This window comes from Pezoporus wallicus, unplaced genomic scaffold (genome assembly GCF_028554395.1).
Source record: "Pezoporus wallicus isolate ANWC-B61680 ecotype Strahan unplaced genomic scaffold, APGP_CSIRO_Pwel_v1 contig_13766, whole genome shotgun sequence".
Classification (NCBI taxonomy): domain Eukaryota; kingdom Metazoa; phylum Chordata; class Aves; order Psittaciformes; family Psittacidae; genus Pezoporus; species Pezoporus wallicus.
Genome location: NW_026635291.1, coordinates 603,837 through 748,015, shown reverse-complemented (window position 1 = coordinate 748,015; position 144,179 = coordinate 603,837). Strand labels below are relative to the sequence as shown.

The 144,179-nt window shown below is 44.1% G+C and overlaps 3 protein-coding genes and 2 long non-coding RNA genes across 9 annotated transcripts; 2 read left to right on the top strand and 3 right to left on the bottom strand.

Annotated features, from left to right (window-relative positions):
• Positions 1-30,267: 30,267 nt before the first annotated feature.
• On the bottom strand, positions 30,268-32,415 carry LOC130603591 (uncharacterized). The gene is made up of 2 exons (XR_008973222.1): positions 31,337-32,415; positions 30,268-30,355 (listed from the first exon to the last, which is right to left on the bottom strand). It is a non-coding gene; the product is annotated as an uncharacterized LOC130603591 (long non-coding RNA).
• A 178-nt stretch (positions 32,416-32,593) lies between these two features.
• Positions 32,594-46,547, bottom strand: LOC130603869 (uncharacterized). 2 transcript variants are annotated; one of them, XR_008973310.1, is made up of 4 exons: positions 46,467-46,547; positions 45,212-45,400; positions 33,720-33,971; positions 32,594-32,796 (listed from the first exon to the last, which is right to left on the bottom strand). It is a non-coding gene; the product is annotated as an uncharacterized LOC130603869 (long non-coding RNA). The 2 variants fall into 2 exon arrangements; XR_008973306.1 differs by having other exon boundaries at positions 32,656-32,796; positions 33,749-33,971.
• Positions 46,548-93,935: 47,388 nt separating this feature from the next.
• TTC34 (tetratricopeptide repeat domain 34) lies at positions 93,936-107,751 on the top strand. The gene is made up of 7 exons (XM_057417950.1): positions 93,936-95,561; positions 96,214-96,439; positions 98,364-98,556; positions 100,321-100,487; positions 101,343-101,610; positions 101,847-102,061; positions 106,349-107,751. The coding sequence occupies exons 1-7, from the start codon at positions 94,030-94,032 to the stop codon at positions 106,865-106,867; spliced, it is 3,120 nt and encodes a 1,039-aa protein (XP_057273933.1). The 5' UTR covers positions 93,936-94,029; the 3' UTR covers positions 106,868-107,751.
• Positions 107,752-113,966: 6,215 nt separating this feature from the next.
• MMEL1 (membrane metalloendopeptidase like 1) lies at positions 113,967-140,286 on the top strand. Of its 4 annotated transcripts, none has more exons than XM_057417927.1 (23): positions 113,967-114,116; positions 119,382-119,545; positions 124,385-124,444; positions 124,873-125,034; positions 125,445-125,525; positions 126,008-126,103; positions 126,363-126,481; positions 127,141-127,206; positions 129,034-129,168; positions 129,346-129,435; positions 129,700-129,836; positions 130,295-130,388; positions 130,618-130,746; positions 131,029-131,127; positions 131,449-131,532; positions 131,809-131,912; positions 133,859-133,917; positions 135,908-136,027; positions 136,158-136,291; positions 136,744-136,809; positions 138,196-138,291; positions 138,800-138,876; positions 139,258-140,286. In XM_057417927.1, exons 2-23 carry the CDS (start codon positions 119,392-119,394, stop codon positions 139,355-139,357), a joined length of 2,262 nt encoding a protein of 753 aa, XP_057273910.1. In that variant the 5' UTR covers positions 113,967-114,116; positions 119,382-119,391; the 3' UTR covers positions 139,358-140,286. The 4 variants fall into 4 exon arrangements, with proteins under 4 accessions (XP_057273910.1, XP_057273919.1, XP_057273901.1 ...); XM_057417918.1 differs by lacking the exon at positions 113,967-114,116 and adding an exon at positions 118,952-119,208; XM_057417912.1 differs by lacking the exon at positions 113,967-114,116 and adding an exon at positions 118,953-119,246.
• Positions 140,287-141,536: 1,250 nt separating this feature from the next.
• On the bottom strand, positions 141,537-143,692 carry LOC130603584 (transcription factor HES-5-like). Its single transcript, XM_057417418.1, has 3 exons — positions 143,106-143,692; positions 142,756-142,936; positions 141,537-142,629 (listed from the first exon to the last, which is right to left on the bottom strand). The coding sequence occupies exons 1-3, from the start codon at positions 143,349-143,351 to the stop codon at positions 142,388-142,390; spliced, it is 669 nt and encodes a 222-aa protein (XP_057273401.1). The 5' UTR covers positions 143,352-143,692; the 3' UTR covers positions 141,537-142,387.
• Positions 143,693-144,179: the final 487 nt, after the last annotated feature.

Genomic DNA, 144,179 nt, shown 5'->3' with positions numbered 1-144,179 from the left:
GACCTTTAATCAACAGTATTTTGGTAAGTCTCTAAGAGGACTGATTGTGCCATTCATATACTTAAAGGATAATCTGCCTTGCAGAGCAGTACAGAAGGCAATAAACAGCTTTTACAAGAGATTAAGCACCCAAGCACAGCAAAAACATTTAGATAACTGCAAAAGCCACTTACTGACACTGCTCTGATGCCAACAAACACCCATCTTCTACAGTTCTACTCACAAAAAAGCAGCAAAACCCCCTCACAGCCATTGCTTTTCTTCCTCCCTAAGAGTTCTTTGTGCTTTTCTGTCCCAGAGATATTTCTTCAGAAAGTCTATGTAACTTTTGGGTGGTTTGCTTAAGAAAACAGAAGAAAAGCTCTAAAGACGCTGAGATGTGTTATTTTCAGACAGAGGATTCAATTTCCATAACAGGGGAAATCTTGGACTGACTTGACTTGAATCAAGCCTGGATTAGTGCTTTTCTCAGGAGCAGCACTGAAACATCAATCACAACAGACCTGGAATGCACATACCAAGTGAAAGCAGTACTTGGGGTGCTTGGGGAACCAATGAACCAAACTGCAACGGAGTTCTTTGGAGAGATGTACTGTTATAGAAATAGTTGGCAAAATAAGAAGACAAGCTGCTGTAGGAAGAAATGAAAGACTAAAAACTTGCAAGTCTAACTAGAATTCTGTGTTTCATCATGCTTGACTCAGCAGTGATGGCAATTAAAACGTGATGGGCAAATGCAGCTCACTGCATCAAAGAGCACAGGGGGGACAAGTAACAGCCTAAACATTGTAAGCAGCAGTTTCAGTTGTGAATCCCTCAAACTCTGTGCTTCCCCAGCCACCACTTAACACTGCTCAGGGCACAGAGAAGGTCAGTGAAATCATTCAAACAGCTGGAACATCCGTAGCATCACAGCAGCATGGAGGTGGGTACCTCACTAGAACCTACCTCTTTCAGGGTGTCATGAACTAAGTGTAAAACAGATGGAGAAACTGAACTTCCTCCCTCCTCCAAGAGCTCAGAGCAAAAGCTTCACTGCTTTCTGGTTTTATTGTATTTATGCTTCGGAGTTTCCAGCCACCAGACTTTAGAAGTGACAGTCTTTGGACAGCCACAAGAGCTCAGTATAGAATGTGACCAGTGTCACCAATTCGGGAGTTATTTTCTAAATCAAAGGGAACCTTCCCCAGCTGGAAGCAGGAAAGGATGTTTGAAGTTAAGAGTAGAGAAAGAAAAAGAAACCATTTGTGCCAGTGTCTTATTGTCCCTGTCTCATGACAGATAATTCCCAGTAAACAGTGAGTCCAAACCAAGCACTACTTCTATGTAGGTTCAGCACTGACATAATTGCCAGAGATGCCCAAAGGAGACTGTTTTGAGAAGCCTGAGGAAAGTCAGGTTTAACCCCTTAGTTCAGGCACATCACTGTGGCCTCCACTCCTACACATGGCAGAGGAAATACCTGAAAGATGCTCAAAAGTAAAAGGATTTCTTGAGTTTTCTTCCACAGAACAACCACATTCACCTTTCAGAGCACGGAGAAATCTTTGTTTCTGTAACAGCTTCCTGCCACATCCAGGAGAAGAGAATTAATGCATCTCCTGCCCAAGTTAAGTACATAAAGTGTCACAAAATACTAATGCAGATATGAAGCTATTAGAATAAACCCCACTCCATAAACAGACTTTAAACATGGGTAACCAAGACAGCAGGGAAATAAAAGGACACATTAAAGTTATATCCCTTTAACAAAATTAAACAAATCAGTTTTATAGCAAGAGGCACTTCAGAAAGCTGATGTTTGGAAGTCTAAGGCCAGTCAATAAGGCATAGCTAATTGGAGAGCAAATTGACATTCATAAGCTCACATTTAACACCAGCATGGTAAACAAGGTAATAGACAGTTAATGCAGTGGACAAGGGTGGTGAACAGAAGCAATCCAGGGTGAATAAATGGAAAAGGACCAATTGAGCAAATTCAAAGTGCAAACACTGTGATTTCAGCCTGCTTAGCAGATCACTGACAGGCTCACAGCTCCAATAGGCTTAGTGGGGGTGGTGTCTTTGAAGAATGAGTGTATAAACCAAAAACAAAGGAAAGAAATCTACATAATAGCAAATGAATCTGGGTTACTAAGTGCACGGAGTGATAAGGTTCAGGTGGGTAAATACTAAGGGCTGCTTAGCACCGATAGATGTCTGAAATAACAGCAAGCAATCAGCATGAAACTGGCCAGTGCATTACCTAATGGGGCATTATATTAATATAAAAATCACAAGGAAATTAAAAGCCAAAGGAGTCACTGGAGTTAAGCTCTTCCTTGCACAGAGGCCCCTCCTCCCTTAAAGGTGTGCTGCTTTCTATGGTATGGAGACAAAGTAACTCTGGGAGGGTTTGAGACCCTTTCTCACCCATTAGGAACACCAGAAGTCTCATTAGGGTTTCCAGATGCACACCCTGAACTCTCTCCATGCTTCCTGCACACACTATTCCTTCCGGGTGAAGTAATGCATACATCTCAGCATCACATCCACACCAATGAAAAGGTTTTTCATAGACCATGCACTCACCACAGGCCTCATCCTATTGCAGCACTGCTATTGCAGAGGCTAAAACTGCGTAACCTGATCATTACAAGGTTTTTAGGGCTTTTTCTTTAAAACTGGTGGGAGGATTTGAGAACCTTGACTGGAAGAAGCAAAGAAGTGATATTTTCTTGCCTTTTACCTGACCAATGGCACAGCTGTAGGTCTAAGAGAGGAGAAGCAAGGACAGGAGATAAAGATAGAGAGCCAAGGCTGGAGCTACAGAGGTGAGTTGAATACTCTCACTCCAGGCCTTCAAATACAGAAAGCATGTTCCTGTGAGTAAAACAACTTTTGGTAACCTGATTTCTCAGCAGGAACCATCTCCACCACATCCACCAGAACCTGCTCAGAAAGCCAGGGACTGAGTTCAGAAGCAGAAGTGATTTCTTTTGCCTAAAATGCCACTCAAGTTTGACATTCAAGAATGCCTGACCAGCTTTTAGAGTTTGTGCTTTCTTTCAAAGGGCTCTTTACCTACTTACGTATAGCCGATGTGCACCTCCCATTGTGACTGCATCCCATTAACATCTTATTTCCAGGGTTATTCAGGTAATAGGCAGGACTTCCTCCCCTCCACCCGCAGAGGTGCTAGGATGCATCCAAGGCCTTTGCCCAGCCCAGCCCCAGCGGAAGAACCAAGACCAGACCCGCACCCCACGCAGGATGTGCATGATTTTTATCGTCTAGCATCTACTATCAGGTTACGCCTTCGCCAGACTTCCTTACCCTATGCCCTTAAGTTAAGCAACCACCACTGCAACAGTTAATACTAACAATTTACATGGCGTCTCAGGCATTTTGTCTAAATTAATGAAGTCCAGCCATTACCAATTAACATCAGGCTCTTTCCTCCACTCCTCTGAAATCGATTAGTGTTACCACAGCGCTCAAAGGCTTCCATTTGCCTGTGAACAAGTCCCTTTGCCATCCTATAGTTCGGATCAAAAAGACACCTAATGCTCGCTGTACAACTTCAAACTTCTTTTTCCGGGTTTCCTGTGTGCTTGAAGAGAGAAGACCACTTTACAGAGGGTTGGTAATGATCCCCGTATGCCACCTGACAAGGCCATGATCTCTGCTTCAATTCCTTTCGATCTATCTGCTCCTCTCAACGCCTTTGGCCAAGAGCCTCTTGGAGCACTCAAGGAGTGATTTCTTTTGTGGCAGTCCCTGGCTTTGTTTCCTTCACTGATTGATCTGGAGCTGCCAATTTAGGGCTGCCCCTGACTTCCCGCAGACAGTTATCTGCTGTTACCTTGTCCCACAGAGACATCTTTTGGAGCTTTTCCTGATTAACACATTTCCTCTCAACTCTGAATTCCAGACCTAGAATTCAGGGCAACTGTAGCACAGAAGACAAGCAACCCTGCTGCTAAACGTGATCCAGTTTTAGTATCTATGTTTCAGATGTTAAGTCTAGTTTTGAATCCCAGTACCCTGATCTCAGTTACTTTACTGTCTTCAGTAGAGCTTTCCCTGTTTTCGCCAGAATTGGGGCTTTTGTTTGGTTTATTTGGGTTTTTTTAATCTGATAAATTTCCTTGTCCCCCTCCCTGCTCCAGGCTGTATAAAACTGCCTTCCCCAATGCCTTTGCTCTTCAGAAACTTGGATCCCATCCAATCCCAATTTAGCCCTTGAAGACTCTTAAATATACCAACAAGACACTTTCTGTCATCAAGAACATTTTTGTGTTCAGACAGTCCTCAAAATAGACCTGGGAAGCTTTTCAGCTACGTCTATATTAGGGGGTGACTAAACCAGAATGGATATAATAAGCAGAAGTTTTTTGTGACTGAATAAGGCAGCTTTTTTTTGTCCAAGCAATCTATAGCTGGACCTGGGACGTGATGAGCAGCGTGGAAGCTGCATCACTAACAGAAAGAAAGGCTTTTGCAATACTGGAGACTGTGAGCTGCATCTCCTCTGTGTGTGGACGCAGAGGAGAAAAGCACACGTGTGAGGAAGGATCTCCAGTATTTTGTGCTTCCTAATAGACTCCACCATATATTAACGATAACCTCATTTATTTTAGCTTGTATACAATGTGCTTGTAAGGCTAATATTGATAGTTGTCTGAGTCTCTTAATGCCTGCAAATTAACTGACTACACACACCTAAATCATGGAAGCACAGTCGTGGAGGATGATTTCTCTAACGCATTGACTCATATAATTGATGACAACAGCTTCCTTTTTAACTGGTTACTGCTACGTAGAGTGGAGGCAGCATGAATTGCATATCCTCTATTGCTAAGTGACAGCTAAGATTAAGCAGATGCTCACTAGGGTATTATCCCTTGTGCAAACAAAAGGATAATTTCCTTCATAAGCAATTTGACCCATAAGAAATTGTGTGGGCTGTGCCATCATTCTAAATTTCTTCCCCACCAGACAGGACACACAGGGACTCTCATTTACCTCTCTACTACTCACAAAGGACTTTGCTGAAGTTAAGGAGATCATACCTGGCTAGAGGAGGCAAGGTGAACACATAACGTGGGAAAAGCTGAAGACCTGCATCTGGAAGGTGACAATCTTGTGAAAGGATGGTAGTGAAAACATGGGTTACTGAACACTGAACATGCAGTTCTTTGCCTACTAAGAGGAAACAAACTGGCCTAGAATAAGGACATAAAGGACTTGGCAGGAAGTCATGGCAAACCTCTGATGGTCACAGTCCTACTGACCCCACAGCACTGCCTTCTGGAGCATCACTTTGCAAGCTCCTCAGCCTGAGTCTGTCACACTCTCCCAGTGAACCCCAGCCCGGGGGTGCTGTCCTGCACCTACCTTCACTGTGCAGTATTTCACTATGAATTCCAGCCTTGGCTTGCCTGATCATCTGCCTGCCCTGTGCCAATAGAGAGGACACCCCCAACAGCACCAACTGGGATAAAAGGCCTTTTCTCCCAATAATTCCCAATTTAGAAAGCCTCCAGCCAGGCTTCTGTCCCATGCAGACATGCTAGCCCTGCTTTAGCGGCTTTAACAAGTTTATAAAGACAGTTGCAGTACAACAGACATCACACTTAATGAGAAACTGCTCGCTCAGGGGGCAAGAAGCAGAAAGGCAACTAAAGAAGTGAACTGGGATATAAAAGATCTTGAAGTTTATTTTACCCAGAGTTAAAGTAAGGACTGCATAGGGGCAGTTCATTGTTCTGTTTTCATAAAGTCATTTAAGTAGCAAATGGCCCCTGAAACTGATACTATGATTTGAGTCATGTTGGAAGACATATTGAATTAATGATGCAGGTGTGGGTTGTTGTTCCAAAAAACTTTTTTATAGCAACAGTGGGAGAGGAGAAGGGGAGGGGGGGAGTTAAATGAAAAGATTTGGTCTACGTTATGTTTTTCTAATATTTGAATTTTAGCTAAGATTACTCTTTCTCCTCTCTTTAGTATATTGTTTTAAATAAAAAATGCTAATAAATCTTGAGAGAAATATGTCATAGTGGAGTTTAAAAACTGTAGTGCAATATATAACAGTTCATAAAATATTCGATTCAAATAGCCAAAATTGTAGTGCATTTGGACCAGAAGTAGTTAACTGCAGGAACAGCATTTTATTAGCTACTAAAATTAAGAAAGAGCACTGCTGTTTCACAGCCAGATAATTAAGTACCGTTTTCTCTTTTTTAATACTATAAAATTAAACTTCCTGTTTAAATGGCCTGGTGGGGACTGTAGGCAAAGGGTCGTCTGATGAGCCCTGCGGGCAAATCCAGAAACACAACATAGCACTTATTCACACAAGACTTTAACAGGGTGGAAAACACTGATTGAGGGGAAAAAAATGCTGCAGTAAGCAAAAAATTGCAGGTAATAAATCAGAGATCCATTTTTTCACATCATTTTGGCTAATCCATTAAAGCTCGGTGCAAAGGAATCTATCAGAAACAGAAGCCACTGCCTTCACTCCTCCATCTCCACGTTATTAAACGTGTATAAGCAGTGAAAGAACTCAGTTAAACCCAGTGCACTGATGAGATGTCCCAGTCACGCCTGGCCCACCAGCTTCTCCTGGCTCCTGTTTGGTCACTCAAGGTGCTCTTTAGAGGGGATTACACTAGTGCTTCATTAGGCTGAAAGCGTTCTTCATGTTGTTTTACAATGCGGTTTTTCCACTCTCTCAGTGTCTACCCAAAATTACTTGTTAGGAGCAGTGAGGGGTACGTTAACAGTCTCTAGTAGGTGCACTTCTGTCACCCATCAGTTGTACCCTGCTAGGAATCCGTATGCTGTGAAGGGAGGTTATTCCTGGTTTAACTGCAAAGCCAGAGAATGACCCCCAGCTTCACAAAGATGAATTCTGACAGTCTGTAACTAAACAGCAAATTTACACTATGCTGCATGCTACTAAATGAAAGATTTCCATACAAAGCAGGCAAGAGTCTCACCATGACCTACCCAGCCTCTGATTCTGTATATTATAAGGTTGTTGCAGATGCAGCATATTGGTGCACCACCAGGCAGCATCTCCTAGGGAACAGAGCCCTTCAGTACCCAGAGGACCAGGTCTCAGCAAGGATGCTGCACACCTGTGCTCACACACAACATAAAAGACAAGCTACTGTCCAATTCACTGTTCAAGTTGCAGTTTACTTTCTACTAAAACCTGGAGAAGTTAAAATTCCCTAAGAAGGCTTCTAAAATACCGTCTTCAGCCTTACCCAACAAGTGCAACTGCTGTTGGGCTGCTCAAATACTTTATGTTTTGCCCAAACCCACACACTAATAAAATGCTTCCACATACCACAATTACCAAAAGAAATAATAACATTATAGTTAAGGCACTTTATTAGGATTTGGGAGATCCAAGACCATTCCTTCCTTTGCAGATGATGTCCTTTGGACCCTGTGCAAGCCACTTAGTGGGAATTCATTCCCACCACATCCAGCTAACCAGGCTCCTCATCTAAACTACTCACCAAACTGCTTAAATCACTCCCCAGCCCATGGGATTACAAATGGAACAATTCACTTCATCTTAAAAACATATTCAAGATGAGGGGTTGATGGCTCCTCAGTATGTGTCTACTTACATGTGTAATAATGCTATTCCTGCTACTCCCTTTGCTCCAGGGCACAGAGATCCTTGAAGCCATGATCCCATGCACAGATTGTACTGCTGGCTAGAAGGAGCCTACAAGTATGAGTTTATGGTTGTTCTGTATGAACCACACACTCTTCCTAGTAGGATTTGTGCACCAACTTGTAGGAGTGGTAAATCAGAAGGAGACCACATTCATAAAGAATTCTGTGATTTTAAAATTCCTGGGTTTTTAGCTGATAGCAGAACTCCAAAATACCCAAAATCAATGAAGTAATTTATGCCTGAATTGACTGAAATATTTTATTACATCAAAACATTCCTGCAGCTTTGAGTTTCTAACAGAACATGTTCATTCTGCAGCAAAATTTGAGAAGAAATCACTGAAAATCCATAGTGACACTTGATAACAGCATGAACATGTTCTGCTTTCTTCTGCCATTGTTTTTGCTTCACATATTTCTTCTGAAACAAAAAAAAAAAAAAATCAGGAAAATCTGACTTAGCTTTCTGAAGCATTCTGATGTAATGTGGGTTTGGCAACAACTCTGTCTAGCAGCAGAGCATCACATTTTGTTTGCAAAAAAGTCTCGGAAGAATGTGGGATTTGCTTTGCTCAGCTTTCCTCATTGATTGGAAGTTACTACTGGTCCCCTGGAAGTTCAACACTGCAGAAATCTTGAGAGCCTGAAGGAGGGGGTTGGCTGGGGTTTTTTGCCTCCCAAGAATACAGGGAGAAAAGAACAGGGGATAGATCATGTCAATCTCTTTTGTCAGGTTTCCTCATCAGTTACTGTGATCTGGGTAAAATGCACCTGGTGAAGCAACACTGAATTCCCTGATGAGATCCAACAGATGACTTTTAGGTCACCTCACTTGGAAGGGAAATGAAAAGAGCCACCCAGCATCCTGTCAATTCTGCCACACACACAACTGCCCACCCAGCAAAACAAGGACACTCCAAACACACTGGATCTGTCCCATGGCAAACAGCAGTTCCTACTGGAAGGAATCAATTTGCAGGTTCACAAACAAAGACAAACCAGTCATTCTTCCAGACACTGCAAACGGTTACCCCAATGGTGAGGGCCTCTCTCCTGCCCAGCCCGGAGAGCTGGCTAGCTCCGCCAAGTGCCATTAGCAGGGAATCTCTGCACTATCCAAACTTATTCTCCTGGTTTAACTTCCCCATGTGTGTTTTTGGCTGTTCTCAAGCATCCTGCTTTGCCAGCTCCAACTGTCCACATAGGATACAGTAGCTGTGAAACTTTATGGACGGCTTTGCTTGCAAAATCCTTTTGTGCATTACGGTAACGTAACACCGCATTTTCATAGTGAAATACATTTCAAACCTTAAAAGAGAAAATAAAGGCTTTTATGTTGCTATTAAGTTTGAGTAAAGCCTGGTTATCAGATTTCATCCCTCTGTTCTTCTGGGGCCATTGCATCAGATTGCTGGCCAGATAAGCCACTGAAACTGCAGGATCTCCTTCATGCATCCCGTGCACGGCACCCAGGGAGCTCTCCGGGAGAGACTAAACACTCCAACCACGCTGCAGCAAAGAAGTGCTTTGCATTATAGCAATAATAAACTCCTTCTAGAAGTAAAATCACACTATGTAATGTTTAGTCTCATTTAATCTAATATTGGTCACTAATGGGCTCTGATCTTGCTTGTATATGTAAGGAATTCATTGCAATTGGTCAAGTGTTGGGATTAGCTTTTGTGTTTCATCTGGAGCCCTCAACACTCGATACCTCGGTAGGTCAGGACAAGCTACTTGTAAAATCAAATATCAAGAGCTGAAAAACAAGAGGTATAAACTAATACTCTAAGGGTTTTTTTCCCAGTTTATTTCCTATTAACTTTAAAAACGACAGCAAACAAAAGGACGAGCAAGGACACTCATCACGGGGTACAGGTTTGGGAAAGGCATATTTAAGTTCGTTCTGGCATACTTATTTTTAGGAAGTGTCAGAACACAGCGTAAGCATTAACCCTGTGTTAAGGTCTGTGAGAGAAAGTAAGCAGCAGAATAACGTTCAGATTTTGATTAGCTGGATTGCAGAGGCAAGCTCAAACCCCACTGCTTGAAGGCAAAATAAACTCTTGGTTTCTTGCTTGGGCAAAAGCGGATTCAATTGCTTTTATCCAAAGGAGCATCCTACCATTACAGTAGGATATATATGATACCAATGAACAAGACCATCACAGATTTTACTCTCCCACAATTTTTTCATACATTCATCTCACTCCACACTCAGGTATTTCTTTCCTCAATTTGATTCACACGGTTCTCAGCTGTATTGAACTTTATCAAAGTGCTATTGCAATGCTACACACCACACTGGAAATACAAGTTGCCCGTATTCACCAGTCACAACAGCTTTTGATACAATAGGCCATGTGGCAATATATAGCACCGGAAATGCAGTATTGTTGAAATACAATAGGCCAAAAATTTAACAGAAGTAGAATAAAGGGATTAAAAGGGATCATGTTTTGTATCAGGCTGATTTTGAATTAGATGCTCTAGAACTGTTTAAGCAATGGATTAACATCAGAAGCAGGTATCTATATTAAGACTGGTATACTTCAAACATTAAGTGCCGTGTCTCTTCCTCTTCCCCACTTTTCCTTCATTGTAAGTAATGCTATTTTCACAACATCCCCAGAAACCAGTGCTCCCTACAGCAGGTACACAGCACCACGGCTTTAGAACTAAACCCTGCAGCTCTCGGGGCTGCCTCCCCACACAGACAGGTTGGGCTGAGGGCTGGTGAGCTGCTGAAAGCTCCAGCCAGCTTTACTGAAAGTTTCTTTTAAGCAGAGGAACAACTCAGACAGACTGTCAGTGAACCTCAAATACATTTCAAGCCCCCAAACCACACAGGCACGCATGGGCTGGGCGAGTTTCAGGGTGGAATTTTAAGGTTCATTAGCACAGTGAAAGGCCTAAGAAATGGCAACTTATGAAGTCCCTGAAATCCATCCCAAGCTCCCCCTACACCAAACGCTGTTCCAGGCACTACCTGCCTAGGTGAAACCTATTCCTCTCTTTAAAATTCACTTTTATTGTGCAGACCCACTCCCTTCAGCATGTTCTTTTTTGAATGCCAGGCAAACAGAGCAGTAATCTCTGCATGAGACTCCCTAATTGGCAGCAGAGCATTGGCCCAGCCAACATCTGCAGCTGGTTTCAGTGATAATAAATCAGGGGTGGGGGGTTTCAGCATGGCAAGCTGCCAAGGAGCTTTCCTTTCCCCATTTAGCCAAGAAATGGGAAGACAACAGGGAGGACTGGGGCAGCTCCGGTGTGCAGAGGGAGGAAAACAATCGGATCTATCTACAGACAGGCATCAGTCTGCACTTAGACTTGCAGCTTTGCAAGAAACAAGCTGGACCACGTCACGCAACCCAGACAGCACATCCCTGCCTTCCACGCTGAGCACCGATTATGCAGGAAGCCTCAGGAATATCAAACATTAAACCAAGGGCACAAATGCAGGAGAAATTGCTTCCCAGAAATGAAGGGTTCCTACCACAGTCCTAAGAGGATTTCTGAGCTGCCAGAGTTCATGGTTGTTCTGTGATCACCTAACACTCACTGAAAACACTCCTGCAGACACATTTACAATCATCAGATCGGATGCTCAGCCCCAAATGCTGGGTTTCTCCAGATGCCTGTAGCACTGACAGCTCAATGCACTCATCTGCTCTAAATCCAGGTGGAACAGAAGCCATGGATGGGAGCTGATCCTAATTCTGAGCAGGGAAATTCAGACTAGGAAAAAAATAATCAAAGGCTGAAAGAGTTGTCTGAAACAACTAAGAAACAAATTTGTGGCCAACAGAATAGAGCTGTTAACTTAAACCCTGCAGCACAGGTTTCTACTGAGTTTTGGAGCAAATTACTTTAAATCAGGTTGCTCAGGCACTGAGCAATAGAAATGATTCTGGCTGCAAAGGCCTGGGCACAGAGCTCTGCTTACTGCACATTCATACCCACACCCCAGCCATGTTCTAGCATGGATTAATAAAACACTTAAGAGAACACATTCTTAATTAAAACAGTTTGGGCTCAGAGATGTGAATTACAGGCTACAACTTCCATTCATTACAAGTGTAAGTAACCAGGCTGGTACTCATTTTCTTTTTGCAGCAAAAAGCCCTTAAGCAAGAGAACTTCCCTCTCCCAAAGCCCCCCAAAACCAAAGAGAAACTGGAAAAGAAGCTCCAAGTGATTTGAGCCTTCCCCAGGAGTGGGTTAAGCTGGAGGTATGCATCTGCAGTTGGGTAAAACCAGCTGAACTCAGCTTTCTGCATCCCCATGAGTAGTAGTTTGTATTGCACTAGAGAAGACAGAAGGGTTTGAGGTGTAAGCGGAGGACCTCACTTCACAGCAGAATGAAAACCACTTTCCCATGTTGGAAACCCTCTCCTTTCAAAGAGCATGAATTGTAGTCTCTACCTTTTGAGGTGGCTGGTGTTGAATCAATTCATTTTGACAAATTATTTCCACTGACAGTCTTCATAGTAATATTTCCATCCTCACAGCAAGCCAAACCCCTGGCTCTCCAGGCTGCCCTTGCACCAGCCCTGTATTTGCACTAGGATGCCTTCTGCAGCCTCAGGTATTTCAGGTACTTTGCAATCTTCATTCACAGCTCCACCCACCACATCTGGTCTGGTCTCAGCCCCTCCCTTCAACCTCAGCACCTTGCCACCTCATCCTGGGGTCTCCTGCTGCTGAAGGTTCCCCTACCAGTGTATTGTACAACCATTGTAAGAGCTGTCTTCCATAGTAAACATTCACCTCATTTACAAGGTCACAGTTATTGTTAGTCTGAGTAGTTAATGCAAGCAACAAACCACACTGCTGCAGTGCAAAACCACTAAATGCTGACGAGCGGTTCAGCCATGGGAGAGTTCAGGCCTTCCAAAACAGCAATAGTAATTAGCACAATTAAGAATGCATCTGCCACTTAGGGCAGTGCCACCTTTGCTAGCTGTAAGCAGTCAGGTATCACACTGCTGGGGAGCAGCAATTCACATTTGCAAAAATAATGTCTGGCAGGAAGTATTGCTTGGGCTTACTTAAGCTCTAAAACCTGTGGAAGGAGCTGTGCACGATATCCTGTTTGAAGGCATTTCTAATTTAAATTAATGACCTGAAGGATAACTCAAGGCAATAACGATCTTATTGTACTAAATCCTGCAATAGCTGAAGTGAATTATAAATTCCTCTAACTGATTTAGTGGTTAACATTCTGAATTGTAGCTAACCAATGCAATGCTTGCTGAGTTCCAGCATCAGATTAGATGAAACTATATAGGCTGTCCTCAACCTCCCTGGCTGGTTTGGAACAGGCAGTGGAAAGCACAGCAGCCCTGGAGGTGATAAGCCTGGACTGCTGGGAAGGCAACCACAATTCATCTGGGCACCTTCTTTCCAACACTTACCTACAGGGATGCTGGAACATCCTGGAGAAGACGAACTGACTTAGGGACACCAAGTGAGCTGACCAACAGGATGAGCCCTGCTCCCCCCAAAGACAACTGGAGACTGACTTCATAAAAAGCATGATTTGCCTTGAAAATTCACCCTGCCTGCACCATTTCCTACTGGTGGGGACCATTCTTGCTCTGGTGATGATTTGCGCATTTGTAAGTCCATACATCACATGTGTACAGAACACAGTAAAAAATAAGATGGATAAAATTTCCCTTTGAAAATGCACAGAACCAAACTGCCCTGAAAAAAAGTGCTTTCAGCAGCTGAGAAAAGCAGTCTGGTATTCTACTTGCAGGCCAACCTGCACATGAAGCAATTGGGTAGGACCTGCACTTCGTACCTGTTTTGTAGACGTTACGGGTACACAGGACTTCCTCACTGTATAATCCAAGGGATTTATGAACAGCTGGAACAGCCCATTTTATACATCATCTGCATTTTGCCAAGTTTAGCTATTTCTTACTCTGTTCAGGATGCCATAAACAAAGCATTTACTCCAAACACAGCTCTATTTTAAGCTCTAAAGATTATTATAAGTATTAGGTTGTGGGCTCTGTTCCGAACTTAAACAACTACCAAGCTGTAAAATGTGGCTTAGTAGAAGTATTAGCAAATCCACAATCCATTTCGAAATGAAATCTCAACAGGTTTATTGTTGTGATACCTGACTGGGAGGAAGTCAGCGTTTTCAACTCCTTTTCCTTTTGAGCTGAGCAGATTTGTTTGAACCCCTAATTCAAAACACAGCTTTAACTTTCCCAGCCCACATGGCAAAACCCCCCCGATGTAAGTAAATCACCAGTACTTAATAGTTAGTTATTAACAAGAACCTTGGAGAAGTGAACTACTGAGGGGCTTCTATCTCTGGCTACAGTCATCCTTAGAAGACATTCCAGGAGTGAGTAACCACCTCTGCCCACCCCTCCACATCCCAACGCCAGCCCCAAGCATGGAACACCATTGTTACAACTGCCATAATTCTGTACACTATTTTCTCTACTTGTGCCTAACAGCTCACTTCTACCTGGAACCAAGTCACTGCTGAGAGACACCAGGATGCCACGTAGCAGCCACACAACATAAAAATCTTCCTGTCGTGTAAATAGCTAATTTATTTCCCTTGTTCCTCTCCTTCCCAGTGTATACTTTGTTATTTTAAGGCTCTTTTCTCAAGGACAAACTTTGCCTCCCATTATTTCTAGCTTGTACCCAGTGTTGAAAGCCTGAAAAAAAATGATAAATTAAATGAGAAGGAAATGTTTAAGGGTTCCTATTCATAACAAAAATACTTAAGGCAGCTTGGGCCATGAATCTTCCACCAGCCAGTTGAGATACACATAAAGAACCTGATTCAGAAAAGAGCGTGGAGGACTTTCATGGATGCCTGCTGTTCAACAGATTTATGGGGGGTAGAGGCTGGTATGTGGGTAGAGTCCAGGCAAGTAATTAGTTCCTTGCAGAACTGCAATATGGAGTTAGCTTTTCCCAATTGTTCAAAGGCTTTTTACCCAAACAGTGGGTCAGCAATAAGCAGGTCTGCTTTCACACTGCCCAGTGCCTGCTCGCTCTGTGCTGAACGCTGCACTCAACTACTTGCCTCTTGTGTGTGAAGATTAATGAATGATCAAGTCCTGTTTTTTTGTCAGCAGAGACATGTGCATCTCGTTACAGGATTCAGGAATCTGGCAGCAAAGTCCCATGGTGTTTTCCAAAGCCACCCAAAGGTTTTGTTTGGTTTAATTTTCCAGTTAATAGGGATTAACTTAAAAACCTCATTTACCTTTTTCTATATTATGTCAGCTCTTGAGCTCACATAGTGGGGAAACTGCTAGATCCAAAAATCCCACGGATTTAAATCATGTGTATTTAAATCATGTGTTTACTCACAGAACAGGAACAGGCCTGGGCTATGGCAGAGAGCTGTGCCATCGTCATGGCTCCTTCTGACACAGAGGGCCACCTTTTGGGTTCGGTGCCCGTCATCTGTCTTTCCGATGATCTTCAACAAATGTCAGCTCCTGCCAACAAACCAAAGTTCTGGGTTAGGGTTTTTTTAGCCCTGGAACCCACAGATTAAACCAGCACCACCCATGTTGCCTGAGGGAATCAGACATTGTGGATGGCTCACTTCGAACTCCTCAAAACATGGCTAAGAAGCCATGCTGCTCTTCAGGAGACAGCAGAGTCTGAGAGCTTGTGGATGACAGCCTGGATAACCAGACCTGGAAATAAACTAAGTACACGTTAATCAGCCTGTGTCTGCATGGGAGGGGAATAAAACAATCTTTAAGCCTGCATAAAATGGTGAAACATATTCACCCTTAATTTGAACCACCTCAACGTTCAGCTGTGCTGAGCACCAAGACCTTCATGTGCAGTATCTCCTAACATCCGAATTTGCCTGGACTTTCAATTATCCAGACAATAATGAAAACATGTTGGTGAGGCGAGCGTCGGGTTACAATCACGGATTCCTGCTTCAATAACAGCCATAAAACAGAGACCTAAAGCATGTTTTTTGCTTTTTTTCCAAACATTAGCAACTCATCTGATACTTAGGCCAAGGATCCAGTTTCCTGCAAGCTGATGACATGTGAGACCACAACCCTGAGGCTGATATTAAATTATACATATATACATATATAAATATACAGAAAGAAAACCTGTGAAATTACAGACACAGATGTGTTATTGGTGTCATAATTTTTTTCCATTAAACACCGTATTAGGCTTATCCCCTTTCTATACTTGAAAATCTTTACATATAAAAGATGAATAGCAACTTCTCAAGGGGATCCTTGTGGTTTAACCTTGTTACAGGAGGTCAAATGCAACATACAAACTATATTGGTACAAAGATGACTGTAAAATGGAATTAGCCTTTTGCTCTCTGTTCAAATGGAAAGGAGGAAAATGTGCACATTTCTGAACCACTCCTGCTTCAGAACCCCAAATGGGACTTGTGCACAATGGTCCTGGTGAAACTTGAAGAGTGTGTTTTCTTGAGGAAGAACTAACGCAGTGACACCCAGATCCTGACTGGCACAATATTACACTTTGGAAACGCTGAACCATAATAAGTTAGGATTTAAGGAGACCAGATTCCCACATCTTCTCACTGCTAACCCCAACTTTAATCACTCTCTTCTCCAGTACACACACAACTAACCTGCTCAGCTAACATGGGCACAAGTGTCTCTGAGAGCAGCCCGGTCTCCTGTGCAGCAGGGAAGATGAGATTCCTTCAAACTGAAATAAAAAATGAGGGAAAGAACTAGCACATTAAACAGAGGAGGTAGGAAGGAGTACTGGAAAGAGCACTCAAACTACTGTCCCTTTTTTGGCCACTCTACCAGCCCTGTGCTCTCCCCACACACAGCCCATGAAGGTGAATCTTTACTTGTGCCCATCCTGTTCTCTAAGCCAGGCTCATATTCTGAACCAGCTCTCACACATCTATGTTGATCCCATGATTTCAGAAATGCCTATTTTCCAGCATGAAAACTGCCTCATTTTCAAGCTCTCTTCTTGAAGATGCTCTTGCGGTGAACAACAACAGCTGTGCTACTGAAATAAGGGTGAGACATGGTGCCGGCATCAGTTTGTGATAGTCAAGCAGTGTACTAATGCCTGACAGCCCTCTCACCTTCCTATGGACCACCTGCAGCAGTCAGAGGCAAGAAAGCTCTTTGAGTTCCTGGAGGAAAGGACCAACCATACCAGCAAAAGCCGCAGGAGCACAGAGTATCCACAGCAAGAGGAGCATCAGCAGCAGGGAGAAGGCAGAGGCAGCACCTTCACAGGTTTATGAGAGGTTCCTCGCCCAGCACTCATCCCACAGCTGCCTTCCCCAGGCTGTCACAGCCAGTGACCAACCTGCAGCACCTGGGACTCCCCTTAGCTGATTACCAGAGAAAGTTAATTCTTCATTGCTGGGTAAGTCCCAGTGTAGAGTGCAGAACAATCAGGCCCATGCAGAATCCACAGATTTCTTTCTCAGCTCTATTAAAACATCACTGCTAACACCATAACAAGGAAGGCAGCACCGGTAGGGAATCTGGGATATTACTGATACTCTAAAAACCTGGGATCTGTTACCTAAGCCCACTGCAGGGATACAGTGCAATTAGGGCTGAGAGCCTGTGCCCCAGGTTTTGATCAGGAGCTCCTGTAGCTCATTGGCTGCTGTGAGATACTGTGGATAAGGAACATTCCCTATAGCAGGAACATCTCACAGGTAGCTGAGCACAGAAAATAATTCCCACCACAATAATTAATACCTCTGGATAATCACGATAGAGACCCTATCAAGTGGCATCAAAGAGAAATGTCAAATCATTATATTCTCCTAATGCCCTCAGTAGCGTATCCATTGGGATTTCATAAGGAAAAACTTCCTTCTCCAGATGCTCAGCAGGCAGGACATCTGCAGGCCTTATGAATTTTACAGTCAGATGAACAGAATCACAGAGCATAAGAGCTTCCAAAGGAAGACACCAGCAGCAACACCACAGTAAAGATCTTCATTACTTTTCCTTGACATTTTCATGACAGAATTCATGTAGAACATAAAACAAGCATAGGGCATGTTTACTGGATGTTTTATTGTTCAATAAAACATAAATAAACAGCTTTTTAGATCAAAGCTACATCAATAAGGAAGCACTGTGGCTTCTGAGACCAAACTAATATATCACATAATCTGGAGTTGAAGGAAGTACTCCTGGCACTTCAGCTTTACTCAGAGGAATCCACCTTAAAGGCATAGTGCCTGTCTGCCATCTGAAGTCTTATTGTTCAAGCAGTTTAACAAACAAGTACAATTGAGGTATCTGAGGTTTCAGAGTCCCACCACGCATCCTGTGAAGCCTTCTGTGACGAGACTTTTAGGGTCTATAAATAAACTTATCACAGAAGAGCAAACAGGAGTGTTTCCAGGAGAGCTTAGGGTTGATTTTCTGTGTGTACATCACTGCCTGAGCACCAAGCTCATCACAAGCAGTCAGTACTAGCCGAAAAGATGCAGCTTCCCTGAAAGTCAGTGGAAAGGCATCAGTATCAGCTCTGGATCAAGTCCTGGCCCTTCTGAGCAGCATGAGCCGCTCTAAATACCATATGTAAAGAAAAGAAGAGTTCTCTCTAAACTTTCACTCTCCTCATGGATATATACCTTCCTTCTCACCCTTTTCCTTCAGCTGGATACAAACCTGAACCTACAAACCAAAGAATGATGATTTACAATGATGACTCACTGGTTCTACTCACACTGGCCTTCTTACATACATATGAGTATTTGTAAGGCTGTGATTGCATGGGATGCCACCAACCACTGACAATACATACATACAGGCCAATGTCTGGCTTATTCATCCACAAATCCAAAACCCAATGTAGTTTGGTCACCATCCCGATAATCCTTTTCTCTGTCAGTTCAAAAGAACTGCACACAATGTCAGACGTGGACATTTTATTAGGGCCATACTTTGGGTTGTGCCAGAATAAACTCAGTGCATACCTGCACATGTATTCCAGGATCTTGTGTGGTTTGCTTTTCCAGTCTTGCCAGAAACTGTGTGGATTATGACTTTTAGGCATTACTGACGATCATGCCTCAGTCTGTTTCCTGGTATGCATTTCATATTGTGCTCTTTGCATGGCTATAGGCTTTTGCAGTTATTTTGGTCCCATGTCTCCTAATATGGGTAGTGGGAACTGAAAATGCCACACAGAGCTCATCCTGGTATGCATTTATTAATGTGATACCAGGGTAATGCTGGCCACTCCTAAAATAGCCATACATCCATCAAGACTAAGGCACCCTTTAAACAGAACAAACCTGATGTGTCCCTCCTGAGCACCCTGGCGCTGTGGGTGCAAGGGAGAGCACAGCAGAGGCTTGGGGCATCTGCCTCCTCCATTAGAGAAGGGGACAAAGGGGTTTGCTGCAAGAAATCTGTCCGGCAGCAGCAGGTTCCAGGGTGCTCAACAAGGAAGCCCCACTGCTGGCCATAGTGATTTAGGGAGGTGACCCTCAGTAGCTAGGTGAAGCTGCTGGCAGGCATCCATGAGTTTACCAGGCTCAAAAAGGTCTCTCTTTGCTAAGGATCCTCACCTGGGCTAGCAGTGCTGTCCTGGTGTTAGTACAGCCCACAGTGACACAAAACCTGCTCCTAGGGCAGCTCCTCAGTAATTCAGATACATCTGTGGCCGAGCAGTAAACCTCACTGAGGTCCAGGATCTGTTCCAGCCTCAAGGATTCCCAGGTCATGCTTGCTCAAGTGCAGGAATGGAAACAGCACTTTCCTGACTGCCTTTGTGGTGACTGTGCCCAGCACCTGAAGGCCAGGCTGTGCTTTTTCTGCCTCACACATCATCACCCTCCGCCTGAATTAACTGGCAAGACTGGTGATGATGCGTGAGGCCAAACAGAATCCAGCCTGAGCTGCCAGGGATGCCTTGGCTCTGCAGTGCTGACAGGGCTGGAAAAAAACTACAACTTGGATCCTGAATCATTCAAAGGAGCCTGCGCTGCAGGGCTGGGCCCCAGGGATGCACAGGGGTTGTTGGCTAGGATGCACAGAGGGATGGATGGTGACTGAACCCTAAAAGTGGGTGAGAGCTGTCCTATGCCTGCAGCTCTCCTTGGTGTGAGGGGACAGAAGGGTTCCTCACCTGCCTGGCAGCAGCGTTTCTCATCCCTTTCACTGTCATAGTTACAGCAGAGAGCAGGAAACATGGATGGAGTGATCCTGCTTTGTGCAGGCACTTGTTTGTTCCCAGTTCTGCTTTTCCACCGGTGTTGAGGTGGGCAGCAAATCCCTACAGAGAAAACACAGGAGCTCAGGAAATGCAGAAGAGTTCCCCCCTCACTCCCTGTCTTCCCAAGCAGGAGCACTGTGCTGCAGCAGAACCAGTGTCCAGTCCCACGCATGGAGAAGGGACACCCTCCTGCACCCACCTTGCTGTGGACAGACCAGGTTGTCCCTGCACACGCTGGAGCCGGTAATTTTATCCTAAATGTGCTTGTCTAAAAATACCTCACTTGTGTGTTTTTTGACCATATGCCCAGGATCATGAAAATTTTTCCGTAGGAAAAAAAGCTGAAAAAAAAACCCTTTAAACCCATAACATCTTGGAATGATTTGACCACTTTCTTCTTAGGACATTCTCTCCTTTTTATAACATGATGGGGTTTCTCCTGAATTTAAAACATCAATTTGGCCTAACAGGAGGAGAGTGTTCACTCTTCCAAACCATAAAGATCAGAGACTATAAACTGTTGTTTCTTAAACGTTTCATGGCAAAAGGCATTCAAAGCATAACATTAACACAAAGTTTTTCTGTAAAACAATCTGGGAAGTGTAATCTCTGTAAGGGTTTTTTAATGCACCATGGCTAATTGTTCCTGACAGTATGATTTTACATCAGGCATTTTCTGTAAATTCAACACCATTCAAACTTTATGGCAGGTAATATTCCTTACAACTGCTCAAGTCCTGACCATGTCTAAATTACTGTTGCAGAATGATGTTTTTTGGGTTGGGGTTTTTTTAAACTACAAAACATTGGGAGCAAGAGTCATGCAATACAACAGGCTCATGGTCCCCTTTGCAGCCAAAGGGATGGAGAAGGGGGAGAAGTTTCTAGCCATCAAAGCTGAACATAGGACTCCTTAGAATTCAAATCCTAAACCAGTTTTATATGGCTTTGGTATGTCACGATATGATGGAGCCTGACTGAGGATTACTTCATGCTTGCATTCACTGAGGGTATCAATGTGAATCTGATGGTGGGTTTTCCAAGCAGTTCCCCAAAGGCGTTTGTCCTACAAGCAAAATTTGTGTTTCATAAGAGAACCTGAAACATGGAAAGCTGAGAACCTGTGCACAGACTGATGAGTTTCTGCATAGCACCGTGTGGTTCAGTCTCTGTCCCAGACAGAACTTCTAACTGCACAAGCTGATGTTCCCTGGAGGAATTCCACCCCCTGACCACAGAGGAGGATTCACCATGACCAGCCTCGCACCCTCAGCCTTACCCTCTGGATTTCCTGAGCTGTGCCCCCATGGCTGTGTTTAGCAGCTGAACATACAGGCCATTCAGAGTCCAAAACAGAACATGAGAAAAAACAGGTTCCCTTGGTTAGAAATCCCTGCCGTGCTTTACACCAGTGCCACAGCTACCAGGCTGCTCTGAGCAGTAAAGCCAAGGTTTGTTTCTCTACTGACAGTCTGCAGACATTTCTAATCTGAATCTCTGATGGAAAAAAATGCCAAACAGAAGTTAACTTATTATGGAGCCCATGAGATCAAGAAGATGTGTTTCATACAAGGACCTCAGCATTCAAAGATGCACCAAGTTACCAAAGCTCTTGGGTTTGCTGGGGTGAATGTCCATTTTGGAAAGAAAAGAGAAGCAATTCAGTGTTGTTTTCTCTTTTATGCCCCCACAGCAGGAGTGCCTTGATGGACCTACGCCATCTTTCATAATTAGAGTAAGGCTTAAACACCTGATACTTAGAGAACTGTCTGTTTGTTTCTCACAAGAAATTCTTCAAACTCACCAAATGGTCTGGAGAAGGCTGGTCCTTCACTGGTGAAATCCTCATACATCACTCAAGGACATGGTTGGCCACTACAAGGAGAGTTCTTGCTCCTGCTGTGAAAATGACAGGGGTTTATGACATCTTTCTGACCACTGCTGTACTATTCCCCACAGACTTTACTCTCATCCACATCCTGGGGCCAACTTACACAGAGACTGGGACTGTGGTCCAGCCTCCTTTGCCAGGCTGAATTACCTGTGTATTAGGTCTCATTCATATGCATACACATACACATGAGAAAACCTCCTTTCACCCAACTCACTATACCTTATAAAATATGGGTTATAAAAACTTTATGGAGCCTGTTCCTCGGAGGGGCTCATTCCAAAGTGCAGTACGCAAAACCCAGCTCTTTTATGGCATAGCAGAGAAAGGGCTCGCTCTATGCCGAGCTCCTCGTATGAATCAGAAACAGGACTGGGCTTCCAACTGGACCACACAGCCTTGACCGGGTTGCTTCAAGGGCAGCAAATGAATTTGTGTCTGAAGTAAACCGTCAAGTGAGAAAACACTGTTCCTCTCTCCTATGAATTCCTCCTCACCCCACCGATGCACAGCTCTACCATGAAGGTCAAAGAGAAGGTGACTGCTGAAGTGCAGGCCTTCCAGGATAAGCACCACAGAGGCATGTCCTTTCCAGAAAACAATGGGCGACCTTAAGCAGCCTTTGCTAGAGGCAAAGGTCTTCACCCAAAGTGACTTCACTCGCATCTGATTCACTCACAGCCGGGAAGGAAGCTCCAGAGCATTGTTAGGAGTAAATGGACAGATCCCATCCTTGAAGGGAGAATTAGGCTCCTGGCAATTCACATACCTGAGCATAGAAAGTGCGATAATAAATGCCCAGAGTGTGATATTCATGAAAACTGGAGAGTAAATCAGGCTCAATGCTGTGAACATATAAAACATTTTATATGGAGGCTCAGACCAAATCCAAACAGCTTCCACTTTTTCTCTCCATCCATCCTCTAAACACTTCATCTCCGGTTTCATCTTCTGCTCTATTCCATCTCTACCTTCTCCTTGTCCTATTCTTTTTCTGTTCTTTTTTGAAGATAGCACAAACAGGACAGAGCATTTCTAAAGAGAACAAATTTGGATCCTAATCTACAGGCAAATCAGGTCTAAGTAGCAAAGCTCTCCTAGCACAGGACTGAATCTCACCACTTTTCATGGGACTGTAGCTTATTGGCTTTACTGAGGCTCTCATGCTGTATCTACCTTCACTCTTACCATTTCTGAGCTAGATTCTCAATTTAGGTGATCTGAACTAGCTCAACCTCAGATTTATTTTACACTTGTTCAGCAAATCGGTTTCCTTGGTGCAGGGTTGAATTATTCATTACTGTTTTTCCTAGGACGCAGAAGTTCCTAAAAGGTTTCTTTCTTGTATAAAGCATTTTCATGTTTGAGTATTAATTTTTAAAACCTCCTCTAAATCCACAGTACTTTACAGTTGTTTGCCTGAACCTCTGCAAATATATCACTAAAGCTTGTGAGTCCCTGCACGCACACACATATGAACTTACACAAATAGGTGCTCACATATTTAGTCCTTATCTTCCTATTCAGATACACACTCCCCAGGCCGAGTGCAACAACCTGCCAACATATATTTACATACGTCCTTGATGCGAAACACAACTCAAAGTCTGTGAAGCTGAAGGTGGACAAGAAGTCTGCAGCTTAAGCAGTGGACTCGTATTCAGAAGAAGTCCTTCACAGGGTCCATCCTCTAGCATTGCCAGATGCCACTAGGTAAGCTCCTGGCTGAAAATGGTTCTTTAGAGTTAGAGGAGCACATCTTATCCCACATGCAGGAAGCTGGCATCCCCCCTGTGTGCAGTATAAAGGCAACACTGGCTTCTTGACCAGGGCTCAGCCGAGCTGTATGGCTGCACGCAGATGTCCTTTTTCTTCTATCTGCTCATTCTGCTTTGTATGCCCTCCTCTGCTGGGAAATGGAGTCTCTTAAAAGTTTCAGCAGCTCCATGAGGTCACTCCAGCTACAGAAAGCTGCAAAAACTGCCTGGGTTGATGGTTCAAGCAGCCACAGGTCTTTTTCATTACAGAACAGATATAACCCTATGAAATTATTATAATAATAACATCATTTATTTCAACAGGACTGAAGCAAAAAAGCTTTATGATGGTGTTTTATATGCAACATGTGCACTATAAATATTTCCATAAAAACATGCATTAAAATATAAAGTTGGCAAAAAGAAATCAAAAGTCAGGAGGAAAAAAAAAAAGTCCAGTTAAACAAGCATTAAACCATAAGCCATGGAATAGTGAATAATGAGCCCTTGCCAGTCGTGGCAACAGGCCTCTTCTTCTCTGGTTTCAGCTGCTTCCAAAGACAAAGGTAGGAGCCAAGCTAGCCATGGAGAAAGTCCCTGAAAAACTCCTAGGCCACACTTCCCTAGTCTGTCACCTTCCTTACTACTGAGAAAATACCCTGCCCTTTCCATGTCAGTACCAGCATTCCTCCTCTGCCTGCAGGGAAGACCCAGTCAACATTGGTGCTCCACTGCAGTCAGTGCTGCCAACACCAACAGTGAGAATCAGGTCTTCATGAAATGCTAAGTCCTGAAACCAGGACATCCTCCCACTCCTGGGAGTGGGGACAGGACACAAAGGAAGTGTCTAAGCCTAAGGTCTTGTGGCTGAAACAGAAGCTGAACCCAGACCTCCTGAGATCCATCACAGAGCCAAGACAAGCCCATGTAGGGCTGCCCTTGGCGTTCACTTGATAAAGGAGCCTAGAGCTGTGATCAGGTTTCTGACACCTGCAGAGTGTGCTTTGCAATTGCACTTCACACACGAGCTGTCACGATGCTGAAGGAACTACTGTGCCTTTAAGGTCTGCAGCAGGCAGAGAGCTGCACCCACAGCTCTCCTGTGCTCGCTCTCCCCCTCTTACAAAACAGTGTAAGGGGTCACAGTTATCAATCCTCTCCAGCTTCAATGATAATCACAGAACCCCAGCCTGGTTTGGGTTGAAGGGACCTTAAAGCTCCTCCAGCTCCAACCCCTGCCACGGGCAGGGACCCCTTCCACTGGAGCAGCTTGCTCCAAGCCCCTGTGTCCAACCTGGCCTTGAGCACTGCCAGGGATGGGGCAGCCACAGCTTCTCTGGGCACCCTGTGCCAGCGCCTCAGCACCCTCACAGGGAAGAGCTTCTGCCTAAGAGCTCATCTCAGTCTCCCCTCTGGCAGGGTAAAGCCATTCCCTTGGCCTGTCCCTGCAGGCCCTTTTCCAGATTTCCTGTAGCCCCTTTAGGCGCTGGAGCTGCTCTAAGGTCTCTCTGGAGCCTTCTCAAGAAAATAAGCCGTCTGTCTTTTGCTGGCTGCACATGACCAGGACCTCCTGGGTACCAAAGCCCAGGCCTGAGCAGCCCCACGGTAGCTGGGAGCACTGACAGCGTGGCTGCCAAACCCCAGCAGGCATTGCTGACACCAGCCAACACCCTCACAACAAAATTCTGCTTCCCAGGCCAATTCTGCTGTAATACATCATCCCCAAGCGAACTTGTCAGATTGGTTTGTCTACAAATATGTTCACACTTGGAAATCTCTCCCTTCTGTGAACAGCAATCCATTAAACATGCATCTCTCTGTTTTCCCCATCTCGCTCTCTGTACAGAAAACCAGTTCTCTCCTTTTGTCCTCAGTAAATGCCTATTCCATGTTTTTGCATGTTTTAAATATTCACGCATACGAAAGAAGCTGTAAAAACATTGCAGGGCTTATTTATTATTTAGTGTACACACTTCTCCCTGCAGCACACCAAAATAAAAAACATTTTAGTCCTTTTTTTTTTTCATTTCCATTGTATTTGATTTCCATTACTCTGCTCGTTAAAGTTTAAAAACTGCTTTGTTTCCTGACAGTTGGGATTTATGTGTCTTGTCAGGCAATACAAGTGTACCTGTGGACATGATGGCAGAGGTGAGGGCGAGATGCTGTGGCACCTTCTGGCTTGTCATCTAAGGGTCCTGTGTGCAACACAAAGCTGGAGCCACACTGGCATGCAAAAGGTGCTCTGAGCCTTCAGGTAAGAGTACTGACCCCAGAGTTTAAAAGAGCCCTGAGTTCAGATACGAAGCCTACAGCTATTAAAAGATAAACAGAAGGACACTTTATTGCCAACAATAAAATGTCTGGAGTAAATATTGCCACACGTCAATCTTTCCACCAGTCACCAGATTCCCTGGTTTTAAGGCCAGCTCACAAGCTCACAAAGATGACTCAGGATAACTCTTAAACAATGCAAACCAAAGAACGTCACAGAGTCATTTCCCCATCAAATCCTAACAACTGTCTGGGCTCTGGCATCTCTTCTGGAATGAGACATCCAAAGGCTGCAAGAGATGGAGAGTTCACCATGTGCCTCTAGGGGATTCCAATGTCGAATTACCTTACAATTCCAGACTGGTTTGGGTTGGAAGGGACCATCTAACCTAAATCTCCCCTGTTTAAGTTTGAACTATTATCCCTTGCCCTATCGCCCTAATGAAGAGTCCCTCTCCACAATCCTTGTAGGCCCCCTTCAGACACTGGAAGGCTGCTTTATCCTCAGATGAGTGCCCTCTACTTTCTGTTATTCTCCCAGTGCTATAACACTCCACAAATCTCTCATTCACTCCAGGAATTACAGACAAGCCCTGTATGCTGGAGCTGAAGCTGAGGTAAGATAGTGGGCTTAACTTTTGAGTGCTCACCCCCTAGCAGCAACCTGATAACCCACCAGTGCTCTAAGGCAAGTTGGGATGGTGCCACCACAACGCCGCCAGAGAGAGATGTTCTCTGCACACACATACAGCAGACACAGTAATGCAGGTGACCTTGTGTCACCACCACCAGGGTGTTTCAATGCTGACCCAAGACCACCAGTGGGAGCACGCTGTGGGCTCCTGCTCTAACACTGCTAATGGTGCTGCCAGCAGGTACAGTCCTTCCAGCAGCTTGGGCATCCTTCCATCAGGATCTGGACTGCAACCAGAAACTCTGTTCACATAGGTCACTCAACAGACCTCACTACCAACCTGGGCTGGATTCAGATGACTGCCCCAGTGTGAAAAGAGCTGGATCTTGTAACTGGTGCCATAAAACAGTGACTAGCTTTTAAAAAAGAAGTTCACTGCTTCTGGAATCAGGTGGTTTTGTGCTTGCTCCATGTGACAGGCACCAGTGATACATGGTGAAAGGCATTTCAGAAAGAGGCAGGCAATACAGCTAGGTTTTAGCATATTTATATGCTACTTTATAACATCGAAGCTAAAGAGCACATTGTAAAGCACCTTATAAGTGCTATGCAAACACTACTTTATTATGTATTGTAGAATATCATCTTGTCTTGCCAGGGAGCTGACTGGGTAACTTAAAATACACTTTATGCTGCTTTATTGTGTTTCCTCCCCAAAGAAGTGCATATCCTTTCTAAGCCTGACTTGGAGGTGTGCACACACAACACACAGCTTTAAATACTAAATCCTTGCCCCCACTCCCAGAAAGAAGCAAATTATTTCTCCTCCCCTTCCTGATCTAAAGGAATACTATCATGTCAGGCAACTCAGCTGAACCAACATGAAACTGATCTGAGAGAATTAACCCGAGTTCCCTCACCTCACCGTGGGCTCAATCAGGACTTCACTGACCTGAGGAATGCCATTATTAAATGCTTTTAGCTGAGCCTGAAATGAAGGAGAAATTTCTTTACGGCTGCCTCCTGTGTTCAAAGAACAACAGGCATTTTCTGGGAGATACTCCTCATTTTCTACTTCTAATTTACCTTGAGCTATTGACTAGAGACATGTTGAGGAGTCTTCACACTAACGCTGTTCCCAAAGCACGGCAGAACATGCTACGCTGTTAAATGCTGATGGCAACCACAGCAGTGACTGCCTTGGGATAGGATAATTAGAAACTTCAGCAATGCAGAGGCTTATTCAGAAGGTGGGATGGCAGGAACTCTGGGCACTGCTGCTGCCAGTGGCCTCTGGTGCGTGCCAGAGAGCCAGACACCCTCCGTGCTCCTCCATGCTCCCAAAGATGACTCCTCTCTCAACAACCTTGTAACTGAAGTACTGCACTGAAGCTACATAAATCAAAGCACGTAAGTGACTGTGGCCCAGATCTAGAAGCTCCCTCTGCTCTGAGGTTTATTAGCTAAGAAGCACAGATGTAAGCCTGCTATTCCATTGCGAACTCAGGACTGGGAGGCAGAGTTGTTTGTAGTTCTGTGTTTGTCGTGGTCAGGTCAGTAAATGCAATAATAACAAAGTGCTTCCTCATTCTCCATGCAAAGCATGCTAAAATGCTGCTCTGTTTGTACACGAGTGTGTGTCTCTGAGTGTGATTTGAGCACTAAATGCTATATAGGCAAAGAAGCCTAAGAGTAATACTGCAAGACAGAAAGAGAAGAAAAACACAAAGAACAGGATTCTGGAACATTTCAGTATCCTGTTGACTCATGAGATTGAAGCAGACAGGTACAGCCCAAAGACAGCATGATCTAAATGTGGGCCAAGCTCTAACACACAGCAGGAATGTCTAATTTTAGTCTGTCCAGTTTTGGCAATGTCACCTTTAATTGCATGGCTCGTTTGAATTGTAAAACACCTTTAAAAGCTAACTAGTAAAAGGAAATAGGCCATATTTTCTAGACTAACAGTCATATTCAATTTTAACTGCAACAAAATTGGTTTTAAACAGTTAATGCACATTAGGACTTGAGTTACCAGAGAGAAAACATGGCCTGCAACCATACATGCAGATGTTTCAGCCATTTAATTGAGGCTGCATTCACATCATTTCATGGCAGTGCTGCTGCAAACTGTTTTGTGGGACCCAGGATTTACTGGTCTGGGTTCTTACCAGCTAACAAGCTGCAGACTTTGACACTGTGTGGGTTGGAGTGACCTGCATCTGAGAGTTTCACACACAGGACTCCACGATGCTCTGGTCAATGTGAGAAGCAAAAGTGCCAGGACAAGGGCACGGACCCCTGTGAGTGAGGCTGGGTGTCCATGGCACAGGGGATAGGAAATGGCCACGTTGTAGTGAGTAGTGTCATTTACAAGTCTGATTGTCCAAAGAGTTTAGACTCCAAGTAGAATCTATTTAAGAAGTAGACTGTTGTGCCAGCGTAGGGTTTGAGAATAACCCAAAACCCTTCTAGCAGAAGAGAAGATTTTCTCAAAGCCTGGCCTGAAGCCAACAAGGTGTTTTTCATCAGCTCCAGTGAGGCAGGATTTTATTGCACACTGAGCACATGGAGCAATGATCAAAATTGGGGATTTTGTGAATGAAGCCCAAGTAAGCAGTTGGTGGAATCACTGAATACGCATGAGAAGACACTCGTAGCAAAGTGCTCACCGTCGGCAGAGGAAGAAACATATTGGGAAGTGCATTTAAATAATCCTCACACTGGTGAAATAATTAGCCACCATCCTGGAAGCACAGGCATGAGGACTGGGCTACTTTGTTAGGAGTTCTAGTCTTGATTAGCCAGAGCCCAATTCAGAGCCAGTTTCCTCAAGCACCCCCTGGTTCTGCACTAGAAGGGCTACAATCGGAGAGCTGCAATTGCAGGGAAAGTGCTGTACGGCTTTTGCAAGAGCAAAATCCTGCTGAGCCAGTGATGGAGGTGAATATTTAAGGACTTTGCCACTAGCATAACCTGCACTGCCACCTGAAACACACTTGACAAAGAGCGCTTTTTTGTTGCTGCTGATTGTGCGGCACACATAAACTAGGGAATCTTCCTGGAGAAATGGCTCTCTGCCTCCCTCTAGAGAGATCTATGGGGTAGGCACAAGGGTCAAACTCCTTTTCCTGCTTTTGTTAGCATGAAGTTAACAGCTTTTAACTTGCTCTTTAGCTCTTCAGAAAACATTTCTGAACAACACACACCACCAGGGCTGATAACCTCTCAGCTGAGCCCCTCCATCGAGGAGCCCACATGCAGCAGAAGAAGGGCCCTTGCCATGACCCGATAGACAGACTTTGTGCCTGCAGAACGCCCAGCACAGCCAAATCACAGAACCATAGCAAATCACAGAATCCCAAACTGGTTTGGGTTGGAAGGGACCTTAAAGCTCACCCAGTCCCAACCCCTGCCATGGGCAGGGACACCTTCCACTAGAGCAGCTTGCTCCAAGCCCCTGTGTCCCAGCTGGTCTTGAGTGCTGCCAGGGACGGGGTAATCTTGCTGGGGTATCTGAAAAGGCACTTTTATGGGCCCATTTTCTTACACAGGTACCCTCGTAGGTACCCCAGAGCCCCCTTCTGATAGCAAGTAGCAGCGCTGGAGTGGGCCATGGGTTCTAGCACACTCAAAATGGCTAGTTTGCTTTTACTGCAGAGCAGGGGCCCAGCAGAAGCCCTGTACATGTGGCTGCCTGTCTGCCCCCATGCCCACTCACTCACACCACACTCTCAGGCACCAGGCAGCAATGCAAGCGGCTCACAGAAGAAACTTGTAACCAAAACCATCACCTCTTATTCTCTTCAGTCCTGATGTCACAAGGTTTCTAAGGACACGTCTAAATTCAACCTCCAGAACTCTGACACGATCCCAGGAGACCTATTTACACAGAGAAAGATTATTCAGATATCTGTATCTTACAAAAATCACATACATATTGAAAGTGTTTCTTATTGGAAGTAATTGCTCAAACCACTTTAGTAAACACCACCTCATCTGGGGCTTTCTGAAGAATCTGTATTTTCTTTTGAGTACCCTTAATACCTGAAATCTGAAGTCTTCTCTCAAGACACAAGTCACATTTTTCCTCCCCCTAATGCATCACTTCAGTTGAGAGGTGTCCAAAACATGATGCAAGATCTTAGGTGGACTAAATTCTGTTCTTTTCCCTTAAGCCTAACGAGTCATTAAGAAAGGCAAGTGGGAAATAGCCTGGCAATTAAAAACAGAATATAGAGGAAAAAATTAAAGTAATGCATCCTTGGACTGTAATTTAGAGAATTTATTGGTCATAAAACCTTGATGAGTTATTCTTATGACAAAACCTGTAATAAGAAGGAAAAAAATGATAAAAATAATGAACGCATTTGTATGACAGCAGCTGTAACAAGTACAGGGAATGACAGAACCCTCCTTTGGAAGGATTTAGCTTCATAATTACAATCATATGGATATCTTAATGCCATTGTTTTGGTAACAGATTGTCAGTTTTGCCTTGGAAACCTTTCCACTGAAACTACTTGCATCTTATCCTGAAAAAATAAACACCTCTCTTGTCTCATGTGAAGCAAAATGCTGGGAGCTGTGCAAAAGATTTCCATAGGAAAACCAGAGAGTGATGCCATGAGTCTGTGGATGGGGTATGGGGAGGTCTGCAAGTGTGATCTATTTGGGTGGGACTGCAGAATGAAGCAGTCTCCTGTATGTGCAAAGGGCCTGGTAAGTAAGGGTGTCTCACAACAAAAGCAGGCAGATGAAAATAAACCAGTGGGGTTCATCCACCTAATGAAAATTCTCCTGTTCAGTTACAGGAGCAGCAAGGGCTGCAGCATCAGACCTCTAAGTGCTGAGGGTACCCACCTTAGGTGTTCTGTTCCAAGCCTGCACAGAATGGAGTCTAGCTGAGCCTGGGGAGGAGCAGAGGCTGCCCTTTGGAAGGACTTGCCATCCCTTTGTACAGTATCTGGAGTTACTTCATTTGAAGTACCGCAGGAAGCAGGAAAAGAGAGATTTGAATTAGACCCTGCAGATTGAATTTCAGAATTAGAAACTAGATCCTCCTGAAATCCCACCTGCAAACAAGCTCAAAGCACAGCCAGTTCTGGGACTGAGATTTAACCTATCATTTCTACCCAAACCACCACCCCTCCTGCACTTCCTCCCCATTTCATTTCTTTATGTATCTCCCCAGGAGACAGACTCAGCCTCTGATCCATGTTTCAGCGCCAAGCAGTCCACAAGCACACAAAACCCAAGCAGCAATAAGGAGAGGGACCTGCAGCAGCGTGTAGTCAATAATACATGCTGCCACCTCACCCAGCTCAGTGAGAGTGTTTCTCCATTGCATGTGTCAAGGCTCATTTCATTTCCCAAGCAGCTAGTGTCCTGACAGGCGGGTGAGTAACACCTTCGTGGTACTTGATGTATTTAATGGGTGCCTATGAGCTGGTGGGAAGCTGAGGTCCTCCCAGACCCGTATGATCTCTTCCAGAAATAAACATCAGTTGGAATGGAAGGGCTCTGATAGGCACAATCTGTTAGCAGCAAATTGAACTGTCACCCTTGTATGTCATGTTCATTTGGCTGATTAAGGAGATATTAATCTACTGTCATTGTTACAGTATCTGTCATCCCGGGGAGAAAAAAAAACAAGGATATGCAGGCAGCTTTTCTGGAGATATATATACACACAGCGAGGGAAGGAAGAGGTGTGCAGAATACAAATGAAACTCTAATCCGCTACAAGTATTGAACCAACTACAACTGATTACAGAGGCACACACAGAGCAAGCCATGGGTCCTGCTTCAGGTGATGCCGAACCTGGGTTTTGGCTGGTTTTGACTACAAAAATTCTGCAAATTCTGAGCAGTCAGGCTTTGCCTCCTCAGAGTGCAAACAGCTTTAGCATCTGTACAATGGGTACGATAAGCTGTAATGGTAAGGAGTTTCTGACCACATTTTGTTATTTCAGGAGGCAACATCAAATCCCTTCATTGCTATCTTTGGTAAAGGAGTGTGGGGACGTTCATTATTTTTGCTTGAAATGGTGAACGAGCCTTGCATTAAAGCCTTTTTTGTTCCTCAGATACCAAGACCTCTTTCCGAAATACATGGCATGGAATATGTGGCAGGTAACACATACCCAGAGCGAACCTGCTACTCATTCAGCAGCACTGCGAAACCCAATCTCAGTTCATCTGCCAGCCCACCTCTTCCTTTCTTCTCCCTCTTTGTGCCTTCTTTGCCTGTTTTGCTGAATTTCCCCCCCCCAAAGCAACTCCTACATCCTGTTCTCAACACATCTTTTCCACCATTTTACCTGAAAAGAGATCAAGAGAGCTTGGTAATGATTTTGAAAGCAAAGGTTAGGCTGTACAAAACTTGAAGATGCCACATCTGCTACGGAATAACATTGCACTGAATGTGGTCTGAGGATTAACATAAAATGCCTCCAATTTAGGAGAATTAAGAGGAGTGTTGACTTACAGCAGCACATAGTTAATGAGGGAACACTGACTGCAGATCACCTCGGAGGAAATGATAAAGGAACAAATTCATTTCTAGCGTATACAGAAACAACTCCCACTGCCATTCACTTGCAAACCCTGGTAAATAAATCTAAACTTCTGGGCTGCTTCACATGGAGATAGCTCAGGATATCAATGTCAGTGCTGGTTAGCAGAACCCTTTAATGAGAGGCAGGCTGCCACAGCCTTTATTTAAGAGCACAGCTGCCATTAAAGCAGGATTTTAATGAATATGCATACACAAAACCTTGTCTGCATAGCGGCTTACTCATTTTTGTAGTGGGAACATTAATACAACCTGAAAAGCTCAAGAATACATCATTAAACATAAGCTGCTAGTTCCACATTTTCTCAGATGAGAATGCATGCATGCTAAAGCCCTGCACCCCCCTCACTTTTGCAACAGTCCTCATAGTTTATGTTTGAATCAATAACTATTTTAATATGGGGAGTTTAGAAAAGTTTGATTCAAATTCCTTTGACACAGTTCCATCAACATCCAGTTATAGAGCCATTCTGCATATGACTCATTAAATATTTAAAAGATTCCTATTATTGAATTAACTATTTATTGATTTATAATTTAAAAGATTTATGCTTGGCCATTAAAAAAATTCCAAGCTGACTTTCCCTTAAAGAGATGTCAGGTGCCATTTGCTGCTAGTGAATGTCTAATGTACCCTTTTCACCCCTGGAGTGAAGAAAGGACAATTACTCAAAGGACCTCTGGTTCAATATTCATACTGTTTAGATGCTGAGGTCTGTGGTTGCTTTTTTCCTCCTGCGGCATTAGGTCATGCTCAGCAGCGTCTATCCATCCATCCCACAAAACCTCAGCCTCCATGGAAATGCACAGCTTGTAGTTTCTCTCCTGTTACATTTATTGATTTGCATCCCAGATGAATTTTGCAAGCCATATGAGACTTCCTGGTTATATTCTTGCAGCAGTGATGCTCTTGTTGAAATCCTAAATGCAAAAGGATAAACACACATGGATACAGACACCCACAGTGGATCCTTCTATCACCGCTCTCACAGGGCCCAAATCAAAAAGCTTTTCAGACTGGGAGCCTTACCTGTGGAAAATAATGGGTCTTTCCAATATTAAGAATGGATTTAAGAGCTCTGCTGAATTGGGACCACGGAAATGAAAATACAAGTTGAGCACTGCAACATCAACTCCCAGCTTCAAATCCAACACTTCCCAGGCTCTGGCTTTGCTCTTTCTGTAAGGAGGTGGAGGAAGAAATATTAATATATTGCCTTTATTTAGCACCTTTAATGTGAGGCTCACCCTCTGCTTTACCAACATCAATTACTGAAATCTGGACAAGCTCCCAAGGGCTGTCTATTATTATAAAACTCCCTTTACAAATGAGTAAACTGATGCACAGGAAGGTTAAGTCACTTGCTGAAGGCCACACAAACAGTCCACACCAGAGCCAGCTACAGCCTTCCAAAGAAGAAAAGGAGGATAGAGCAGAATAAATGCACTGTCTGCCCTCTCTGGGCAAACTCATGGGATTCCCAAATACAGACAGAAATACTCCTTGGATCTAATGGAAAAAGGAACACAAAACATGGGAATGACTTTTTTTCTGTACACAGCAAGTAAGGGTCTGCTTCAGATAATGATCTCTCACTGTTTATTTTACTTTTGACTTTGGGGACCTAAGTTTTAGTGATATACATTTTTCTACAAGCCATTCTTGGCTCTCTATCAAAACCACACAGAGTAATTAGCACAGGTCTGTCAGACAGAACTAGAGCAGGGTAATGTATTATACTGGAGAAATTGTTGCTCCAGTTTCCCCAATCTGTGAATTACAAATAAAGATCTCTATGACTTGAAAAGACTGCTTGCTCTAAGTAGTAACTATTTCAAGTCTGCCACACAGCTTTCCCAGTGGTATTGCTGGGGGTTAGGGATTAACCCTAGAACAAATAATTTTTGGCACATCAGACACACACCTGTAATAAATCCAGTTAAAACTGAAATAAGTTAAAAAGAAGGTATTGTGGAGACAGAGAAAAGGAAGCTCACTCCAGTGTGATACAGGAGAACACATAAACAAATATATATATATACACACATATGTGTATATATATATATATGTATGTATGTTCATCTTGTCATTAGTCCTCATAAATGGACACTGGAAAGTAACACTGGGACTCTGGCAAAAGTACAGAAGGTCACCTCAAATTAGAAAGGAAAAGGTGAGGCTCAGACCAGTGAACAGCATATTTCTCCATCAGCAATGAAATCTAGATCTGCTATTGCAGTTATAGCTGTTCAGATCAAGGCCTCCATGTTCTGCAGGATCCCTGCTGGCCACAGACAAGGAACAGACTTTGCCACTCACATCCCCTTGGAAGAGCCTGCAAGGTACTCACTGAATGCAGACAAATTCAGATCTACCCTTTCCCTTCTCTGCTGCAAAATGGGAATAGCGGTTCCCACTGAGAGGGTGGTTTATGGGTATGCATTTTCTGGAAGTGGAAGGAGCTCTATATGCCCAGGATGTGACTGCAGACGATAGTGCACAACTGGCCACAGCTGTCAAGACTTTTGCCTCCTAAGTTTTCTCTCCATGGATGATGGATCCAGAGCAATGCTCTCTGCTGTGGCATTTCTTTCCCAAGCAGTGGGTTCCAGCTGTTCACAGGCTTACACGTCCTCTTCTGACCCACTCAGGGAATGATAGGCAGTGATTTATTTTAAGCACTGACATCCCCACTTGGGAAGAAGTTTGCTCTACAGCTGCCATTCCCTGTGAAGTGCCAGGAGGGGTGTGTGGGACAAGGACTGGCAGGGCTGGGAAGCTGCGATCCAGCTCCCAGTGGAGTTCCTCCTCACCTGGTGCTCAGCAGGATATGAAAAAGCATGAGCAGACAGTTCTGGTATGAGTAAGGAAGAGAAGAAGATTCGCCCCTCCAGGGACAATGCTGACAGACAGGCTCTGTATCAGCTCTGTCACTTGTAATGGACTGGAAACTGAAACGGAGTCAAATCAAGTGTCTGTGCTCTCTGCAGAGCAGGAACTCCCCAGCAGTCTAAGATAACCCATCTGCCCTGCCAGCCCTGATGGAGCTGCATGATCACAACTTGTTGGCTGTGCAAGGCAGAAGAACTCACAGTGAACAGATTCCCAGGGGATTTTCCATTAAACCCTTGGCCATTCAGTCAGTTCCTCTGGCTGTCACACAGCGCCTTGGCCTCCACAGCATATATATCAAGCACCAACACTTAGCAGAAGTTTTTAAATGTGAATGACACACATTTCAGAGCCAGACCAGAGCTACCCGGATGCAAACCTGGATGTTTTAATCTGGATACCTCCAGTCCAAGGGACTGTACTCCCTTCTTCTGCTTTGGACACTCTTCAGTCTGCACCAATGCCATCGGCTACGATATCAGATACCCATGCAAATTTCAGGTGCTCCTCAGAACTTCTCTGACAAACCTGATCCCATCAGGAAACACTCTTTCCCTCTGCTTTTCAGATGAACCTGTTGCAAATGTTCTCGACCTGCAGGCACGTTATCAATGATGCTCAGGCAATTCCAGTGCTGTCAATACCCCTCAGGGCTCACAATCCCAAAGGCAAGTGCTTCCCGCTGTTCATAGGCTTTGCTTGACCCAGGATCCAGAAGTCACTGCCAAGGTAAAGGTAAAGCTGTGAGTATATAATTTAATCTTTGGCAATATATATCACTTCAGAAAACTTGGATCTGAACACTGAACAGGCCAAAATACTTGTTCTGTTATTTATAGCCATAAATTGCCCTCATTTACAAGTTTTTTAATATTAATCCTCGGTAGCCATTACAGCAGCAAATACGTGTCATGCTTCATCTTCAAATCAAATCAAATGTTATGGTACACTATACGATGCTTACTTATATACATGCAGTCACACAGACTAGTCAGGAACGTACGCAGGAGTAGTAACTATATTGCTTTGATATCTAAGTACCTGTGAATTACAACACTGCTATGTAAATATATGCATACATAGAGACTGGCAGACTGGAAAGGATACATACATGAATAGGCTAATTCAAAATGAGTGGAGGCAAAATGAATTATTCACTGAAGGGTTTTTATCTGCATTATTCACAGAATGCATTGGAACACAATTACCCACTTGGTCAGTAGACCTCTGCCCAAAGTTTACTGTCTTGGACTTGCTGAAGAAACAAAAAAGGTTATTCCACAAATCAAGGTTCAATCCAGCTCTGCATTTAACAGTAATCACTGCCCACCAAGACGAACAGAACATCATTCAGTGACTGAGAAAGCAAGTCATGATGAAGAAGCTGTTGGAACAGGAAGCAGTTGATTTCCCAGGAGCCCCATAAATCCACCTCTGATGTCCTTTCAAATTCTCTGTTATTGCCACAAAAATTGCAAACTCCAGTTAAGAGGTGAAGCAGCTGACACACTCCTTTACCAGGGAAGAACTGTGACCTGGGTCTGCCTGTGCAAACTCGTTCAATGCGCTTAGCAGATACAGCAAAAGAGAGAGACCTCCTCCTCAGGGCTTTGGATGTGTGATGCACCCCGGGATCAGCCTAAGTTCAGCATCTCCCTGCCTTTGTTTTGTCTCCTTGTTAACACTTAGCACCCGTGTGCTCTCCCACAGCATCCTTCCTCTTCTGCATCTTACTCTGGAGACTCCAAACTTTCACATGCCTGTAACACTGAGAGCCAGGAGCGTCGTGGTGAAGGCTCGCGTGGTCCTTCTGTGCAGTACACTGCTCCTAAGGTCCTAGCGACAGCACGCATGGGTCAATGGGAGCAGGCAGCCATCCAGCCAAGAGAGCTCTCATACCACAGCATTTATTTCGTTTTATTCTGTTTATTTTAAGCTGACTAATTTATACTAAATTAGGGCTGACGCTGTTCTGGATATTCTGCCAAGTTTTAAATGGAGCCACCCAAGCAGAGGAGGCCAGGTACCATCTCAGAGCAAGGTGCCAGCTTCTGTGAGCTGCAAAGCAGGTAGAGGCATATCCACACACAGGACATAAGAGCAGGGAGTTAGTTACTTGTTTAAACATCTCCTGATTCTCCACACCTGTCGTGACCCACAACTGGAGCCACTGCAGCTGTCAGCAGCACAGTAGCCCATCAAAACACTCCAGAAAATATGATTTTCACAATTCAGATCCATATTCCCCAAGTGTAGGGAATCTGGGATCAATTTTCAGCTCGGTTACAGACGCAGCACCTTTCTGCAGAGGAGTTGCTCTCCCTGTGACAGTTGAGCACTCACTGACGATGTGTGCACAGCTTGCTTTGTTGGCCACATAACCTATTTAGGCTGCAAGGTAACACCACGGCAACTATTTTCCACAGTAAGGATCTCTTGACATAAATGCCTCACCATGAGATTAAAAATGACAGTGTTGAGAAACTGATAACCAGCATGTGATTCTTGAAGAGTCTCAGAGAGTGGAGGTTACAGTGTCCACACATGGACTTTGTTTGATATCGTGCTGAGACACTAATTTTTCAGTATAAAAATCTGCCTTTTCTTCATGTGTGTTGAAGCATTATTAATTTTTGACTGCACTCTATTTTTTCACTATAGAAGAATGAAAAATAGGTTTAAACCCACAGTTGTCTCAAGATTTTTGTTTCCATGCTTCCCTCCCTGTGTGTCACTTCTGTATGAAATATTTCTGTGTGTGCAAAAGTGCACTGTGCTGCTTTCCGTAACAGCACCAGCAAGTCAAAGGCACTGCTCATCCTGGAATACACTCCTAACATCAGACTAAGATTCTTCCTGAGAGGATGACAAGCACCTACTGTACTTCTGTGCTGGGGAAAGAGACACTTTCAAACCCAGCTTGCAGAGCCAATGCTTTAGCTTGAGTAAATCCAGGCAAACAAGGAAAATGCTTTTTGCCCTTTGCATGTTCCTGCTGGTTGATGGAGATGCCATCAGTTCTCCGTGTTCAGTGGTCCTGGAGCAGCTGCTTCTGCCATCAGGCACGGCCAGTCTCCATCGGCGATGCTGGAGTTGAGGAACACAAAACACATTTCAAGCAAGAGGTCACATTTACCAAATCCTAGCCATGCATGACTTGACTATGTGAACAGCCATTCTTATGTTTCTTCATCAAGGAGTTTTTCTTCCTGCTTTCTCAGCTGTACAGTGTCTCTGCCTTTTTTTTTTGGCTTGAGGTCTCTGCCTAATTATCTGTAACCTTCTGTTCGAAGATCGCTGTCCTGCCCTGATAAAAACCAGTAACTTTGAAAACAAACTGGGTCTTAATTTTCCTTGACAGCCCTTCTTTAAACATGTGGGCAAAGCCCTGGCTTAATTAAATGCACATTCGTATTCCAAACAAATTAAGTACAATTAAGGACCCTGAGTTATGGGTATCTATCACTCGGCGATGTTTTTGTAAAAATTACCACATTTAGATCAAACACAGAGGACCCTTTGCTTAATTGCTTCATTAGGGCCCGATGCAATAGGCTTCATAAATACAGGGTCTGATGTCTCTTTGGGAATTGCCCAAAAGACGGCTCTTAAAGTAATTGCTTCCACATTTCTCCCCGTGCAATGTTCATGTGCTCACTGATGGAAATGGGATGGCTCTCAGACATGTAAGGGAATGTGGGTCCTGTCGTGTCTTCCAGCATCAGGACTGCTGCCCAGCTCTTGGGGGCGGGTGGGTTTGGGCCCCTGGTTATTACCTGTGCAGTCTCTGTGAGGAGTTTGACAATCCCAACCGGATGAGGCTGTCTGCAGTGTGCTGGTAGCACAGTGCTTTTCTCATATATCACCTATAGATCCCACAGACTGAGGTAAACAGGATGCTTTGGGATTTATTTTTCCAGAAGTTGCTTTGAAGCAGTAATGAACTGGCAGAAAACACTCGATGGATACGGCTTCAGGTCTCCGACCAGTTTTATCCCTTTAGTTCTTACAAATGCAGTTATTATGGCCCTTTAAAAAGAAAGTCTATTTACAGTGATTGCTTTGGCTGAACACAACCTACTCTTGATGAAATTAAGCCTTCCTTCAAACACACCTAGAGTGAGGAGTCCAGTTAGATGGAGGCCAGGTTTAACCCTTGCTTCGATGGATGCCATTCGGTGCAGATGGATAATGTGGATGCAGAAAGGGACCAGGGCACAGGTTTTTTTCTGTGAGATCTATGAAGAGCAGCAAAAGAAGATGTGACATTCCTCCCCTTTTTGCATTTGTTTTCTGCCTTACTTGACAGGCTCAGGAGTTCTGCATTTTCACTGCGGAAGCCAAAATAAGCAGTGTGCACCCAGAAGCAACAATAATGACTGCAGCAGAGCTGAGGGAGTGGGAGCTACCTTGACAGAACAATGAGGAATGGCTTGTCATTCTTGAATGAAATGTTTGCAGCATTTTTGTACTTTTGTTCAAATATTCCTTTTCTTTAGCAGAAAAAAAGTGGGAAGCTTTTCCTTGCAAATACTTTCTTTTCCAGCTCACTCTGTATCTATCCTCTTTTTTGTTTTACTTTTTCATTTGCTCTTGAAAAAAGACAGGAAACAGAAGAATGGGAAGATGTGAAAGGGAAAAGGAAATCCATCTTCCCTAAACAAAATGCTGTCCTGCTGCTGCGGCGATGGGAGCTCTCTCAACATCAGGATAAGGTCCATCTCCTGTACTGCCCTTCTGAAAGCAGTTTTCAAATCACACAGACCAGTGTTCCATGGCCCATTCTCTCCAGCTGTCTCAACCAGCTGAAGAACTTCTGGGCTGGAGATACCCATACCCCACAAACAGAGCTCAGACACCCTTCCCCTGACGCTCCATTCAGCATCCAGAGGCTGGAAGCTCAAGTGTCCAACACCGCAGCACCACTGACCTCACCACAGTGTCTGACCACAGTCCTTCAGGCCACCCCAGCCTCTGGATCTGCAGATTTATCCTGCAGATTACAGCAGGATAAAAGAACCCAGAAGTCATAAAGAATGCGTTAACAGCTCTTCTGTATAACACAAGTCAGCCTGATTTCCACAAGTTATAAAAGTCCATCAACCTCCAGTGGCCAAAGAAACAGAGCTGCTTATTTCCTGCCTGCCTTATTCTCCAGACCAATTTTCCTCAATGCTAAAGCAAAGAAATGAACGGCAGATTGTCCAGTTCATGACTGGATGGCTGGCAACAGAAATCCTATTTCCAAACTGACCCCTGCTTTCCTGCATGGCATTCATTAATTCCACAGTCTCACATTTCTAGGAAGATGTCAGTCATGTATGTGATTTTTCTATCAGCTATTAATGCCAGATCACAAGGTGAGAAAGCAGGGGTTTTAATCTCAAGACCCTCAGGAGATGGAGCTGCATACATTTGGTGTGAGCCATGTGTCTGGAAATGTCAAGGACAAATATTTTTAAAGTAAGGAGTGTTTGTATCCATGTGTAATCTTAAGTACTACAGAAGTGATCCAAAACATAGCCCTTGCTGTTGCGACTGCTTGCCTGCAGCAGGCACAGAGCTGCCACTGCCCAGGAATTAAGTTTAGATCATCTAAGGAGGCACCTATGCATTTAGGAATTTATCTGTCTCTACTGAGCGACACTTTAAGGCTCTCCTAAAGGCTTTGCCCATGGCAGCGTTTAGTTTTCTCTTTGTAGAAAGGGAGTTCTGCTGTAGGAACAGTGGAAGTTTTCTATCTGTCTCCAAAAATTGTTTGTTCATTCTAAAGATGGGATTAGCTCCTCATATCTGTATTTTTTGCCATCCCCTATTAGGTTCTTTTCCCATAGGCCGCAAAATTAGGCACAGAACTTTACTACAAAGGCCTAATCACAGATTCCACCTTCCTAAGAAATGCACAAAATCCCCTGTTTTTCCTTCCATACTTTGCTCAACTGAATGATAACATTGAGTCCCATTATAACCCAGGTGTCAAACAGCACATAAATATGCTACTACTGCTGGAGAAGAAGTAACTAAATTGCTGAGAAATATACAGCAACTCTATTAAAATGCCATTTATGTACACATATTTCTAACAGATCATACAAAGAGCTAGCACTGTGCTTTACCTCTTCTCCTACAAGTGCCACTGAAAAATCTAACACTGTGAAAGGGTCCCTCAAACTGTGATGTCAGAAAAGTAGAAAAGGAGACCAAATTTCTCCAAATTGTTTTGTAAATTATAGACTTGCTGGTTACCAGTTCCAGAAGTGCCACAGTTGAGGAGGAGAAAGAACCTTCTCCTAGATGAGCTCTTGCCAGTAGGTGTACTGATGCCTGCCTCAGGATGGCTGCACTGTCAGCCTGCAGCATTACCACCCCAGGAAACTTAATGGCAACACAAGTGAAGTGGGAGAAACAACAGTTGTGCCCAGCAACAGAACCCCCTCTGCCTCAGCAGCCCACGGCATCATCAACAGCTGAGCATTCGCATGACACCTATTTCACACACCATTGCCCGTTGCTGCAACCAAGGAATGTTATTTAGCTAACAAAGAGTGTTGCAAATAGTTACTCATTTGCCCTTCACATGCTGTCACCAATTTTCTTTCTATGGGCCTACTTACTTCTAATCATTCAAGTTCAAGACTAAAGGGTGTAAAAATTGTCAGCCTTCCTCCTGATGTGAACCAGGTGTGTGCATTTATGTGTCACCCTGTAAAAAGTGAGGCAGAGAAACCTCTGAGGAAGCACTGCTGGTGTGCACCCTTCCAAAATCCTTTCCTAGATAGCTGCTCTATTGCTTGAAATACAGATCTGAGTCCGATTTTAGCTGCTAACTGCCATATAACATATTATCCTACTTATTGCATACAGTTACAAACATCTCGTATCTGGAAGCAACAAGGGAGAGGGCTCCTTTATCAAGTCAATCTCAAATCCCATTATGTTCCTCTACAACAGTTTCCGTAAACATTCAGCAATTTCCAGTGTCTGAGTTGCGCAGCTGAAGAGGTGCATAAACAGGCTCCACTGAAATGTGAAGATGACTGATAATGTACTAACATTGAGACCCCTTGCTGTGATTATTACCCCCTGAGTGCTCCTTACAGAATGTGCCTCTTATCTCACACTGACAACGCTAATAGAATATGCATAGCCCTATTAGCATACAAGATAATAGCACCCTGGAGGGGACAGAGCCATAAAACTTTAAGTAGAAATCAAAACAGAAGGAGGAAGAAAAAGGGAACATTGTCACAAGCCAAAAAGAAAAAAAAAAAAGGGAGCCTGAGGGCAAATTTTGCTGCAGAAAACACACATAGTCATAATTCTTGTGCTAGTCACCATGCAAATGGTAATAGTCTTTAGTCCCATGAATACTATCAGTGCCATGTTTGCTGTGAAACATTAATTGAGATAATGTGCCCTTTCGGATGCAGCAGGGAGTCATATGTCAAACTGTACCACAACAAAATTATGGCAACATCTGCAAGAAATATCCAGCAGCAATTGGGGTACCTTGCACTGGGTATGGCCAACTGGGTCTTCGCCTTTGCAGATGGAGCCCGTGGAAGAGCTGGAGCCTGCAAGGGGAGACGAGAGGCTGTTATTCAGAGGATGTGTGTATACCTGTAGCTTACTACTTTTCAGCTGCTGCCCAGTTAAAAGCTTTGCAGGTTAGATGCATTATCTCTTGACCCTACTTCAGTCACTGGATAAACCTCAAGCAGCTCTTTGAATGCCAAAGCCTTTCTTTAGTCACGTCTGCCCACTGCATTCACATTTGTTCCATGTAACCGTCCATTGTAGCAGACCTTTCACTGCTCACCCATAGCTGGCAGACAGCCATGCATTCATATGCTTTCCATCTTACAGCAATAGCCAAAGTAAATCTTTCAGTGCTTGGCACAAGAGTGTGAATTCAATAAAAAAGGCTTCAAACAAGTTTGAGATGGCTTGTCTCTAAACAAACGAAGAACAGTGAGCTTTTTTAATGCTCATTGTGGTTCAGTTCCTGCCTACAGCTAAATCCAGATAACCCCCAGCAGCACTGACAACCCTGTCTGCTAAAATAGTCACCTGTCAAGCAGGCATGAAAATATCCACACATGGAGGTGCAGAGGGGTTGGAGGGAAGTGACCTGCTCCTTACCAGGAGCTTCAACAGGGGCAATCAAAGGTCCTTGTTGTCTCCTTTGTGAGACCTGAAAGTTTGCAATATTAGTGCTGAATGCACAGGACCCCAGGGTAATCGCTCCACGGAGCGCTCTGTGCTTTTTCCTTTACAGAAAGATGGTGTCAGGAGGTAACAAGCCCGGGATCCCTGTGGTGCATTTTGAAGCATCATGCAAAGTTTTCTGGGATTCCTCCTAGCATTCACTGTGGTTTCTATAGAGCTAAACTCTTTGTAAAGTGGCTTTGTGTTGCAAAGTTCTGCAGCTTGTGTGAGTCTGCCTCACTTCATTTTGGTTGATGGTACTTTATGCTGACGGTTTCAGCAATTAGAACACAGTTGGAAAAGACTCTGGTAAAGAAAAACCTGCCATTCTGGCAAGGGAAAGCAGAGTGAAGATTAGAGGCATGATTCCTGAATATACCTCCACAGGTGTCCATGGGTGTTCATGCATGCATACATCCTCTGCCGCTATGTTATCACAGGCAAACCAGCTCATCTCAAAAACAGACATTTTAGAGATTGTTGAAGTGCTTTGTTTAACGTTGTTCTGCAGCTGATACAAAGTCTGGAATAATTTCTCCCTTCCTCCTGGAAAGATAACAAAACACCAGTATGTGTAGTGTAGGAACTAATGATACCTAACGTGAATCACAGATGTACAATTCTCCTAGGTTATTTCCATCTTAATTTTTCAGACTCCAAGTAGTCTTAATATCAGGAATTAAGTGAGGAAATGCTAGTCCCACAGAAAGGCATTCCAGCCTTGGCTGTGTCTAGGGAAATGCTTGGGTACCTACACCCCATAAACTGCCCTTCATGAACAGCTTTTAAACCTGGGTCCAAACAGGACCAACTCCAGGTCACAGCATGATGGTTCCCATCACTCAAGCACAGCTGGGAAGCCTCACTAAATGTTGGGCAATTCTTGGGGCATGTAGGAGGAATATTTCATACACTGCAGGATTAGCAATTACCCGGGGTAAATTGCTTTCTTTTCTGCTGAAAAATAAAAATATTAAAGATGCTAAAAATCTGGCAAAAAATTTCGCAAGTGCTAAACAATGAGAATAACATTTATGCACTTCAAATGGAAATAAGTTACCTCCATTGCAGCTTCTATCTGTAACTTTTTGCTGTATCCTTTCATCTCTCTTCAGTGAGGCCCAGCCCCTGTGTTTGCATCTCGCTGTGCTCTTACTGAATCCTGCCTCAGTTCAGCAGGGCACCAAAACACAGGCTTCTTTCTGAAAGTTCAGCCTGCAGATGTGAAGGTTTTGCCTGTGGACCTTCCCTGGCTAAAACAGCAGACAACAGCAGAGAAAACGTTGGTTGCATATGCCTTACATATTCATCTAAAGAAGTAGAGGTGCTCCGACACAGCAAGGCTGTGGGTATGAGAGAGAAATGCAGAGCATGGGTGCGCTTCAGAAGACAAACGGGGAGAGGCAGGATCATCAGCCAGCACGTTTCATTAATTATTCTGGAATAAATACATATCTATTTTTCCTGTACTAAGGCATAACTTTTATTTAGCAGACATTATCTCCAAGGATCCTTAGCAGCCCAGGACACAGCACAGTAATGCAGTGCAGTCTGGATGCTGTTATGTATTTATTAAGTTGTATCAGGGCCCATTTAGTAGCAGCTCTGCAGTTTATCACGTAAATATCGAATGCCAAATACAAAAGAGAAGAAAATAGCAACATAAAAAATTTATCTTTGGGGGGAGGAGAGGGAAAAAGGGAGAGAGAATGGTGCTGATAATGTGATTGTGCCTTCAGCAATAGTGGCTAATATCCTCTTGTAAGGGGCACGGTGTAAAAATATTCCCGAGCTGGGGGAGGAGGAGCGCAGAGAAGGGAGCCGAGCTGCTGTTTGTTTGGTTTAAAGTGTATTCTGGTTGCAGGCTAGGTCAGCGGGTGGCCAGACTGAGAAAATGAGTCCCCCGGGCTGTAATAATTGTAACTGTCAGGGAAAAAAGTCAAGGTCTTAGATAGCAGTGGTCTGCTCTGACTTCTGACCATGGAGAAATATATATGAAAACTATCGCCTGAGGCACTATGGGAAGAAACCAAGAGGTTTTAACTCATGGTGGCTTGTGCTTATGAATTGGAAAACTCATTTTGCACCTTGGTGGTTTGTATCTTTATGATTATTTTCATTTGCAGTATAAATGAAGCTAGAGCTATTAATTTTCCTTATGCCCAAATCTGTGATGCAATGAACACCTATTACCAGACCAGCTTTGCATTTCTGAGTCACAGGCAGCATGAAGGCTTGTAACTGATCTTTTAACAGTGGATATTCACAAGGAGAGTCTGAATTTGATTCTCTCTTGCAGCACGCTCATTATTTACCTGAGTGATCCATAGCTGCTTGAATGGATTAATCCAGAACGATACACAGGTAACTTCACTGACTTCACCATAAATATTCCTATAACAAAGGCAGCACAGGGGAGAAGAAAGGGAAGAATTTAAACCACACAAGATTAAACCTTGCAAATGGGGCGGGGAGGGGGGAGAGAATCCATAACTCTAGTTTCTTCTTTGATATTATTATACAGCCATGGACTAGCTAGCTAACTGGTCAGGCTTTTTGTGAAACAATCTGCCCCTTTATTTAAGGAAGTATGGGGCTCAAATGAAGACTTGCTATCAAACCTGAGCACTAACTACATTAGCCCTAACTCTGTATCATCCACAGGGCACATGCAGGAAAAATACAGACAAAAGCCAATGCTGGACAAAAGCAGCCCATTGGACAGGTATATGCTCAGAGCAGAGGGACATTTCTGAGAAGCACCTTTGCCTACACGTCTCCTCAGGCTCCTCAATGTATTTCTTACACACACAGAGGAAAGACAACTGTCCAAAGTTGTTGGTTTTTTCACTGTACAATGCTTTGTTCAATAATTCCAGCTCCTCTGATAGCCTTCTAATGCAAATTAATTAGGAAATATAATTCTTTTATTATGAATTAATAAGTGAAATTGGACATATTTATATACCTCGGGGACCCAAACAAACCATATAAACACCAAACAGCAGTTAATCCCGGTGTAAGAGTGGCAATAGCATGTAAGGTTTTGCTGGAAAAAGAGGATAATTATTGCTGGAATGTAATTTACTTGTTGAGAGTCACTGCAATAGTGAGCTGGGTAACTTTTATGGGCCCCATCTGTACTTTACTCACCTTCCTTACAGCCTGTGTATGCCTTGTGAAGAAAGTACAGCATGTGTAATGGAGAAAGAGAGAGCAGTAATGTTAGCAGTAAGGAACAAAGTCCAGTGGAGCAAACAGACATACATATGAAGAAAGAATGTAACAACGGTACTCGTGTGCTTTGGTGTTACATAAAGAGCTCTCCTGCTTTGTCTGCCGTAGCCTCGGATCTCAGTAATTCACATTTCATTGCTCATTGCATTTTACAGAGAGGCAGCAGAAATGAGAGACGTGGCTTGTGAAAAGAGGGACACTAATTTAGGACCTCTTTAAAGCTCCTTTCCCCTGTAACAAGGCAGCGCTAAGAAGACCGTGGCAGAAGCAAAGACTCAAATGCCACAAAGACCCCACCAGCTCCTCTGGCCTGACCAGAGTAACAGAGCCCCGGCACACTTCCCTCTTCACCCTGCCCTAAACCTGGGAAGCTGTGCTTGGGAAAAGTACATTTTCCAAAATGGCATCCTCAATTTAAAGATTTCAGGCACACAGAACCTATCACTCCCATTGGACAGCTGCTCCAGCAGCTAAGGGCTTCCAGTGATGGCAATCATTTACCTTGGACTTTTCTTTTCACCATTTCTTTCTTTCTGTTAATGTGAGGACATCCTCAGGACTTTGTCTTCCCTACCTGTGGAGATAGTGGTACATGGTTACCATATTGCCCCATGATCTTCATTTTAGCTATAAATATTGATTTTGTGTGAGCCCATCCCTAGTCCTGGAATGATGCATGTGGTCACTGGGTAAGCAAAATGCACTAGGGCAATTGAAACACCTGCCACACCTAAAGCTTCCTGCTTTGAAGATAGGAGCAGGAAGCCAGAGGGGAAATCTTGGCTCCTAAGGGACTTCCATGATTTTGAGCCTTGCTGAGCCTTCACTTACTGATGAGCTCACCCTGAAGACAGGCACAGGAATTCATGGGGGTGCCCTCTTCTGAGCTTTCCAGAAGTGCTGCCTGGCTGCACCCTTACATCTGCAGGAAGGAGACAAAGGTCCAGCAGGACTACCTGCGCCATGGCCTCTTTTCTCTTTATGCTTGGGTGAGGCACACCATCAAGCTACCACAGAGGGGCTACAGCAGCTCTACCTGTAGCTTGCTAACGCAGCTTGTGCCTGGACAAGCAAATGATTGTTCAAGCAATTTTCTATTTTAAGGTGAAGGTGGCACATGCAGAAGATCTCAATGTCACTACGAAGCAGGGAGAGAGGCTGTAAGGAGGAGGAAGGCAGAAACCTTCACAACTAATGTCAATTTTCTGCATCAAATATTTTGATAATTAAACAAAGCTGATCAAGAGAGGAAAACAGCATGTCTCCAGAGCTCCGGAAGCACAGGCCCATTAAATAGAAGAGTCAGAAAGTGCCAGAGGCGGCAGCCTCAGATTAATGGCACTCCAGTAATAGATTTTCCCAGGCACAGTCACACAGGAGACAACTACTGTGTAGCCAGAGCAGCGATGAGGCCGTTAAAGAAACAGTAACATTAAATCACCTGGTACCACGGGGCGAGGGGATGGATGGGAGCGCATCGGCTTCGGCACTGTGGAAGGTGTAAAGCTCAATCTGCTTTCAGGCAGAGGACCTGGATCCCAGCAGTCATTTACAGCAGCGAAAGCAGGCAGCTCAGATGGAGGACGCATATAAAAACAGATAAGCAGCAGCTCCAGAAGGATGGCAATCTGAGCACAAATATCTCCTTCCTGCAGTGGAGAAGCAGGCATTAAGCATCAGTGTTTGGTTTTGCTAAGAATGGCCACGTCTGGTTTGGTTCAGTTGCTCTTATTAATCAAAGCACTGGTTTAATCTCTCGTGTTAAAACACCATTCTGAATTTGTTCAAATGCAGCTAAAGTTCAGGAAGGGATTGGGAGGTATGGCAGCTCGGTGGGAAAGCAGCCCTGTTTCCTTATTATCAAGTCAGTTTTCCCTCAGCAGTGTTGGAGCTGATCCTCCTTGAAACATCCATCTTGCCTAAAGCATTTGTATCCATTCCTATAATACAATAACAACAGAAACAAGGGCTTCTTCCACGGCAGGCTGGCATGGATTACAGTCCACCGCAAGAGTACTTCACTCCCAGCTGGGATGTATGGAAACCAGATGAAGTGGCTGAAAATCGGAAACAACTTTTAGACTTACTTGAATCCTGATACGATCACATCACAGGGATGGGTTAAATTTATGATCTTATCTGGGATTTTTGTTTGTAATCAATCCCAGACCCACTGGCTATCACTCACTATAAGCTTATGATTTCCCGGTGCTAACAAGGAAAAGTTGGGACATCAAACTCTGAGGGAGTGAAGCCAAGCTATGATATTAGCAGATAGGATCAGAACTGGAGCGCAACAGCAACAACAAAAAACCCCAAAACTCACACTACAAAACAAAAGAAAAACAACAGCCTCCTGCAGCCTGTAAGTTCAGCCTTTGCCTCGCGCTTCAGATACAAACCACGGTGTGTGCATGAACCCCGTGTCCAGGAACAATGATTTGGGGATAAAAGCTAACAAAACAAATTAAAACCGAATACCCCCAGATCAAAGCACAGCTTCAGCATGGGATACAGCTGCTGCGGGACATGCAGCAAAACGCACCCTTTTCCTACTCTTCTCCCTATAATAACCTCACCAGACAGTGCCACTTACTCTACTGGATTGCCTACAACATCTACCATGGCAAGCCTGAACTCTTTGCTAGTGACTTGGGCAGCGGGTGGCTAAGGGTACCTATGGAGCAGATCTGCCCCTGGAGCTCCCTCTGCTTACTTGAATGCAGTTAAGGAGAACGGCACACCAGGGATGGAGCTCATGCTCTAAGATACAGCCAATTCCAGACAACACCAGACACTTCTCACAAGTCCAGCGTATGAACAGGGAAAGTCCATTTATTTGTTGCTTTGCATCTTCTCCCATTTTGATTCAAACAGAGGCATATTCAGGTACAATATTGGAGCCAGTCCAAGGTGGGCAGAAGATCTGCTCTCCCCTGATTACTGCTCTATTTTCCAGGCCAATCACTGTTGAACAAGGTACTAGGAAGCACCAGGTCTCTTACACATTTACACAGCAGATGAAACATGCATTGCTTTGGGGTCTCCCTTACATTCAGTTGGGATAAAGACACACCAGAATCTGGACAACATTTCAGTCCAATCATGTCATCAGGACTTGTTTGACCATGCCCATGGGGATGGTAGGGACAGCAGGGCATCAAACACCCGAGTGCACGTGCATTATTTCAACTGTGTCCCTTTCTCAGGTTTCCAGACCCAGCAAGAGCTCTTTGCACTCTTTTTCCTGGGACCCTGGCACCAGTGGCACATTCTGGTACTCCATTTATCTGTGAAGGGATGAAGAGTTACAGACTTAAAGGCCAGATACCCCCACAGGTTAAACGTAGGGGTTAAAGTACGTGCTCTTCAACAGTTGTCTTTTATGTAGCTGCAGCAAATTTCCCTACCAGGTGGCTGTTGAGCTGCAAAATCATCTCAGACAGTTCAGGAGGCCTTAGGAACATCCCTGCTCAGCATTCTGAGCAGCCCTTCACACAGCGAGAAGCTTCCAAATCCATGCATTGCTTTCTTCTCAACTTTGCATGGATTAGCTCCGAGACTAACAGTGTGACAAATCTGTTAATGTTTCAACAGGCAAGTCTTAATTTTGCACATACCCTTCAGTCATTTTCCATATGGAAATGGAAACTTTCCACAAACAGCCTGTTAAGATTTTCAATACAGGCATAAAAAGATTGTTCAAAATGAGAAAGATTCTAACAGAGGCATTCAGATTGCTTCAAAAATCAGAATTCTTGAGCAGTACCTATGGGTTTTGTAAAAAAGAACATTAGATGCACTGTATAAATGGAATAGATAGGCTTAGAGCAGAAGAGGCTTAACAGCTTGCCTAGGATTGCTCCAAGTGGGAATGTAACCTATAGAATCCCAAGGTCCAAACCCAACCCAAAGAGGCTTTATCAAGAGCATATTCAATTCTGCATTTAGTTCATAAGCTCAGAGTCAACCCTACGCAAGCAGCACTCTACAGTGTAATAAGTCCCCCAAAGCAAACAGAATTGTACCAGGATAACAGATACAGCCAGGCTCTTTTATAGTGTATGAATCAGATCTATAAATCAGGAGTGACTCAGCTGAAGTTACTGGTGCTGCTTCTCCTTTGGAATGAATTGATCAGAAGCTGGTCCACACATTTCACATGTTTCTGAGAATCAGTGTTTGTAACTGTAATCAGTAGCATGGAATGTCTCTAATTGGCACCAAATGTGAAAGAGCTCATTACCTGGGCAAGGCAAGGAACACGAGAGAGATGTCAGAAACTGAATGTAAAGTATAAGCAGAGACAAAGAGCAAACAAGTTCCACACACAGACAGGAACTGAGGTTTAGCAAGCATTAAATAACAGGTCTAAAACATACAATAGCTATAAAATGTACATGAATTACAATATAATTTCTTCCAAAGTGATGCTCACAGTAAAGATGTGTGATGTTTTCCTGTCTGTGATGTAAAAATGATGCCTAAAATTACTATGGAACAGTATTTCTGTTGTGTAGATATCTTGCAAATTCATACTAGTGCATATTGGTGACACAGAGATTTATGTGCACTTAGAATCTTTTGAACCTACTTGACTGCAAATGGCTTACAAACCAGCTGTAGAAATACAGCGTAGCCCACAAGCTTAGTAACTCACCAATACAGGTGTACACTCTGGGGTCCATGTCCCTTGTGCTACCTAATAAAAGATACAGGTTGGGATCTGTAAAGGAACTTGAGGAGAAAGACACCTGTAACACACTGAAATCGAACTGTCAGGCCATGGGGTTGCTTGTTAATCTTCAGAAAAGAAAGTGCTTGAGGATCCTGATGTTTATTCAGGCAGACAAATGTAATAAACCCTGTTAAAGTGTTACTAAGAGTTTTGCTGCTCTACTTGAGATTTGTACCCTCAAGTCTGAATGCTGACTGAGGAACGGAAGTGCTATTAACTAATGCAGAAAATAAATCCTGCTTTATTTGCAATGAATGTAACTTCTTGACATTCCCAACAACAAACCATAGGTTTGAATGATGCCATAACAACAAGGCCAGCACAGAGATGTGCACTTTCTACTGGCTGAATGCTTTGGATCAGGCCCATTATTAAAAGCAGCAATTAAATGGTAGTAATTACCTGTCTGCATTTTCCTTTCTGAACTAACCTGGTCCCTAGAGGCACTTGAAAAGCACATCCTGAGATTAACTACATATGTCCAACAACTGGTTTTTGCCTGATGACCAAATCATGGTTTTTCCTGCAGTGGATGTCCTCGATTCCACCTTTTTCGTCAAGATACCTCCTTCTCCCACTCCTCCTTTTTCTAACTGAAGGATGGAAGAGGGAAGCTGATGCTCTTTCTGGAAAGTGATGGCACCCTCACTCAGAAACCAACCACATGGAAGGAGCAAGAACAGCAGCACTGTCAGGAACCTGAAATGCTCCCCCCACCCCTGCAAGATTAACTCCTTGGGATGGGGGTATGAGGGAGCTGGTTAGAGGCTCAGCAAATAAAGCTGTGATTTGGGGGTTTGTTTGCTGTGAGTGGGTAACCCAGCGTGCAACACAACCAGATCTACTTACAACGCAGCCAAGGTCAAACGCTGACCTTTCTGGGCTGGCCAGCCATGCTGCCGCAATGAGCATTAGTACCACATCATTATGTTCTGATAAAACTCAGTTACTCTTCAGCAAACCCCCATAAATCACAAGGCTTCACCCAATCAGGGTCCTGTCACTGTAACTAAACCGGGACTCAGAAAACACTCTATTTCTATTGGCTGTGACAGGGGGATATAAATCTGCCCCTGGCCAATCCACTGCAGGCAACAGGGCATGTCAGGAAGGTGACAGCCAATCAAGGATCCGGCACAGGAGAGGCCAGGATCATCCCTTCTGCTTGGCAAGGGGAAGCTCACAGCACTTGTAGTAGTTGCTGAAGTGTCTCTAATGTTACAATATGGTGAAATGTTATTTCAGTTATCACTGCCCAGAAAGGTCAATTTGTGCTCTGAAAGGTTGCATGTCACAGTGAGCACATGCTGGCAAACAGATTTCCTCCTCACTGGCCTCACACATCCTGAAATCCTAGGGATTTACTGGGCATTTTGTTGGAAAACCTTAAAATGGGCATCACTGCTAGTGCAGCAGCTTCCGCGTGTGGTCCCACTGGATGGTTTTAGGAGCAGCTGCACACAGGACCCTCCTCAAGCTTTGTGATGCTTCATGTGCATCAGCATCACACGGAGAGAGCAGGGTGTGCAAGCTGGCAGCTCTCATCTGCTCAGTGAGGGGCACAGATGAGCAGTGGCTGTGGCATGAGGCTGGCAGCAAGGCCATCTGAGGTTAAACTCCCACAAAGGAAAGAGGAACTATGGGCTGGACAAAGCTTTTCAAACGTAAAGTGTCACCTGGATTATATTTGCCCCAGTTTCAAAAGTGAGAAACTAATTTCTTGAGATCATTGCTAGTCCACTGTCAAAATCACAACACAACCTGAGCTTGGCAATCATAGCTTCTCTCTCCTCCTCCCCAGCTTGTTACCCACAACCTAACGCTGCACCTCCATCACAGCTTGTGGGAATTAGTTCTGAAAGTCAGACTCCACATTGCTAACACAGCATTCAGTCTCTGCTTTTGTAGACAAGCAACTGAGGCACAAGGAGAAGAAAATTATCCTTTTCCCTCAGATACCTCAAAAAGAGAGCAGAGTGGGCTCCTGAGATCTCAGTTCACAACCCCCAGGGGTTGTGTCTCAAGGTTTCTCTTCTGAAAGCTCTCATGGAGAGGCCAGTGCCTGGGAGGGAGTTTCCAAGATAAATAAGCTGCCCCCATTGAGAGTCACTACTTACAAAGGGAAGCAAACACTCTTAAGGAGGCATTTTGCCTTTGCAATCAGGCAGCTCTGCTTCATGGGGAAAACCACTGTGTGAACTGGCCCTAAAATTAAATTTGCTCTTTAAAAGCACCCCTGCACTGGCATTTCAAGCAGGACCTCAGAGATTTACAGCATGGGCTGACATTTCACAAAAGATAATGTGGGCAATGAATTATTTGCTGGTCCAAACGAACAATTGGACATACCCACTTCTCATGGATTTAATCTTTGCGAGGCGTTAGCTACCGAGCATGAAATATCACTTTTCGGGGGCATTTGTTGCATTTATGCAGGGTACAATTACATTAGGCAGCTTTATGACACATTGACTCGGTCGAGTGTGATGCAGTGTAATACAACCAAAGTAATACGAGCTTTTAAATGCAACATGATGGCAAAAATCCATCTCAGGTCTGATCTTTGTTTCATTTCAGATGCCAACTGTCATAATTCAGGGGAAGTCAAACCCGTCTGGTTTTGCTAACGTGAGCAGCTCTATCAAAGCCAGCAGGATGTGCCTGTACCAGTCAGGAAGCAGCATGGGATCCAACAGGGGTGAAAGTGTTAATCAGTACATTGGTGAGTGCACATCACTGAAACTGGAACCCAAAGAGCTCTGGATCAGCTGCAACTCACACAGGGTTAAAAACGGGCACATCCAAAACTCACACAAAAGGGCACGGTGCTCCTGAATCCTGTTTTGTGAGCCAGGAATTTGCTCCTCTCACTGTCTTTTGCCTGCAGTTGTGGACACACTGGCTCTTGCAAGGAATCCAGTTGGCATTCCCAGATCCACTGCTGCTCAAGAAGCTTATAAGAGAAGATCTTACCAAATCTTAACAACAAGCAACACGTGATTACACATTTCAATGATTCCCCATAAGCAATGTTCTGTACTTGAATGGAAATGCTCAAAGCAAACACAGATAAAGGATAGGATATGAGCTTGTTTCTTTCTCCTGTCTCTCCGCATTTGTTTCTCCTCCTGCGAGGTATTTCAGCTCTGCACTTCTGCAGGACTGGACCCCGCTGTTGGGATCGGACAGTAGACAGAAATGTGTCCATTTCAATTTTGGTTCTGATCCTGGGATATTTCTAACTCTCTCCATATCCTTGATAGATAATGGTTTAATAAGCGATCTGGTTTTTATTTAAAGGGTCGGTAGTAAAACCCAGATCACATTTCTCACTTGGTGGGTTAAAAAACCGCTTACGCTCATTTCTGCAATGTAAAACGACACTATATCAAATCAAACATTTCCAGATGTGGCCAGCTTGTGGATGGAAGTGCAGGAGGAGCGAGCACTCATAGACAAGGGTTCCCAGGTTTTTATAACAGGATTGGAACCCCACCTACTGGCAAAGACTGTTATAGTAATGTCAAGACAAGAACCCATACAGGGCTCATTCCTTACTAGAAACTCCAGTGAGGTTTCTAAACACACAGCCTGACTGCCATGCAGGAGTATCACTGCAGTCAATGTGGGCATCTCACTGCTTGGCACTTCCAAAAATCACATCCTTAAGAGTGGCTTGAGCGCCAGCTGCACTGACAGATACACAGAAAAGCACAAACATCACTTAAGAGCTGACTCGTGTTTCTTACATATACAGTCCTTTAAGAAAACCTCAGCTTTAGTAAAGCAATCTTGGCCTAATTTTGATACTCTAGGTCAAACCAGCCTTACACAGCCCCTGACTAGATAGTGCTCCCAAAACTCTGAAGCATCATGTTCTAGTAAGGCAGAGTGATGAAATGAGTGGTATCCCTCTCTGTTATGCTACTAATGGCAGATGAAAAATTAAGACAGAAATTAGGATGGAAAAATATTCTAAATTCCCACACGTGAATTAGACAACTCTGAAAGGAAGAGCTCTTCTGTTTCACTTTGAATTCACTAAAAACCACCCCATCACTTCTTGTGTTACAGCTTGCCCATAGAACCAAAAATGAAGCAGCCCATATCAGAGACCATTTATGCAACCTCAGATCTTGTTAAAACAGCCCAGTTAGCAATACCAATATTTGAATTTTAACACATTTCAAAGCTAGACAACTATAAAACAATAGAAGAAGCTCATCACAGAAAACAACTCTCTAGCACTGGAAATCAAGGTTTTAACCTTCCCAGAGAGCACTAACATCTGCAACGATCGAGTGACAATCCCCTGAAGAAAGGTCCTGGGACAGAAGCAAGTGGAGGTGGGAGCATGCTCCTGGGGAGGACTGTGCTGGTTCAGCACAGGAATCTGCTGTTAGGGGGAAAATTCACCTATCCTTCTGACAAATACCTTTTCTTCTATCACTTACATCCTTCGTACGGGCTTAAGTCTCAAAAGAAGGAGTTCCTGTAATGTTTCCCTTTAAATCCACATTGCAAAACACAAGGTATCCAGCTCTAAACTAAGCTATGAAGCAGGACCAGCTCCCAGTTTGTTCTTTTACCCCCCGTGTCACAAAGAATCCAGGTCAAAATCTACCACTGTAATGGCACAGAAGGAAGTCCAGATGCTGCCTAACGAAGGAAAGAGACTGGGCTATTTGTGGTATCTGGCATATGCATCAGGTATGTCCAAGTATGAAGGGGAAAGAGCCTCTATCCTGAGGAGAAAAAGAGGTTTTCAGGATGCAAATCAAAGTCCCGGAAGGATTTGCCTTCATGAACTAATGAAAACAGAAGGATAAATTAAAGCATCGAGCTAACTGTTTAGTTAAGGCTGAGAAAGACACTTTGACTGTGAGAAAGGAAAGACATGCACACCAGTGAAGCATGCTGACTTCCAAGGGCTTCTTTTACATATGGAGAAAATAACTTGTTTTAAAGTTGCATTTCCGGCAGACTTGGGCACTGGCATGAAATGGCAAAGAGAGAATGGGTTATACCTGGCCAGAAAGAAGACTCAGCAGGTACCATCGGCCACTGAGACCCCATCCACATGGATTGCCAGCCCTGCCCTGGCCCCTGCCTCCTATCCCTGCCACCTTCTAGGAGTCCAAGCAGCTGCACTGAGCTTACACAGGCCTTTTTGAACAGCAGCTTGCATCAGCATTGGGCTTGCTTGTCCTGCTATCTTCTGTGATCAAAGAACTGAAACAGCTGCATGTCTGGCTCACTGGCAATAAAACCTGCAACTGATGGGCTTTGTCCCAGCCCCACAGCTACAGGGAAAGTGCAACCACAGACTTAAAGAGGGGGAGAAAAACACATGAACACCCGAGTTGTATTTAGCCACACTCTGCCTCCTCCTAACCTGCAATCTCTTAAGTGCCACTTACTCAATTAATCCAAGCTCTTCTACTTTAACAGCAAAGCTGTAACATATTTAAACAGCTTAGAAACTCTACCCAACAAACCGTGCTGCCCATCAGCTGCAGGAGTGACTGTGCATTAACCAAGAGAGCACAGGACTGGGTTAACGCTTCCACTGCCACTTTCCTGCTGCTGGTATTTTCTGCTGCACTCCTGCTAAGGCTGAAATTTCTCAGCTTTTTTTAGCAGGGTGGATCTCAGCTCAGCAGGGACTGTCTTTTGGACCAGCTCCTAGAACATCCCTGCAGCAGCTATAGTAACTATTTTTATAGGCAAGTTTTATTAGGAAAGTATTTTAAACGGCCTTTGAATGCAATTTAGCAGCTGGAAATACAGCAGTGTGCCAGCACCATGTGATCGGACAATCTGCGGAGCACCAACAAGTGCTACCAGAGATCCATCAGTGCTCCACAGACCACGCATGGAAAACCACGGCAGAGTACACCAGGACATTCAACAAGCCAGAAGGTGCTCTTAAACTGAAAATGCCTGAAAGCTGAGCTATGCTCTTCCCAGACCCCTCACTAGAAAAGGCCCTACAAGTGCTCCCTGGCACAGCAGCAGGCTTCAGCACCGTGGCACAGGAGAACTGACTCTCTCTTGACTCTATATAGAAGATGGGCAATATTACCTCAGGAGCTGAGGATGACACCTCCACTAGATGGTTAGAAAACCCCTGAAGGATAAAGTTACAGCAAAGAGCTGTCACAGCTCCTCGCACCACAGGGCATACTGGTTTTTAAAGGATGTGTCTCCCTCCTGTTCCTGCCAAAGCAGAGCTTGAAACATTCAGTGACATAGACCTGGACTTGAAAAGTGCTGAGCACACACTAGGTCCTGATGCTGTGGGCAGACTCTTCTGTACATCTGTGGCAAGTAATCAGACTGCCATCACAGTGTTCAATCAGATGACTAAGAACGTGAAAAACAATAGCTGAAGACTCAATTCCAATCTCAAGCCATACTGGCACAGTCACATGTGGTATTACTGTGGTTTAAACTCATGCAAATGAGGGTGGAAACTGGCCTCCAGTACAAGTGCATGCTGAGGGAAAAGACAGCTTTCCTTTCAGACATGACTCCAGTTGTACAGTCTGAGATTCAATTAAGTTCTGCTTTTCTGACATCTCCTTCCAAATAAAGGCTCACTCTTTGTGCTAGGCATTTTGAAAAAAGAAAATAAAACAAAATCATACGTTTGGCAGGACCTGGGCATTCCTGCCACTAAATTGTTCTGTGCTCCATGCGAATTTTCAATGTATTCACGAGGGGGAGTAGCCTCTTTGACCAGTGTCCAACTGTTTAGCACTGTTCAATGTGAGCTTTTGCCCATGTTTACATGTGGAATGGAACACAGCCATTCAACCACAAAATGCTCCCAAAGCAAACATCTAAAACCTGGTTGCTGGCAAGGTACGCTGACAGAGGCTCCTGAAACCAGTCATTCACAGAATGCCAACACAACACATTACCACTGGTAGAAAGTACGCAAGGTTATTTTCTTACCTCCTGGGAAGAGGCCACTGCAAGTGACAGGAAACAACGACTGGCAGAGCAGAAAGGAGGGGTTTTCATCTGGATGGAGAAAGAAGATTGGTGTTATTTTAGATGTGCAGAAGAGCATGATGTTAGCGCAACAAAGCTAGCACGTGTTGCCAAGAGCACGGATGAACCACCTGAGTTAAAGTGCAGACATTAGGCTAAGTCGAGACTAGCTAAGCAATACAGAAATAAAGTAACAGAGGTAAAGGCAGAGACAAAGTAACTCAAGCAGGACACAGCAGCTCCAGTCCTTTGTTGGAGGGGAAGGTGAGATCAGGAGGTGACCTGGGTTCCTTCAAAGAGAGGCCCACATTTTTGTGACAGCCCATATTTCTGTAATCCTGGATCATGTCGCTGTAGCTCTGTGCTTATTCAGATGGATGAAAATACGCACTTGAAGTTGGCACACAATAGAAAGAACATAACAACATGCTGATATCACCCTTTGGGACGCTATGAAAAGGGAGAAAAATCTATGAAATAGAGCAAAAAAATTACATCCCTGCAAAAATTGTAAGAGCTCAGGACACAGCTGGGAAGGATCCTTCTTAAGGAGCACCAGCTTTAGAGTGACTTCTGGAGAGTCCAGTCCCTTTGGCACAGTGCTAAGAGATCTACCCCTCTTGCATGTTCAGAACTTCTTGCAGAGGTGACTGTTCCTTGTCCTTCTGTTCCTTGGCAAACAGACAGGCCCATACACATCTCCTCCTCTGTCACGTCCTGTGAAAGCCAAGCCGGTGTCCAGAGGCTGGATTCACTTTCCAGCATTAGCCTGCAATGTTATTTGTACTCGTCAAAACACCACATCCCAGAGGGGCCATGTTCCCTGGTACACCTCCCATGGCAGCCATGTGTTGGCTCAGGCAGGGGAGCTGGGGCACAGGGGTGACAAATTGGGCATCAGGCACTGCCCACCCCCAGTCAGTGTGGGAGAGGCAGGCTTACTCCCAGAGGAAGCCTCTGCAAAGGAACACACTTGGAAGGGAAGCTGAATAAGGAGCATTTTCCTTGCTCTACTCCATCACAGCCCAGTGTGCTGTGTTCAAAGTGGGGTCCCTGCAATGACAGGTTTCTTTGAACCATGTTAGCCCACCATTACAGGTCTGAGGGCTGGGCAGCAGTCCACCTGAGCTCCCCAAGGAGAAGGAGCCTGGCACTCGGGTCCTCTCTCCAACCCTTCAGTTGGGTGTCACAACTGTAGTGCCCTTTTAAAGAGCGTTTGCTTGCATTTAAAACCACATAACCTGGGTGCTCCTGCTTCACAAAAGGTGGTCGTGACCACTTTCTGCCACCACAAACTTTACATTGTACTCATGCCACCCACCTCTCAGCTTTCCAGCCGGCAGCAAAGCCACAGGCATACCGTCCCTCACCCTCCTTGCCACGTTCCACCTCTTGCCCTGCTTCTTCCTCATCTCAGAACTACAGGGTTGCTAACTGACCAACAAATAACAGCGTTTCACCATAGCGCTTTCTCTCCTCCCGCATGTTAACACCTTTCCACCAGCTGAGTGATCCCTGCACGCACCCAATTCTTGTTATTATTCTGCCTGTGCATTGACACCTTGTTGCACGAGCCGTGTTGATGGATTGCAGGTGCCCTCACTATGAAACTGGCCAACAACCCACTCACAAATTTGCTCCACTTGTTAATATTAAAATCATATGGCCAATGCCTTCTTAAATTGGCTCAAGCTTGAGGTACTGCTGCTTCACAGTAGGAAGAGTGTTGCAGCAGGCTTTCTGCAGGCCCTGCTATTTATGGTAAACACTCCACTTTGTTGAAATAACATAAAATTTTGAGATAAACCTATTCTAGCAAAGGAAACGTTAAAGTGCCACCGTTCTGTGCTATAAAATCACTTGCGCTGCAGCTGCCTCCCATCATACATAGCTCAATGCACGGGATGTTGAAGACCTGAGGACCACATGTTCCCTGCTTTGGTGAAATGGTAAGGAAAAGATCTGAAGTGCTCCTACTGGTTTGATGATCTTTGCTTTGCACAGACTAGTTAGAATACAAGGAATTGTCTTTTCTGTTGTCTAGACTGCACCAGGCATGGTTCTGCTCTGATGTTGGTGGCAATGCGAACTCTGCCCATCCAAGACTGCAGAGAATAGTGGAAACTGCAAGGGAAAGACCAGCTCAGGTTCTTTCAAAAAGTTCACTGCTTCTTGAACCTGGAAGGTGGATGAGGATATTTGCTGCTGTTCCTTCATCTATTAAGTAGAAGAGCAAGGGAAAATCCTCTTTAAACACTCAGTCACAAAACTTTTGGCTGATTTTTTTAACAGGGATTGGCTAAAGAAGTGAAGCTGGTTTTCACCTTCCCACACAATTCAGCTCATTACAGGGCATTTGTCAGCAGGCCCTAATACGATCTCTTGGGAGTTCAGCCACCATCAAAATAAAATCAAAGCACCTTAAAAGCCTTCCAACATAACACATGATCCCAAACATTTATGATGTGCATGTGCTCTCTTCATAGATTGTTGTCTGGAAAATATTTTAACAGGTGAATTGGCAGTGATGCAAACAGGGACTGGAACCCCAGCTTCACTGGTATTTGAAGAGATAAGCACCACGCTGTGTTTCGTTTGCCTGCAGTGAGACAGAGGACTGGAGCTGTTCTAAAACTGACACACTTGCCAGAGAACCAGGCAGGAAACATGGTTCCTGGAGGGGGCCAGAGCATCCAGCCAGACCCCGAGGAATTTGCCTGTTTCCTGCCAACTCCTCTCATGGAACAGAAAAACAAAGGAGCATGAAACATGTCCCTGGGTGCTGGCACGGCCCTCGCAGGGATCCCTTGCCAGCCGAGGCCGTTTCCTTCCTTCACAGAGGTGGCCACCTTCTTTTTTTAATTATTAAAGTACACAGTTTGTTACATGGCCTGAGCACTGTTCCAGTTGTGCTCAGATGAGAGCACAGATGCAGAAACAAAGATATTAAAGAGACCATACAAAATGAGAGCATTTGTAATGCATGGCCAAGCAGACTGACTTTCCTAAGTGATCCCCTCCTGCTCACACAGTCAGCTTTTGAGTTACACTGCTTAGAGAAGAAAGCAAAGGTTGGACTGCAAATAGAAATGGTGGGAACAGCATTGTTCCAAGGCACTAACAATTCAAATGAGCAAAGGTCTAAGCATATAACCTATGGAACAGGGACCACCACTTATGGTCTGCCACAGCTAATGTAAAGTCAATTATGGTTGGGAATATCAGTGAAAGAGATCAAAAACGATGAGGTTTTCCTGGAAATCCTATTTACATGTCAAAAACAAGGGAAAACTAGGAGGAGTGTGTGATCCTGCAGCTAATAATTGCTTTCTAAAGAGAAGTTTGCATGCCACCATTATATGCTTATATAAGAACATTCCAAGGAACATGTTTTAAAGGCTGAGTGATATTGCACACTCCACAATATCCCCTTAATCCCTCCCAGAAAAAGCTGTGGCTTCCTCCACAGATACATACTTCAAAGCTTTGACTAAGATTCCTTCTGTCTACTTTAAGATATTCAACTTATGAGCTTATGCATGTAAGTGTTCTGAATTTCCTCCTTTGCAGGAACCAGAGTTCATTATCTCATTGAGGATAAATTCAGAGCTGGTCTCAGCTATTTGAACTCTAAATCCCAGAGAGAAGAGCAAAGGGATCATCTGAAGAGGCAGCAGACACAGGATCATTATCAGAACAAGTCAGCTGAATGCTGAGAGCTGCCACCAATGTCATAAAACAAACGCATGCATCTTCCAGGGGGGTTTTCCCAGCATAACTCCATGCTCTTGCCTAGCACGGCTTGAGAAGGCCACCCCACGAGTTGCTGGTTGATGGTAGTTGAAGTGGGATTAGCCTTCATGAAAGGCTCAGGAATACTTTTTCTCAGTGAAAGTTTACAATAATATTTTAAAGACTCTCAACCAACACCCGTCCTTAAGCTTTGAAAACAGATAATGCATTTTTAATGGGATTGCACATCTGACAAGGAATTTGACTAATTCCTCTGATAGCAGACAGCTTCCTCCCCATAATTCATCTCAAAAAGATCAAAAATCAAAACACCCCCTACCATCTTTGGAATGGCCCCACCGCCTGGAAAGGATCAGATCAATTCCAGCAAACCAATGGCAAGAGAACAGAGCGACAGATACCTGACCTCCACACAGCCTGCTCTACCAAAATAAGGGAAAGAGGGAAAAGCCTTCAGGACAAGGGCCCACTGGGCTGCTGACACTGAGGCATTGTTCCACAGATACATTTGGCAACCAGTGTTGTAGCTTACCCGAGTGTTAAGTGCAGCTACCAAAATCTTCAAAGCCTAGTGAGTCAGATCATGCCTTTGCTCTAGTGAGCTAACAGTTGTGAAGCACTGGGAGGTGTCTGAATCTGAGGTGTTCTAAAAGGAAAAGCACAAGAATTTTCATTAGTGTTTTTATTACTCACCCTAATGAGGATTTTGTACTCATAATCATATGCTAAAGCCCTTCTCCAAAGGAGGATACATAACCACATGGCTGTGCCTTTAATGCCACTTGCAGCATAATCCTTTGTAGACGATCCACAGCACAGAACCAGCAAGGTCTGTCAAGGCATTTTTAGCATTTGTGCTGTTAAAAAAAACGAAAAAAACCCTGAGGTATTAGGGTGCACTAATCTTTAGAAAGGTTAATTTATTCATAGAGATTTTGACAGAGATGTATGGCTAGGCTGGAGTCCCAGGCACTTCTTCCCAAGGGGAACTGCTACCACAGACACGGCTTTCCTGACATAAGAAGAGAGAGGCTTCACACACAGACCCAACTGCATTAACTTGGGGGCTCTTGTGCATTTAGAGCACTTCTACTCGCTGTGAGCAGCAACTGAAGCTTCCCTGCTCCAGCCAAACTTTCACTGCCTTTGAGAAAGCATCCCAGAGACCATGGTCCCATGTGCCCTGCAGACAGCAAGTATTGCTTTCTCTCACAGAACTACTAGCTAATGAGCCTCTTTCCTCTTTCAGAGGAAACACCTCCCTGCAAGCAGATTGAGACCAATGCTGCAAAACCACTTCAGAGTGGTGCAAGCTCATGCAGGCATGGGACGGACAGCACATGATGCTGTCTCAATGAAAGAGATGTGTCCTTCCAGATCTGGCTATTCAGACAGATCATGCTTCTGTTTGATTCCTTGGAATAGTGTTTTGGATTTCTAGACCGCATCTTGGATACCTGTTTTCAGACCAAAGTTGAGTGAAACTATATTAATTTTTCTGGTTATTTTGCAATCTCTAGTCCAACCTGCCAGAAGATGAAGCCATGGATGCTCCATGCAACCATTTATTCCAACAAAGAGAGGGCTTTCCCTGAGCTGTGTGTGCAAAGTACAGGGCTAGACAAGGATCCCAAACTGCCAGAGCACAAATTACACCTGAATGAAGAGCTCATCTACTTCTAGGGAATCCCTCTCTGTCCTTACAATCACTCACATGCAGACTAGTTTTTCCCACTCATGCTCCCTGTTTCCGCCTGCATTTCTAGCCCTGCACAGGACAAGGGACCAGTTTAGCCTGTGTGAGCCAAAAAGCAACCAGGCTCTGCTGACCATAGCTACTTAGCTGCTAGTTTAGATTATTAACCTCTTGCACTTAATGAGAGTCCTGAGGCTGCTTAAGCCACAGGACTAAATTTCCCCTAACCACAAACATGGAATCCTCATTAATATGAATCTGAGACACTTTCCCAGGAAGAAATAACATGTAGAATCACCCCACAAGCTGGATTTAGAAGCATATTCAAAACTTCTGCAGTTCAGTTTAATTTGTCCCCAAGGAGAAGGAGGAAAGTCTGGATCAAGAAATGGATTTTTATTTGTAATTGCCAGGTGCCACCAGACCCAGCACCACAAATACTTGTCACGATTTTCTGGGGAATTTTACTTGAGAAATGACCCATTTCTAACAGACTTTAAGCCTGTGTTATTCAAACAGTAAACCAGCTTGTCTGAAAGTAATCTGGACCTGAGGGCTAGCAGAGGAATAAAAACAAATACAGCACAAGAGGTCTTACAAAACCACAGACACCACCAGGCTTCCCAGGCTGAGGGAAGGAAGCCTCTTCATGCAGCCTCCCTCTTACATGTCTGTAAGTTACATTCTCCAAGATGCACCCAAGCGATCCAGGGATCACGTTTCCCAACAACCAGCACCTGCTGGCTCAGAGCTGGAACGTGGCAGCTCCGGCAGCAAACGCTGCGCTGAGGACAGGAAGCACAATTTATTGCATTAGTTTGAAACTCCAGGAGGTGAACGTTTTAGCAACGCGTATGACGTGTTTGCAGCTCAACTGTTGGGTCTCAGCACTGCTCAGGACTTCCTTAACGTCCACAAGCAATCAGGGTGCCTGTATTTACACTGGATCCCAAACATGACACAGCTTTAATGCAGCTCTGGCCATGCTCTCTCATCACAGGATCATCAACCTGGCACATCTCCTCTGTGAGGTGTTCTAACACAAATCCCAGTGGGGTGTTCTAACACACAAAGGCTTTGAAGTAACAAGTGAGCCTCTCTCCCAGGTGGGATTACACTGTAACAGAAACAGGGGCTCACTTCCCCCATTGTTCTGTCCATTGTCTGAAACATGAATCCCTGTCTCTAACCTCAAAGCACAGCCGTGTTAGGTGAAACCTGAACACTGCAGAGAGGTGGAACCATTTCTCTGAAGTACGACTGGATCTTACCCTTGTCCTGCTAAGATAACACCCTGTGGGAAACTGGTTCAGAAGCTCATATCCTCTGATAGAAACAACCCACCACAACTGCTTCAGAATTAATGTCCTGGAAAGCATCAGTGTGTAATGTGTTATCCCCTGGTGTCTGAGCTACTGTGCTGGCAAAAGCTTTTCATAATGACAATCACATACCACCACCCACACTCACATACACTGGTTTGCATTACAGAAAACATGGTACAACACAAAGCCAATTTCTCTGTGTTGCAGTTCGGTTTGGACTTATTCCAAGCAGTCACTATCTAACAATCTCCTTCCAGGAGTTCCCACTCACTTCTGTATCGATCTACTTTAATGTTGGTATCTTGTTGTAATCTTTTCTTTCCCATGGATGCAAGTGCAATACCAAGAGCAGATGTGCGCCTCATTTATGTGTATAGCAAGTCTCAGTTGTGATACATTTAAAGACCTTCCTCAGGTATGTTTGTTTGGCTTTTCTAACATGTACACAGTGGTTTTCATTACATTTATTTCTGGCAGGTTTGGTTGAAATTTGAAGGATCAAATTTCCTCTCTCCAATTGAACATTTTTTCTCAGGTTTAGTAGCAAAGGGCTATTTGTCACATACTCAACATTCACGTGAAAATGTATTTTTTCCTGTAAGAAATGGCTTTTTGATCCAAACAGGTCTTTTTATTTTGAAATGTTATTCTGCACCCTGTCCATAAAGAGCCTTCCACCAGCAGGAACTTCACTTCACACCACACATCATGCAGCAGCGAATTCAGACAAGAGCTCACAAAACAATGGCAACTAGTAATGGACTACACAGGTTTCATTCCTGATGGTCACCACTAGGCTCAAGTGACAAATAAATTCCTCAGGCTTCCACTTCTTCCTGAAATACAAGAGCTTGCAGGGATCAGCAAGGATCAAGACAAGCCATCAAGCACTGCCAAGGCATCTCAGCAATGGGAGCTGCTCAGCTTTCCTCCACTTCTGTGGACCACAAAGTACTGTCACCCCTACAGCCAGTTCTGCCCTTTAAACTACTGCCATAACTTTAAACATTGTCACTTTAGTGTAAATTAACCTCTTACAGTGCAGCTGTATCAGACTTTCCCTCATTTACTGGATGGCAAAAGCTGTTTCTTATCATCATTTAAAACAAGCAGTTTTCACTAGGAAGGTGCAAAATCCCCTTAGTGCAGCCCAGAAACTCAGTAGCTTACTATGAAAAAAAAACCCTACGAAGAAACAGAGAAAGACAAAAGACGCAGACGCTGCCGTATGCTCAGCAGCTTCCATCTCACTGACAGGCTGCCACTTCCTCCCACAGATTACAGGTAGGAGCAACCACTATTCACAGGACTTGCATTCCACTGGACATACCAGGGCCTGGCTCCCAGCCAGAGTGGGCTCTGACACCACAGCTCTGGTACCTCCTTCTGACCTTTTTTTCTTCTCAGAATAGCAGGGACAGTGATGTTGGAGGCTCATGTGAGTCTGAAGAATAATTCTGGTACCTCTATGATTTTCCCAAGGTTTGCCTTTTTCTTTCTCTCTTTTTTGACATTTTACACAGGACAGATGTTGTCACCGGGGCTGCTCTTGTAAACAAGATACGGAGATGGCCTGGATTGGGTTACCTTGGTAAAATAGCTTAAAATAAATAAAAGGATGGTTGGTCTCTCTCGGATGAATTAGCTTGATTGGAACTGTCAGATTAAAAAGGCCTAAATAAACAGTTGTGCATCTACCCTTAATGGAGTTAAGGGCCCAGGACAAGTAGTAAAGATACAGAAAATGAAAGCCCAGATGAGGGAATTCATCCCTGTGCAGACACAGTTGATATATGTGTAAGCATCTCCTAAACCCCAGTCTAAAGAGGGTCTTGGATTTACAGAGCCCATGGATTTGGTTCGCAACACTCACTAAAAGCTGTGCAGATTCTTTTTCCCTGCTAATAAATAGTTTCATAGAAACATAAAAACATGAGTCAAGATATCTAGAGATGAGAGAGACCATCAGTGCTCCCTGTAATTTCAGAGCTCCCGGCCCAGGGTAAGATGGGACATTGCTCCCCAGACTACCCTTTGGATTCATTAAGTCCTTAAAAGTCAAAGTTATTCCATTACCTTGACCCATTCCATAGGATTACCTATGTCCCAGTCTATTCACAGTGCTCTTACATAGGCGCTCCCTCCACTTCTGTGCCATAATAGGTTCCTCACTGGCTGCTCTGAGCTTCTGACCTATTTTTGAGACCTTACAGCAGAAAACCCTGCCATGGACACAGATGAATGTCAGCAGCGGATAAGTCTTCCTGAAATGACTATGCAACATCACGAGAAAGACAAGAGATGTAAGTGGAGATGTTTACAGCTTTTCAGAAGGAAATATAAAATTCAAGAGCATTATCCTCCCACTCTTACTGGTACATTTAAAAGACCCACAGTGACTTGCAAAAGCAAAGCACTGGTAATTACAGGCCCTGACCCTGCTTACAGTAGCACCTTTTTTACATTTGCCACCTTGAGCTGTTCAGAATGAAATGAATGAAATTTTCACTCTGTTTCAGACCATTTTTCCCTAAAAAAATCATCTAAAACAGCTCACAGTGCGTTAGTTGGTTTGTACACTAATAACATGTAAAGAAAGGCATATTGTTTTCCCATGCTAAATGTCATCTATAAATGGCATGGTCAGAAACATCCAAGAGGATTAGATTTCGAGTTATTAGAGATCACTGGATTCTGTGACTCTCTCCCAGTTAACAGCTATGAATGCAGCACAGAAACAGAGGTACCTACACAAAGAATTTGGCCAACAGCAAACATATATTATTGTAAAGTTGTCTAGAAAATAGATGCTGTTCAGACCAGAAATTACCTTAAATGACTGTTGAGTTGACTGGGTTACAATATTTTAAGGATCATAAAAATAAATATAGTTGTCCAAACAGTGCGATGCAGTGTATTGCCAAGTCAAACAGCACGGCATGAAGGGGTGCTTACCCCGTGTAGCACTGGGCTGCCTGTAAACTACAAGAACGGGGATGAAGTGACTCTTTGTTCGGTCTGTGTGTTTAAAACTTGACGAGTGCTCCGTGGTATCAATCATGCCTGTCAGACAGCACAAGTGCAGATCTGTTACACTTAAAGGGTTGTCAAACGAGACATGATTTAATTTGTCATTTCTCTCTCCCGCTCGCCGCGCAGCGTGCACGTGCTCTTCATTACTCTTCATCATCAGGAAAATGAATACATTTTTTGTATCATTTTTTCTGCTCCGAGAGGGTGGAGGGATGGTTGTTTACCAGTGACCCAGCACTTGTGAAGAGATCATAAGCAGCTGTTCCCTACATGCCCTCACGATCCGAGAATTTAACCGAAGCCGTGGGAGGAGTGGGATTGGAGAAGGGGCTATTGGGTCCATTTTTTCAATAGACAAAGGCCCCAGGCCCACAGAGCTTTGTAACAGGGCTGCAGGAACAGGCTCTGGAGCTTGCCCTGCATTCTGTTCTTCATTGGGTTTTCCTCTTCAAGCCTCTCTACAAAACAATTTAACATGGTATCTTCACATGATGGGTTGGGAAGCACAACTGTCAGAGCTTTGCCCACTGCAAGACCTTATTAAAGATTTAAGTTTAAAACTTTCTGATTTCTATAACTCTGAGCATGGTTTATTTTACTCCTGGGAGCAGCTTTACCTGTGTCATACTCCAGGAAGCAAAACAGATATACAAAGTATCAGAATGCTGTGGAAAAAGACTAACTCACTTGTTTCACAGCGCATGCGGGATCTCTTCCATTTAAGATAAAGAATGAATGACAAAGAAGAAAAGAAACAATATAAGGAGAAACACATTACAAGAGGAGGAAGAGAACTATTACTTACTGCTAAGTATGCTTTTCAAATTGGTGGGAAACCTGAAGAACTTTTGGATACCAGTGGATGCAGTTACTCTTTTTCCCCCTCAAAAACAAATCTAAACTAATAAAGACATTCTTAACTCTGGGCAGAATTCAAAACGCTTCTTGACCCAGGTAAATCCCTGCTCTTCTCACTGGAACCTGAGGTCCCAGAATTGTCCAAGGATGCCACAGTTTGTTATGTACTAAGCCAACGCTTTTGCAGTATAAAACTTGTTTTATCTGAAGTTGAGAACCTTCAGAACAGCCCTTGGCAGAACCACGACTGTGCAGTGCTTGTCTTCAGGCACTTCATGGAGAGTGGGGTCTCCCTTCTTTACAGAAGAGAAAAGCAGAACATCTCTACGATGCGTGAATATCACAGGTCACTTATCCAGTCTTTAAAATGAACTAAACCCTGGAACAACATTGCCAAACAGAGCAAATACATGTACTTCAAACAAGCCTGGAAACCCCTGATCCGGGGTCACCAGCCCTTGCCTAAGCCTGGGACGGCAGCAATTCAGGTGAGATCCAGCTCTACCTTTCTATTCACATTTCATTCCTCACGAGAAGTTGGATAGCAAGCCTAAAAACCAGGTCTTTTCACTTGTAATGACACCTCTCTTTCTCTGCCATAAACAACCTGTCTGCCTTTTGCGAACACGTTCCTCATGCAGCCGGGCCTAGGCCAGCTCAAAAGTAGATGTCATGAGAAACTCCTTCCAAAGACAACAATGACAGCCCTGTCTCGCACGAAGGAGAGTCCAAACCGAAGTCTTACTTATTCTAATGTTTCCTATGGAAACATTTTACAGGTCCCCTGATGAGAGTGAGCTTGAATGGAGTCCAGCACTAAACAGGTAAATCTCTGTCAGGCTCCATCATTGCATATCAGCAGGGTCATTGTCTGAAATGCTTCTAAAATAAGAACCTAATGATACACCATTGGAAACTATGCAGTAGCAGCTGTCAGCGTATTTCACCTGGTGATCCTCAGGTAGCAGGATCCAGTTCACAAAGCAGGAGATATCACCCATCATTTAATTCAAGATTGAGGGACAGAAGTTGCAGGAAGAGGAGCAGAATGAGTTGCCTGAACTTTACAGAATGACCCACTGACACCCGCACTGAGTATCTGGAAGCTTTAAAGGTCACTCTTGGCAATGAGTAGTATAAGGACAGAGACACTTGCAAAGGTTTAGGGTCAAGATCAGAACTTTTAAGATGGAAAGACACCTTTTCCAATCCTGAGAAAGGGTACCCAAGTGGAAGAGCCTAAGAATATGATATGTAGTTTGGCTAAAGCAAAGAAATTGAATAGGAGGTAAAACACATGCAGAACAAAAGCATAGGTACCATATCAGGAGGGAATAGCACAAATACTGAGTTTCACTCCAGATTTTCAAACCCAGAACTAAACCCAAAAAACTTGAAATTCAGCATCTCAAAACATGATAACCCACTTGAAAACCCAGCCAGAATCCTGGACCTTGAAGGATGGGAATAGGATCACGATGAAGAGTTGCCTTACTGGATAGTAATGTTGCTATTCTTTCTTTCATCCTGTCTTACTTGAGGCATAGATATTTTTCTGCTACAGCCCTTTGAGCACTATCACAATGTCATCTCAGATGGCTTTCCAGACTGTATTTTAAGGACTTAGTACTGTCCTTCTAAAGGACTAGTACTAAGACAGAGCAGGGAAACCCAAGTACCTGCAAACCCTACAAATAGCAGGGAATTCATTTGGTAATGTAACAAGTGAAGTACCATCAATCCATAGAGGAATACAAAACCCAGATACAAGGGCAAATCACTCAGCTGTAGCCTTAAATTTGGCCCAAAGCCTCTTTCCAAGCATGCCACCTGCAGGAGACCAGATACTTGACTCCACTAACAAACAACCTAATGAAGCATTTCAGCATTGATATTCCTCAAGGAGCCAACAGCAGCAGTGGAAAACCAAGAGGACAGTGGGCCTCAAGCACATGCTGGATGGTTTTTCTGAACTGAGTCCCAAATCCTGCTTTACCTATTAATGTGAATAGCCCCATTGAATTCAATTTGACTGCTTATGGGAACATGGACAGAAAACTTTGGCTCTACTTTGGTAAACTAAACTTCAGAAACTGTCTGAGTATACCATAACAAAGCCCCTAAAGCCAGCAAGCATCATGAAAGGAGCTCATTTCATTACTAAATCAATTTATAAGCATAAAGAGTTATCTGACTAAAATATGGATATTGCCTATTTGAAATACTGCACCTCAAACTTACAAAATGTCACCAATAGGCATCCCTTAAGGAAGCAGGCAGCATGCTGCCTTTGGATGCCCCAACTATAAATCAAGAGATTTCCTGAAGTCTGCCTGGAATAGTGGAGAGTAGCCAAAATTACATGAAGTGCTATTTGTGTGCTATTAGTTGTGGGGTGGGAGGGGGAGGAGTGTGGGAAGGAAAACGGGGAAGAAGGAAAACCACTTTCTTAATAGTTCCTACAATGTTTGGAAAACATTCATTCATAGCATCCATTTATCAGGCTTCCATGTAATAACTCCACGCCAAAAAAAAGAACAGAAATAAAGCCTGAAGGGAGGTAGGTGGGAAAGGAAATCAGGGATACTACATTTTAACAGGGAAAAACTGGAATGCCTTCAATGTTTCCATTTAAAAGAAATACTGCAATTAGAAAGCAATGTTTGTGTCTAGGTGCCATTCAGAGGTAGCAGATGATGTCGATTTGTTCTGCTCAGCGGTTTTGTATCTGAACAACAGTCCAGTCTTAGAACTTTTCAGATTTGAGATGCAGTCAACTGCAGCCTCCCACCCCAGATGCATTCGTATCCACTGTAAAAACGTCCATGGTGCTGCTCTGATAGCTGGGAAAACCCAGCAGACACGAAGGCCAGGTCCTGTAGCACAGAAAGCCCAGGACCTTCAGACACCTCCAAGCTGTGGATGGAGCATTCCACGTTCTGTGCTGACAGTACCATTCTAAGAAAGGGATGCTAGGACATGTTGCTATGATGCGTGCAATAAACAGGGGGTATTATACGAAAGAAAAGTCACGACTGCAAACAGTGTTCCACACCACCCAAACTCCAGCTTTGCAGCTTGTTCTCACCAGACCCAGCAATCGCAGTCATCCAGCGGCCAGGTGAGATCCCACTGGAAGCATTTCCATTTCCTAATGTGAACACTGAAAAGCTCCTAAGCAACTAGCTCCCAGGATCCAGTTTCATTGTGAATTTGAAAAATGCAGCAGGAACCATGAACCTGAAGTGAAACATGTGTGTGCAAGGCCAAAGACAGAGGATGGTGCTGAACAGCTACCAGAGCAGTGTTTCCACGAGCGGCCTCCCCTGCAAAGCACTGATATTAAGCTTCGAAGCAGAACACGTTGCATCCACTGTCAGCTGCAAGGAATACAGATCTCAATGCAGCCAGAACACAAATTCTTCTCCTCATGCTTTAGCAGATCCCGTTCGTGGCTGTCTTTTGATGTTTCTAGCTGAGAGAACGTTTTCATAAAACAACCAAAGAACCCTTCTTTGGGAATCCCCGTTGGTGCCGTGTTTTTGATTAGTGCTAATATTTTTCTGGCCGGCTGTGAAAATGCATTTAACTCTAATTGACCAGGCATTGTAATTCCAAAGCTTTATGAAACAAAAATCCAGAGAGTGACAATCTGATACAGAAATCTGGCAAAGGATGATGTATCTTGCCCCTCAGAGACAAGTTTAATGGAATAAAAATATTGATCTAATATAGAAAGATTGGATATACATTTTCCTATAGCTCTCAGTATTATCAAGGGGGTAGGGGAGAAAATTCTTAACATGGAAACCTATTCATATTTGGAATAGTTTCCTCTTAAAGGAAATGGTGTAATCGTAATTTCAGTGCTCACTGTACCAAGAACCAGACAAAGCACTGAGGGCCATACCACAGAGAAACCCTGCACTGGCTGATGACACAAGCCCATCTTCCCAACCATTAACTCCCGATTCCATTATTTCCTTTTTCACTGAAGCTGGAAGCAGGGGGGAGTGAAGCAGGAGGAGGAAAGCAACAGAATTTCCTCACTAGGACCACAATTATTGTATTCAGAGAGGCAGAAATGGACTAAAATACTGTTTGCCATTTCCTGAAGAGCTCCTTTTTATTGTAGCCATAAGGAAACCATGTGTTTGCTCTACCCAACCTCAGAACAGGAAAACACAAGCCCAGTGGATTCTCATACTATAAATATCAGAGAGCACATTTAGATAATGCATTAAATTGGACCTTCTTGGGAAAACCAAATCTGTCAAGAGAATGGACTTTTGAATTTGGGAAGCAAGCAGCTCTGCTGTACAGTGGTAACAATGACACAATCAACTTGGTTCTAGTAGTTGATACCAAACCAAAAGAGGAGATAGAAGAGCACTGATGAGATGGCACCGGGCAACTGTCCACTGCTCTCCCTCCTGTTTCACTTTAACTACAGCACAAATTGTGGATGATTTCTCCCTCTTTAGGTTTTGAAAGGGAAAGTGGGGGGCAGGGGGAAAGAAGCCTGAAAAAAAAAAGAACAACCCAAAAGAACACTGCGGATAAAGAAAAAAAATCACAGCATCGAATCAATTAATGCGAGTTCTTCCTAACTTCCATGCGAGCTTTGCCTTCAATTAGCATGATCTCACTGAACCCTCTTGTGTAGGCCTGGAGCAAAAGCAATGGAAACTTTCTCCCTTCTTGTTTTAATCTTTCACCAAGTCCTGACTTTCGCCTCCAGCCCGTCTAATTGAAACTAATCTTCGCGGGCGAGGCCTGTCTCTTTCCCTTAATCCCTCTCTAAGGAAGCTCACATGGTCCCAATTACAGCCACACCGGCCCCTTTTATTCCCCTCCTCGTCTCCTTCTGCCAGTTTCATTTTTTGAAAGTTTGCATTATTAACTCCATGCTTGCGAGTTCCTGTCTGTCACGGGGGCCTCGAGATGTTATCACTGGTTGCCGATGTATAAGGTTACCATGAAAGCATTTTATGGATTACATTTTGCAAAAAGGCGATAGAGGGCATGATAGCCAGCACAGTGGCGAGCTTTATAGGAGTTCAGATCTGCAATAAATGAGGGGCCAAGGAAGTGTTTATCTTGGACTTAAGTGTATACCTGCTTAGCTATCTGGAGGCACAGACAATAACAGCTATGAAGGGATCGCTAACATTTACTACAAGGGTTTCACAGAGATGCTTATGAGATGGGCTGCTACCCTGGGAGGAAGGCAGACCACGGAGACACAGCCACGGAGCCCAGCTGAAGAATGTGTTTAACATTACAGAGTTAATGAGGTTATATGAAGGCAAAGACAGCACTCACTGGTTCTCAAGCTGGCTCCTAATCCCAAGTCAAAGCCTGGCCCACTAATACTCAAGCTCAAACAATTTAGTAAAAATAGACAATTTTCTTTCACTTCCTTTTTCTTTTATATACTTCCTTCTCATAACTTACTGAGTCCCAGGCAATAGCTTCTGTGTTCCTCCAGTACCATGATTTATTGCTTGCTTATACAGTTTCTGGTTCAAAGCTAGGTGCATAAATCAATCACAGTGGTTGCTGCCCTGAATACATTCATTTGAAGTTCTCTGTTGTAGCCGGGAGAAAGGCTGCTCAGCTCCACCACAGAGACCTCCCTCCTTTCCACCCCCAAAGTTCACTCTGGATTTCTCTGAGCACTAACACACACATCCCAGAACAACCCTCTCAACCTCATTTTCCTTTTTATGCAGGACAGTAGTGATGCATGAGAAGAGTCCTCCTCCCTTGCACTGGCAGTGTGGGTGGCACCAGCACTGACTTAGCTGATGTCCTGCAAATGAAGGGAAGATATATGAAGGACATTCAACTGCCTAAATAAAGCAGTATTTCCTCATACTGTTTTTTTTCCCTTTGGAGAGGAAGGAAAAGCGAAGGCAAGAATTACATGCGGCAGATGCAAACACCTTTTCAAAGGGAAGTTCCACCACAGCTTTAGTACCCAGCTCAGCCTGTACATCCCCCTGAGAAGCTCAGAGATAAAAAAAGAGGCTCCTCTTCCTTGTTCTCAGCCACCCAGTTAGGATACCTAAATGACATGGTACTTTACATTGTCCTAGCATGAGAGAACACTGCAGGATTCCGGATTTTAGCTCTATAGATGAGGTTATTCTTTTAATTCACAAGAAAAGCTCAAACATGGAAAACCCTGATCCAACTTGATGAGCTAAAAACTGAAAACCAGACATTCCTCAAGTAAATACTTGAAAATATCTTATCATTTCTGTCAAAGCATCTTTTCTGTCTCCAATGTATTTAACATCTTTTTAAGTGTCTTTACTTCAGTTCACTGAAGTTTAAAAGCAAAAAGTCATTTCAACCAGAAAGATAATGGCATTTTTTAAAATGTCAAATACCATATTTTGACAAACTCAAAGCATTTTTCCAATACACAATCCAAGTCAAGAATTCCTCAGAAACCTTTCCCACAAGGAAAACTGGCATTTTGAGGAAAAAATAATAACTTGCACATCTGGATAACGAATTCTTGTCCAACACTAACTCATGAACCATGGTCTAGTTAGCAGCACTTCCACCTGTACAACTGTAGCAGACTCATAGCTAGATCCTCAAGGAAATCAGCCACAGAGTAGACACTACAGCTATTTCAGTTACTCTTGTGTGAAGCCTGTTCACACTTTGGCTTTAAGTGCTCCTAATCTTCCTTTATAATGGAAATCCAATATGTGCTTCTCTCCAGTGGTTTTTTTCAGTATGGAAATCTTCATGACTCATTTGTTATTATTTCAGTGTCTTTCATAAGACACTTCTAATAAATCCCTGTAAAATCTCAACTTTCAGCAACAAAAACGTTTCTGCCTCCTACAGTTGAGAGTCAAGCTTGAAAAATCCCTCCCCAAGTTTAGCTGGCAACATAATGAACTCGCTGAGCTTGGTTTGAGTCCAGCTGCTGGAGGTGCTGACGTAGAGTACCCTGGTCCAGTATTTTTTTACTACTAACACAGGTTTTGGAGAAAATGCATCAATACACATTTACATATGTATGCACGCATGTGATCCTTGCTATATCTTTTGTTTCTTCTGGGAGAATATCTGATCTTTGAATATGCTCATGCCCACTTTCTCTTTGGCCTAGAAAGCACAGTCAGCAAGAAACTTCACATTGCAACCTCTACTTTGCTGCAGAATTCTCACATGTGAGCTAAGAAGCAAAAACTCATAGCACGACATCATACTTTTTACGGCACAGCAAGAATAGGTCATTCTTTTCCTTTGCCTCTGATATTTATGAGGACTTAGAGAATGATTAACTGAGGGGGATGGTGGAAATGAATCCTTCTAAACAGCGAAGCTTTGGATTCTCCAACCAAACGAATGGCTTTTGTTCCAGATTTATGATCTTCTCACAGCCTGGCTGTGATGAGTAATGACCTATCTTCACACTATTAAAGAATTTATTATGACTATTTATCACTAAAGTAACGTAAGATTTGAAGAGGTACTGAATAATGCTAGGAGAGCAGCCACCATTGTCCTAGCTGTTAAGTAGCCCAAATACTGTATAAAGTATATAAAGTGGGGCTAACAAAGGAGGGTGTCTGCTTCCAAGTACATGCTCAGAGGAGAAAGTATGGTGGAGAGCATTCAGCTGGGTAGGAGAAAGTCCAGGGTCCAAGCAGGTGTATATACATAGGGAACACCTCCAAGGGAAGGAGGGACAGAAAACACAATTATGTCCACACACACACATTTGATTATCCCTCTTTTTTTCCCAGTCTTAATGATGGGGAGTGAAATAGATCTACAAGATTATATCTGAAGTACATAAGTCTAACAAGGCTACTTCAAATGGAGACTGAACCCCTCTAACGGCCGAGTAAAAGAGACCCTAGAGATGCTGCCCACAGTAGAAACAACATTTAGAAAACAGAAATAGTGACACTGAGTGAATAAAGAGTATTCCAGATGTGAGGGATGCTCCCTGAGGATGTCGTAGAAGCATACAACACTCTTCATGCCACTAACCCGGAATTCTTCAGTTATCAGTTGTAAAACTATCAGAATTGCAGCTGCCTACGAGACTTTTCAGGTTGGTAACCCAGCCTGAGCCCAGCACACAAGACAAAAATCACAGCCCCTATGCCAGCTGTGGACCAGGCATTAACACCCTGACCTCAGTACCAGCTACCAGAAAGCATCAGAGAGGAGTTTCAGAATCTGCTCCATCACATGAGTTAACTGCTGAAAACATTGCTCAACACAGTGCAGCAGAGCAAGTCACTGCTTACAGAAGACTACATGCCCTCCTGTGAGATGAGTTCTCCGCTCTGCAGTGGGTTATATTCTGATGGCAGGCCAACCCATGCAATCAGGAGCAGGAATGGACTGCCGGTGCATAAGTGTGATGCAGCCACTCCGCTTTTGAAGCAGGCTGTCAGTAACTGTCATCTTTTATTTTGCTTCTGAAAGACAAATATGGCAACATACACGTTGTGAGCAGGCCAAAAGTATTATAAGTGTATTTTGCTGAGAGCAATGTTGATTTGGATTTAGCCTAACACTGCTTGTAAAACTGAATTACACCGAATTTGTTCTAAACAGCTGTGACGTTTGGATCTTTACACACACACACAGTCTGCTGGCTATAGTAAAACTGCAATTGATGCTCAGTGGAAAGGCAGTTCCTTTCAAAAGCACAGAAAGTCTCTATCCATACTATCCAGGCCTCAGAAACCAGTGAAGCTAAGTGAAAAGAGAGAATTCATAGTAGAGTCTGGCTTCTAGATAGCTGTAGATAATCCAGTTCCAGGTCAATCAGACACAGGGAGCAGAACCTACATGGCTCCCTGGAACCTCATTCAGTCTCTGGCCAACAGACCCCACAAGCAACACATAACATGAAGTTTTGTAACAGTACCATTCCCCTGACACACGAACTCAATAGTAATGACCCACAGGCTTAAAGCACCATACAAATTCAAGGCAATAATCCTGCCTGAGGGTGCAAAGCCCAAAGACAGTGAACACCACCGAGACAAATACAGTAGCTGGAATTTAAAGAGGAAATCAGCAAGGTTGGACTAGACTCAAAGATCTGACACCTTGGAGAGGCATCCTCTTACTGAGGAGTTTATACATTTTCCAATGAAGTGGGACAGAGCAGAACTGCAAGAGCCACACGCAAAACAAAACGGTATCTGCATCACACCCTTCTGCAACACTGTCACAGTGCACCAGGCAATTCTGACCTTGTTACTGGTAGGGAACTTCTTACTCCAGAGAAGGAAAGGCTGTTTCCTTCCTCAATGGCAGGACAGCCTTGAGAAACAGACCCTTGTCTTTCCTAGTACTCCGGGTTAGGATGTTTACTTCCTCCCTCCACAGAGCGCTCTGTCACAGAGGCAAAGATGGTTCATGCTTGAAGGGCTCAGTTCAAAGGTTGTTGATACCTCATAACATGCTGATGATGGAGCTTAGATCAGGTCTAACGCCTCTGAGGCAGTGGCTCCTCACCTTCCACAATGTATTTTTGTTCCACAATCTAAAGAGTTCCAGGAAACTTCACAGGGTCAAGCCCTGGGCTGAGCCAGAGTCTACTTCCAGGCTGGGATCCCAAGTCTGCCAGCTGTGGGCTTCCTTGGTTGCAGTGTCTCAGCTGTTCTCACTAAGCTGCTGTCTTGACCTCCAATACCTTTTTCTTCTCCTTCAGGAAAAGAGGCCTAGTTACTTGGCAAAGCCGAGATGTGGCAGCCAGGTCTATTTTAACCATGTAGGTGGATGAGAAGGGTCACTAATAAAACAATGATGGTTTCTGTGTTCCCAGAACACAATCTCAAACCCAATATACCAAATGCCAGGCTCCAAGTTCCCTAACCCCATCTGTAGCAATCATTAAATAAACTCTTAACGGTGTCTTCTGTAGCTTTTAATAGACTAGAGTACTTACACTGTCAGCTTTTACTGGGCAAGATGTAATTTTCCAATAAACACAAACTCTTCCAAAAAGCAGCACTTTCTGAACTTTTTCCAGAATCCAAAGGTTTTGGCTGCAGCTGCAGCAATGGGAATCAAATTATAAAAACAAAATCCCTCCTTTCACTCCATGCTTTCAAATGTTTTTCCAGGGCTGAAATGAGAGGCGCACTCACTATTTGTTTCTGCTTCTGTTGGCTTTTAAAAGCACAAGAGGGTAAAGGAGCTGGATGGCTGTAACTTTCACAGCTTGCTTATGTACACAGTGCCATAACCTTTGTGTCTTGCTGTGAGCAGCTGCACTGCAATTGTATTAGTCTGACTGACTGTAAACTGTGTGGTAATATGTAAAACATATTGTGAGTGATGATGACTAATTGGAGAACATCTTGTGAGACACTCTAAACGTGTGTAAAATGTCATCCAGCTGTAAGCTGCATTCCGGCCCGAATGGCTCTGTATCACTTACCAAGGCTTCAGGGCTCACAAGCAACTTTGCAGATGAATGACACACGAAGCAATATCCCTTGTTTCAACCCCCTCCTCCTTTAGTAACTGATAATTGATCAGCAAAACTACAGTATTGAGCTCTGGTTTCCAAGTCTAGAGGAGCCTGTCTGTCAGTGGGAAGCTTGGACAAATCAGCTTCCCTTTCAAAAAAACCAAACCAACTACCATCACTGAAACAAATCCTAAAAACAACCCCACCATGTTCTAAAATCTTCTGTTTCCAGTGCTCTCACAGAGGAGCTAACCTCTACTAGCTAACTGTCCTACTGCAATCAGCATTAATACAAACACCAGAGACACAAGGTAATAGCATCTGACTCAAAAGCCAGATCTTACCTTCAAGCGAGAAGTTACCCCTTGGAAGGAGTGTGTTAGCTGCCTATTACAGGAATCAAGACTTACATTGGATGAAATACTAAGTTTGCTCAACTGTCAAACCATTTTCCAGTCGTGCTGGTCTCCTCAGAACATTCTCTTCCAGCTCACATGGCAGGGAAGGGATTCCCCACCTCCAAAAGCAATTCAGTATTTATCTGAAAGAGCCTTTCTCTGTAGGAGATATAGCAAAATAAATTTTACAGGGGATTTCCAATGAAATCTCTAAGATTTCTTTGGAATTATGGATCTCATACGTGAAGGACTAAGTGGCATATAGCAGTGAAATGTATCTTTTAATGGACATAGAAAGCAGATCAGCTCTTAAATGCCATTATGCAAAATACTCCAGAAGCAAAGACGATCTTACACTTAAAAATAAGAGATTAACTAGACCAGCCCTGGAAAACTATGCCAGTTCTAATAAGAAGCATGCCTTTTAAAACATAGCTGTCCTATTGTAGCAATATTACTATGGGCTATGTGAACAGCAATTGCCATGCAACACATCCATGACTAGAGTACTTATTAGATAAATATAATAAATTATGATCATTAAACAGCTTTAGTCTAGAAAACCCCTACAGCTCAAGTCATGTAGGAGTGCATAAGAAATCGGAAGTCCTTGTTAAAATGGAGCAATCCCTGTGTAAAGGAGCCTCCTCGCGGTAAGGCAGTCATGTCTCCAGACAGTGACACTGCAGATGCCCTGCGCCTTCACAGCGTAACATGCATTTAAAAACCTTCAGCAAAAGATCTCCAACAATGTCTCCCATTGTTCACTGTAGCTCAAACTGGACCAAAACAATAGGTTGGTTGTAGTCCCAATAAGCTGGAACATATCTGCTATCTGGTGCGCAGGCAGAGGGAGGTTTGCTAAGGGTAAAAGTAAGTCTGTCCTCCTTGGTGGTGAAAACCCTTTCATTTGCACTGATATTCAAGGCCCTAATTTAAACAGGGACCATCTCTTTCTGAACATATCTGACTGGCAGCATGGGATAGAATTTCAGCTGTACGGTCTAGCTTGTCCATTATGCATTTGAACACTGTCAAGGCAACTAATAAACCTTGCCATGATCACTGCTCCCCAGGGCCCAGCACCAGCTCCTCCAAAAGCCACGGTGTTTTTGGAGATGACCAATAATTAGCAGTGGAGTTTGGCTTCCTGCACCAGGCCACGGGCAGAGGCAGGACCCAAGGGAGCCTTTGCAGGAGCTTCACCAGTTGCTGGCTCAGCCCTCGGCATGCCTCAGGTGGAGCACACAGCACTGAGAGCAGCAGCCTGCCAGTGACCTGGTGTTCACCTCCATCACTGGTGCTTTAACAGAGCCGTTTTGTTCCTCACTGTAGTGGAGGGCGTCCAAACAGCAAATGTTCAGTGAGGGCAGGAAGAGCGTTTGAAGCAAATTCTTGCAGAAATAAATGTGAATTTACTTAACTTACCATGTCTCCTGCTTTTCCCCTCAGCCCCCCTTTTCCTTCCTACTGCTGTTCCTCAATAGCATCCCTCTACTTTCCAAGTCATCCTTCACACTCACCACTGTGTACCTCTCTCCCTTTTGCCACCCACTGCCTGTTTCTTTATTTTCTTTTTCTAATTTCTTTCCCTTCCCTCCATCTCAGCACTGACTTCTTTCCAGGCGAGAACATTTTACTCAGTGATTCTACTAAAAAAGCACATTGTAAAAGAACTAATTCCTGGTGCTTTTAGCTCCTCAGAACACACTCATGTAAACCAATAAAGCAAAAAGCCTGGGACACCCGCAGAATCAAACCTGCACAGAGATACCCGTTTCCTGTGTTCTTGCCTCTAAGTGGACCTGAGGTTTTACGGCTTTGTCAGCACACAGATTTTGTCATGAGTTTCAGCATCTGCATGTCTGTGTTTCCATTCTGACTGAGTTTTCCTTTACAGCAAGTTTCTTCCGCTCAAGTTATGGACCACAACACAAACAACAGAAACACACAGCTTCAAAATTCAATAGTTGGAACATAACTTTCAACAAGAACCCTGGTTTTTAAGCCAACCTCATCATTTTGGGGCAAAATCCAGTTTTTAAGGCTCCCTGGTGGATAATTATACTAATGTTTGACACTCCAATACTACGGAATACCAGAGCCAAATAGCCACATTTCCTAGACACAGAGAGTATGTTCCTTGCTTGCAACCTGCCAAAACAATTCCCAGCACTGAAGTTTGCTCTCTGTGGTAGCAACACCAGGTGCCTTTGCTACCCACTGAGTGCCTGGGAAGAGTTAAATCCTCTCCCAGTCAAGATCATAGAGCTCTTTGGCAGGGCAGCTACATTCAGAATAATACGCAGGCTGCCATTAAATATGTTATATTAATACTTGGTATTAAAATTTAATATAGTTATTATAGAGGAGAAAAGTTGTACTTCAGATTAGGAAGGTATTAAAGAGTTTGGAAAAACAAAACTTTATTTTGAACTAAACATTTATCAGGTAGTTCACAGGACATGGTTTATTCTTCATAGCACTTTGGCAGAATGTTCAGAAACAGGCAGCCTCTCCATCAGTAAGAACACAAGATTCAGCAACATCTTCACTTCTGTTCATCTCAACAATACGGACTGGAATTATGTTTCCAAACCTAAAAAGGAGCCCAGTTCAAAGGGCCTGGCCATCCATTCTTGCAGGGTAGTAACTATCAGTCAAGTACAGGGAGGCTATTGACTGGGGATCCTCTTTAACTGAGCCATCAATTCAGATACTGATAAAAATAAACAAAATATCCCAACACCCGGCTTCTGGCAAATCCTTTGCAAAAACCAGACAAGCCAGGGCTCAGCTGGAATCCAGAGTCACAGCTCACTGGCCTCCATGGGGATTTTCATGGTGTCCAGTTCTCCTTCAGACTACCTGGAAGGCTTCGTATTTTCCAAAGGGAGGAAAATGGCTGCACTGGGACAGCACTGGAACCATTGATCCCAGAGGCCCAGATTCTCCAGCAGCAGAACGAAACAAAGAAGCTAGTGTTTTGTGGGAATGAGATGGAAGAAAAATAATTTTGGCTGAACCAGCACTTTCCAGTGAAAACTCTTTTTGTCAGAAAATTCCCAACCAAGTCTCCTGATGGGAAATATATAAATATCTTGTCCCATTGCTCTGAATCATCCCAACTGCCCTGTCCTGACCCAAGACACAGAGGATCAAGAAGTATTACAGGGAAGTTCTTTCCCTTGAATGCCTCATGGAATCAGAGCAGTTTGTAGAAGCAGCTTTTGAAGTAAAGCGAGTTACAAAAACATTTCTTAGAAAATTCCAATTTTCTTTTGAAATTACTTCTTCAGCTTTGTATTAAGCAACACAAAGACATAAAGATGAAACTGGAACAAACCAGATTTTTTAGTGTAACAGGATCACAGAAGCACAGGCATCTAAAGATAGAGGCAAAATAGATTTTGTTTCACGGAAAGTTTTCACTGCCTTTTTCTCTACCCTGTTTTCAAACAGGATGTTGAAGTGACAAGTCCAAGCCCTGCTCTGGCTTCCTTATACACACAGGCATTTATAAAAGGTAGAAAATAACATTTAGTGTTAATTGTCAATAGCTGCCTTGCTGCCTTAACTTGTTTCCTTCAGGTGCACCTTGAAGACATATCAAACACAGACAGAGCCAGCAGAGAGCCTGAATAAGCTGGTGTCTCTGGACTTTCATTAGCAGAAAAGCCACAGTTAATTTCCTAAAGAAAAAAAGGAAATTGAAGGGTTGGTTTTAATCTTGTCCCGGACTGAGTGAATCCAAGAGCTGGAGCAAATGGTATCCCCGTAAATCTAACAGCAGCCACAGTGAAACATTATCCCAGGCCTTTTTTAGGAAGTACTTAGTGTAAGAAGTAGCAGAAATGGTTAGTGGAAACAGACCCCTGCCTCAGTGCTGCAGCCATTCCTTGATGCTGTGACCCTACCAGATGCGTCCATTTCAGAGGCAGCACCAGAGCCAGATAAGGACCCTCACCATGGATTTAATCAGTTCCCATTTTCTTAACCCCTCATGTCCCTATGCAGTGCCTAAATATGCCTGGGCTTATTCAGGACTGAAAAAGATGTGTTCAAACATTACCTGCTCCCTGCAGCCCCAGTGAAAGAACAGAAATCCAACCAAACCAGGAGATGCTGGCAGCTCTGTAAGGCACCCTTGGAGCCAGGGCCCCAGAAAGACTCACCCATGAGCTTAAGGCTGATGCTTGGAACCAAAAGGCTTCATAATAACAAGAGGAAAGCCACTGCCCTGGCCTGCACTTTCCACCTGAGCAATATATTTGCAAAGCACTGATGGGAGTTCAGTACCCCAGGTCCCTGCTCTGACTGCAACTTCACACCCTCTCTTTGTGCACTTGCTTTTAGACATGCTTTATTTCCCACACTGCATCAAGAATAATTCTTGAAGTAGCTCTACATACACCCCTCCAAGTTGAATTCCATATTTGACTTCTCCCAAACACACATACAGTGATTTCTGCACCTTGGCAACACAATCTAGCATTGCCCTAGGCAGGGTTAGTTCTCCAGCCAGTTCTCCACACAATCTGCCTGCTTCTCACCTGCTCCTGCTGATCCTGATAATCCCAATGCATGAACTAGTCAGGAATCATTTGGGATACAAACAAGCACTGATACCTGACTGCTGTCACCCATGGATGGAGAGGGAAAGTGTAACCCTTCAGGAAGAGTAAAGCTTACATGGTTAATGTGGTGGATGACTAAACTGGAAAACAAGGGGATGTCCCTGAAGTGAACAGAGGGAAGCTTGGGAGGGGGCCTGAGAAAGGAGAAACGCACCTTTGGGAGAGTAAGAGGAAGCACTAGTGTCTGAACTCTCTAATAACTAGCAGGAAAACTACTCTGGTCTCTCTGCCCACCTGTGCCTGAGCAACATTATTTCAGGCTTCCTCAGGTTGTGCTTTTTATTTAATTTTCCAGGGAACACACTCTTTTATCATCCAGAACCATGAAAGTAAATTAAGAAGAAATGGTTTTCTTTCAATTAGACTCACAGTTGCTTTGAGTAACTGCCTATAATTCTATTTAATGAAAAAATAAAATCATTATTTCAGCTCTCCCTGTGCCCTGTGACAAGCACCCAGACGGGTCCCATTAGCAAACACTGTAGATTTACTTAATTAGAAAAATATTTTGTTTTCCCCAATTTTTAAAAAAAGAGAGGGGGAAAAAGCAGAAAAAAAAAACAACCTCCAGGCACAATATTAATCTAACCTGTTACCTGGTGCTTAATAACTTATAAACTAAAGGCATCTATCAATCTGTAATTTGGTTTTCCCTTTGATCTGTTACAGCATTTGGTTAACAGCCTAGTCAGCAGGCTGGTGCCGTCTTATCCCTTCTGCTTCTCTTCTAGGCAGGAGATCCTATACCCCTGCCTAAGTACTAACGGTCTTTCTGGAGACAAGACCCTAGGATTGGCATTGCAGTCGAGCTGGAGGAAACAACGGACATATAGAAGGGATCCAAGTACAGAACCTGAACCTACCTCAAGCCTATTGCTGTTGAATTTGAGGCCTGGCCTGTCTGCAAAAGCAAATACTGCTCAGCACACATGGGTGAGATTCTTCTACCAATTCCTATCCATTACATCTCTGTTCCTATGCATCCCACCCTCTGTCACCTTCCTTTACCTCCACATGGCTAACATACTTCACGTGGCTAACAAACAGGAGACTTTAGAAGACTTCTTTTGTCAACCTCAGCAGAAAAGCATAATGTCAAAGGGACAATTAAACAGCACTGACCAGAAATTACATCCCCAACCACTGTGTATTCTTCATGCAAGAACAGTTCAAACAAATACACCCTCTGGCAAGGAAGACTAAACCTTTCTGACAACAACACATTTCCTTATAGAGCTTCTACTGGATGCTGGTAAAAGAAAGCAGAAAGTCCAGTGGTGATCCTTGCGCACAGCTGCATGCTTGGCACTAGGTGTCAGAGTTTTCCTGGCATTTACGGGTTACTTGAAACAATGCACTTTCATTTTATCTGCATCTTGCTTTTTTATGATGATTATTATTCCACTGTAGCATGAATGCCTCCAAGAAGAGGAAGTTTCAATTAGGATGCCGAAACCCTAAGCTGTAGTTTTACGGCTTTAAATTAACATATAGAGATTCGCTCCAGGTACCGTAACAAAATCAACATCCATCCATGCTATCTGATTACATGAGCTGATAACGAATTTATGGAACATAGCACAGGAAGCTCTCTCTTTACCGGCTGCCATTCCGCAGGGCAGTGCCCCTCACGAGGAAATGGTGGGGGCCAGTGGCCAAGGAGATAAGACACACTAGGCTGGATCCTCAGCTGGCATAAATCAGCCATGCTTCACTGACTGGGCCATTGCTTGAGCCATGCTGAGATGTGTTGCTGGCTGGAGCACTCTAGACTTGCATGCACTCCTGGCAACAATTCATTCGCCTTTCTGTGGTAAAACTACACACTAACCCCACAAGGACTGCAGTTTCTCAGCTGTAACCTTCTCATGCCATCATCTCAGTTAGTAAACCACCTGAACAGACATCTTCCATGTGTGCATTTGTGAAGTATGTGACAATTCTGAGCACTATGCTTAGGAAGGCATGGCCAGTTGACTGTAGTTAATGACAGTACCACTTGCTAAGCAGAGCTGACTTGGGCTGCGTTCAAAGCTGCACAAACTTTCAGCACCAAAACAAACACAAAACTTGAAGCATTCCAGAGGGTATTCTTCAGGTGTTCTGCACTATTAGAAATTACACATTTCTTAAGGAAAAAAAAAAAAAGCTAAATTTCTAGTCCCAGTTTGAAAGAAAGCTGTTCCTGCTGCATAAGGTCCTACTCAGCTATCATCCAGAGTCAGAGGCACAACCCTCCTTAGCTCCAGAGTTCACTGAACTTCTTCACTCCCCAGTATAGCAATTCAAAGCCTGCCTGAGTAGATTCCAGACTTTCACCCATCCTTACAAACTATACTGAATTAATAAGGGCCAGTGATGTGCCAGCAGCTCAATATGGAAGTCCAAAATCTCTGTGCTGAACTCAGAAACCTCTCAAGGCCGCAGCATCCTTCTTGCCTTACCTCAAGCTAATCATCCAAGGACGACCATTTCTATCCCCACAAACAGTGCACTCGTCCCCTCTACTGGTAATGCTTTGTCATGGCAGGAGGATGCCACTGTATTACCAATGCATTAAGGCTGACACCTTTTAATTTCGTGCAAGCATGTACTTCTTTACACATCGTAAAAATGAGCATCTTTATCATGATGAAGAGAATCCCTAGATTCCTGTGGAATAAGGATTCCAGGCTGATTTTGGATCAAACCTGCAGTGAAATGAGTTTTGTCAGATTCCAAGTCTCCCAATCAAGCACCACGGATGTTCGGCAGCCACATCACAGAGAACTGTCTGGTTTTAGACTTTGGGTCTACCCTGCTATCCTGGAGCAGGATCAACAATACCCAAACCATCCTTTACAGATGTTTATCTAACCCATTCCTAAAATCTCTGGTGACAGACATTCCACAATCTCCTTGGACAATGCATTCTCATGTTATGATGAAATTCCTATTGCCTTTCATCAAATGATTGATTCCTGATCAAATGAGAAGTGCTCTTGGCAGACTAATGTGGAATAATTCCCAGACTGACATTTTATCCATTGTATAAGCAACAGGGTGAGCCTCATCTGGATAGCTTACCCACCAAGGATCTCGGAACTGACACAGAAATTCAAAGTCCACACAGATGAGTGCCCGTTTCCATGGCACGCCTGCCATCAGACATACTGGGCACCACCAACTATAAACCACAATTTGCACTTCTCCCTCTTAAAATGATTAAAGGAAGGAAAATTTTAATGTCTTTTGTAGTAATAAATGGAGAGCTGGAATCAAGTCTTAACTCCTAAATGTAATAAAAAGAAGTCTTAAAAACAAGAAGCCACCTTCAAAATGCATGTGAGCTACCTAGTATTTATTGTCATGTACACTGGGGAATGGAAGCATAACCTTAAAAAAAAAACAAAAAAAAAAACCAACTACCTCAAAGTCCACCTAATTTTTCCATTAAATCATCACAGTTTTTACCAAAAAGAAAAACAAAAAAGAAAAAAAAAAGAGAAAGCAAATTCTTTTTTCTTATAACCTTCAGAACCACTTAAGACATTCACAGTGAACGCTGCTCAGCCCTCGACTTTAAGTCTAGCCTAAAATACAAAAGCCCTACCTGGTATACCACCACCATCAGCAAGCCTGAATACTTGTGTTGCCTGAAGCTGCAACCGACTGACACTGCAGGGATTACAGGTGGAATCAAATCACAGCAGAGCGCCTAAAACCAACAGGATTAAACAAGGGTTGTTATAAAGCATGCCTCACAGCAGTTTGGTTGATCATGCTGAATCCTAGTGTCTATTTAACATAACTATTTACTACCACACGTATGAGAGAAGGGTGGTTTCATTCAGAACACTGACAGAGCCTTCTGCAGAAGCAATGTCTGCTCCTACCAAGAAGGACAGACACCTGAACCCTGAGTGTGTGCACACTCATGTGCACACATCCGTTATCCACACAATGCCCAAGTACAAGCATAGTGCTGCAGCAGGAACAGCAAGGAAACGCCACGCTCATCTGACTTCATTAATCTAACTCTTGCTCATGTATCAAAGCGCAGCACATTTTCTTGTAAAAATGATTAAGCTGCTAATTAAGCTGTTTATAACTTGTTTCCCTGGTTGCTAATGATAATTAACATGCAAATTAGCTGAGGGAAGAGAGGCACAGGGGTCCTCAGTTCATTACCAAGTTAATTACTGTTTGCATACTTAAACATAACAGTTATAAATGGTGGCATTTAATGTAATGGCCAAGATGATAATTATACCAACGACATTTTGAAAAGTCATTTCACCATGCGCTATTTTTCTGGGTGATTAATGTTTCCATGGCTGGTTGATAAACTTAGTTCAAACCAACATGAGTTGGAGACCAAATAAGTTATCCCTTAACAACGTTTTCTTATCCCTGTTTGTTTGAAAAGGAAAGACAAAATAAAAGCAGTAAGTTTCAATATTAAGAGAGGAGGAATAAAGTGGGCTGGTTAACACTGTTTAATTTGAGTTGGCAGCATATCTACTGAGACACTGTAACAGCTTCATTTTTTATACCTCACTGTTTGTTATTCTTCATGTTACAGCACTGCCTGGAGATCCCTTCCAAGATTCAGCCCATCACACCAGGCACTATCTGGCTCAAAAGGGCAAATGGCATCAAAAAAAAAAAAATTTATAATGGCCATTTTACACTGGGAAGAATGGAAGCAGAGAGTATAATTGGGGGAGGTGAAAGGAGAAAGGAAAGGACTGCCACTCGCTTGGCATATTGAGGACTTTGTTCAAGTGACCCTATTCTGATGACTTCCCAAGTGGACACAAAGATGCTGAGCCAGCTGAAGAGTCAGCCTGGCTGGCTAATTGTTAGGGTGCAAGAGAAACTAAGCTTAACATGTTGAAATGCTTTCCTGTTTAGAGGCTAGTCATGCTTCCCAATTATATATGGTGCAACTGCTATTGATTTCAGCAGTCACCATCTACAGCTGCTTCAGGACAGTCAAACATTCAAGTCAAGAAGCTCTGGTGATGTGCTAAAAAAGCTTACATCCTAAATAAATAAAAATGGCAAAAAAAAAAAAATCAGAAAAAAAGAACTGATTAAATTATGTGACTGCATTACTGAATCCCACAGTTAAATCATAGACAATAACTGAGCCAGCAAAGGATGGGTGCAGGGACCTCAGTGTTTTCTGCTGTTACTGGTTTAATCTCAAGAATATAAACAAAAGGATTACTTCTTTCTCTAATGGAGCAACAACATTTTTCTTGTAATCTTTCTCAAGTGCATCTTAATCCTGTTGCCCACAAAAGAGCCCTGCAATCATTTGCATTATCATTCTCATTTGGGTGAGCACCGAAGAAAACAGTCCAGTGCATAGAGATCAATTTGGCTCTTTCAGCTTTGATTTAATCATCTTAATAGTTTTCCTAGGACGTGTTATACTTCTGCGATTATCTGGCATGCAGAAGTTTGACCAAACAGCAGTCTATCATAATATATAAAGAACAGCACATTAAAGGCTGACTGAGAATTTGAATACCCTGAAATGTTCATTGTACACTTTCCTACCAAACAATGTTAGGAAGTAGATCTGTCAGTAACAAAGCTTAGAGGTCTCCCTTTAAAATCTGCTGTTCTAACCCAAAGGAACAGCAGCAGCTGTGGTCATAGGGATACAGTGCCAAAGGTGCAATTTTCCTTCATGAGAGAAGGATATCCTAACTCAGTCTGACAACAGTTACGACAGTCTAACTCTCCCGGCAGACTGCGGGTGTGGAACTAAATATACCTAGGGATGAAATTTCATCCTGTGGCTTAGCACATCACCAGAGCTTCTTGACTTCAATGCTACGGATGTTCAGTCACCCAGCCTAGATAATTTACTACAAGCCATCTTCATTCCCTGGCCTGCATGCTTACACCAGCTTAAATGAGAGCAGATTTGGTGCTTGCTCTCCAAGCCAGGTACAGCTCAGAGGGAAGGTCAGACAAATAAATCAAAGGTTTTAAACTTTTTAAGTTACTAATGCCCCACTCCATTGCACTCCTTTCTACCAAAGAAAGTTCATTCTATTCTCTTTTTTAGCCAAATTTCCTGTACCAAATGTCCTAACTACACCTAGCATTTAAAAACCCTGATGTGAGGCCATCGTTACATGCACTGCAGGAACAGAGAGCCCTTAAAACAAACGAGTGCAAGATTTCTCAGCACATCTCAGTGTGTCTCCAGCTTTGCAAAGCAGTTTACTTGTGCCGGGTTTACCCCTTCTCCACCCACATCCCTTCAAAGATTTATCAGTAACCAGAGACATCGTGAGGAGCTACTGTAGTATACTTAATATTTAATGTGCAGCATACTTAATATTTAATGTTTAGATAAACATCTCCATTTGTGTTTTTATGATCCTAAAAAACAGAGCACAGGACAAACAGCAAATTGTCTGCTGGCTTGAGAAAACCGCCAGGAGTATCTATGTCAAACTGCTGCTTCTACTACTTAAACTAACAGGTTTTCACACTGGGCTCTGTTCAGACCCCTCAGGTATGAAAGGCCACAGTCCCATCAGAAATGTTCTCTTCTTCCATCAGCATCGAGTTTTTGTAAATGCTGTTTCTCTTATTCCTTTGAGGATCAAAGTTAAGGACCTAAATTAATCTAAGCTTAAGTTTAAAGCACAACCTAAAATTGCCTGTATGCATACCACCTGCTATATAATTCTAATCAAAAAGATAATCTCTTTGTATTGCTGCTACCTTTCTGGCCAGCTACATAGGTTGTAACAATGCCCCTTAGCCCATACACACATAGCAGTGAGCAAACTGGACTCTGGACTAAAGGAAGATGTTTTATGCTAGAAATGATGGATGGAGGATATTGGCATCCTCTACATTCTTTGTATCTACAAGGCAAAACGTGGCTGGAAGCAACTTCCACAGCACTCAGTCATGCAGCCAAGTCAAATCAGGGGTAATGATTTCTGCAGCCTGGCCACAGCCCATTGAAGGCACCGGTCTCGGTTCTATTGCCACAAGCTGTGCTTGAACCTCAGTGGAGGGGCAAAGACGCACACGGGTTTGATCAGCACAGCTCCTTTTAATGGGATTTCTATTTCAGAACTGTTTCTTTTTATGCCCTCAAGTCCTTCTTGGTAGTATCACCTGTGGCCCAATGTGACAGCAATGCTAAATTATATCTTGATGGCTAATTAGGGTAATTAAAGTGAAAATAATCAAATCAAAGTAATGGGCAAACTCTTAATACAATGTCAAATAAACTCTATTCATCATAGGGGTTTTTTTTCTCTTTTGAACGTCAAAGAACATGGATAAGAGAAAAGGCAAAGCTCAGAAATGGCCGCGGCTTAAAGGAACATCGTCAGTCTATGCAAGCTGGAAAATATAACTGCTTTACCGCTAAAACATACTTTATTCCTGAAAAATAAGATTAGAAACGTAGAGTTCCCCACAGAGTTTCCTGGTTTGTAACTAATTCAATTTAACAGTGGCAGCGAGGGCCATGGGCTCCGCACGCTTCTCCTCAGGTAACGATTTCTGTTCCCGCCCGCCCCCGCCTCAGCCCGCCAGCCCTCAGGGGAGGCACGGAGAAGCCAAGCCACGGCAGCACCGTCCCGTCCCGTCCCGTCCCGTCCCGCCCCGCTCCGCGAAGCCCGACAGCGGGGCCGGGCCCTCCGCAGCGCCGCGCCCCGGGTCACAACGGCGAACGGGTCGGCAGCCCGGTGCCCTCAGGCAGGCGGCATGGCGGCACGGTGCCCCGCGCTGCGCAGGCCTGCGGCGACTGCCCGCCCGCCCGCCCGCCAGCGTTTGCGGTCTCCAAGCAACAGGGAGCCCGGCCCCGCTCTCCGTCCCGTCCACGGCTGCCTCAGCTCAGCTCAGCTCAGCTCACCTCAGCCCAGCTCAGCTCAGCCCAGCTCACCTCACCTCAGCCCAGCCCAGCTCGCCTCAGGCCGCTTCTCGTCGCTTCACCTCAGTCCTCGCCTCACGTCGAGTCGCCGCAGAAGGTTCTGGCGGGAGCAGCCCGCGCTGGGCCCTGGCCTCGACCTCGGCTCGGCTCGGCTCGGCTCGGCCCGGCCCGGTCCGGTCCCGTCCGGTCCGGTCCCGTCCCGCTGGCAGCGCCCTGCCGCCCCGCGCTCAGGTATTTGTGGTCTTCGTCCTTCGCGGCCGCGCCCCGCCCGGGGCTTCCCTCGCCCCATGAAGGGCTCGGGCTGGAGCGGGCTCCCTGCACCCACCCCCGCCTTCCCCGGCTCGTGGGGCAGAAAGGTGCGCGCTCCCCTCCGTCTTCCCTGCCTCTTGAAGGCAAAGGAGAAAAGGCAAATGGCGGGCAAAGCACGAGGCGATCTTTTGCGCCCTCCGTGTCCAGCGCCAGCACTGCCACCATCCCATAACCGAGCACCAGACTGACATGGCAGCCGGGGAGGACACAGCCCAGCCCCACACCCTGCGCAGTCGGTGGCGCTGGGAACCCTGGCTCGGTTGTGGGGCTGCTCTTCAGCCAGTGTTTCATGGCTGTGGAGTAAGAACCTCTGTGGTGCTCCTTGTGGCTTTGCTTCCCTGTAAGCCTGTCAGTGACAGAGCTCTGGCTTTTTACAGCACCTAGGCCTGCTAATGTCTGTCGGTTCGAAAGCAAAAGCCAGCCTTCCCCAGAGCCCCTCACGTTGCTGGTTTTGTCTTACAGGCCCAGCCATGCTGTCTCTGTGATGCTGCCTGGTGAACATAAGAGCACAGAACATGTCAGCTCAGGAGCTTGCAGCACTGCTCTGCAAAGAAGGGGACCACCATCTCGCCCAGCAAGAGTTACCAATAGCCACTGCTTTCTACATGGCTGCCTTCAGCTGCAGTGCCCCCACGGCGGTACAGAAAGTGAATTCCTTAGACAAAGGCCTCTGGGAGAAAGTGATAGCTACTCTGGAGATGTGGTGCCAAGGCAAGAACCAGATTCCCAAGATCCAGAGCAAGAACTTGGCCATTGTCTCCCTCAGTGTGGGAATTGCAGCCATCTTTCTCTCCACCCTAAGTCCCAACAATGTGGTATCCTCAGTATACAAACTACAGACCCTGCTCAGGCAAGGGTGCTCAGAGGAGGTGGTGAGTAAATGCAATACCCTGCTGGAGGCTCACCCAAAGTACTCAATGGAGCTGCTGCTGCTGAGGGCATTGGCACGGGTGCTGTCAGGGACACAAGTCAGCAAGGGAATTGTGGATTATATCCAAGCCTTTGCGATGCATCGGGTGGAGGCAGTGGCCTATGTGTGCACCAGGCAAAGGGATCACCTGCCACAGGTCATCCAGGCCTTCTCTAATTATCTCTTAACATATCAGGAGGAAAGCCCAGGCAGCAGTTCCTTGGACCAGTGGCTGGGCAACTGCTATGACTTCCTGGCTGCACTGGCACCGGATGATATTTGGGTGTGTGGGGTGCAGGCAGCTTACCTCTTGAAGAAAAGCAAATTTGAGGAGTGTGTGGCAGTTTGTAGCAAGGCCCTCAAGGGCTTCTCATCTGATAATAATCTGAGAGATGAGAAAGCTTTGGGTCTGCTCTTGGAACGGGCTGCTGCTTATTTCTTCTTGGGTGGAAGGGTGCAAGAAATGGTGCAGGATTTAGCAGAAGCCTTTGCAGCAGCGCCTGCCCAGGCAATGAAACGCTTTGAAGAGCTTTTCTCACCACATGACACTGAGAAGATAGAAAAGCAGGCTAGGACTGTCCTGGAGGTGAAGTTTGCAGCCTACAGGGAGGCTGTGCGTACTCGGACTGAACTCAGAGGCAATCATGGTACTGAACTGCTCCCTGCTGTCATCCAGACAGTCCAGTTCCTCCTCCAGATCTCCCCAGGCTCCAAACGTGAACTCAGTGTTCGGCTAGCAGACTGCCATCTCCTGCATGGACACATTGGTACTGCCCGGGATATCTGTGACCACCTCTTGGCAGCAGAGCAGAAAACTTACTACAATACTCTCTTAGCATTGCGAGGATTCTGCTCCCTCCACACTCAGGACCATCAGCAAGCCCTGCAGGACTTTCAGAGGGTCATTGAACACGATTCCCCACATCCTAACAGCTGTATTAAAGCCTTATGTGGGCGTGGACTTACCCGGATTTCTGGTGGCAGCAATTACTTGACAGCCCTGGATTACATCACAGCTTGTCAGTTAAAGCTGGAGGAAACCATCTTCACAATCAAGTCCTATGTGCCGTGGAACCAAAGAGGACTGCTGCTGAAAGTCCTCCAAGAGGAAGGACAGAAGATGCTCCAGATGAAGAGGTACTCGGGAAGTAGTTCAGCCTGTGGGCAGGAAAAGGAGCAGGGCTGTGTAGATTCTTAACAGAAAGAGAGCAGCTTGAGTCGTAGAGAGAGAATTTGCTTCAGCTAACTCTGAACAGGATACAGACCCTTTTAAAGTTCCTAATTAACATAACAGGTTGAAATAAAATGACATGGGTATGGTTATTGCAGCAAAATCTTGTGATAGGATCCACATAGCCAAATCAGCTCAGTCTTTCAATGGAAGATAATCCACGATACACCAATTGGCCTTAGCTAGGAAAGTGCAAAATTCTGGTGGGAATATGACAGATTTCTCCCTCAGAGTTGTAGCTAAACCCATAATAAAACAAGTTTGTTGGTTGCTCTCAGCTCTGAACTGAAGGATTTGGTGGGCCATGAAGTACCAAGCCCCTATGAAAGTGTCCTTCCAAGGCAGAGCTGAGGTGCTACTGTGCACATACTTGGTGCTGGCAATCCAAATGCTTTTTTCAATGCTAACTGTATGAATGTCATATTTAAGGCTGGAAGATCTGAGATAGGAACACCGAACTATTCCAGCTAAATCCATTATAGCCTGAGTTTTTAAAAGTAGTGACTTTTTTCCTTGAAGGTGGTCTTTCCCTTTTTCTTCTTTTGTTTTTTCCTCCAGAGATGCCCCTGGGGTTTACCAGCTGGCTTCTCTCTTGGTGGAGCTGGACATTTCTGATGAAGCATCACGGATCCTTTGTGCTGATGCCCTGTACCAGATGGGCCGTGCAGAAGAAGCTCACAAGCTCCTCTTGGTAGCACTCTCCAGAAATCCACAGCGGTCTCCCATCCTGGCTAGACTCGCGCTTCTGCAATTGAAGAAAGGTTTCATGTATGATGGCAACCAGGTAAGGAGCTCCTGATTAGCAGAGAGCATGACAGAGTGATGACCGAGATGAGATGCATGGTAGAACTTAAGAGGGATCACTTTAGAGATGTAGTCTTGCCACAGAGTGTTCCAAGGGCTTTCGGGTTCCCAGCACAATGCTCCACTTGCCTCCTGCTCCTCAGTGTTACATGACAACTGTAAGGCTTCAGGTACAAACTGCACTGTGAGGCCACCTCATCACATGTTGTAGAGTTGGAACCCACCCCATCACACAACCTGTGATGGGTTTTCCAGGAGCTGTACCTACCCCAAAATGTGCTTCAATCATTTTTCAGGAATGTTGGGGAACTGGGCAGAGGTCTTTGAAACGGATGGGAAATAGCTGCATTTGACCTGACCTGATACTGCTTTTACCCAGACTGCAATGAAATTACTTATTACATTATCATGCTCAGTGGTTCGTGTGCATTTCCATCTTAAAACTGAGCAGTTTGCTGTTAGAAGCAAACCTCATGAATAGCAACAGTGAGGGCTGTTGACACAGTGAAACTTGAAGGTGAGGTTCAACCTCTAGCAGAACCTTTAAGATCTAAATACAGGCCACGTATGTAAGAACTTTCTGTCTGTAGCACAGGCCACACAGGACTCCTAGCTAAATACAACCCATTTATCATATGCTATTTAATGGCACTTCTCATCAGAGACTTTAACTAGGCAGAGCATGACTGAGCATCCTGCCCCTGGTGACAATATTGATGGGATTGGTAATTTTCCCCTAGAGAAAAGAAGGCAGAACTACTCCCTGACTGATTATCCTAATGGAGCATTGTAGAGGCGGGGAGGAGAAAGAAACAGAACCAGAAGCTCAAATATCAGTCTGCAGTTTTCTTTCTTTAGTGGCTAATGACTTGTGCTTCAGACCATGAAAGAGATTCCGCCCAAGGATTGCACAGCTGAATTACTGGGTTCTGCCATCAGAGGGAACTATTGCATTTTTTAACATTCCATATCCATTCTGCTGGCACAAAGAAAAAGGTTTTCTCGTCACCACTTCCCTACTCCTTATGATAAATAAGAGTTCTGTACAATTTGCTGCCCTTGGGAAGGCTGTAAATGGATGACATGACTTTATTAGAGTCCATACATTGCCCCTGGAAGCTGCATTCTTGTCTGCAGCTTCTGCTACAAGTTCTAACTGGAACATCTGTCCCCGAAAATTTGTCTTCAGAATGTTTTTGTGCCCCTGCCTGTCAGCACCCAAACACTTGTCTCTGTTGATAAAAATAATGAGTTCAGTGCATGTGGCTGGTGCATCAAGATAACTTTGTTCTTGGCCTGCCTCAGATTTGAATACTGAGAACCTGCTAAGCACATCTGCTTTACTGGAGGAAACGCCTTTTGATTCCTCTCTTTAGGAAATCTAGTAAGAAAATGCTGGGTGATTTTCACTCTAGTGAATGGAGACAAAGATACCCTATGTCAGGCAAGATTCTTTTCACACTTTTTCCACATTCCCAATAGCAATCCTAAATTCACTGGTTTCAAATTTACAGCCAAAACAGGTCACTGGAATGCTTCTGTTCCACAGAAACTGTCTCTCTTTGGGGCAAGCATCCTGTGGTTCAGATGTATTTATAAAAGGAGCTAACGCTGCCCTAGGTAAGCAAGGCAGCATTCTGTATTTCCCCAGAATGATTTCCACAACTGCAGTGGTGGTGGGAGAAGATGAGAATTAGTCTTCAACATGCATTTACAGTGGGGCCAGCTGAGAAGTAAAAGAGATCCATGGTCCTTGGCTGGCTGAAGCCCCAGTGAAAGGTGGGGAAGTACTGGGTAAAAGCATACTTGTCTCACTAGACAGTATTATTTCCAGCTTTAGCATATCTTCATTTCTCCTTTCATGCCAATCGTTCTCTTCTGCCTTTTTCTCTTACTTTGTTAAGCTGCTGAAGAAAGTGATCAGAATAGGAGATACCTCCTGCCTCCTGCCAATCATGGACATTTTCAAAGATGAAGACAGGAAGCTGATGCAAACTCACTGCCATTTCAGAGCACTGACCATCCTGAAGAACAAACAGGAGGATGCTGACCTCAAAGAGGCCATTGCCTACCTTTCATTTGCCATCATTGCTTCAGGTAGGGTTATTAACATACTGATAGGAAACATAATGTATGTCTTCTGTGCACTTTACTACATGTCTTCCCAGAGCTATTTTATGTCCCATGCTTTCCTTCTTTACTGTGGTTTAAAAAAGACCCTTTTAGGATAAGCAGTGTAATGATATTCTTCTGTTGGTCAAGGAAAAGCAGATTGGCAGGGGGATTCGTCTGTACTTAATGTAGGGAGGCTGTTTATCACAGCAACAGATACATGCTCAAAATACAGGGAAGTCTCAGGAAATTACTACAGAATTATTATTACTTCTATAGAACTTGATTTTTCAGTAAGCGACTGCACACAGATGACTGAGTAATGTCAAGATCCTGGTGTCCGGCTGCTAGGTTGCACTACTATAACTCTGAAATGTTTCCCTAGAAAATGAAACTTGATCTAGAAGGAGATTAAAGCTTCTTTGAAAGTACAGTATCATTGTTTCCTAAGGAGATCAAAGCCAAACTGGTGATAAATTAGAGAAGAATTTTGTCCCCTGAACACCTTCCTACCAATGAAATGTACATGGTACCTCCTGTTTCATGCGAATGAACAGTCACTGCAGCAAACAACCTGCCTTCTTGTTCCAACATCATTCATCATTATCCTAGCTTTTCCCAAGAAGTGAGATCAGGCTAACATGGAAATGCGCCTGGCATGTTCCAAGTAAAATCATGTTCGTATGGAAATGTGCCTCTCACTCCAAGCAAATGTTATGACAACAGCATTGAGAAGAAAGAGAGATTGATTTATGAAAATGGAAAAAAAAACAACTTGTTAACTGCTCTGAGCTAGTTCCATTTCACAGCCCAGGCATTCCAGCTTATCCACTCCCCACCTGCTAGAGCAGATGCTTTCTTCTCTCATTTGTACTGCTTCTATTCCTTCCTAACAAAATCCCCAAACAAGTGGCAAACAAGGAATTCTCTGCCCTGTCAGCTGGCTGAGCCTGGGTATGCCAGAGGAGGTAGAAAAACACTGGCCTGCATGGAAAGTTTGAGTGTGTAATAACTGCAGACCACTTCTTTTGCTTCCGTTGGCTGTTCCTGAGGAGTCCCACTCTTGCTGAGACAAGAGGCAATCAGAAAAGCAGTCATGGATATTTGAGGAGGGACTGTTGATGGACATATGTATGTGTTTTTATAAGCAAGCAGGAAGCTTGTGAGCTAGCTGAGCAATGTGATTTTATGATTTTCATTCTGTTACCTTTTCCACTCATTCAGCTTTTTATTACAATGTTCTTTTGGCATGTTTAACCAGCCTGAAGACTCTTTGAAGTGGGGTCTGTGTTTTTGGCGTGCCTGGCACAGTATAGTTCCTGTCTGGAAAGTCAGAGTTGAGTCACAGTAGGACAGTTACAGTTAGAGTATGCATTAGCAATTCCACTGGCAACAGAAACAAAGGAAACTATCACTTAAGTACTCTCATATATTTCATCAAGCAAAGTAGCATTTTCCTACAGCTTCATCTGGATATCCTTGGATATCTTCTCCAGCACCCTCCCTATGCTTCTTCCTGTCACATCTGTGGACTGCAGTTCCTTACCAGAGCACATTTGCCTCCACCCAGCACACATCTCTTACTCCACCACAGCTCTGAATAAAGTATTTACTTTTCACTCCTGCAGTCACCGCAACACAACATGAAGGTCTGCCACATCATTTGCACTTGGCCACTTTGAGGCCCTTCAGTGGGGTTTATCATTGTCACATGCTCCAAGTAAGCATGGCTGCATTTCTGTTCTCTAGGGGGTTATGCTGAGGATTGCCTTCTCATCAGAGCCCGATGCTATGGGCACCTTGGTCAGAAGAAAACTGCCATTTTTGATTTCAATGCTATCCTAAAGGAGGACCCTAGGAACGTACAAGCTCTGAGTGGACGAGGATTCATTTACCTTGCTCTGAAGCAGCAGAAGGTATTATCATATATTGATTTGGTGGTGCTATTTCTGACAGTATTAAGCAGTATTAGTGTAAGGTACCATAGCTTTTTCATGGACTCACTGAAATCAAATGAGTTTACCAGAGACTTTGGGCAGTGAAAGGCTCTTGCTTTGGCTGGTGTATTGGTAGTCCACCTGACCGTATTGATTTGCTTTCCCAAGTCTGAGAGAGGAAAACAAAACCTTAATCATAGCTCTTACTGGCACTACCATGCATTGATTTGCAATGCAGCAAACTCTCCCTTGTATTTGATTTCACATTTTCAGGACATGATGTTGCATTAGATGAAATGTAGCAACAAGAGGAGAAAGAAAGAACAGTTTCAAGGTTCAGTGAGTCCCTCTCCATCAACTATGAAAGCTTATGTGGACAATTAGTTTTATAGTGGACTTTGGAGATTGCAGTATATCATTGCCTGGAAATCGTGTCAGATGTCTGCATGGTTTATCTGCTTCTAATATGGTCAATAGCCTTACACTTTACCTGCATATCACACCACTGATTGTGTGGATTTGTGCTGGTTTATCCTGGCTGGCCCAAATCCTGCACTTAGTCATTCACAGCATCTCCTCCTTGTTGCTCTAAGATGGTTTTTCAATGATAATCTGAGTTCAAAACACTGCAAATGGTCATTCAATCCTGTCCTTATGCTCTTATATCAGCTTTGCAAATGAAAACAATGCATCACAAGGACAGAGAAGAGCAAAGAGCTTCCAAAGGTGTGCAGATGACTTGTGGGACAACAAAGAACTGAAAACACCTAAAAGAAAAAATTATCAGTTCATAGTTATTGTGCCATTTCATGTTTTGGCCTTGTTTTCACACAGGAAGCAGTGCAAGATTTGATCTCAGCGCTGAAGGTGGAGGCAGGAGCTGTGATCCCAGCAATCCTGGCTTTAAAGCACGAAGCCCAAGGTTTGATCACTCAGTGGCTCCTTCAGCATGGCAGGGCTGCATTAATTGAGCTTGCTGCTGCTAAAGACCTTTCAAAAGAAGAAACCCTCAGGGATCTTCTCATGCTTGCAAAAGCACTCATTAAAATTGACAGGGATGCACCATATCACATCTTCTACACAGATGTTTTAATTGCAAATGGTGAGTTCCAGTTCTTTCACACTGCTGCTCAGAGTAAGGGAATGAAAGAAAGCCAGTGTTAAATGGCAAAAGTACTGCTGTAGAGTACTTTTCAAGAGAAGTTTGCAAATGTTTTGGGAAAGGGTATGAAGTAATTAATACCCTTGGCTGCTTAAATCCTGCTTTATTAAGTTTTCTTGATGCCTCTCTCTCCACATGGACTCAGTTATATAGCTTGTACTGATATTAACCCCCAGGAAGGTACGAAGAGGCCCTCAAACACCTCCAGGAAGCATTTGGCTGCTCTCTTGCTGATGACTTTGCTAGTGCAAGGCTGGCGGTGCTGCAGCTGAAGAGGAGGAACGTGACAGCAGCAGCTCACTCACTCAGTGTCCTGGCTAAGAGAGATGAAAGGGAGCTGGAGTTTCTCCTGAACTTCATAGATGCTAAGCGACGGCAGCACCTTGCTCAGGTACAATCCGTTTTCGATGCCACATGGGTGCATTCTATGGGGAAAGAAATGGGAAGCAATCCTGCAAGGATTTTCCCTGCCTTGTCTTGAATGGAATTGTGTGGGAAGACTGTTTATCAGAGGCACGAGGAACAAATTGGCTTCTTCCTCCAGCCTTCACTCCAGCCAGATCAGGGAGTTGAATCCAGACTTCTTTCAGTGCAGTGACCTTGCTTCAGTCTCTAATAATTCATCATTACCACTTCTTGCCACCTGGGGGAATTTCTCCTTGGTCTCCCTGGTATGAGACCTGTTTAATCCCAATGCTAAAATGCAGGGGATGTGAGGGGCAGCAGCTGGAGATTTAACAAGATCATTGCTCGGCTGTTCTCTGTACAAGTTACACAGTGCTCATAGCTGCCTTCGGGGGAAGGAGAATTTATCTTTCTTCATTTTCTTGCTGAAATTAAACTCAGGGTTCTGATTCAGTCACATTAAATGCTTCAATTCTTTTTGCTCTTTGGTGTAACATTGAGAAATGTAAATGTATTTGTATAAAATGATGAGCCTTTGGGATTGGCATTGGTTTTCTCAGCTGAAAACTTGTGACACAAAAATGGCACATTGTTCTAGCCCACAAAGTATGGATATTTCAGTATTTTCTTCAACTTTCTCTCCCAAAGTACATCCAGCTCTGAGAAAACACCTCCAGTAATACAACAGGACAAGGTCAGATTGATGGTGAGGAGTTTTAACATTCACTCAGTCATCTGCAATTCTGATTACTCAGAAGCTCCATGTTCTGAGAATCAGTTTGCTTTCTTTTCTCAATTTGTAGATTGTGTGCACCCTGGTGAGAAGCTATATTGTTATGCTTTCTCCCAGGTTATAAAACAAACAACATGCTGCTATACTTAATGTATCTTGAGAGGAGTGCTTTGTGAGTATCTTAGCAAAACAGCGGGAAGATATAAGTAAACAAGTATTAATTTGCTGGTCCCTAGATAAACCCCATCACAGAGAAAAGAGCCCCTCTTCCGATAATTACAGGGAAGAGTTTTAAGATTTCAGAGCCAATTTGCAATCTTTCACTATATAAAGTTGATAAAGATACAATCAAGAATGTGTTTAAGGAGGCCCTAAGGAGGTGTCTACAAGTGAAGATACATTTTACAGCTGAATTTCCCTTGCTGCCACATGACTCGTTCTGTGTGGAAGTCACAGCTCAGTCCATCTGTGCTGCTTTCTGAGCAGACACAGGAGGGATGTTCTTATGCTGTCAGGAAGGAAAAAAAGAATCAAAAGCCCCAAACAAACTAATTTGTGCATAGTTACACTGCAGTGATGGTGCCGCAGGTTAGTGGAACCTTTAACAGGGCAGAGGCACTTTATTTCTGTCTTTTTTAGCAGCTGTGGAACAGGGTCTGGAATAAACCCCTTTTCCGGTGGCTCATTTATCATGACAGATTCCTCTCCTGCCCGGGAGGATAAGGGTGGCTGGAACTCAGCCCCAGTGCTGGAAGTCAAGTAGAGTCCTTTTCATTTTTTAATCTGGTGCCTTTGTGCAGTGAGTGAACCCTTGGACTCAAGCACCAGGAGCCTGTTCACGTGTTCTAAAAGAGTCACAGTATCACAGTATCACAGTATGTTAGAGATTGGAAGGGACCTCGAAAGATCATCTAGTCCAATCCCCCTGCCAGAGCAGGAACACCTAGATAATGTTACACAGGAATGCGTCCAGGCGGGTTTTGAATGTCTCCAGGGAAGGAGACTCCACAACCTCCCTGGGCAGCCTGTTCCAGTGTTCTGTCACCCTCACTGAGAAGAAGTTTCTTCTCAAGTTTAAGTGGAACCTCTTGTGTTCCAGTTTGTACCCATTACCCCTTGTCCTATCATTGTTTGCCACTGAGTAGAGCCTGGCTCCGTCCTCGTGACACTCCCCCTTTATATATTTATAGACACTGATAAGGTCACCCCTCAGTCTCCTCTTCTCCAAACTAGAGTCAATGGCTGTGATTACTTTTATAGCTGATCAGCCCAGAATCACAAATCTTTTTATACATGTATTTTGTGACCAGGGATTAAGTATGGACCTTGCTGGGTTGGGGAAGGAATTGGTTAATTCACCTGCCCAGTGTCTCAGAGGATTTCCCAGTAGCACTTCCTTCTGCCTGCGAGATTATGGCAGTTTGTGTGTGAAAGGAAGACCTCAGTAAAAGAAGAAAAAGCTTACAGACAGCATGAGTGCCCAAGGATGGCCTGACTTTGCCAGGGCTCCTAATGACACTCCAGAGGAGGTGGTTCCTGCTGTTCCCTCCATGTCACAAGTAAAGAGACTGAAGCAAAGAAGGGTTTACTGGTTTAGGCTCAGCCCTTCATCTCAGCACTCCATGTACAAAAGCATTGCTGCCACATTGTTCTAGAGTGTTTGGAGATTACAGGCATTATAGCAACGTGTCATCATTATCCTGGAGTCTGATCTGAAAAGCTAAAAATAGTTTTCCAAGAGCTGAATAGGAAAGGGTGGAGGAAGGAGAGCTCGTTCATGCACTTCATGAAGAACAAAGCAATGAACCACTTGCATTATTTATAGTTAAAGGGGTCCCATGCTAAGAAATTTGTAAACAACTGGGAGAGCCCCATGGGAATAGGAATCTGAAAGATTTATTAAGCTGCAAAAGGTCAGAGGAAGGGAGTTTGCTTGCTGCTAGTGCAGCTTCAACCCTTACAGTTTCCTGTGTCAGAGGTTAAATGCATGACTGATTGCTAGCTCCTTGCCCAGATCCTCAGAGCTGCGCTCTCTCTTGGCTGTTGACATGCCATAGGGTATCCAGAGCTGCTTCCTATGAAAGCTATATATGGTGTGTGACAGAATTAGGCCCTCAGCCCAATGCAGAAGTTGCCATTCCATGTGCCTTCATGGGATACGGACCCCAAACAAGGTCTGCAGGTAAAGAAGGAAAGACTTGCTCTGAACTGTTCTGAAAACATCCAGTCCACTTCCAAAGCCCAATGCTTATCAGGCCATCTTCTGGAATTTACTGCACAGAGACTAAATCTTGGCCATAATTCCATGTCCATTAAACTCCTAATTCCTCATTCTCTTTCTAAGGAGGTGAACCATGGCCAATTTCAACACAAGATTAGGCACTAGGGACTGGAACCACAAATGCACCAAATAGGGATATTTTCAGTTCTTGATTACACAGTGAGGTAATTAGATGGTAGAAAGGAACACCTAATTCAGGAAGCAGTCCAATGCCCAGTCACTGATGGCCCTTTCCAGATGGCAGCAGAATTATTTCAGTCTGGAATTCATCAGCAGTGTGAACATGGACTGCAGTTCACCTCTGAATGGACTACACAGCCCGCTCTTGGCCTTCCAAAGTCACCTGCAAGGAGGCTGGTGGCAAAGTGCTTCTCAAAAGCCACATGCAGAGAGCAGCTAAACTCACTTGTGTAATAACCATCTGGCTTTCCATGCCCTTCCTAGTTTTCTTTCCATAAGTCTTCATATTTATCTTTGTTCAGAAGATGATGAGCAAGGAAGATGCTAATTAATCTGTGTTATACACCAAAAATGAACCCCAGCTCAGTCCCTTTAAATCAGGAATGAGACTGAACTTGAAGTCTCAGCTTGTTTGGCTCAGCTTTCTGTAAGAGCTAAGCTGCTGGTGGCAGCCTTGTTAAATATTCACTCTGCTGCAGCATGTTAAAAGCTTTATTTATTACTAGTAAAGAGAAATAATGAAAAATTCTTCTGAGACAAATAGTTCTAATGGAGTTTTCTTCGATCTTTGTGAACCTGAATTTTTGTGGCTTTTTCTGCCTTCTCTATTTTGTTGTTTTCCCCTTCAGTTAAGGGCAGACTTGCACTTGAGAGTCACGATTAGCAAAGCCATCAGTTGGCTTTTTTTTCCCTATAGCCTGGGGAAGCTTCAGTAGAGACCAGCCTTCATAATCAACACATGCAAATGTCTGTGGTCAGTACGCGCGGGTGCAGTTTCCATCTAGTGACCTTTGGAGCAGAGCGTGGAGAGCAGAGCAGAACACTATAAACTTTTAGCAAAACCCGCACAAAGAGTGGTTCAGAAACTCCTGAGAGAAAAGAAAGTGCCCATAAATCCAGGATTTATCTGCATGTGAAGATATGTGCCAATTACATGTTCTCCAACTAGATGCAACTTCAACATTTGAGAAAGTATCCTCAATTTCTTAGTGTCTATGTCTACCTGTGCCCAGTCCAGACTACATATTTTAGGAGGTTTCACTTTTAATAACTAATATTAAGTTACTTTCTGTCCACAGGTAGCAGCCCAGCAAGGAAATGCGCTGATTAAAGAACATAGCTATGAGAAGGCTCTTGGTTATTATAGCCTTGCTGCTTTGGCAAGCAAAGGTAGCCCAAGGTATCTTCGACAGAGGGCTGCTTGCCTTATGCACCTGAAAAGATATGACAGAGCTTTACAAGACCTGGAGAAGGTGATCCAGCAGCACGGCCGGAGCAGTCTGCAAACACGCGCTGAGGACCACTGCTCCAAAGGACACCTCCTGCTGTCAGTGGCTGAGGAGGGAGCGGCAGTTAAGCAGTATATCGAGGCACTAAAGCTGGATGAATCTGTGGCATTATGCAGCATCATGAATGGCCCTGGCAGTGAAATGTTAACCAAAGCATTTCTTAAGGTTGCCCAATATCACTTTGAAATGCAGCATTATGAGGAGGCCTGGGAAATCACAGCCTATGGGCTTAAAATTGATAAAAATGCTGAACTGAAAAAGCTGAAAACAAGACTTAAGCGAGAGGCATCCAGCTGTAGCATACATTAGTGCATATGTTTGGGGATGTGTCTGATTGCTTTCCAGTTTGTGAGGCTACAAGAACAAGGGAAAGATGAAAAGCTCATCCTAAACGTGCAATGGACATGCCACTGAACATGGTACAGCAAGATTAGAAGAGAGAGTTTCAGGCAGTGAAACTAAACTGACCAGGAGAGCGCTAAGAAAAAGGCAAATGGTAGTACTCAGTAAGCCTTTAAAATTGCTTTGGGTGTATGTAAGCTCCCCTTGGGAAGAAAGTGTTTTGTCTGGATAAGGTGATCTAATTCTAACACATGGGTTCCAACCATAGTGAAGGAAAATGAACAGCTTGCAGCATATGAATAATCACCATGTATTTCCTTGCTATTTGATTCATTTTACACATACTGTTCTAATAAGTACCCCCATTTTCATGGGCCAGTCAAAAAGATCTGTCAAAACTAACTTTTGTAATGTAATTGTGAAGAACCATATGTGTTACAGCACTCAGCTGACCTGCTCCGGAATGGAACTGCCCTTGCCATCATCCAGTGGATTTGCAATGATCAGCACCAGTACAGGGGAATGGAGCAGTACAAATGCCAAGTAAGTTGGTTTTCTGTTCCAGGAAATATAGGTAATATGAAGGATGAGACTCAGAGATTCAATATCCAATCTAGTGACTAATGCACTGTTATATGGGATACACAAACAGCTACACTACAGACTTCACCTTGGACTACCAGATCCCTGTGTCTGTTACCCCGGTCTCTCAGCAGGGGGACCTGCTCAGTATCATCTGCCCCATCTTGGATAGTCATGCAGAAAGAACAGCACTGGAGCATGGGCTAATCGAGAAGTGATCAATGTACAAGGAGGAGGTTAGGGCTGGAGGCAGCAGCCAAGATGGTCATGTGGTTCAGCACTCATCCTTCACCATCCATGCTGCACAGCACAGGAATGAGCATCGCACCTGCTCTGGAGGGTTCTGCCTGCCATAGCTTCACCACCCGTAAGGACAGTGAGACTCAGGGGGCACAGAGATGGTGCTGATAAACCCACAGGGTTTCATCTGTTGAAAGGCAGCCCACAGCTTCAGTTGGAAGCAGTGTGCCTGTGCTGTGCAAAAAGGAAAGAACAAGGTGGGGCCCAAAGCAACAGACTCACGTTTGTTTTGACTGCTCCAACCGAATTCTCCCAATGTTTATGGAGTGTGATAATACAACCATGGAGAAAAATAGAAACTACTGTTGAAAACAAAGATTAAAGCAATGCTGAGACCTGCTCTCCTGCTTTGATTGGGATGAAAGGGAACATTTTTGCATTGTTTTGCATTGTTTTCTGAAAGGCAACATTCCAGAGGGAAACTTCATCCAGCAGCCATGCAGTCAACCCAATAAGCACTGGTAGCATCTCTACCCTTGCATCTTTTTTGCTTCTCTGCATGCTCTTTTGTTTTTTCTTCCCTAAGAGCACAGGTAAGGCTGGGCTTCTTTTCCTCTTAAATTCAAGGAGTTACTCTGATTTAATCCTAGTGACACAGATGCTCCTAACTTCTTCCGTTTTGCTCCTAACTGGCACCAAGATGCTACTGGATAGTTTCCAACTGCCTGACCCCTTTAGGGCTGACCAAAAGTTAAAGCATGTCACAAAGGGCATTTACCAGTTGCCTCTTAAACACTGACAGACTCAGGGCATGACCACTTCTGGGAAGCTTGTTCCAGGGTTTTACCTCCCTCTCAGTAAAGAAACTTTCCTAATATCTAGTCTGAGATACACAGTCAGAGAGACCATGAATCTGGTTCTCCTTCCACTTGTCCATGCTGATAGATAGCTTCTGATTTTTCTTTATTTCTCCCGTATGTGCTTGCTTCTCCAACTAATTTCTTGGAATATGCAATAGATTTTTGTGATTAGTCACAGAGAGGGGTCTGATGAGCAGCATATGCATGCCCAGCACAATTTCACACTCACCACAACCTGTTCTGACATGCATTTCCCAGAGTCCTGAGGAGCAGACAGGATTAAATGGGACCCATCTACTACTATTACACTGATGGTATCTCTCAAAACCCCAACATGCTGCACTTTGCAGGAGTCCCGTGTACCAACCATTTCTAACAGACACTTGCCAACACCGGCTTTGGTTATAACTCTGGCTAATTATGATCTTCCATGCACTGCCATGAAGACCATCTAAGAATCCTTAACAGGATCACTGCTCTTGAGGCTGGCTCTAGCCAGAGTGCTGCTATGTGAAACTAGCTATCAGCAAAGACCATTGCTCTCACTAGGGAGCTTTGGCTGCTTCCCTTTCAGCCTGCTCTCCCGCCAGCAATAGTTATGCACCAGAGATCTATCAGTATTCATCAACAAACATCTCCCTCCCCTCCAGGCTGATAGGTCTCATCTGTTGCCATACCCATATCAAGGTCTGGGAGCACTCAGCTGAATCCCCTACTTCATTATATACATGCCATTTTCTAACAGGATATTGTTTCCACTTCTTCCAGATTGAAGACCCTGGACAGCAAAACCGCAGTGGTCATTTCTGTATGTTTCTTTAACGTTAAGCTGCAATCCATCAAGACTGTGGAGCCGTTTCCAACTGCTTTGAGACACATCCCTCATCCTGTGCACACGGCCAGTGGTTTACTTCAAAAAGGAACTCTGCTGTAACGCTTGCTCCTTGCAAGTCTCTTGGGCAATGTGCTTTAGGACATATCTTTGTGGCATGCTGCTGTAAATGTTAGATAACTGTGAACAATTCAAGTGTGTTTATGTGAATCAACACCAATGTAATCAAGAAGAGAGCACGGCCTGAAAACCTATGTAAATAGTGGAACTGGATACCCCTTCATTTGTAATCCAGCTTGAAGCTACATTCATCCCAAGGAAAGATTAAATGTCTTTAGTTTAATCAGCTCTGAGCTCTATCCAGACACTACCAAATACTTTTTTGCTCCCTGTGAATTTTGTTCTTTAAAGTATTCTGTAACCTTTCTGAAGCTGACATACTGCCTGGAAGTCATCTTCCAACTTCCAGTCTAATTCATTGTGCTTCCCAGATTTAGCTCCTGGTGGAAATTTGGCTCTGGCTCACAGCCATACAAACCCAGTGACTTTAATGAGCTTCCGTGTGCATAAGTGAGGACATTCCACTGGCCTTGCAGAGGCAGATGTTTCACTTTAATGACAACTAATCTAAAAGCCATTTCTTTCACTATCATTCCCCTGCAGAAGATTGTGTTATTATTGTCCTGCTCCTGCATCAAGCAATTGCCAGTTTGCCAGCACTCTGAGGAGTCGCTGTCACCATTCAGTTAATGTGGGACATTAAACTATCACTGCCATTACAGCCAAGACTCAAAGGCAGACTATTCCCGTCATGTGTCAGCTGAACTCATCTGTGTTGCAATCTGTTGGTGCAGTCAGCCACTGCTCAATGACACCTTAAGAGAGTCATAACTTAGAAGGGGCAGCACTCCAAAGCTGTGGGATTTGGGAGGCTCCTTCACCTCCTGCAGCTTCCAGGACTCCCAGGACTTTTTCATACTCATTGGCATCCTGAAGAACAAGAGAACACTGCAGACCTGCACCTGCCTCACAGACATCTACAACTGACACCCCAAGCACAGTTTATTTGGCCACAGGAGTGCTGGGGGGGTAGGAGACAAATACCAGCTATTTAATTCTCAATTAATTTCATTTCCACAGTATATTTCAGGCACATGAGGCATGGCCAAAACCTCCTTGAGACCTCCACGTGTGTACTCTGTGGTCCTGAGAACCACCAAGTATTTGTTCCACATGTTCTGCAATGCAAGCCTGAGCTTAACCTGCCAGATTAGCTGTGCCTTTAGATGTCTCGCCATCCAACCCCATCATTTTTCTATTTGTATGTTCCCTACATGGTTCCAAGAAGTCCAGAATCGGAGCATAAACTGGCATAAGGATTCCCCCCACAGACTGTAAAGGAAATTAGGAACACTATCTGATAATAAGTTTGCATGTCTCATTCCTGAGCTGTATCACAGTAAATGAGGAAGTTTAGCTGTAAAGCCAGAGGGGGAGCGAGCAGGGAGCACAACACACAGGAGGATGTTAACAATTCCATTCCCAGTTTGCATTTTGTTATGCCCCTCAGTTGTACTTTCATCTCCAGGTCAGTACTGCAGATGCCTAATGCAACCTAGCAAATATGCTTCCTGGGTGTCACAGAGCATGCCGGCTGGGGGCCTGATGGCACAAAGGAGCCACAGTTTTAGATCCAGATCAGTAGTGGATGAAATGAGAAACTGACAGTGATTAGTATTTTCCCATTTAAAATGACCATCTCATGGAGCATCTTGATTGCTTAGAAACCTCAGATGTCGTATTATAGACGTTGAAGCACTGCTAATACACTTGATATTATTCTCTAAAAGTCACATTATAATCTTACAATACTAGGAACACTCTGAGTGCTGGTAATGGTGTAGGGTTTGTTCTTTTAGTACAGAGCTTTAACAACAGGAACATTTATTCCTTGTCATTTGCTCTTTATTGCAACCTTGCCAACAGGATTTTTGCAATGCTTTTTCTTTTCTTCTCACGCATCATTTGTCCATTCTTGGGCAATAAAATCTACTTACTGGAGAAGACAGGTAACCATCTAGACAAACTGCCCTGTGTCTAAACCATTAATGTGTGTGGATGCTTTAACTGATTGTATTCTCGGCTGGTTTGGATGGCTTCAATGCCAGCTAATGCGATCCAGGTCAACCTCCTAATAAACCTGACTGATGCACTGCCATATAATCACACATCAAGTAGAGATGTAAGGGAAACGCCACAGAGCTGACAGTTCAGAAGAGACTGTGTCATTTTGAAAGACCTAAATCGCTTCTCAACAGGGAAACTCGTAATTAACTGTAGGTGGAGGTGGATTTGGTACCCAGGACCTGATTCAACACACCTTTTAGTGCACCCCTAAGTCAGGTCATGTCCACAAAACATTTTTCATAGAATCATAGAAGAGCCCAGGTTGAGGGACCTCAAAAGACCACCTGAGCCAAGCACTCATGGCAAAGGGAACCTGCATGAGATCACCTGGCTCCCTGTCCAGCTGCATCTTGAAAACCTCCAGTGATGGGCACTCTGCCACATCCCTGGGGTGGCTGTTCCATTACATGTGTGTTACATTACGCACAAACAGCAATGCACTTAAGACCTTACTAAGGAAGGCTCTAATCCTACAAATCCTGGAGCACTCAGATTCCCAAAGGTTATCACACTACAGGCATTGCAATAGGGGCTAAGAATTAAAAAATAGAAATAAAACAGACAAGGTGGGAGAGAAGTTAAATATTATGGACACCAAACCCCATCCATTATCTTCTTAAATATTGAAGAGTCCTGTTCCCTAAAAGAATACACTGAATACACTCAGTGCTGTCAGTTTGCTCTGGAGAAGGCAGCAGCTTGGGAATTATCTGCAGGTAACAGAATGCAAAGGAGATTTAGGCAATACAGAGGCCACTTTAAAAAATGTTGTTCAAACAAAACTAAATGAGGGAGCTAAAAGTTAAACGAAGTCATACTGGAATATGACCTTGCAATAGTGCCCTGCAAGCACTTCACTTAGAGATGGCACCGTGTCTTCATGTCAGTTCTGGAGGTCTTTTTCTAAGCCCAAGCAAAGGTTATGGATTTAATGGAGTAATCTGTGTGAAACTCTCTGCTCTGTGCTGCCAGTCCCAGACAAGACATAATAGCTCCTCTGGCATCAATGTCTATTAATCTAATCTTGACTGATTCTCTGTGTGACTTACTTTCATCTGCAAAGTGGGGCTAATGCTCCCTCTCAGATGCCTGTCAGTGTCGCTTAGTGCTGGGTACAAAGTGCTTTGAAGATGACAGTATTTTTACATCTCACATTATCATAAGAGCTGGTTGGGTTGTCAGCAAGCCCTTGCCCCAGTCAGTGATGCTGGTAAAGGTCACCCCTCTGTCTGTGCCTCATACCCACTCGTTTATTTGTACGACTGTCTCTGGCACAAGCACAGGCAGCCACTGGTACATGTTGTGCCTTTACTTTGTTGGCAAGGGTTAAGGAACAATAAAAACATTTATACCTTCCTTTAGGCATGATGCTGCCTAAGTTGTAGCCCCAGAGTCTTTGGTGTATGTTGGAACCCGCATGCCAAACAAGTACCTAGTGGGAAACTCGAACCAGAAGCACATCTAGAATCCAAATCCTTTTCTAGTGGGCATGCGAGAGGTGAGGTGTGGGTGAGAAGGGGAGGTTTGCTAAAAGCTAAGCATATTTATAAGCATTTTCATAATTCAGGACTCACACCTGGACAGTCTTGCCAAAACCAAGTAACGATTTGTTGAAGAGAAGCTTATGGTTTGCTCTTCCATGTTCCATTAAATGCGTGGTGTTTAACTGACTATGACTACGCTTTTATACTCGAATTTCTGTCAACGGGTCTGAATATCTTTTCTTGGGAAATGGAACTATCTTCTATCATTTGTAAGATATAAACAGGACATTTAATGGATATTACAGCTGAAATGTGAATGTGCTTCACAGCTGAAAATAAAGTAAAATATCTTAAATTCATTTTGTTTGTAATTCATCTTCCCAGGCAGCAAAACAATGCAAAAACATACCTTTTAAGTCATGCACATAGGATTTTAAAGCATTGTGTTGTTAAAAATGTAATTGCAGTAATCATCACTGCACTGAAATTAAGTGTATGGAAAATGAGACACTGCCTTCCAACAGGAGTCTCCCTGCTACAGATACTTGCACAATCTCCTGGGAAGGAAGTGAAGTGTGTCCATAAAATAAGAACTACCCTAAGAATTAATTACTGTAATAGCAGAGATCTTTCTAAATGCTCCCCAGCTGGAAATCACCTTGACCGCCTCAGGACAGACTTGCTCGTGATGCTGCGCAATCTGCTCTCCAGCCTAGATACAGAATCAGCTGATTTCAGGTATGTGGAAAGCATTAATTCTCCCTGACAAGTCTGAGCAGAGCATTAAATTCATTGGGCATTCTAAGTCACCTGTGTGGGAGAGTGAGTGTGCAGGGGAAAGAGAGAGGCAGATTTAGGCACAGTTCTTAGCAAGAGCTTTACCAGGGAGAGCCTGCTCCAGACATCAGTGCTGGTAACAGGCATTAGCGTTTGGTTCTGACTGCCAGACAAGGTAAACATGCGAATTCCACCCAGGAACTGCACCAGGCTCCTGACCCCTGCAGCTGGCAAACGTTCTCCACAAGGCGGAGGTAAGAGAACTTTCCATTTTCACCTGCTTCTCTGTGCAGAGTGCATGCATTTACAGAGCTGCTGCAGCAATCACTGCACACCTTCAATACAGAATACACTCATGTCTGCTATTCTTTTTCCTGCTTCTGATGTTCAGAGATCATTGTCTCCAAAGGGAGGGGGAGTAAAGAGTTCTGAAACATCATCTGAACTTCAGGGTTTTCCCAATTCTGATCTGTTTCACATGTGCATCTACCAGGACTTATTTACACTCCACACATCTGGTGCCAACCAGCTATAAGAAGGTATTTGAGTAGTGATTTCTGTTTTTTTTTAAGCTAGTTGATAGATGACAGCCTTCCACTGGCTCTCAAAGACAAACCCATTCTTTTTGAGCATAGTGAGTTATCCTCAGTAGTCAGCATCCCTGCTACAATAAATCCAAAGGGAACATCCAGCCATTGTCCTGGAGTCAGTCACTGTGCTGATTTACTGGGGGCTGTTTGGTGCTTTGGTTTTTTTAATGTCACCCTATACCTTCAGATTGTCTTCTGTATTTAATGTGCAAGACCAGCCTCATTTCTAGCACAATCTCTTCAATACTCCTTTCACTCTTGAGAAAGCAGCTGCTTAGACTGGAACATATTGGTTTGGTTACTGAACAGAACTGGTGATGTTGATAGCAAATCTGGCACTTTGAGACATGCATATAAATCTTGGTTCAGATGAGTTTTCCTATTTAGATCAATCTATATGCACAGAAGAAACACATCTTTGCATCTGTGTAACCTGAACACTGAAACCCAGGTCTCAGCAGAGATTGACTATCTGTAATGCACTAAAGACAAAGAGGTAAGCAACAGTACTTAAGCAGCCTCTTGGAAGAGTTTTGAAGCTGCTCTCCATATCTCTGCCTCACACATACAAGGAGGTGGCAATTTGTAATCTGCACTAAAGAAGAAAAGCAGGCTCTTTCACCTGCAGGTGATTTTGGCTTTGGCACTGCACTCCTGCTGCAACATGGGGACAGATGCAGAGGCTGGATTGTACCTGGTGACTAAAACTGTTCAAAAGAGAGAAAAAGGAAGATTTCCACTTGTAACCCATCTGTTCTGAGTGGGGAATACTTGTTACCCATCAGGAGAAGCCAAAGCAATAGAATCAAAGTGAAATGCAGAGCTGCAGTGCAAGGTAGCATAAGGATGTGCTTTGCCTATTAACACATTCATTTATATTCTTTACTGTGCCCCCACTAGAACTACAGTGTCACCCTAAAACTCTCCTAATACAATAACCCATATTGCTGGTTTCCCTCTACTGAAAAAGGGAAGGGCTCAGAAAGAAATTGGAAAGAAAAACGGCAGGCACTTGGAACAAAAAAGTGTGAGATTCACTGGTAACTACTTGTCTGTGTTCCCTCACCTATGGATGACATTTCAAAATGAGCTGCTTTTGCTGTTTGTATTGGAGAGAAGGAAAATACCTTTCCACAGAGCAATTCCTGTTGCTCTTGATTTATACATGACTTTCTGCATGGGCAGGAAGTACAAATCCCTGGCATCCAGAGGTATGTGGTTTTCTCTCACATCTTGGTACAGACCAGTTTATAAGGAGACACAAAGTGTAACAGATAGAGATGGTTGTTTCCATGGTAGCAATATTTAAGACACATAATGCTAAAGATGTCAGCACCATGTCCTGTTTGGTTCCAATTGGTTTTGGACACTAAAAGAGCTGCTTATACATCTGATGTAGCTGATTCATACCTGCAGGAGAACTCAAGAGCACTGGCTGGGAAATAACCACCCGGTTGTTCATGCAGCCCCTGATTCTGTTGGAGCATGCAGAGAGCAGCAACCACCAGAACATCTGTTCAGCTGACCCAGCACGTCCGCTTCCATCAACATGAAACACAACACACTGAGTGCAACCTGAGTAAGCTGTTGGGAGAAGTTCAGTCAGCCCTGAGGAAAGACTGTGCAATGCCTCAGGATGGCAGGGAACTAGATCAGACAATACATTCTCATATGGTCCTAGCATTGGGGTTTTGAGGTACACATCACCTCATTTAACCACCTGAGTAAAGCAAACGTTTGCACAGGGGAAAAAAAGGTATAACCCTTCACCATTTTTCTCTTTACAATCAGTTCCTTCTAAATGAAGCATTGAAGGTCAATTTGACATTGTAAGCAACTAAGACACAGCAACCAAACTTCTGAGAAAGGTGCTAGTATCCTTGAATACATCTTCTTCCCATGCCATGTCCCAGGTATAGCCAGACTCTCCCAGGGACATAGGAAAGCTCCTAAATTGCTTCCCATGAAAAGAGCATTGTGTAACAGCTCCAGAGCAGCTCCCTGCCTCTGACCAGCACCATGGTATCTGTGGGTCGTTTGGGATGCCTTACGCCTGTGGAAGCACCTCTCCAGTAAACAGTCATAGGTGCACAGTAAAAGCATCCAGAGGAAGCAGCCATCGGGAGTGGCTGCTCAGGTCCCACCCCTCCAGCGTCCAGTGTACACATCAACCATCTGGGGCTTTTCCAGAGCTGTAACCCTGCCACTGCAAACTCCACAACTCCAAATGGCAGGAACACAACTTCCTTTAGGTACAGAGCAAGCAAAATGGGAAAAATCCTTTCAAAGCAGCCCAATGCAAACAGCAAACACCTCACTGCTTCATATGGGTTTTGTCTACGTTGCTTTGTGCAAAAGGCCTGTTTTCCAACAGCTGAAACCTACTGAGTCTCAGTTTCTGGAAGAAGAAATCCCCAGATCAGTGTTCACCTTTACATCATTGTAAGGACAGATTACACTTTTTAAGCTAACGTGTAAAATAAGGGTCTAATGGGTGGTGACCTAGGCCAGCAGATGAAAGAGTGGGACAGGAAGGTTTCTGCAGTCAGCTATTGCCACTGTAACTCTGATAAGTCACAACACTTCCCTGTGCCTCAGTTTCCCCATTGAGGTATAAAGGAAGTGAACTTCTTTTAGCACTTTCTGGTTGCAATACACTGCGGAAAGAAAGCAGTTTATGAATAACTTTGTCAAATAGGGGACTTAGGGAAAAGGAATAACAAGGAAAAAAAAAACATTTCCACTTTGCATCATCAAATCTCCTTTGCCAGAACTAAAATAGGTCCTTCCCCTTAGAAGCAATGAAGGCAACAGGGACCTCACTGCACTGGTGGGAGGTGTCAGAATGACAGATCACTCTATTTCAGTGAGCACACAGAGCTGCTCAAGACTATCAAAATTAATGAGTCTGCAGACATGTCCTTTACAGCCACTGAAACCTGCCTGAAAATGGGCAATGGAAGGACTTTGCTACTGAGCAGGTTATTTCAGAGCTAAGCTGCAAGAGTAAAGGAAATACAAACTGCTTCTCACTACTGACTTTCCAGCCTGATGCTTGGATCGGCCTCAACTGAGCCGCTTTGGGCCACATTCAGATCACTTGTTGAAATGGACACAGTAACACCCTGCAGGATCTTACAGCCATGTTACAAGAATAACTGCATTTAATCCTGCGCAGTGATTGTCTATTGCAGTATTATGGACCTGAACTAAGTCCTCAGAGCCACATTGTAACACCAACACTCTTCTGCAGTAAGGAACATGGACGTACGTAGGAAACTAATCTTTTGCTGGCTTCTTGCAAACACAAACAAGAGATCACTCAACTCATCACTAAAACCATAACGTTATCCTTAAGAGCATCCTTTGCTCTGTAGCTGCTTTTCACAGATGGACACCAGGATCTGCACGCATTTTTTCCAGCTCTTTGCGTTCTTACGCTCTTCTTCAGATGGTGGGATGGGAACAGCTGCCTTCACACTTGACAGAGCCCAGGACGACATGACTTGGAGAAAGGAGGCAAATCCTCACAGGGCCTTTGAAGCAGAACACAGACTAGAAGAGGAGACTTGATACTCCAGCAGAAGAAACTGGCACTCGTTGTTTCCTACCCCATTCACACAACAGGCCTGCATGCCCATTCTTGGAAAACTCTGTGTGCACGTTCCCAGTAAACAGGGCTGCCATAGAGCAATCCTTTCTTTGCCCTCAGCACTTCCTCCTGAGCATGCACAGAACTTGGAGCGCTGGGGAAGCGCTCAGGTCATGAGAGGTACCAGCCTGAGAATTTATATAGTGTGAACTTTGGCTGCGACTTACACGAGCTCCATAAAGCAGCCTGCGAGGGGAAAAGAACCCAAACAAACCGGCTTCTCCCTCCTTCCAAAGTCAGTTCTGGAAAAGAATAACCCCCAAGGGAAATCACATGCCTATCCTGCCTTCTTTCACTCCCTTCCCAGCTGCTACCAGACAGATTTCCAAGCAGGAGCTTAAAAGAATCCTGTTCCGTAGCCTGCACCGACCTATAAATCGGTGCGCTTCACACCAGGAGCTGTTCCCACGCACGGCACCGAGCGCCGCCAGCGCTGCCGCAGCCGGAGGGCCCCGGTGGGTTTGCACCTCCTGGCGCCCCGAGAGCAGCCGCCAAAGGAGCTGGCGGCGGAGCCCCGGGGGCTGCAGGAGAGCCGGCAGAAGCCGCCGCGGAGCTGCCGGAGCGCCGTGGCCGGACCCGGCTGCGCTGCGCTCCCTCCGCCCGCCGCGGCGCTGCCCTGGGGCCGGGAGCTGCACACGGCAGAGCGCGGGGCTTGGAGCATGGCCCTGAGGCACCGGGGGTCAGCGGCTCCTGCAGACACGGGCTCTAGGCGCGTTCTACTCGCCAAACCCTGCATCCGTGCCAGAGGCGGAGCAGACCCAGCTCAGAGACACTCGCAACTGGCAGGAGCTCTGCTTGGACTGTGCTGCTGACAGAGCCCCCCAGACCTGCTTACAGCCACTGGAGAAGGAGGAAGATTCTTCGAAACAGCAAAAGACTTTTCCAAGCGGGGAGTGGAAGGAGGCAGCTTTTCCCCCTCCTTCCCTGTTTGGGAGAAAGGAGTTGCCCAACCTGGTCATGAGACTTTTCCACACTTCCCAAAGCAGGCTCCTGAAGTTATGACACTGCAGCATGGAGAGGCTGGGGTAGTGCAGTCCCGAACAGCCCCCCAGCAGCACACCCCGAGTGCTGGCAGCCTGGCAGGCACAGGAGATGGAGAATGAGGTTGGCAAAGCTGTGGACAATCAGATGGACAAATACGTGTAATAATTTGGAAGTTTCCTTTATCTTCGCTTTGATTCTGCTGCTTTTTCCCCTCTCTGATTTGCCATGCATTCATCCTTATATTGATTTAGCTGTGCTGTTAATGCTTTCTCACTATTCCCTCCTCCATTTAGAGTTACAATAATGGGGAAATCAGAAAGTCAAATGGATATTGTGGAAAAATCAACGAAATCTGGAAAGAAATCATGGAGCTTCGTATCCATCGGTCTGGCCGTCTTGCTGCTCCTCATGACCTGTGCAGTGGTCGCCCTGGTGATCCTCTATGCCAGCAGCAGAGGTAAGGAACCTGGGAATAAAGAATTCCCCTCTTCCCTCCGCAGTAATAAAGAGTTTTTGCAGAGCTACATGCAAAGTACAGGGAGACAGCGAGGTTACCCCTGTGAGGGACGCGGCTGCCTCTGCCTTGTGCCAGGCTCAGGCATGGAGAGGGCTAGCTTGGGTTTTCTTTCCTTTTTAAGATATGTGACTAACATTCTATATGCTTAATTCATTTTATGCATTTGATTGGGTTCTGCGTTGTTTTGACAACAGTTCTTGTACTGTTTCAGAAGGAAGGTGTGTGTCTGTGTGCTGACATTTCCTTATCTCATAGAAGTCTGAGTCAAGGTTTGTTACTGCCAGGAGTTGTAAAGCTCCACATGCTTAGCAGATTAAAAGGGAGACTGTTTATTACAATGGTGTGCTGCCGAGGAAGGGAGACTACTTCACTATCACATCAGGCAGCTTGATCCCTATGAGAGATTTCAGGGACTTTGATGTAAAAGCCTTGCCAGGAACCTGACAATGATGCACATGAAGGTGCTGTGCCTGAGTACGCCAGCAGCAGAGCGTGGTTACTCTCAAAACTAAGTTTTCCCACTAGCACATCAAATGCAAAGTCCTATTTAAAACCCCTGTGAAGCAGCACTGGTAGCAACAGCTGCCTCATGTTCCTCATTCCCATCACTGCCTCTTGCATTCAGAGCTTTGCTAAAACACTAGGGAATAAAATCAAGTACGAATAGCAAAACTGAAGTGAGGCATTGTTTTCTCCTTACCTTGCCACTGCATCCCCTGCCTGCAGTGAACTGCTTTCCTCAGCACTCGTAAGTAAAACACTGCACAATGCTGAGTAATATTCACAGGAAAAGCCTTTTTACGCTCACTCCTTTTGGTACCAGCAATTCAGCGTTACCAGCACTTGTTTCAGTGTTAAATGAAATCTCAGAGCATTTGGCACTGATAATACTCATCAGAAAGTTTATTCTGTTAGTTCAGGAGATGGGAGGAAAGAATTGTTCAGGGCTGTGTCCTAAGGTAGGAGTTTCTGCATCAAAATATTGAGCTATGCAAAATTTTGTTGCATGCATGCCTAAAGGAGGTGAGAAATCTGCTCTACATCTTTGTTGCTTGAGTGCAGGCAAACCAGAGTTCAGGTACCAGTAACATCTGCCCAAATGTTGGTGTCTCATCCCAATCCACGTGAATCATTTGTGCACATGAAGCAAGTGCTGTTACATTTCTTTGCTGGAAGGCTTATCTCTCAGAAAGCAGTTCCAAAATCCCAAGTGTTTTGCAGGCTCCTATCAGCAGTTAAACTATGGGCAATGTTTCCTAGATTCAGACATCCCTGTGCACAATGTGAGTGCACGGTGATTGCAGAGCTCATGTGCTGCTCGTCCTGTACAGCAGGCAGTCCCTCAGGCTCTTCTCTCTTGCCTTCAAGGAGTGTTTGCAGCACTGACCTAGAGGCAGCTTCTGCCCGCTTATGTTTGGGTGTGCATAGCTCAATTATTTATAGCAGTTAGCATCTGTAATACACGTAAATACTGACTGGGATGTTCATCTATGTACCTAGCCAGCAAACACACTGAAGCTCTCACAGCAGTACAGTTACATAGTTCTAGAAGCAGTTTGGGGATTTTTTGACATCTAGAGAAGTTTCCATACCCATAAAACCTCATCTAAATAAGCTCAAGGAAAATACTGTAAGAATATCAGAGTAATATTTGAGTGAGCATGGAAAGGGAAGCAGACAGAACTGAAGTCATTTGGTTTTGACACTGAACACACCATGCTCTCAATCTTTCCATCACACCCACACGTACATCTCTGCAGCCTTTCCACAGCTCCCAGCTCTCTTCTACAAATATTTACCAATGTCCAGGTTTCATCACTCCTTGGAAAGGTTGAGGCCAAAGAGCATCGCATCATTGTCAGTGGCTTCTCCAGACAACTTAGTTACACACAACTGCCACCCTCACCTCACTGCTGGTCCTGACTGCTCAAAGTCATGTTAATTTAACCAGTATTTTATTCACTTTCTGGCTTCCAAGTTTGTAGGGTTTCTCAGAAGCAAGATGCACAAGTGTTGGAGGTTTGCTTGTGTCTGCATCCCCAAAGGTTTGAAGACACTGACATCTGGTACAGCCCTCTCAGAGGAAGAGCAGCTAAATTTGGCAGTGACATTATTTGTGGCAAACAATTCAGTGCTAGAATAGCAACAGAAGCAGTCTGCAGTGCCGACAGCACTTGTGCAGATGAGATCTGTACAATAAACAGAGAAGGTGCTGAAAGGTAAAGCTCACACTCAACTGCCTGATGGCACTATGGATCTAATTGTTTCAATGTGTGCCATCCCCAGCCATCTGTGGCCCTCAAAACGCAGTGGGAAAACACTAAACACAAATTGTGCTTGTACCGAATGATTTGCTTTGCTTTTGTTGTCTAAAAAGGAACTTCAGAAATGCTGTGAAAAGCAACTTGTGTTTTAAAAACTGGCCATGCAAGAGATGAACTGGTGAAGGGCGGCTGGTGCTCTGCAGAGCTCAGAAGTTATTCTTCAGCCTGCAGAGCGCTCAACGATTCTTTTCTACCTACAAGACTATTGACAGAGCAAGAGTGTGACCTCCTTAATGAAGCAAATGCAAGGGTAATGCTGCAGAGCTCCTGAATTTCAAGAGCCAGGAAGGAACTGAGTATTGCACAAAGTAGCTCCAGTGATTAAATACTCCTGGTCCGTTTCTGTTTCTTTGCATCCCTCTCTGACTGTTTAAGAGGTCTACAGAGAGAAGGTGTCTCAGGAGGAAGAGGAGGGGAAATGGAGTGATTAATTTTAAAAGAGGAAAACAAGCCTGTAAGGATCTGGATGAACTTGGCTGTGGGAGAAGCCAAGTGGGAGGCGCGGTTTGATGGGAGAAGAGACAAGAATTGATTCCCTGCAAACCTTTCCACTGAGGTCTTCACTTTCTCCGCAGCAGGGGGAACATGGGATTCAGAGCCGAACAATCTGTGCCAATCTTCTTCTCCTACAAATCACCAGCTTCATGCCTTATATTACTGTCAAACATGAGGCCATGTCCCACTTACGATCCCACTCACAACTCTATGTTCAGTAATTTCCCATTACATCCCCAGGATTTAGACATTTGTTTTGTTTCAGCTTTCAGGCTTTGAAGAACATTAACTCAAGTGGTCCCTCCCACACCTCTACTGCAGCAGTCTTTGGCCATGGCTATCAAAGCAGGAGTCTTTATGTCATAGCTCAACCTGTCAACAGTATTTAAGTAGGGAGGAAAAACAAGTATATAGAGAAATAGAGGTATTTGTACTGAAACTTGGGCAGTTGTCTTTAGCAAAGTAGTTTGAGACAATGAAGTGCGGAGTTGCCCGGCTCAGGCTTCAGGTGTGGTTTATGTTTGTTTCCAGTGGTTTGGAGTTCCAGAGGTGCAGCAGGCAGCACATCAGTCAAGTGAGCAGAGACCCAATGAACACACTGTGAAGTAGAACAGGGCAGTGTTGGTCATCTGTCATACAGTCAGGTTGGCTTGGTTCTTTGTCAGGAGTGCTGCTGAGGCGTAAGAGAGAGTTGATAGAAAGACAAAGGAGCCCCTTTCAGAAGTAGCTGAGAGCCCCTCCCCAGCCATTTCTGGGGTTGTGGCACAGTTTCAGAGCCCCAAGTGTGCAACCAAGGTTTCAGAACAGATTTGACTTCCCTGTTACACAGCTCAGTTACATTTCCACAATCACAAGGGCTCTGTGAACGTGGGGAGTCAGAATCTTGTTGAAAGCAGTTGGGTCCCAGAGACTGAAGTGAGACATTGTCAGGTTACATTAAAGAAGCTAACCAATTGTTACCCATGCTTTGCTCATCCCATGTTCAGTTTGCCAGACACTGAACTGTAATAAGGCATGCAGTTATTCTAATGCAGATCTGCTCCCACACAGCACGACAGCTCGCAGCTGAACCCTGAACGGTACATTCCCAATCACAGTGGGGGATTTTTATCTTGCTTCCACTGATGAACTTCAAAACCCTCTTCTCCTCCCCACTGCTTTATTTCTCTCTGAATTACTGTAATCTTGTTTGCTGTCACGTAAACCACTTTAATTGGAAGGGGGTTTTAGTAGCTCTTTTCTGCAAGCATCCTAGCATAAGGGTCAAACAGAAGTTTAAAACCACAGCTAATCCTGTTGCAAAGGAAGGGTATCAGGTTTTCCTTTTCCAGTGTGGAACCAAGTAGATGTCTAATGCCAGGAGCTACTGAGCTAGTCCAGACTCACAAAGAGAAATTAAACCAGCAAAATTAATTAGTTTGCACCTGGGGCAAAGGCCACTCATGAGGCTGGGTGCTTGGTTACCCCCACCCCAGAGCCATAGTGAGCAGCACACAGGTGGCCTGACTAGCACCACAAGCACATTCACTTCAGTACTCAGCATGAAAAATTACATGTTCATGTGCAAAGGCTTCTGTGCAAGTCCACAGCAAAACTCTGAACGTCATGAAAGAGCTTGGATGCTTAAAGCATCTCAATAGATTGTCTAGAAAGGGATCTGATACACTCAGTATGTGTCAGGAAGACTGTGGAGACCATTAGTAGGTATTCTCCTTCCAGGAGAGTTCAGGCTCACTGTCAGGACTGTTGTAATACTGCTTCCAATAAATTCCTCATAAATCTGCAGATAGAGATGTCTTCACAGCTGTCAGTTGGTACCATTTACTGGCACTAACATGCACTCGCTTGCTCTAAAACTAAACAGGGCTGTCACTGAGGTTGGCCTGCTTGCAAGTGACATTGGTAGCTTTTTCTTTCCAAAACAACTAATTCACCTGCTTCCTTATTCCTCTTCCTGCAGGCACTCACTATGGCACCAATTCAGGCAGTGTATGTACCACCCCTGGATGTGTTACAGCAGGTAATGATCGTTATTATGAATGATTATTGAGAACTTTCCCTCACAGAGAACGCATTCTACACATGGGGCTACTCCCCTGCTTATTTTTGGCATCTGCTTGTACACCTCAAGACAGCAAAGACTCCAGCACAGATGTTCCCATCACTGCCTTCATTGGTGGGTACCTAAGCTAGGGCCCTAGGGGAGAACTGGCCTGCCATTCAGAGGCTCCCTCTGCAAACCAGTACAGTTGCACTGCAAGTGTCTGTCAGAGGCTTCCTTGCATTGCATGAGAAAATAGGATCCTTTGAATCACAGTACACGAGGTTATCCTCTATAAGTAGCATAAGCAAGGTGCCTTCTTGCCAAGCAGCTTCTTGACAGCCTTTGGTAGTCCCAGAGATTACTGGGCAGCCTCTGGAATTCATCTCTCCAATTCTGATACCCAGCTGCTAGAATAATCCAGAATATGGACCCAACAGCTGACCCGTGCAAGGATTTCTACCAGTATGCCTGCGGGGGCTGGCTGAACCGGCACGTCATCCCAGAGACCAGCTCCAGATACAGCATCTTTGACATCCTGAGAGATGAGCTGGAGATCGTCCTCAAAGGTAGGAATGGGGCTCCTCTCTGCTTGGCTGTGCACTTGTGGTTGGCTTCACACGTTACTTACTGCACATTTCACAGAGAAATAAACTTCCATGGAAGTGTTGTGTTGATTGGGAGTTTTTTCTCTAGTCCTTTAATCTCCACATCTCTTACTACAGCCATTTTGTGGGAACATCCTGCTCCCACTAAAAATCAGCCATAGGTGCTGTGGTAGTAACTTCAAAAGGAGCACAACAAGCTGTAGCATGACCTTCCTGACACTTTCTCCATTAATAGCCTCTTTAAAGAGCACTCTAGTTGCACAGTGATTGAAGCCTACAATAACAGGTACTTATCATAGCCCTGAACTCTGTGATTTCTGTGACAAGATCAAAGCTCTCCAAAGCAGAACTCTCCCTGGTTCTTTCCCCAGGTGTGCTGGAGACTTCAGATCAAGAGGACAGAGAGGCATTTCAGAAAGCAAAAATACTTTACAAATCATGCATGAATGAGAGTGAGTCTCTTCTTATTCCATTAATTCTCTTGTTCAATACTAGATGTACAAAAGTACCAATGTACTCTTAAGCAAAAGGCCAGTCAGTATCCATCTAATCTGCATGGCTTTGCCTGGAAAGCTAATCTTCAGGTGAAGATGCCTTGGTACATCATTAAGGCTTAAAAGACACATTCTGGGGTGTAGAAAGGACAGATATTTATTATCTACCTCTCGTATTAATAGAAAGCCTTCCCTTCTGAATGCAAAAACGTGTCCCATTTCCTCCTTTCCAAACTAATTCAGTCAAAATCAGCACTGAAGTCAACATAAGTACCTGATTAATCTTCTGAAGACCAATGTAGGATGATTTAACTATACCTCTTATTTTCTGCTATGACAAGCCCAGTTTCAGATTTAAACTGTCAGGCCTGTTACCTGTGTTAATTCATTCCTCCTCAACCCCCATGGAAGCAATATAATGTCTGGTTTTCCACTCTCAGGTCTTATAGAGCAAAGAGATTCATTGCCTTTGCTAGAGGCCTTAAGGATGGTTGGAGATTGGCCAGTGGCTTCTGCAGACTGGAATAAGACCAAAGGTAATGCTGTGCCTTAGAGTGCAGGAGTGTTAAGTCAGAATTGGGAGACTATTGTCATTGAATTAGATCCTCATTTTACCTTTTCCTTCATTAATAAAAATCAGGGTATCATACATATTTAGCAGTGTCCTGTACAAGTATTCCCACATTATGTCCACTCTGGTTCTAAACAGTTTCAGCAATAAGCTTGAAACTACACAACTGATTCAGTCCTCATACATATTGATAAATGATGTATATCTTCCCTTTTATCTCCCAGAGGCAAACTGGAGCATGGAAGAAAAACTCTCCATAATGAACTCCAGATTTAACAAACGTGTCCTCATTGACATGTTTGTGTGGAATGATGACCGGGATTCCAGCAGACACATCATTTATGTAAGGAAAACATTTCAGGGAATTATTTATATGCCAGAATCATAATGGATGGCTATTGAAACTGCATAGAGATCAGCTTCCCTTAGTCAGGGGGTGTGCACAATACTGGCAAAGTCTGTGCACCAGTTCAGAACCCCAGTGGCAGTTCTGTTGGGAAACATTTGATGGAAGCATAATTTTTGTTGCAGTCAAAGAAATAAAATAATCAATGGACCTTTGCTGATTTACAGCATTTAAGGGCTGTAAATTCCTGTGTCCTGCAAAGTGAGGTTTAATATACAGCAGGAAACCGCGTTTTTATAGTATGCAGATAATTCGTCAGAGCCCGTCCATGTAGCTCATGCAGGAATTCCAGCCCTCAAGTCAAACAACTTCTTTTCTAAGCTGCTTTAATTTATTTTTAGATCCCAAAGGTTACTGAAAGATTTGGTTAATGACCCACAGCAAGCATCCATCCTGCCCTTATCTAAAGTCCAGAGACAAAAGCTGCACTTTCTATCTCCCCCCAGTTCCTAAAGGTCTTTGGTTAGAGTGTACTAGTGTCATTCCAACACTGAAAGGATGGCACAGGAAGCATGTTGTGTTGCCTTTCAAGGATGCTTTTGGACAACACCAATTCCTGTTCCTCACTAACTACAGAAATGTACCATTTCCTTCAGATTGACCAGCCAAGTTTAGGAATGCCATCCAGGGATTACTACTTCAATGGGGGCAACTATCAAAGAGTAAGTATTCCTTCTAATTTATTTACAGTGTGCTACTAATACAACTTTATTACTTACCCCTGTGTGTTGGAAACCTCAAATACGTGAATCATTACAACATGTGACAGTCAGAACCAGACTGTGATGCTCATTGCTACAGCTTTTCCCAATTACACCAAAATTGGAGAGTTTCCTAAAGGACTGACAACTGCAAGTATCAAACTGCCCAGACCTGGCCACTTCATACAGATGAGGAGGGTTTGGGAAAATAAATTCATCACTGTTTTGAGCTTAAAAGAGTCTCTAATTTTGAAGGATAGATTCATATTTTCAGTGCAGGTTATCTTGGATTCACTTATATCTTCTTCTAAAGCCACTGCTTCTGGCTACTATTTTTTATAAACTGCTGGAAAGATGGATTATAGACATAGGAGAACTATTGTCATACTGGATCATGTTTGAACATAATACCCCAAAATACATTGGGTGGAACACCAAAATATTCAGATTTTTTTTTTTTGGTGTTCATTTAGGGGGAAAAAAGTTTAAGGACAGTGTTTTTACATGAAGCTGTATGAATGGAACAGGTCCTCAGCCAGTAAGAACCTGCTGCCATTTACCCTCCTTTCTCTCCCAGATTACATGAAAATACAAAACAAACTCCATGCAGTTGTGTTGGGAGCTGCAGATAGCTGCTGGAACTGGGGTTCTGTTCTGCAAGTTTCACCTTTATAGTGCCAGATACAGAAGAAAGAGGGACATTTGTGCATCATCACATGGAAGTCAGACTTAGATTGACTTGTAGGAGGTAGAAAATCAGGTAACAAACATTAGCAAAAGAAAACCAGTACTGCTCAATACAATTTTAATTTGAAGCTATAAAGACGAAGGGCAGAGGCTGTGGTTTTAACCTTAATGAATAAGGAAGAGACACAACCCCTTTCTGTTTGGTATTTAACAGCTCACTTCCCACAGACAATGAGCCAAACTCTGATGACCCAAACCCCCCCTGCGCTTAGGCCAGCATCTTTTGGCAGAGCTCCTGCTGAGGCCTCTGGGAACCTGGCCTGATTAAGGCTCAGCATTCAGCCTCAAAACACAAACCATCCTCATCATGGAAATGCCCAGACTCCATTTCGCAACAGTTCCTGTATTTGTCTGGTTTCCAAGGTCTATGGAGGAGGAGCAGGATGCAAGAATAGGTAGTATTAAGCTTTCCTGTATCAGAGATCAGTACTCCCTCAGCAGCCAAGTATTTTTTCAAGGTCCATTCTGAGGCATAAATTACAGCTATACCCTCCTACTAGAAATAAAGCAAAGGTATCACTGGGAACCATCTGAGACAGAGCTTTCTTTCAGACAATAAAAACAGTTTAGAAGATTTATGGTATTACTTTCAGAGAACTTAAAACCCTCCATGTTTACCCTGGTATTTGGCTAGTAGGGATCACTGTTCCCACAGTGTAACTCAAAGCACAGAGCTTTCTTTTTGCTCAAGTAGTAATTTTAACTCAGAATGCCAGAGTTGGATTGCACAGGGAAGCAGAAAGTGTTGCTTTCACTCTGTATTTTGAGACTGCAGATTGCACTCTAAGGTATTCCAGGATGAACTAAGGTCTTAGGTATTGCAGTAGTATCTGTAACAGTGGTGGTTCTGGGGGAAACAGGAAAACTGGAGTGGGGACAGTTGCACTGGAGGCAAGTGCAAAGGCTGTGACCCTGGGCCCAACTCTTTCACAGCACACCTTAAAGCTAAAGGAACAAGAAGAATGGATGCTCAATGAGAGATGACAGACAGCAAACTTTTTCTTCACAATGCTACACACATGCTCTGTTTCTTGTGTGCAGGTGAGAGAAGCTTATCTGCAGTTCATGATCACCATTGCCAAGATGATCCGGGAAGACAAGAATATGTCTAAAGATGATTCCTTTGTCCAAGAGGAAATGGCAAAAGTTATGGAGCTCGAAACAGAGATTGCAAATGTGAGTACAGAAACCAAGACCTTCTCTGGATCCTGGGGAGGGAGCAAGGAGCGAGAAGGACAATCTGGTTTATTTGCATGTTATCTGAGTGTGTGTATGTGCACCTGCATGCGTGTGATTTCAGCCACTGTCCCTTGTGCCAGCTGATTCTAGTAATAACCTTGTGAATGTCTTCAGGCAACTACCCCAGCAGAAGAAAGGCATGATGTAACCCTGCTGTACAACAAAATGACCTTAAAAGAACTACAGGAGAAGTTTGCACTGAACGTAAGTGTTGAAAGAGCACCCTGATACTTGCAGCCTCCTCTTACTGCCATGCCCATTGGAAATGGCTTTGTGAATTAATCAGTGATGCAACAAAGAGGTATAAAATCATTCCCATTCTTAATCTTGTACTCAGAGTCTCTTACAAATCAATTTTCTACTGAACACCACTACAACTACATTGAATCCCATAGACTGTAGAAAGTCCAGACAGCTACTAAGGCACTGAAACATCTGGTATTAGCACATGTCTTTCTGTCTGCCTAGGAATTTAACTGGACCTTCTTCATCCAAGGTGTCATGTCTTCAGTAAGTGTTCAGGTGGACCAAGAAGAAGAGGTTGTTGTATATGGCATGCCCTACCTGCAAGAGCTGAAAGCAATTATCTCCAAGTACTCGGCAAGGTAAAGAAACTGGAGAATATCCAAGACAAAATTCATGGAAGTATCATGGGAATGTACATGATCGGGCCCACTCGGAGCCTCTGAGAAAAATGACACCACTTCTCTGTGAAACATGGGTAATGTCTTCAAAGGTCCTTGGGTACCAAAGTATGTGTAGCACTGGGTGTCCCCCTGCTCAGAAAAGTGTAAACGGGAAGAAAAAAAGATACATCACAGGCCTATAGCTCTTGCTCTCTAGAAAGAAATTAATCCCTAACAGACATGGTAGTCCAGTCCTCAGTCTGGAGGCCTCTACAGCGGGTTAGATAAGAACAGTCACCTGCAGATGCTATGAAAGTGATGACTGGCAGCAATCATTTGCTTTCTTATCTCCCTTCAGAGTTAAAATCCTCCTCTGCCTGCCTGCACTAGTGTTGCTCTTCCCAGGGGATTAAGCTCAGTTTTGCTTTCCCATACAGCACCATCCAGAACTACCTCATTTGGCGACTGGTGATTGATCGGGTCAGCAGCTTGAGCCGGCGTTTTAAGGATGCTCGGGCCAGCTACAGGAAGGTATTTCCTCTCTTCCTAAAGAGATAATAGAGCATAGTTCTAGAAGAGAGTCCCCAGATCAAGTCCTTGTCAACACAATGACATCTTTATGTCATATCATCCCCAAGGAAATCCAAGAACAGCAGTCACAACAATGGAAACCCTTGTCTTAGGTTAGCCTCCTCTTTAGGCAATGACTTAGGGAAGAAACGCACAGGCAGAACTAATCCTGCGGGGCTTTGTATGACAGGCACTTTACGGGACAACACTGGAAGAAGCCCGCTGGAGGGAGTGTGTGAGTTATGTCAACAACAACATGGAGAACGCAGTGGGAGCAATGTATGTCAGGGAGACATTTGCTGGTGAGAGCAAGAGGATGGTATGTAGTTTACCCTTCATACTACTGTACAACCACAATGTCTGCAGTGCCCATTCCCCTCCACCTGATCTCCCAACCTGTTTTGTCTGTTAAAGATGTCAATCAGCCAAGAGTCAGAAGGCACAAGGGCGCATTTATGATGCTCTTTTAAATGCTGAGTCCCATGTTTTACTGCACAGAATATGGGGACATCATCTGTCAGTAGGAAGCTTTTCAGCCCTCCTTAGCTCTGCCTGGGAAAAGCAGCATGGAAATGATTAGTTTCTTACTGCCTCTCTTTAGGTCCGAGACTTAATAGACAAGATTCGTGAAGTGTTCATCGAGACTTTAGACGAGTTACAGTGGATGGATGAGGCATCTAAAGAGAAAGCTCGTGAGAAGGTCAGAGAGAACAAGGAACTTCAGTATTCCATCATGAATATGTAATCTTTGGAATTTTGTAGCATCGCTATTCCCAGTTCCTCTACAAATCACAGGAAGAGACTTAGGTGTTCACTATCCTGTTCTCCATTATCCTGTTACATTATCCTTTTCTTTTTACTCCTTTGTTAGCTCACATACATATTTCCTTCCTTTTAATGAGTCTTGCAAACCACATTAAGTCTCAGTAGGCAATGGGAAGCGTTTGAACAAGGTCTTTAAATATTTGCTGCCAGTTTCTCGCAAACAATTCAGAGGAAACATTAAACTCTTTTCTTCTAGGCAATGGCAATTAAAGAACAAATTGGCTACCCAGATTATATTTTGGAAGATCAGAATGAAAAACTGGATCAGGAATATGCCAACGTAAGAACGCTGCGCATGCCTCCATGTGTAACAGCCTACACTTATTTTTCTTGCCACTTGGAATACCTAAACCTGTGCAAGTGTGATTTCCAAGTGACTGGACAGCACACAGAATTGATTGTGTTGAACATGCTAACAAATAAATGCATGCAAAAAGCTAACTAGTAAGTGATACCTTGTAATCAAAACATTGTGTAGGAGATGGACTCTGTGGTATGAGGAATCCCTCTGTCCCCTCAGCTTACTCATAAACACACTTGGTGTCTGTTTCTTCAGTTAAACTTCAGTGAACACAGCTACTTTGAAAACATTCTGGAAAACCTGAGAGCTGGAGCCCAAAAGAGCTTGAGGAAACTTCGTGAGAGAGTTGACCAGGACATGTAAGTTACAGCCACAACTGACTTCCAAGGTAAGGGTGACGAGGGGTAAGTCCTACACTGTGGACAGCAGAGAACGCTTATGTCCGAGAATGTCTTGAGGCAAAAGTATGTCAAACACCCCTTTACAAAGCCTACAATATCACAGTTATTAATAAGCAAGTAAACAAAGACTCCCCAGAGAGAAGCATCAGTCAAATTCATTGTTGCAAAGCCTGTTCGTTTCTTCTGTCCTTCTTCCTGTGAAGTGGTTTAAGTCAGAATGCAAGCACACAATGCAGACACTGAGAAACCTCCAGGAAGTTACTGGGGAATCATTCACCAAGGGAGTCTTCTGACCAGTCAGCTAAAACCCAGCATTTTCTGCTCCCTCATTTCTGGAAGAATCAGTCATGGTGCTCTATATAGCAAGAATTCTTGTACAGCACTGATGTCCTTAATCCACAGACTGTTATTGATCACTTCTGCCTTTTACAGCCTGTCTGCAGACAGATGGTAGCCCTTCAGCCAGAATTCCCAGCACCCCTGCTCATTCAAGGCATGGTTTAAAGCACATTTGTGGGAACCCTTTCATGGATTCATGAATTAGGCCTTTTTTGCCTGGTAGTTTGATGATACATGAAATACTTGGCACTTTTTCCATGTAATGAACCACATCTTACTAGTAATCTCTCACCAGCAGCTTGAAGGGTTTCCCCAAGGAGATGTAAAACCACTTATCACTCCAGATCACTGTTTAATTACGCTGGAGTACCTAACTACTATGTCTGATATCATCAGCTAATCATTGCAGTTAAGAATACTAGCCATTGCTCCTATTCAGAGCCTTCTGGGGAGGGTGGGGGTGAGTTGTTAGAAGCAACCTGGCCAGCTGCAAGCATTTCATGTCAAGCATGCCAAGGAGAAGCTTATGGACCAAGAGCATGGTCTGAACTGAAGGCCAGTCTGCTTTCACAGCAGACTGGCCTTCGGAGAAAAACTGCTCTGAAAAACCTCAGGAACAGATCCCTACTCCTTCTTTACGCATGTGTTACACACAGGTTAGTGCCACACCGGCACCTCTACCACTTACTCCTGTTCCCAGGCTGAGATGAGCAGTCCCCTCTAGTCTGTTAGTTCAGAATAACCAACTTGTCAAGAACTGGAAGATGCAGACATGCGCTGTGTTTCTTAAGCGGGAAATTTCATTCCATCCCACAGCAGCCCATAAGTAGTTATGGCAAAACACTGGCACCTGGGGCATCACAAGATACTGTAAGGACAAGAGATGTGGGAAGAATATCACAAGCTGAGGCTGCTGAATACTTGTCATGAGTTTATGGCTTCAGACTGTTCTGAATGGTTCATGACAGCACTGTATGTCAGAGGTAGAAGAAAAGGGGAGGAGAAAGAAAAATATAAAGACTAAAAAGTTATCAAAGTATCGCAGGAAGTTTCCAGAAGCAGCCTACTCAACAATTACTTCTCAAAGTTAACACTCATTATCTATGAAATATTGGACTCCAAATACAGACATTTAAAACAGAATAATCACAATCAGATATCTAATTTTTCAAGAAAGCAATTTGGCCTTAACTTACTGAGTAACTGCCTTCTGCTGCTCAGTGTCCTCTAAATGCCAACTGTCTTTTGAATGTAAACTGTGGGTTTCTTCTCAAGCTCAGTTAGCATTAAGATGAGCTGGTACCACAGTCTGCCCCAATGTGGCTGTTCAACATTCAAGAGAAAAAGCATTTCTAACTTTAGCTTGGCATTGTTTTGGGTAAAAAGTGCCCATAAATGAGACACCAGTTACTTCCTGTGTTAGTATTTCTTTAAGCTGTGTTCAATGGCACCTTTCTTCCTACCTCAGTTCTTCCCATTTATGCAGTCTGCATTTTTTATCAATAACAATTCAATAAAAATGATGTCTAAATCAGGACTAACTTTGGTGCAATGTTTGTTTTCAGATGGATAATTGGAGCTGCAGTGGTCAATGCATTCTATTCCCCCAACCGGAATCAGATCGGTAGGTTCACAGCAGCTGCAAACGGCTCTGTGAAACCGATTCATCAGTCTGTTATCCAGAGGCAAACCTGCCTGTGTCTGTGCAGGAATTCTGGGCAAGGTGGACAGGCTGTTCATTTCAGGCAATCACTTTGTTGATGAATATTCAGCTCCCTGCTGGGCAGACATAGTTTATAGACTGTAATTGGAACAGCTTTAGGTTTGAGAGCCTGAGACAATAACTGCTACTATATGAGTGCCAGCTTCAGAGACTAGAGAATGCTCACAGTGTATGCTGGGCTGTCTGTACTCATGTTTCCATATTCCTGATAAACATATGGGCAGCTCTTCAGTTTGCCATCTGTACAGATGGTACTGAAGTTATATCAATAAGAGGCATACCAGGCTCAAGAAACCTGCCTCTGCTTGTAGAATGTCAGAGCTGGGAGCTTTTGCAGAGCTGCTAGGCTGACCTTCCCTGTTCTTAGCAGAGGAGATCTACAGACTTAAGACACAGCAAATATGCCTGGCTGCCCATGCTCCCTGAGCTATGCACATGGCCAGAATACTCAGGTTAAGCCTGCAAATGCTGTAGAGTCTTGGGTGACTTCTGAACACCCCAAAAGGGAGAGAAACCAAGTAACTCCTAGAAAGTAGTGCTTATTCACATTCCTAGGCTGCAGGAAGAGCTACTATCCAAGTACTGCCAAATACCATACAGAGAAAAATACATGCCTTTTTTAGGCCAGACACCAACAGCGTCCTGCTCATAGGGCAAAAGCCAGAAATGGAAAACAACCCAACCAACAGTCACAAGGGAAAACTTAGGTAATTGCTAAAAGCAGCAACATCCAAAGCTTTAGCACTCCAACCTCATCAGAAAGAGCCATTTTCCATTTGTGCGGCTTCCACTTACCTCCATACTGCAGGTACAGTAAAAGCTGTGACCAGTCCTCAACCTGTGAATGTGCATCACCCTGTAGGTAAGCTCAGGCTCTGTTTTATGGTAATGGTAATCAGCTGTGACCCAGCTTTGCAGGCAGGGAAGTTGGCTCTTAAAGAAGCCTGGTTCCTCTACAATTTTGCCTTTTAAGTAATATGGAAGTAACTGCTTTAAGCAACTTGAAGATGAATGTATAAGCCAAAAATTCAAGCACAGCTACCCACAATAGTGTAGATGTCAGTTAAGTCCTGTCTCAAGTTTGAGAGAGATAATTTTCCACACTGCTTTTGGTTTCCTGCCTCTGTCTTACTACTGTCTTACATATTTCTCCCTGAAATTGTATGGATTAAACTTTCTATATAGTCCAAAACGATTTTGTCTCTAAATGAAATAATTGCTATATAATTTCAGTATCTCACTTCTTACAAAGTATCTTACTAGAATTAATTGCTTTCAATCCTAAATCCTTTAGAAGCCTATGTGCTTTTCATCTTACATAGGTGGGATGAACACTAAATCCCACTGATTCTATATAAGGTTTTTGCCAGTAGACTGAAGAACAGACCTCCCACTGCTCCCACCCCAGACTGGCTTCCAAGAGCACTTGGTGGTCTGCAGGATTATCACCGAGTGTTGCTGGTAATCAGCATGTGATTGCCAGCCTTTCTTTAACGAAAATAAAGCAATAAAACATCCATTAGTTCCCCTATAAAATGGCTCTATAATACAAACTGTCCCTATCTCTAACAGACAGTTACTGAACATGCTGTTCTTGACTTACTGCAGCATACATTATGGCCCAAATTAGGCTAAAGTCGAAATGTAAATGATGCTTGGTTCTCAAACAAGGAGATACTGTAATTGCAGATGTGCTAAATTAAACCTTCATTAACTTGTCATTTTCCACTTATCAAGAGAGAAACAATTTCGCATGAGGAGGCATGATGTTGTTCCTAATCACTTTATATTTTATGTTCCTTACTGATCTTTAAACCAAGCAATCTGTCTGCAAAGTACCCAGAACTAACAGTGCCTTACAGCATCTCCCTCTCTCCTCCCCTCTGTGCAGTTTTTCCTGCTGGGATTCTGCAGCCCCCCTTCTTCAGCAAACGCCAGCCACAAGCCCTGAACTTCGGTGGGATCGGGATGGTCATTGGCCATGAAATTACCCACGGGTTTGATGACAATGGTGAGAAGATAACTGGGAAAATAGTATTCCTTCGGCTGTCCTCATTACACTGTAAGAAACGGGTTACACAGTGCTGTGGTTGCACACAGGATCACACTCAAAAATCCTTTTGTCTTGGATTTTCATGTAGGCAGGAATTTTGATAAAGATGGGAATATGTTTGACTGGTGGAGCAATTTCTCAGCTATGCATTTCAAGGAGCAGTCTCGTTGCATGGTTTATCAGTACGGGAACTACACATGGGAGCTCGCAGGGGGCCAAAATGTAAGTGAAACCAAGCAATGCCACACCACTGGGTTTGATACCATAATGAATGTAAACTGGGGATACTGGTGTAGCCTAGAAACCAGAGTATCTGTGTGCAGCGGGTTAATGGTGAGCTGGGCCCATGTGTGCTTTTGCTGCCAGACCCTACGGGGGATTTTGACAAGGGTGAGGAAATCTGGTGTTTGCTACTGTATTTTGCCATCCTGCTAGTGTATGTTCTGCCCAGAAGCCCATTCCTGTTATGTTCCTATATTTTCTCTCTGTTCTAATCTACAGCTTTTACCCTATTAAGTTTTTACTTCCATTCTCTCCTTTCTTTGCCCTAGCCCAAAGTCCTTCCTTTTGTTCCAGACATGACTGTCTTTGATGTATGACTGTGCTCAGCTCGTGGTTCCAAGCATTGCTAATACTACTGAGTACAGACTAAATGAATGATTATTCTTTTACAGGTCAGTGGAATAAGCACATTAGGGGAAAATATAGCAGATAATGGAGGAGTCCGACAGGCTTATAAGGTAACCTCCAAATATACTGTGGGGTAACTTTACCCCTGGGATTCAGCAATAGCATTATTCTGTCAATAGAACATTGACAATGTTATTACCATATTCAAAACCTTAAAACCTCAATTATGGATCTAGCAGCTTACATCCCAGTCACAGTGTAGGATTGCTGCATTCTTGCACCCAGGAGAAGACCACCTCATTCTCCTGGCTGTACTTTGAGCTACCACAGTGCTTGATGCTGCACACTTCTGTGTCAGCTAATCAAGAGTAACACTCACCAACAGGCACAGGATTAGCTTGGGAGAAGGTAAAACACCCTCACCTTTCTAAAGCCCTTGATTCTGAAAATGACAGCTACACCTTCAAAGAGCTTCTTACATGGCAACAGAGCACTGATCTCTTGGCAACACAGTCTGGTGATATGGGGAAGCAGAGCAACTGTTTTCCCCAAGTTTGTTTCTCTCAAATAAACTTGCAAAGCTGTGCAAACATGGCAGGGTGCTGTAGGATGACAGGAGCTGCCTGCACAGAATCCTCCAATGTAAATGTATTTTCACCCTCAGCTCTACCTTTGCTGTTTGTGTGCTTTGAGACTGTCAGCAACGAAGAGGATCAGGTACTAGAACGTTTGAAATCAGCCAGCGTGAGGACACATTAATTTGTCTCCATTATGTCAACAGACCTAAAAAAAGAAAATTGGCCAATTAATTTGTAACAATACCGGTAATGGATTTAACATTGTGCAAGGTTATTATCTGCTATTTTATGAGCAGCTACCTGAAGAGAGAAAAATCATCACCATAGAGCTTAACGCTTTATTTCCAGACACAAATTCCTATAGGATAAGTCAGTGGAAGGTGATGATTTTACTTCAGGCTGCAGTCATGGGTGTTCAGGCTCCTCAGCATGAATGACCGTGCATGTATCACCAGTGGCATGCCTCTCTCTAAAGCAGCAAGTGCCATCTTCCTGAAGAAATGCAGGGTATATCTCCAGGTGGCTCTGTAAAGAACACACAGAGCTCCTCATGGTGAAGGTCATCTGGTCAACTGCTACTCTAAAACAACACTTTCATGCAAGAGTCTGCTATTTTTTCCCATTTCATAACAGCTCAGTTCAGAGATTACTGTACTTGAGAAGCTGAATGTGAATTCTCTCTGTGTTACATGGGTTTTGCCAGAACAGTCAACAGAGTACTTCTGTGACAGCTTTGTCATAAAATTAGCTGCACTGTTTGTATTAGAAAGATAAAAACTATGAAAATACAGAAGAGCAGATGTGTTGGGTTCATATACATTGTGACTGAAATCTCTCACCCCCAAATAACATTCAGAATACCCACCATGCCTGAATAGGCCACTCTGCTGTCTGAATTGCATCTGTAATCATTTCTAGGCCTACTTAAAATGGCTGGAACGGGAAGGGAAGGAGCCAAAGTTGCCAGGACTGAATCTGTCCCACAAACAGCTCTTCTTCCTCAACTTTGCCCAGGTAAGAACACTTGGGTGCAGCCACTACATGCCTCATGAAAGTATGAATTAGGTTATCTTAGAGGTTAGAGAGAAGATCAGTCCCAAGCTCCACTTGGACAATGGCTCATTTTTGCACTCATCAAAAGGTCCTCAAGAGAGACATGAAAAAGATGGCCTGGATGAGAAACTCTTAGAGTAACAGATGTGATACAGTAGGTTAGATATTTGATAGTGGGCCAACACACTTGGTGGTGTGCTTCAGACTCTGAACCTCCAGCTCATCTGGGGAAACATAAGTGAAATCAAGGGCTAATATGTCTACCCTAAAGCATCAGATCTTAATCCAAGAACTTGATAAAACAAAAAGTAATTAGTTAATCATTATAATCATTATTCTGCTTTCTCAGTACAACATATTCCAACTATACTGTAAGAAATTTAGGAAAAACTTGGAAAACCAGTAAGCAGGTCCCCAAGCTGAATTCTCTTTAATACTGACCCACTAATGTTTAATCCTCCTTGTCTAGGTTTGGTGTGGTTCCTACAGACCAGAATATGCTAGCCAGTCCATAAAGACAGATGTTCACAGCCCTCTGAAATACAGGTGCGTTTTACTAACTGATTTACTAACTGATAACTTACTTGGTTCAACCCATTGTGCCAGTATGGCACAGGAGGAGAGAGAGGCTCACTGCTATGAGCTCTACTCTAACAAATCAATCTGGACTAACTTTAAGAGCTTCTCCCATAGCTTGTAGGACAGTGCTGGAGAGCACATTCCTTTGCTTGGCCTGGTGAAGTTGCCAGTCTGTAGAGAATGGACCAGAATGCTCTGTTCCAGCATTTCGTTATTCCTATCAGCTGTACTTTTATTGCATAAATTATCCTGTCTTCTGAGACTTGGATTCCAACATGGTTTTCTGTTTTCAAAGCAACAATCTCCATGCCCTGTATCCATGCAAATAAATTCCTTCTCTTTGTGTAGGGTGATGGGGTCTTTGCAGAACTTTGAAGCATTCTCAGAGGTGTTCCACTGTAAGAAAGGCACAGCCATGCATCCTGCAGAGAAATGCAGAGTCTGGTAACCAAAACCACTGGTGAGAATGACACGTACTCTGTGACACAAACAAGAGACGTGCCTGATGTTCTCCCCTTCAGTCACAGCCAAGGCTCATGGTGCAGCTACTGTAGTGAGAATCCAGGAAACTACAGCCCTCGAGCTCTTACAGTCCCACTGGGAAGCACACAGGTATCCCAATGACTGATGGGCTGTGCTGGAAGCCACGGCATGCTCCAGAACAGGAATGACTGTTTCAATGACATCCTGACTGTTATTAAGATACTGCATCAGGGTTACAAAGACTACTTCTTAGATAAAAGCAAAACCAACAACCAACTGTACATCTATTTTTCAGAAAGGAACAATAATTCTAGTCTCTCTTACAACCACCCCTTCTGAGACACAGCAAACTAGCTTGAAATGCTTCGCTGAACTATTTCCCAGTGTTCTGAGCCAGTTTCTGGTGCATTCTTCCTAAATCCAGGTTAGAGCTAGCTTGAACTCCCATGCTGTCTGTATACTTGATCCCTGCTTTGCTGTAAGAGACTGCTATTTGTCTTACTGTGTACAAAGTGAGCTCTATGTTAAGACGCCTGTCAGCTGCTATCGTAATGCAAAGCTGCACTCTCCTGCTGCACTCAAGTTCCTCTGCTCCAAAGAACAACTGAGACAGGACCTTAAAGTGAAGTAAAGAGATCACATTTTTTAGGAGCACAAATTCTGGTGTCATGGTTAAAAGAACACGGTCCCTCCCTTCAGAGATGTATTTAAAATGATGCTTCTTCTTGTAGAAAGTGTATAAAATACTCTTTGCCAAACAGCAAACATGTATCCATGGAAACAATGAAGCTGATTTTAATCCTGTGCCTTTTCATTTTGCCATAGGCTATTTTTCAGTATTTACACTTGAAAATGTAACAAGTATGGGTTTTTAATAAAAGAAATAAAACCACAGTGGCCAATGCAGCAGTTTACTCTAGAGCAAGGGTTTGGGTGGCTCTCCTCGGTAAGCATGCTAATATAGTGACAGTATTTTAAACTGCCAACACTTTGTGCTCAATTTTAAATACTTTTCCAGCAATCGCTTTTCTTTCCAGCACAGAAATCATTAGAAAGCAAGAACAGAACCTAGCACATTGTCCAGAGAAGCTGGTGGCAGTGACAGGCACAGCTTTACAAGCATCATATAACCGTATGTCTCAGTCAGAGACTCTGGCGAACAGTCCTACTAGAACAGAACACCTTCATCAGTAACTAAGCAGATAAATACATGGAACCAGACGGCACTTAGCAAATGCTGCAGAAAATACTTCAGCCTAGTAGAAAATTCTCTACCCAGAGTTGTTTTGCTGCAGATCTGGTTCCATTTTAGACTTGTACACAATTAAGTGTCAGAGAAGCTTTATTACATACTTGGGAAAAGAAGAAAGATTCAGACGTTTCCCAGGATGAGGGGAAAATGAAGTCTTTTCTTCTCCCATGCTTCCACCTGGTGGCAAATGGAGCTACAACGTCTAACTCAGACCAAAAGACGCGTAAACATCACAGCTGGCTCAGGCACACCGCCCGCAGACTCTGATTTGGTGCTCGAGGAGCCCTAATTCAGGTAGGTGCAACGGCAGCAAAAGGCCCTACCCAGGTTTGTGTGCCCCCACCAGCGTAGCACTCACCCCTCCACCTCTGCAGGAGCTCTACCACCGCTGCTCCGTGCTGCTCCGGGAGAGCTGCAGCTTTGTGGGACACTTTATTCACACCTCTGAGCTCTCAAGAGAAGAAACTGTGGGAAGGCATTAAAGGATACAAAGCAGTGCAGTGATTGAGTCTGCTTCCTCTGAGTCTGAGGTGCAAAAAGGTGTGAAAGGAGGATTCGGATTCCAGCCACTACCTGCAGGGAAACCAGATGGCTGGTTCGAGGCCTCACTGCTTGGGTGAGAAGGTTTTGTATGGATAGGAGAGGCAGTGACTAAGGAAATGCTCAGTATGATTCAGCTGAAAGAATCTATGTGACAGTAGCACTTGCTTTACTCTTGGGGTACGCACGTGATGGGAGACATGAGAGTATATAGATGAGAATACAAACTCCTTCTGCTGTACAAAAAGACCCAGCTCTTTAGAAGACTGACATGTCAGACTGTCTCAGGGGTGCAGGTGGCTGCATATCCCTCAGAGAGAGAGAACCCAGACAGCAGTTGCACACAAATGCATTTTATTGCTCTCTACAAATACAGAGACGCATACACAGTATGCAGGTAGCCATAGGGCTGTCCCACTTGTGGGAGAAACACTATCCACCATGAATTAAACCACTCAATACAGACAAAAATCATTATTATAATGAAAATGCTAGAAAAAGCATAGCTTACACACAAAATGTATAACATTGACAAATCAAGCCTTTTACCCACTACCTTTTCTTTAACGTAAAGCAGTAACGTCCTCTTCTAAACTGAAAAAAGCAGCAAAGTAGTAGAAATATTCCACATAGTTTCCTAGTTTCTGTCCTTTATATACTAGGATTACGAAAGGGCCATGGGGGAAAAATCCAAAACCAAACCAAACCAATCTCTGATTCTGTACAAGTTATAAGCAAACAGAGGGAAACTGATTTTAATCAAGTGTGCATGAACAAAAGGGCAGTAAATTTATCCTCCGGGGTGACTGAGCAAACAATTGTTGCTGGTCAAGCCAGAGCAGAGCTGATGCCTCTTACAAGCAATATGAGAGAAATCTCTCCTACAGCAATTCGTGTCCATCACAACTGTAACACTTACAAAACACCCCCCTTCATTTTGAAGGCATTCACCCCTGGCTGGCAGCACTCTGTGTACTGTTACCAGCAGTGTCTACACAGCTCCAGGACCATGCAACAGAATGCCTGAACTTTTGCCAAAGGATTCCAAAGTCAAAAGTGTGCCATTCTATGTACTGATAAATAAAATACACGGGGAAATAACATTCCCCACAGAAGAGAGGATCGGAGCTGGACTATCAGATGCAGTCAGATCCTTCATCTGGACTGTAAAAGGCAAAGGTCCACGAAATAAGGACTCCTGGACTACCAGGGCCTCCAGAGGGTGCTGGCATCTTTCGGAGACGCTGGCTTCAGGATGCTAGGGTTCCCGGGGGAAAAGGCGACCTCCGTGGCAGCCGACTGGCTCTTCTGGAAGTGGCTTAAAAGTTTGGTCTGTGTTTCAGTTCGGACTTTGTGAAGAGAGAGGAAATGGAAAGCCTCTTGCAAACACCTGGAATAGCCCTCTCTGAAGTCAAACTGAGAGCTCTTATGGAAGGGTCCTGCAGCTAAAGAAGGGAAGAAAAGAGGAGGGGAAGAAAGAATAGATTAGAGCAGTTATTCGTGGCTAGAGGTTCATAAAACTGTCACAGGTCTGCAGTAAGCTGGAGACTGAAACAAAATTCAATACTCACCCTTCACCTGCAGCTGGCTCTGCTGCTTGAGGTAGCTGACAGCCATCTCCAGGATGTCGGCTTTCTCCAGCTTGGAGTTGGGCTGGTGTCTCTGGAACTCCTTCTCCAGCAGGAGTTTCAGCTGCTCAATGCTGCTGTTAATCCGGTCACGACGCATTTTCTCCACCACGGGCTTCCTCAGCTGTAAAAAGCAAAGAGACCTGTTATTAGAAGGATCCTCTCCCTGCCTTTCACAGCATCTTTGCTGCCCATCACTGCTCCTAAACAATGTGGACTGGTTTCTCAGGTGGTTTAAACCGCTCTGAGAACAGCTGAGAGCACGGCTAAAGCCTTGCTGTGCCAGGACTTACTTTGTTTTTCTCCTTTGGTGTCAGCAGGTTGTCGGGCTCCATGAAAACAGTGCTGGGAGCCATCTGTCCTAGGAAAGGAGGGACAGCCTCGAAGTGGAAGTCCAGGAGAAGCGTGTGGCTGGAGGCTGGCTCTGCCTGGTATTTATACTGTACAACCTCTCCAAGAGTCTGTGGGTCTCTGGCTTGGTGGTGTTTCCCACACTCCACAGCCAATCGGGGAGAAGGGCAGCACAATAGGAGAAGCATCTATTCTTGCATGCTCCATTGCCACTGAATAGCCTGGGGATAATGACCTTCTCCCAGATGAGCAGGTGGGGAGTGTGTGGTACGTGAAAGGCTGGGATCAGAATTACGTGTCAGAAGCTGGGAAAGAGCTGGCCTTCAATGGGAAAAGGCTGCTGACTAATGCCGCAGATCAATAGCATTCCCGGCGCAGCCTGCGGCTCACACGGTGCAGGAAGGAGCAGGTCAGCTGCCGGTGGCGGGAAGGGACGCTCACAGGACAGGCACACGCTGGAGCAGGCACCCAAGCACACGCACACACCAGCACGTTCTGCCTGCCCGGGGAAAGAGCAGGATCTCTGGAATCCCACCCGCCCAAGGCCAACCGCTCTCCCCCAGGGACTGTGTTAGCAGTCCGGCCCATGTGAAACAGAAAACAGGTCACTATTTCAATTTAGGCCATGCACAAAGGAAAACTGAGCACAAAAGGAATCTGGATGGCCCATAAACTTGTTAGAAATCAAAATTCCTGATTCCTCGCTACTCTCCACTGGGCCAATTTCTATGCTGAGATGCACAGTCCTTGTTAAGTAGGTTCCTGCAACAGGAAGAGTTAACGCTCTTGCTATTTGCATCCTGTAAACGCACAGTGGAAATGTATGATGGAAAACATGAACCAGATCTGCCTGCATTTTACCTGCCTTCTGCCCGTGCAAGCACTGCCTTCTTTTGTGAGCTCTAAAAGGAGGACACGGCAGCAGTGTTTTCTGCATCCTCTGGACATGCACCCTGGACTGTGTGGAGCAAGGCTGGCAGGGATGTTGCCCTGTTACACCACAAACAGGGTGCAAT

What these genes read in the sequence shown, in the direction of transcription:
- TTC34 (XM_057417950.1), top strand. Translation starts at nt 94,030, where the DNA reads ATGTCAGCTCAGGAGCTTGCAGCACTGCTCTGCAAAGAAGGGGACCAC. An exon ending in AGATGTTTTAATTGCAAATG is followed by an intron (nt 101,611 to 101,846) that starts GTGAGTTCCAGT and finishes ATTAACCCCCAG; the next exon opens with GAAGGTACGAAGAGGCCCTC. An exon ending in GACGGCAGCACCTTGCTCAG is followed by an intron (nt 102,062 to 106,348) that starts GTACAATCCGTT and finishes TTCTGTCCACAG; the next exon opens with GTAGCAGCCCAGCAAGGAAA.
- MMEL1 (XM_057417912.1), top strand. Translation starts at nt 119,197, where the DNA reads ATGGAGAATGAGGTTGGCAAAGCTGTGGACAATCAGATGGACAAATAC. An exon ending in TCGAAACAGAGATTGCAAAT is followed by an intron (nt 129,169 to 129,345) that starts GTGAGTACAGAA and finishes GAATGTCTTCAG; the next exon opens with GCAACTACCCCAGCAGAAGA. An exon ending in CCCCAACCGGAATCAGATCG is followed by an intron (nt 133,918 to 135,907) that starts GTAGGTTCACAG and finishes CCCTCTGTGCAG; the next exon opens with TTTTTCCTGCTGGGATTCTG.
- LOC130603584 (XM_057417418.1), bottom strand. Translation starts at nt 143,351, where the DNA reads ATGCTTCTCCTATTGTGCTGCCCTTCTCCCCGATTGGCTGTGGAGTGT. An exon ending in CACCAAAGGAGAAAAACAAA is followed by an intron (nt 142,937 to 143,105) that starts GTAAGTCCTGGC and finishes TGCTTTTTACAG; the next exon opens with CTGAGGAAGCCCGTGGTGGA. An exon ending in GAGCCAGCTGCAGGTGAAGG is followed by an intron (nt 142,630 to 142,755) that starts GTGAGTATTGAA and finishes TCCCTTCTTTAG; the next exon opens with CTGCAGGACCCTTCCATAAG.